General features: G+C 36.1%; 11 protein-coding genes and 1 pseudogene across 22 annotated transcripts; 4 read left to right on the forward strand and 8 right to left on the reverse strand.

Moving 5' to 3' along the window:
* The first annotated feature begins 2546 nt into the window (after positions 1–2546).
* On the forward strand, positions 2547–12771 carry LOC130998058 (cleavage stimulation factor subunit 77-like; annotated as a pseudogene).
* Positions 12772–14272: 1501 nt separating this feature from the next.
* LOC131000902 (uncharacterized) lies at positions 14273–16721 on the reverse strand. The gene is made up of 4 exons (XM_057927044.1): positions 16507–16721; positions 15606–16031; positions 14720–14972; positions 14273–14413 (listed from the first exon to the last, which is right to left on the reverse strand). The coding sequence occupies exons 1-3, from the start codon at positions 16546–16548 to the stop codon at positions 14739–14741; spliced, it is 702 nt and encodes a 233-aa protein (XP_057783027.1). The 5' UTR covers positions 16549–16721; the 3' UTR covers positions 14273–14413; positions 14720–14738.
* A 450-nt stretch (positions 16722–17171) lies between these two features.
* Positions 17172–22215, reverse strand: LOC131000824 (pentatricopeptide repeat-containing protein At5g65560-like). 4 transcript variants are annotated; one of them, XM_057926921.1, is made up of 8 exons: positions 19226–22215; positions 18807–18867; positions 18632–18718; positions 18439–18520; positions 18259–18354; positions 18096–18182; positions 17463–17562; positions 17172–17380 (listed from the first exon to the last, which is right to left on the reverse strand). In XM_057926921.1, exon 1 carries the CDS (start codon positions 22109–22111, stop codon positions 19307–19309), a length of 2805 nt encoding a protein of 934 aa, XP_057782904.1. In that variant the 5' UTR covers positions 22112–22215; the 3' UTR covers positions 17172–17380; positions 17463–17562; positions 18096–18182; positions 18259–18354; positions 18439–18520; positions 18632–18718; positions 18807–18867; positions 19226–19306. The 4 variants fall into 4 exon arrangements, with proteins under 4 accessions (XP_057782904.1, XP_057782905.1, XP_057782906.1 ...); XM_057926922.1 differs by having other exon boundaries at positions 18096–18354; XM_057926923.1 differs by having other exon boundaries at positions 18259–18520.
* A 1102-nt stretch (positions 22216–23317) lies between these two features.
* Positions 23318–27898, reverse strand: LOC131000855 (probable N-acetyl-gamma-glutamyl-phosphate reductase, chloroplastic). 2 transcript variants are annotated; one of them, XM_057926975.1, is made up of 14 exons: positions 27610–27897; positions 27299–27454; positions 26728–26835; positions 26413–26499; positions 26204–26254; positions 25984–26055; positions 25642–25761; positions 25223–25283; positions 25054–25134; positions 24698–24777; positions 24517–24606; positions 23850–23978; positions 23633–23744; positions 23318–23550 (listed from the first exon to the last, which is right to left on the reverse strand). In XM_057926975.1, exons 1-13 carry the CDS (start codon positions 27670–27672, stop codon positions 23637–23639), a joined length of 1206 nt encoding a protein of 401 aa, XP_057782958.1. In that variant the 5' UTR covers positions 27673–27897; the 3' UTR covers positions 23318–23550; positions 23633–23636. The 2 variants fall into 2 exon arrangements, with proteins under 2 accessions (XP_057782958.1, XP_057782959.1); XM_057926976.1 differs by having other exon boundaries at positions 23318–23744; positions 27610–27898.
* Positions 27899–34272: 6374 nt separating this feature from the next.
* Positions 34273–35574, forward strand: LOC130998059 (uncharacterized). Its single transcript, XM_057923495.1, has 2 exons — positions 34273–34632; positions 34879–35574. The coding sequence occupies exons 1-2, from the start codon at positions 34273–34275 to the stop codon at positions 35572–35574; spliced, it is 1056 nt and encodes a 351-aa protein (XP_057779478.1).
* An 8939-nt stretch (positions 35575–44513) lies between these two features.
* On the reverse strand, positions 44514–48200 carry LOC130998060 (pollen-specific leucine-rich repeat extensin-like protein 3). The gene has a single exon (XM_057923496.1). The coding sequence runs from the start codon at positions 47751–47753 to the stop codon at positions 44514–44516; it is 3240 nt and encodes a 1079-aa protein (XP_057779479.1). The 5' UTR covers positions 47754–48200.
* A 5625-nt stretch (positions 48201–53825) lies between these two features.
* On the forward strand, positions 53826–63505 carry LOC131000822 (uncharacterized). Its single transcript, XM_057926915.1, has 16 exons — positions 53826–54254; positions 54837–55242; positions 55337–55514; positions 55614–55753; positions 56790–57451; positions 57537–57625; positions 58704–58804; positions 59001–59145; positions 59220–59288; positions 59370–59415; positions 60211–60533; positions 60672–60751; positions 60902–61037; positions 61260–61440; positions 61514–61596; positions 61669–63505. The coding sequence occupies exons 1-16, from the start codon at positions 54152–54154 to the stop codon at positions 61795–61797; spliced, it is 2871 nt and encodes a 956-aa protein (XP_057782898.1). The 5' UTR covers positions 53826–54151; the 3' UTR covers positions 61798–63505.
* LOC131000829 (pentatricopeptide repeat-containing protein At2g15630, mitochondrial) lies at positions 62402–67107 on the reverse strand. 3 transcript variants are annotated; one of them, XM_057926932.1, is made up of 3 exons: positions 64747–67107; positions 64137–64207; positions 62402–63538 (listed from the first exon to the last, which is right to left on the reverse strand). In XM_057926932.1, exon 1 carries the CDS (start codon positions 66817–66819, stop codon positions 64882–64884), a length of 1938 nt encoding a protein of 645 aa, XP_057782915.1. In that variant the 5' UTR covers positions 66820–67107; the 3' UTR covers positions 62402–63538; positions 64137–64207; positions 64747–64881. The 3 variants fall into 3 exon arrangements, with proteins under 3 accessions (XP_057782915.1, XP_057782914.1, XP_057782916.1); XM_057926931.1 differs by having other exon boundaries at positions 64701–67107; XM_057926933.1 differs by lacking the exon at positions 64747–67107 and adding an exon at positions 64355–64455.
* A 5549-nt stretch (positions 67108–72656) lies between these two features.
* On the reverse strand, positions 72657–75202 carry LOC131000936 (diphthamide biosynthesis protein 3-like). Of its 3 annotated transcripts, none has more exons than XR_009093813.1 (3): positions 75035–75202; positions 73912–74232; positions 72657–72906 (listed from the first exon to the last, which is right to left on the reverse strand). XR_009093813.1 is itself a non-coding variant. In XM_057927094.1 (2 exons), the coding sequence occupies exon 2, from the start codon at positions 74228–74230 to the stop codon at positions 73985–73987; it is 246 nt and encodes an 81-aa protein (XP_057783077.1). In that variant the 5' UTR covers positions 74231–74261; positions 75035–75196; the 3' UTR covers positions 73670–73984. The 3 variants fall into 3 exon arrangements, 1 of the variants encoding a protein (XP_057783077.1); XR_009093812.1 differs by having other exon boundaries at positions 73912–74261; positions 75035–75194; XM_057927094.1 differs by lacking the exon at positions 72657–72906 and having other exon boundaries at positions 73670–74261; positions 75035–75196.
* Positions 75203–90197: 14995 nt separating this feature from the next.
* LOC131000823 (extra-large guanine nucleotide-binding protein 1-like) lies at positions 90198–95251 on the reverse strand. Of its 4 annotated transcripts, none has more exons than XM_057926919.1 (8): positions 93616–95251; positions 93387–93524; positions 93193–93297; positions 92920–93105; positions 92074–92248; positions 91581–91819; positions 91334–91497; positions 90198–91258 (listed from the first exon to the last, which is right to left on the reverse strand). In XM_057926919.1, the coding sequence occupies exons 1-8, from the start codon at positions 94750–94752 to the stop codon at positions 90667–90669; spliced, it is 2736 nt and encodes a 911-aa protein (XP_057782902.1). In that variant the 5' UTR covers positions 94753–95251; the 3' UTR covers positions 90198–90666. The 4 variants fall into 4 exon arrangements, with proteins under 4 accessions (XP_057782902.1, XP_057782901.1, XP_057782900.1 ...); XM_057926918.1 differs by having other exon boundaries at positions 91581–91822; XM_057926917.1 differs by having other exon boundaries at positions 90198–91497.
* A 4658-nt stretch (positions 95252–99909) lies between these two features.
* Positions 99910–101483, reverse strand: LOC131000867 (protein JINGUBANG-like). Its single transcript, XM_057926996.1, has one exon. The coding sequence runs from the start codon at positions 101148–101150 to the stop codon at positions 100056–100058; it is 1095 nt and encodes a 364-aa protein (XP_057782979.1). The 5' UTR covers positions 101151–101483; the 3' UTR covers positions 99910–100055.
* Positions 101484–111272: 9789 nt separating this feature from the next.
* LOC130998061 (uncharacterized) lies at positions 111273–116610 on the forward strand. The gene is made up of 2 exons (XM_057923497.1): positions 111273–112092; positions 116477–116610. The coding sequence occupies exons 1-2, from the start codon at positions 111273–111275 to the stop codon at positions 116608–116610; spliced, it is 954 nt and encodes a 317-aa protein (XP_057779480.1).
* The last annotated feature ends 5757 nt before the right edge of the window (positions 116611–122367 follow it).

Raw genomic sequence — 122367 nt, forward strand, 5'->3', positions numbered from 1 at the left:
CTTATTACTTTTCTAAAATCTCCAACCTCACATCAACTTTTTATGAAAATTTCATCAAATAAAAATTTGTATAAAAATGCAATCTATTTTAACTTTCAACAAAAAACTAACATATAAGGGTGCGTTTATTTTGATGGATGAATTTATCGATGGAAAAAGATGGATAACAAAAATTTATGTCTTTAAATGTTTCCTTTATTCTCCCATATTTTACACAAAAGATCAGTTCACTATTTTTCCTTCCTTATTTTCACTTCAAGGATGGATAATATTATCCCTCCATTTTTGGTGTGATAATGTTATCTATCTTTGAAGTGAAAATAAAGAAGAAAAAATGATGCGCTTATCTTTTATGTAAAATGTGGGGAAAAAAATGAGATATTTAAAGGCATAAATTTTTGTTATCCATTCTTTTCCATTGATAAATTTATCCATGAAAATAAACATATTCTAACAAGCAAAAATGCTTGAACTGTACCGGCAATTTATTTTGGTCAAATAAAATTAAAATTTAAAAATAATTTATATAAAGATCATTTCATATGCTATAATAAAAAAATAATGTACAATAATAATTATAATATAAAGTGGTTTTCCGTCGAATTTCGACTGGTTACGCACTAGTATATATATATATATATATATATATATAGGGAGAGGTTCAAGAAAGAACCATAAATAAAAAAAGACCGGAGAACCATTTTCAGCCATTCGATCATCAAGATCTACGGTGGATGCATCATCTTGTTGGATGAATGCAGATCCTGAGTTCGAATCCTGAAGGGAGCATTTATTTTTTATTTTTTTAGTGCATTAATTTTAACAGCGAATGCATTAATTTTTACAGTGGATGCATTAGATTTGATGGTTCTCTCGTTCTCACAAATAATGTAGTTCTCTCTAGAACCACACCCTATATATATATATATGCATTTGTCGGAGTATATCATCCAATAAAATACACATGTACGATGGTTTATTAATTCACATTTGACATCGGACTTAGACAGAATAAGTAATTTGGGTAGAGAACTTTTAATAAAGGAAACCACATGAATGCTACAATATTTTATTTGATCAATATAATTTTTGCATTATACATAACCAATTAGTGTTGCATGCAAATACATTGATTCTTGATGATTATAGCTGTTTGTTCCCCCCAAACATTGGTTATTATGATGACAGTACTCTCTTTCCCCAAATGCTCTGCTACAATAATTGCTTGGTATTATTAGCACTATTTTTGGTAGATCATTGCATGGATTTCAAACTTACCACTCAAGATCGATAACATATCATAATAATGAAACGCTTTACGACCCATACAAATTCCTGCCTGATCATAAATCCACATTTTTATCATATTGTTCAAGACATGGATAATCATAAGCAATAATTTTCGTTATGGTATTTTTCTCTTCATCTCTTCTATTATTTTACCATTCTAAAATATCTCTCAAATTAGTACGATCTTGACCTGTTTGTTATTTATTCATGGCCTAAGAAGATTGTATGACTATCCATAGTCATTCACCTCTTAATGAGGATCTGGAGGGGGATGAATGATACTTGTGAATTTGTGATTATATCTATAAGCTATAATCTATGATATATTAAAAAGATCATTTTCAATTTGAAATTAATTTTAAAATTGAGTAACAATTCTATAATTATAATTATAATAAAATTAAATTATTTGTAAATTATATTTTTTTTCTTTATCTTCTTTTTTTTGTTTTATTTCTTTTCTAAAATTAATTGTGAAATTTGGCTAATTATAAAATATTTGATATGCATATCAAATTGAAGATCACGACAATAGCTTTAAATTAATATATCTTGTGTAAATATTGAATTTAAAATGTAAAAGTATTTATTTAAATATTAAAACTTAACCAAATTATCTATCCTCTCTCATCTTTTTTGAATAAATCTATTTTCAAATCTTTTTTATTTTCATTTTTTTTCTTTTAACTTGTTTTTTTTTTTTTTTTTTGCTTTTTCATAATATCAATTTTTTATATTATGAATTCTTCTTTATTTTTTTTTATTTTTTTTCTATATTCTGCTAAATCCAGTTAAAATTATATTTTTACTATATTTATAAACATAATAATTAAATTGATATCAATTTTATATACAAAGAATATAAAAGTTTTCCCGTGCAAATGGACGGGTGCTAGTTGTTTGATTAGTATACATGTACGCCATTTAATTATTTTGATTTAATATTTTAAAATTTAATTAAGTTGGGATTCCTGAATTTTTGAAAAATGTGAATCTATGTCGATTTCGAAGAAAATTAGGCGTTGTGGACTTGTGGGTTTATAAAAATATATAGTGTGATGTGAGTTGAATGATCTGAAAAGACAATTCACTTCGAAAAATATAATCTTCTACCTTATGCACTTAATTTTTTACTTTTATTTTTCAAAATAAAAAACATCGCAGTTATCTTTATTTTATTTTATTAAACTTATAGAGACTAAAATATAATTTCTCATAATTTAATTTGTACTGGGCCTTAACCCAAAACATTCCCACATATTTGGCGTGCAACCCGTTTCCCGAGCCCTAAATGTTGGGCCACAACGGGTTAGTGAGTCGGGTCAATCTTGTGATTTACCAAAACCCGGATCACCACCGGAACTTTCTTCCACCACCCACCATAACCACGGCCGCCACCGCTTTTCTTTTGGGTCTCGCTGCACTGGGATTCCTTGTCCTAGTCCCAGAAAAATTTATTTATACTTCCATTGCAAGTTTTACCTATCCAACCCCGAATCGGAAGAATGGGTTAACAATTAATTAAGGTTTTGGAATTGTAGTGTTTGATCGTCATCATTTGGGGCTTATGGCCACCGAGACAGCTCAACCGAACTCGCTTTCTCTTTATGGTACATTCTAAGTACTTATCCCAAAATTTATGTTTTTGTGTATTGTAATTTAAAAAAAAATTGCTTTCTTGATACCCAAGATGGGAATGCAGATAAGTTTAACGTCGAAGTAGCTGAAAAGCTTGCCAATGAGGCACTGGTACTCCTAATTTTCTTGAATTATCATCTTTGTTTTCGTGTGTGTGTACCTGTTTTCATCCTTTGGATTCATAGGACTCTCTGCGTGGACTATTTATGCATACATAACTTGTTTATGCAGCGGTTGCCAATGTCAGATGCAGTGCCCATATACGAGCATCTTCTGGCCACTTTCCCCACTTCGGTAAACCAATGTTTTGGGACTTGAACTCTAAACGCAGTTTGTTTATTTTCCTTTTATCAAATGTGTTGGCGTTTCTTCGTTAGGATAGGCATACTATATTACCAGGATTAGGTCAAGTCGTTTTTTTTTTTTTTGCAGGGATCTGATTGTATGTAACTTTGTCTGTAGATGCTAGAACCGAAATGTTTGCATGCTTGGCTATATTATGTTGAATAAGTATATAAATTTGAAGCGGTTCAGTTGGCTTGCATTTGACAGTATGCACTTTAGTTTAGCATGCCATATGCTAATCACTTTTTGTATGTGAAGAAGTTTATAAGACCTCGAGAACTCCTTTAGCTTTCCAGAGAAGAATTTTTCATAGAAGGAGATCTAAAACTAGCCATAGTGGTGCGATTGCTGTTACTGGTTGTGATGAGCCTAAAAACCGTTGTATTGTGTCATTTTCTATTATCTTAACTTTTTGTTACTTTAGATCAAGTTTCATTTAATTGTTGACTTAATGATTCTAGGTTTGGGTGCCTATTTATCATATCATATTAAGGTCACTTCTAAGTAGTCCTTTACTTACTGACATATGTTTCTTCCTTCCCTCCACTTTGTACTCTGTGTCATTGATTACTATTGTTGTTCTGATTGTTCAATGCACATAACTCTGGTCATATGATCATTTTGTTCACTATCATTACTGATCTTCATTGCTTATTTAAATTCCTCTTTTAGGCAAAATACTGGAAGCAATATGTTGAAGCTCTCATGGCTGGCAACAATGATGAAGCAACAAAACAAGTTTTAGCCGTTGTCTTTTGAATTGCTTGCAAGTTCCTCTTTGGTATATTTTCTACAATTTGCTGAAGTCTTTTGTTTTCAGTTTTGTGTTTGATGTAGTGGTTTACTATCTTGTGTTATACTGTAGATTTTAACGCTCATATTATCTCTTCCATATGTCTGCCCACGTTGTAATTCCACCCTTTCACATGCTTTAGTCATATTGAACCTCACCGTGCTTCGACAATTTCTATGCAGGCGCTGCTACATTCGCTTCAAAGGAAAGTTAATGATAAGAAGGGAATTGAGGGGTCAAGAAGAGACTAAGAAAGCTTTTGAATTCATGCTTAACTATGTTGGTGAGCTACAAATCTAGTAGTCCTCCTGGACTGCTAATCTTTTTCGTCATCTCATGCGTGCATTTGTGCAATAATTTTGTCTCCACCTGTATTCTGCTATGATTCTAATTAACTGTTGGGTAAAATCTTTGGGTATGCAAATATAATTGACGAGGATGTGCAGGTTTGATATGACCTAATCCTAATGACTCATTGGTCTGCGGTAATCACGATTTTAGAGATATTTCAGCTTCTCTCTCTCTCTGTATATGTGCACGGGTACACACACACAAACATCTATAGCATAAACAAATAGGTCTCGTACGACAAGCTGAATGAAGGTTTATCCTCCATATTAACAAGTCCTTTTCACCACTGAGTCTTGTCTATTTGATTTTTTATTCAAAATGTGACTCAGACCCCATTCGATTTTTACTAAATGGTCTGATGGCAATGATAAAATTTTTAATTGACTGCTTTAGTTCTCGTAATTATTAAAAGCCTTTTGGCCCTTAACCTATTCAAATTGTACTCTATTGCTAAATTATGTCATTTAAATTGAATTTTATTTATTTTCTGCTGCGGCATTTCTGTAACATTCACTTTTTGCTTTAAGTCGCAATTGGTTCTGAAGCTTGTTGAATTATGAGTAGTTCCAATAGTTGCCTAAATGTAAGAATTTCATGCTGATATAGCATCTGGCCCTGTGTGGATGGAGTACATTACATATTTAAAATCATTACCGGTGGGTTATACTACGTGACTGCTCGCTGTTGTGACAATCAACCTTTCTAACCTTCTCCTTTCGATTTTCCTTATAAAAAACAATGGAACAGGCACAAACAACTTTAGAAGAATCGCAGCGGATGACTACCATACTTAAAATATATCAGAGGGCTATTGTTATGCTACTCATCATGTTGAACAACTTTGGAGAGACTATGTGAATTTTGAGAATTCAGTGAGCCGTGCACTGGTACAACTTCGCTTCTGATATCTTTTTGACTGTTTAGAGTTTGTGTTTTCTGATCGTGCAGTGCATTTTTAAAAATTTATTGGTGGGAAAAGAGTTTGTGATAACATTCTATCCTTCATAGGATTCTTATATGCGGCTGACTACTAGAAAAACCTCTAACTATGAGCCTAAGGTCTTCATTGGTTGTCCTTAGTTTGTTCAGTAGAAATACAATCTGTTATCTTTGCGATGATATCTGATAGTATTGCTACATATAATGATCTGAGCTATGGGTATTGACTTCCGAGCTGACTATTGAAGTATGTTGTAGGCAAAAGGGTTGGTGACTGAATATCAGCCAAAATATAGCAGTGCAAGGGCTGTTTACCGAGAACGTAACAAGTATGTTGATGAAATTGACTGGAATAAGCTTGCTGTTCCTCCTTCTGGTACTCCTAAGGTATTCTTTAACTCATTTAGATGGAAGCGGAGTATTCTTATTCGAAATTTGTTTATGGTTACACCTTCTTCTTAATTACTGGTTTTAACCTTGGTTTAAAAAAGCGTGAAGCGCACCGAAGCGCAAACTGCCCCGGGGCTTAAAGCGCGGGCTTTTGGTGAAAGCGCGGGCTTTTCGTAGGCGAAACGCGCTAAAACCTAAAAAATTCTAATATATTTACCTACAATATATTTTATAGCAAAAAACTCAAATACTTAAAACCACAAATACTTAAACACACAAATACTTAATTTAAAAATTAAAACACACAAATACTTAAGTTTAAAGTACGCAAGTCTAAAAGTTCAATCAAATCTCAAGCAACTAATCAAAAATCATCATGACCGGCGGCGGCGGCAGACAGCTGGCGACCACGGCGGCCGGCTGGAGGCGGCGCGCGACGGCTGGCGGCGCCGGATGGTGGGCAGAACAGGTTAAGGTCGCGAGAGGGATGGGAGAAGACGGGAGGCAAGCATTTGTTTTAATGAAATAAAACCTAGTTTTTTTAAAATTTAAAAACCTAACCCTAACATACTAAAAGCCCGTGCTTCAGCGCTTCTCGCCTAGGCGCGCTTTTGTGCGCTTCTCAGCGCTTCCTGTAGGTAAGCGCGCTTCGCCCAGAAAAAAGCCCAAACCTGCGCTTCACCAAAAGCGTGCGCTTTTTTAAACCAAGGTTTTAACTGAGAACCTGCCTGACAAGCACTGCTTAGATTACATGTACACACAAGAAACAATAAGTACTAAATGTTTTTTAGGAGTACTCTCTGAATTGGACATATGTATTTGGTGTTAGATTAGATTGAATCACTAGACTCTCTACTTTTGGTTTCTTGTTTGAAATTCAGATAGGGGATGAATGCATCCGATAGGATATTGTCTTACTTACTTCATTTAACAAAACAGTTAGATGGCATCATTTTCTTGCATTACTATCTGTGTAATAGTATATGGTGTATTTTACAGGAGGAAATGCAATGTGTGGCCTGGAAAAAGTTATTAAGTTTTGAGAAGTAGGTATCCCCATCACTGTTATGTTTCTCTTACAAGTAAAAGTATCACAGAACATCTGTTACTACATTATTGACACAATAAATTGCGATGGATATAACTTTAAGGAGAAAGAATTTTCTTATTCATCCCAATTTCTTCATTGGCCCAATAAATTAGGTCTGTTTGTATTGTTTTAGATAGTTTTTTTTTTTCTCTTCTTTTTCTTTCTGTAAGTTCATAAAAATAATCAAGAATGTACTTATCAATCCTTAGGTTTTCCAGCTTCCTTTTGTGGTATTGTTATGTTTGTTTTATTTCTAAAAAAATGGTTTACTTAGGTAACAACTATGTTGACTTCTTTACAGAGGTAATCCACAGAGAATTGACAATGTGTCAGCAAATAAAAGAATAACATTTGCTTATGAGCAGGTACTGAGATAACTATTATTTGATGATTTCACTTTTGAATTTGTGTTTAGTTTCTTGTTTGTCGATGTTCCACATTTCTATACTGCTCAAAGTTGGTCCTTCTACATCTATTTGTATGTTACTTAAACTTGAACCTCAAAGCAACGGCATATCTCCGGCCAATAAACTTAATCCACTAGCCTCCTATCAATGCGTGCATGCTCAATTTGTATGGATCTATATCTAGTTCTTTTCTCTTTTTGTTTTTTTTTTTGGTATAGCTGTCTTCTCTTTCTAGACTATAGTATCTTCTTCCCTATCTGATCCCATCACTCACTGACATTTACTCTTGAGTTTTCTAAATAAATTCCTTACACTTGTTTTAGATTCGGAAATGCTAAAGTATGCCTATGCTGAGCTAGAGGAGACTCGTGGAGCAGCTCAGGTTTTATTGTTATTTGAGATTGTTTATTTGAGACATTAAGATTAATCATCTAATAACTTATCTAATCCCTATGCTTTCTTTTGCCCAGGCTGCAAAAAAAGTGTATGAAAGTCTTCTAGGGGATGGCGTGAATGCAACAGCGTTATCACACATCCAGGTATAAAGTTTTGTTTTGCCTGTGTTTGCAGTACAAAGGTTGTTCAGAAATCAGATGAGAAAGCTCACATTATTTGAAATTGCTGAAGAATAATCTAATAATATCAGAAACTTAACTAATAGATGGATATCGGATATCTTGTGAATTTTGAATTGACAAGGATGTTGTGTGTATATAATAATGTGTGGTATTATTTAATTGTTAGTTTATCTAAAAACTGCAACTAATCGTGTTGATAGGATTTGTAAATTGTTTATGCTGTTCTACTCTGCAGTTTATACGATTCATAAGGAGGACTGAAGGAGTTGAAGCTGCTCGCAAATACTTTCTGGATGCCCGTAAATCTCCAAACTGCATCTACCATGTTTATGTTGCATATGCAATGATGGCGTTCTGTCTAGATAAAGATGCAAAGGTGATTTTGCTTCTACATTTTTCTGCTATTGATATAGTAATGCTGGAGATAAACAGAGGATTATTTTCTCTGTTTAAGGGTGCGACTTGATTGGAGATAAACAAGAACGTGATGATGGTCTAGTTTGCTGTAACAAAAAAAAAATGATACAAATGATGTTACAGAAATTTCATTAATCCATTCAATCTATTTACTTAAAAAGAAAGTTGGGGTTTTCATTACAATTTTGTTTTTGCATGATTAAACCTGGTCTACCTTTAGTGTTATGTGTTTTATGCAACTTTTTTGCAGCTTGCACACAATATATTTGAAGCAGGTCTCAAACGTTTTATGCATGAACCCAGCTACATTCTTGAGTGAGTACCTCTTTCACCCTCACCCAACACCTTTCAAACTGAAAAAATATATAAAGTCAATAATCAATATGATACTATCTGTATTTCTTCTCTTGGGGATCCTTGATATATATAAACGGTTGTAATTGTAATTTGTACTAGTTGTGGTGGTAATTCTAGCAAGATACTGTGGCTGCTTTTGAAAAATAGTTAGAGCAATTACAACATAAGTAACCCATTTCTGCATGGTACTTTTGAAAAAGTGGCACAAGTAATGTAGCCTCCACATGTTTTTTCAATTGTTGTAAGGTTCCAGCTGCATATTGACCATTTTCCCACTCCTTGCTGTTTGTGAGGATTTTCATGCAATTTGGAGTAATGTTACGAAACACTACTTACATGACATGAACTTTTATTTACAATGCAGATATGCCGATTTCTTGTGCCGCTTGAACGACGATAGAAATATCCGTGCTTTGTTTGAGCGTGCTTTGAGCTCACTTCCACCCGATGAATCTGTTGAGGTGCACTGAAATCTATTATTATTGCTCTGATTGCTATATTATGCTGTTGTTTGTGTAGATCGATGTTATAGGTTAAATATAGTAAGTTTTTTTTTTTTTAGTTTTCTATCTTGTCAAACTTGTGAAGATTGAAGATCTTTGGGTGAGTTTCTGAACCAAATAAAAAGGTATTACTATATCTCTTCAAAAAAAAAAGAAAATGTATTACTATATATTGGGAGGCTATAAAAATCTTCAAAATACTGTAACCTATGATGCTGTACCTGTCAATCAGATGTGATGAGTATTTATGTCTTCTTCATTATGTTTTCACTTTTTGGTTTTGCAGACTTTACATTGTTGTCTTCGAAAGGCTGACTTTCAGTGCAAAATATCGGGTTGCAACTGTTCCACTTTTAAATTGTAGTTATTTATTTATTTCACTGTAGGTTTGGAAAAGATTCACCCAATTCGAGCAGACGTATGGAGATCTTACCAGAGCATGTTAAAGGTAGATTTGTCAAGATTCATTCTTGTGTGTGGTTGACTGTCGGTTGTTGCTTTCATGGATTCTTGCAGTTTGGCTTCACAGAATGCTATGTGAACTCAAAAAATAATTGAGTTTAGTACTGACTCTGAACATTTTTGACCAATCTTTTGGAAGTAATGTTATAGTTTGCGTATTATGTGGTGTCATACTTTGTATTCTATAATATATGATCATTATGTTTCTTTGTCCTAGGTTGAGCAAAGGAGGAAAGAAGCTTTATGCCGAATGACTGAGAATGGAGAATCAATTTTAGAAAGTTCTCTGCAAGATGTCATTTCACGATTTAGTTTCATGGATTTGTGGCCTTGCTCAACCAAGGACTTGGATCATTTGTCTCAGCAAGAGGTACTTATTTTGGCCCTCCCTCTAACCTGAATAATGCAGTAGAATTTATAATTTTATTCTAATGTATGATGCTTGAGTGAATTCTAATTGTCATATGGTCCGCTTGTAGTGGCTCTTTAAAAATGTCAATAAGAAGATTGAAAATCCTACTCCTGTAAATGGACCTACCTCTGCAGGTGAAGGAGTTACTTGTACTATCTTGGGCTCATTAATCCTTTCTATTTTCAAAATCTCTTGCTGTTCTGAATGCAGATCGGACCATACCAGACATTCCAATTAATTCGAATATTTCTGGCAAGATTGTTTATCCAGATGTATCAAGAATGGTGATTTATGGTCCTCGACAAAAGCCTGGTATATACATTTTATTTGTTGTTGGTAGTTAAATTTAAACCATTTATAGATACTTTAGGTTGGTGAAATGCATAGAAGCTACAACTGTGAGTTCCCATGAGGAAGTGAGTGAGTGTTTGATATCCTCTGGATCCCTCTGCAAAAACTTTTGAAAACAAGTAGCATATGCTAAATATTCCTGCTACCTCTACAGAACAGCATTTCTTAGATGGTATCTTATCCATTCAAGAGTTCTCTTGTAATCTTTTTCCTGTTTCTATCTTCTAAACATTCTTCCCATTAATGAGAGAGCACCTGATTTTGATATATGCTGAAAGTTGTGATAGAAAATGGAACCTCTGAGTGATGATAGTTGTTTTAGGTTCTGAACAGGGATAATATGGATTTTCTGGTATATCCTCGCTCAAGTAATTCTAGAAAAGGGACAAGTCAGATCTATCTGTGGACGAACCGTGCAATACTGATTTGGCTTATGTCTAACGCACTTGTGACCATTTATGAACACGATCTATTTATAAGAAATATGTTCGCCTGATCACTTCTATCGCCATAGTGCTGTACTTATTGATTAATTATTACCCTAAGTGTGTTTAATTTTTGAAATTAGAATATTAGATAAGCTTCTTTGCTGTTAAGTTTCACAATGTAAACCTTGCATGGTATCAGGTGTTTCAAGCACATGGTACAATCAATGACACACTGAAATCCTTACCTCCAACATTGGCAGTCTTTGTATCAAATTTGCCAGCCGTTGAAGGTATCTATCTGAACTTTTTGTTCATATTTGTGCCCTGTTTTTCCACTCAGTCCAGAATGGATTTTGATCACAATGTTTCAGTGTCTTGTTCCTCTCATACATGACTTGTACATTCATCAGGCTAATTATGAATTGTAGCATTGTTGATTTAGTTATCATTTAATAGCCTTGAACATTTCCAGCTTGATGGGTCTTTTCCAGGGGCAAAATTGAGCTGAATATTGAAAGCTCAAGCTTGACTCATTCATTATAGAATCGTTTTTAAGGCTCGCATGACTATTCGAGTTTAATCAAAAGCCAAAACGGGCCTTCTAAATATATATGTACATTTAAATTTTCATCATTTTAAATAAAAGATTAAATTGGTTTACCTTAATAAAATACAATTTTATTACTGGAATTCATTATTTTCTTAACGAAAAACGAGTTAACTAGTTAATCAATATATGCCTTCCTACTTAAAGTTAAAGAATATGAGTTTATATGAAATTAATATTTTTGTATTTTCAAACCAGCTTACATAATGAGGTTGGTCACGAGCTGAGCTGTGTCAAGCTCAACTCGTTTATGTTGACATATAGTCAACACTCTCGTAGCTCATAGGTAGCTTGGGTCATCTATAGTCCTAGTCTGTTTTAGTATTTGATTTCCTTGGGGTTGGGGGTGGGAAGTCGGCAAGGCTGTTCTTCGTTGGTTTTCACAATTGTGCTTGTAACTTGCAAAGCTTCAATCCAAAACCTGGACGAGAACTAACAGAATTCTATGTAAATGAATTGGTGAGGCAGACCAGTTAAAATATTCAGTTGAGAGATTGGATATGTGAATACTGTCTCATATTGTTATGATCACCAATTTCTCATGCTGCACTTTTAGGTCCATCTCCCGATGTTGATTTTGTAATATCCATATGTTTGCAAAGCAACATACCATCAGCTAGTTTGAAACCCAGTGCACCTCAACAGACCTGCTCCAAGCACCAGTGATGTATCTGGAAAGAGGAAAGGAACAGAGAGTATGTTATTATTTCTTTCTTTCGTATTTCGCTGTTGTGCTAATATATATCACTATCTTTTACATAGACGAAACTTCATCGGGGGTTTGAATGAAGATGATCATGCGTGTGGCTGACAATGCGCTAGATATGCATGCCATCTCTGTCATTATTTGATGTAATCTCCTGAAATGTACTATTATTCAACTAGTACTGAAAAGTATCATTTTGCCCATAAGAGTTGAGGAGGAATCGAATGTGATTAGTTGTACGTTGCTGAAATGTAGTATTGTGGTTTTACTACCCATTCATGGAATTCCAGTAAAGAAAAATCTTAACAATCTTGTGTATGTTATACTGATTAAGCTATGATCGTATCTTCTTAGGGAAAGATGATGATGACACGTCTACTATCCAAAGCCAACCTCTACCTAAAGATGCTTTCAAGATACGGCAACTGCAGAAAGCGCTTGCCACTAATTCGCGTGCTGGTGGCTAGTTCTCGGACTGGTGGTTCTGCATCATATGGGAGTGGATTTTCAGGCGATTTCTCGGGAAGCTCTAGTTGATCTAATCAATGTTGTTTGTAAATTATTGTTAGAAGCAGTGACAGATCTGCTCATGCCCTTCTGCTTATTAGCTCAGAGCCTTGAAAGAATTGTAATTGTAGTCGTGTATGTTCATTGTTCAATTAATAAAAGCTACTATTTCTCGTTTGCAATAAAAGGATTTTAATTCATGGATTCTGATGTGAAGTTTTATTTCTACAGTTTCAATTTTATAAAATTGTTGTGTAACAGTGGTCTAAAGAGGTTGGTGGATGTAGGGATGTCAATGGGTGGGTTTTACCCGGACCAGAACCAGAACCGTTCATTACCCGTTGAGCTATAAGCAATGGTTCTGGTTCTGGTTCTAGACCCGACCCATTTAGACCCTAAACCTGACGGGTCCAGATCTGACCCGACCCGTTTGTTATGGGTCCGGTCCGACCCGACCTGTTTTGCCGCTAACCCACCACCACCCACCCCTCCAAATTTTTTTTTTTTTTAATTTTTTTTAAAAAATTTTCCTCCCCAATCCCACCCCAGCCCCGCCACCCCCACCCACCCCGACCCCTCCCCCTCCAATTTTTTTTTTTTTTTTAAATTTTCCTCCCCAATTCCACCCCAGCCCCGCCACCCCCACCCACCCCCCCACCCACCCCACCCACCCCCCCCCAAATTTTTTATTTTTTTTATTTTTTTTTGGAGGGGGGTGGCGGGGCTGGGGTGGAATTGGGGAGGAAATTTTTTTAAAAAAATTAAAAAAAAAAAATTTGGAGGGGTGGGGGGTGGGTGGGGTGGGTGTGGGTGGGGGTGGCGGGGCTGGGGTGGAATTGAGGAGGAATTTTTTTTTAAAAAATTAAAAAAAAAAAAAAAATTGGAGGGGGGGTTGGGGGGTGGGTGTGGGTGGGGGTGGAATTGGGGAGGAAAAATTTTAAAAAAAAATAAAAAAAAAAAATTTTTTTGGAGGGGGGGTGGGGTGGAATTGGGGAGGAATTTTTTTAAAAAAAATTAAAAAAAAAATTTTTTTGGAGGGGGGGGGTGGGGGTGGGTGGGGGTGGCGGGGTTGGGGTGGAATTGGGGTGGAAAATTTTTAAAAAAATTAAAAAAAAAAAATTTTTTTTGGAGGTGGGGGGTGGGGGTGGGGGTGGGGGTGGGGGTGGCTGGGTCTTGGTCATGAGACCATGGGCTTTTTTAAGTTTGGTAATGGGTATTATTGGGTCTATGGGTCTTATAATACCCATGGGTAATTAACCTACCCACACCCATTAATTTTTCAATTAATGGTCTGGTCCGGTGTGGATCCATTAAGCAATGGGTCGGTTCTGGTTCTGGAACCGTAACAATTTTAATGGTTCTGGTCCGAGTAAAACCCACCCATTGACATCCCTAGGTGGATGCATAATGATATAATATTCCCTCAGAAATAGAAAAAAGGGTGTCGTTGCTTCCCCTCCATTGGAAGTGAACTTCGTAAATATTGGCCCGACATTTGGAAATATGCAAGGAAGATCTAATTGCCATGGCCAAGTTACTCATAATTTCTTTTGTGGTATTCACATATTTCAATTATTTGTAGTGTGACTTCATAATCTAATTTACTTGTTAGTTTATTTATACAAATTAGTTAATCAAGCTAAATAAAAAGTACAGACCACCGCAAATATAATGCAGGGCTGGAGTTGAATGGTGTGAAAATTGAGGAAAAGTAAAAAGAATCTTGATCATTAATACTAAGATAATAATATCCTCAACGTTTTTTGGCAATAGAACAAAACAAAACCTAAACCTCTTCCAAATAGTTGAGCTGATGGCCGAAGGGCAAAACTGCATCTACACCTGTGTATATAAATCCAGAAATAAAAGTCAAGATTTGTCAATACCTTCCAACCTAGGATAAAAACATAATAAATAATATACATATTTTACAGACAAAACGGTTGAAAATATGCGCAGAGATGCATATGCACATATATAAAACACTAGCTTTATGATGATAATCCAATGACACACGGACTGGACGTGCAGGTAAAACAGTAAGAACGGATCCATGTCTTGAGAGTAGATATCTACAATCATGTTTGCCAGTTGAAGGATTTTAAGGATCATCATAATTCAATATATGTCAAGATTCATGTGAATTACCTATTGAGGATTTATGACGCTACAAGACCTTGTCTGTTTCAGGATTGTCGACAACAGAGTCGATGTGGTTATTTTCTGGTGCCTTTTGGGGCTTCCGGAACCACAGAAACAAGAACCACAAGGTCCTCAAAATTGCTCCGTTTGCCATGTGAGGAATGAATATACGTCCCCAATATGGGTAATAAGGACCAGGAAACTTGAGCAATGCAAAGAATATTAGAAGAGCAATCAGATGCCACGGGACTTCTGCATACTGCAATCACAATAAAAAGCAATACAAAAAGAACATATTTAGAAACACAAGTTTATCACTAGTTTTTTATTTCATGATGAGGACACGCACGGAACTGGAAAACAAAAGAAAGATGAAACAAACGGGCCCCAAAAAGTTTACGCTTACTACAGTACTGCATTAGAAATTTAGACCAAAAGCAAAAAGTGGTGTCTCTGAGCTAGAACACTGTAATAGTTTATTGTTAACCCTGGGGTTGCTCGCACATTATTATGGCATTTGAAGTGAGACATAACTATGCAGAGGAATTGTATTCCACACATGCTAAAAAGAAGCAAAATCAAAAGATGAGCAACTGTTCAACTTCCACAAGCATGATATCACTTTTTGGATCCAACACCATACATATAGTCCAACAGAAGTCACTTTTGGACATTCTTGGACTCGCCACAAAATTTATTTGCCACTCACTTTAGTGACAAAAACAAGTTTCCTTTTAGAGTAGAAGATTCTATGTATACGGTCCAAAGCTTGGTTTTCTTCACATACATACAAGCATTTAACATAACAATAATAAGGGAATGCATTACATTTTCTGCGTGCAGATTTAGAAATTCAATGTAAAACAACTATATAACATAGGGGTATAATTACCTTGAGATATGAAGACGATTCTAAAGCAGCATTTTGTAGCACCCCAGCTACAGAGACACCAACTAGAAACGGAAGTGGGATAAGGTACAGCTTCCTTTCATGTGCACAATAAGACATTTCGCTGATTGATGTAATGGAAAATACAGGTATGGCTAGGTATTTGATGACTGCTAAGACAATGTCAACAAGGAGTTGAATGAAATGATTTAATGTCTTGTTCCAAGGAAAGGTCTTGACAGGCTGAGGAGAAGTATCCCACAAACTTCTTGCCTTGTCCACAATATGACTGACGCTCAATTTCCTAGGGTCACCTGGCTGGTTGGCAGCCATATTCATACTGCACGAAATTCTTGGAGTATTCTGATACAGTTGATTTGGTTTAAAACTCCATAAGCAGCTCTGACTTCTATGACGTAACTGAAGGTTCTGTATACAAATTTGACACTGTTATGAGAAGACTACTAACATAATAGCAAGAAACACATGGGAGAAAACTTAGTAACGAGTGATGCAATTTATTGGCTACCCTAGAATCTATATCGATTCCAAAGGTCTGTATATCAGCACAAGAATAAAACTAAATAATTTTTCTTAAAAGCTCAAAAACAAGCCGTCTAAGGAAGATGGGTAAATAGCAAATTACAAATTACAAGCTCTACAACTGACCAAAGAATGAATTAATCACCAAATTATAACTGATAAAAACTTGAAAACCTCATTATCCACACACAAACATCCACATCCCACCGCTCCTATACCCATATGAGTTTTAACGAAATTCCGATTTTTTCCCCGTAATTCCAGAAACCCATACAAGAGAAATGTCGATTGAGAAAATATAATTCGTAAATGAAAACGCTGGTTCACCTACAAATTTACACAAGCAACATAGAATAACAACCTGCAGTGAATACACAGCCGAAGCATTGAGCTTGAGCGCCATTTCTGCGGGTATAATCAGCGAAACAGGCAGTGGGTATTATCTGAAAGTCCCATAAATATTTTCAAGAAAATTTGAGAAGGAAACTAGCGATTCTGTATTTGGTCATTTTCCTGAAAAGGGTTTTAGTTTAGAGGGATCTCGCGTCTTTGTCATGTGTTTTACTCACACTACTTATTTTTACTTAATATATGGGCTTATTATATTATAATTCATGGTCATGAATCAACCATTTAATAAACATAAGTCTCAAACAATTAAGCACCCATTACATCTATATGTATTAATCTACCTTTTAATTTTATTACTTTTTTACCTTTTTCTTCCTATATACTAGTATTAAATCTTCCATCCAAATACAATTTTAAAATTAGTGTGTGATTAGTTAACGTATTATTATTATTATTATTATCATCCAGCAGATTAGTTTCAGTATTGGCAAATTGATTTTTAAATTATAGACAAAAGAAAATAGAAAGTTGTAAACTCATTTACACTGTCAAAATCAAAGAATCAAATAATCTCTCTTTCTCTTACCTTTTATTTTTTTTGAGTAATTATACATGAAGTCATGAAGATACACTTCATACAAACAATACGAGAATGTCTTATAACAGATCCAAGCATGATAAAAAGTTGAACAAGTAAAGTAATAAATGTCGGAGATCAAATGTCTCAGGTTCGAATCCACCGTCAGACACGATCTTTAAAATTATTTGTTCAACTAAAAAAAAGCGGAACATGAGAAATATCATGATGAGAAAACATAATATGGAAAGGAGCCCCCCGTAATCATCAACTTCAATTTTGAAGCTCCATTGACAAGGTTATCAATCTGTAAGACATCAGTGAGTTCAGCCAAAATGGAGCGAAGGAATATTCAAAGCAAACTAAACACAAGAGGAATTGAAACTTACAACAGATATAATTCCTGGGAAATACGTCTATCAAGCAATAATAATTGGAGCCTACAAAATGTCGAATATGAGAAACTTGGCCATTCTCAAATTTGTCTTCCTGTAAACATAAAGGTGTAGGCATCAGTTAAGCGCTTGCTGCACATTGCTAAAGCAATGATATAAATTATCTTCCTCGGGGCCAAGAAATCAACTGTATACACACACTATGGAGATATATCATCATAAATGTTTATATATTCATCACTTGTTACTTTGATAATCAGTTGCGTCAATTTTCTTTAATTCAGCTTTTTCCCATATTTCCTTGAGTAATTTCAATTTTTGACTGAACTAGGGAGCAGGTAGAAGATGGATATACCATTAAAAGGCTACGAGTATTTAAAAAATAAACCTTGTTTTGCCAGACTATATTTCAAGAGTATCAAGGGTCATTTGGATATTAACATTACAGTTTCAGCTGCTCAAGGAGAAATTCCCATGTCTCCTTTCAGATTTTTGCATCTTAAAGGTTTCTCAATATGAGCCAACATAGGGGAACACCGTATGAATTTACTCAATACAAAAGATGCTGTTGAAATTAGTACACATATCGTATCAGAGGTTGATTAAGTGACAAAAAAGACTACTTACCTTATCAACATTGGTTCACCATAAATATTTAAAGAACTTCTCTTCTTGACTAGGATAATGCTCTTCCTTCACAGATTTGCCTTAAAACTGCCCTAGATGTTGATTTATAAGCTCTCCAGAGGTCATTTCCACATAATAGTTGACTGCATAGAGATTAACATACTTATAATTCTTTGATCCTCGAGCACCAAGTATATGGTGAAGCTGATTTTAACATCTGATCTCACAGCTTCTGATAATCCTTGTTCAATTTCTGGCACTGGAGTGGAAATTGAAAAATGCGAACAAGTCAACTCCTCATAGTCTGAAAATGATGATTGAAACAGGCTTAAGTTCAACATACAAAACTTGGTTAGAACCCTCGTCACTTGTTTCTACAACATGCCAGCAATTGAAGGTATGTCGACTTCCAAGACATAAAATGCCTGAAAGAAAGTAGAATGCCACTGCTCAGAATATTACAATGCCAATTCGATTACAATAGGGAATAAATGTGCCATGAGATGTACAATAGGGCATGCTAAAAAATTACTGACCATGACTGTGTCTGGTTACACCATAAGAATAAATTCCTTCAACTTTCAACTGCTTCTAAGTACAATTAGCAAACTTAGCTCCATGACCTGCATCGTAGGAAGTGCTATTTAATCTACACTATAAGTCTGCAATTAATTGACTTTTACAGGAAAAAGATGTGCATTGAGGCGTAACCTGCTCCACTAACACCAGATTTCGGGTCAATAAGAATGCTCTTAACATGAATGAGATAACCCTGTCAATACATGAAACAAAAAGCACAGTATCAGTGTTTCAGTTGTGTAACTTATGTTAGAAGATATCCTTCTTTTAGACTGGATTAGAAAACATAAAGCACGGGTTAAAGTGTTACTTTTTCCTCATAACAGCAATGCCATAACAAATAACAATTAAGGCCATAGGATTTTACAATTTGATCATTCGAGATAGTGCAAGATCACCCTGGGTTATTGTGCCAGCATACATATTAGATTTACATCTCTTGTTAGAACAAAAACTCACTATTTAAATGATCAATGAAGAAATTAAGAATATCAGATATCTTTATTATGCTAACAGAATTGGAAAGATCTCAATAAAGATGGGATGTTTACCTGTCTCAACTAACATAAACACTGCAATTGCCTAGCGTATTGTAGGCCAATCCAGAAAACACAAATTGTCATCCATCCACGCTACTTGCCCTCCTCTTTTTGCTCATGAATCCCCTCAGTTAACATGGAATGAGTTTGAGGATTAAGGGGACAACCATTCATTTCCATAACACTGACTAGCTCGGAGCATTCTTTTACAAAGCCCCTTCTTAGTAACCCATCAATCAAAACCTTCCAAGCCACCTCATCATAATTGTAACCACGGTGAAGCAGCCTACAGAAGGTTTCCTTAGCCTTCTCATCACTTCCCTCATTATATAGCCCACAAACAAGCACTTTATAGGATTCTATATGTGGTAATAAGTCATGCATGAGCATGGCATTAATTAAATCCACAGCTTCCTTGTACATTTTCAAGTTGCAACAACAATCCACTAGTTTGTTATACATGTCTTCATTCAGAGACATCCCACATTGTTTCAAATGATCAACCAACCTCCAGGCTTCTTTGAAGCGTCTTTCTCTGCAAAGTCCTGTAATGAGTGCATTATAAGTTTTTATATTTGGTGCAAAACCATATTTTTCCATATTCTCGAAGAGCTTAAGAGCAGTCTCGTGCTCCATTATTTTCCAGATATCAGCAATATTAGTGGAGCTACTAATTGGCTTTAATTCTAGCTCTACTCCATCACTTCTGTTCACTAGCTTTTCATGAGAAAGATGTTTTATTAAAACAGAATAAGTATAATCAGATGGTTCGCATCCAGCAGCAATCATAGACTTGAAGGTACCAAAAGCAAGATCAAGGAACCCTGAACGCCCATATCCATCAATTAGTACAGTGAAAGCCATCAAATCTGGTCGGACCCCTTCTTCTCTCATTTTAGCCATCACGCCCTCAGCTTCTTTCAACATCCCTTGGTTGCAATAAGCAAGAAGGAAGGAAGTATATGTGCAGACATCAGGTTTACACCCCAGAGCAACCATATGATTCAAAACTTTATAAGCTCTGTCAAAGTCAAATTCTTTTAACATTTGCTCAATGATAATTGAGTAAGTAACTATTGAAGGTTTCATGCCAATCTCCGACATTTTTTCCAAGTAACTTAAAGCTTCAAATATTTTATTCACCTTGCACAATCCGTTAATCACCACATTGTAGGTGTATGAGTTTGGTAGGAAACCCTCAGTAGACATTCTTCCAAAGAGTTCTAAGGCAAAGTCCACTTTTTCAGCAGTACAAAATCCACAAATAAGAGCGGTATATATAACTTCATTCGCTTTTATGCCCATCACTTTGAGGGATTCAAATATATCCAATGCCTTGTCAACACTCCCTTTTTCACATAAAGCTACGATGATAGGACCATAGGTAAACTGATCAGGAACAATGTTATTCTCTTTCATCAACCTGAGCAGGCGAAGAGCACTATCTATGTCCCCCTGCTTACATTGTCCACATACTAAAAGGTTAAAAGTGAAAAGATCAGGAGAAAGCTTTTGATCCAGCATCTTACCAAGGAGAGCCATTGCTTTGTGCACTTCTTTGTGCTCAGAGAATCCAGATATTAATTCATTGTATGTACGCACATTCGGACTACAGTTGTTTGACTTCATCAGGTCAAATATCTCAAAAGCTGCATCCACCATTCCCTTCTTGCAATACCCATTAATCAAAGCATTATAAGTAACTACATTAGGAATCAACCTGTTATCTAACATAGTTCCTAGTAGTTTCCTTGCCTCGTCAAACATACCATCTTTACATGCACCATTAATAAATGCAGTATAAGTATGAACATTTGGCTCACAGCCTTTCTCCTTCATCTCTTCAAACAAGCTCAAGGCCTCCAACCTCCTATCTGAACCACACAAAGCATCAATTAGAATAGTGTATGTTCGAACATTTGGAAAACAGTTATCATCCTTCATTTGCAAGAAAAGCTTTTTCGCCTCATCCACCCTCCCCACTTCACACAGACCATGCATCAAATTATTGAATGAAACCTCATTCCTTCGAAAACCCTTCTGTAGCATAGTCATGAAAACTTTACTCGCACTATCGACATCTTTCCTCCTACAGTGTCCTAAAATGAATGATGTAAAAGTATGTGCGTCTGGCTCCAAACCAGCCTTAATAATCATAGATAAATAATGTTTTGCCTCCCTCACATTGCCCAATTTACAGTAAGCATTAATCATCGTATTAAAAGTATACACATTCGGTGATACCCCATCCTCCAACATCTCCCTGTAAACAGACTTCATCTCATCGATCATCACAAATCGGGCCAGAGACATCAATAACATGTTGTAACACCGGAGGTTAATCCTATACCAATATTCGCCATCATCACCGTGATTCATCTTGCGCAGAATGCCCAATGCCAACCTCGCATCCTCCTCCGTCTCACATGACTTAACCATTAAAATGCGGATTTTCTCAGCATCACTGAACGATTTATTATTGATCAAAACGCGTAAAAGCGAAGCATAAGTTCGGAAGTTCGGCTTGAAGCCGGGAGCACGTGTGAGGGAATCCAATAAATTTAGGGCAATGTGAGGACTGAGATGTGGGTGCTGAGAGAGGAAAGAGGAGAAATGGGAAGGGGATACAATCGGAATCAATTTCCTGAAAGAAGGGTGTTTCTGCCAATTCGGTTGGCAAAGGAGGGAAATCAGTTGAGAGTAGAGGTCTTCTGCAGGAAGGTCGGGTCGCGAAGCGGGTACTGGCGCAATGGAGAATGAGAGAGCTTTGACGAATGAGGAGAGGACGGAAATGGAGGACTGACCTGAAAGTAGAAATGGTGGTGCTGCGGCAGAGGTGGATCGTATCATTTTGATGTGGAACCGGACGGCGGCGGAGGAGCGGAAGACGCCATTCATGAATGGCTTTGTTTTGGATTAGAAGCTGAGATTCATGGATCGGAGCAGAAGAATGGGGAGGCGAAGGTGACTGGAAATGAAGGAAAGGGTTTACGTTTAATTAATTTATGGGGCTATGGCCAAAAAAAGTTTGAAAAAAGTTTTCACATCAACTTTCAATTAAGTTTCAAAATACATGAATTTATATTTTTGTTATAATTTTCACGTAAGTTTGACTTTCAATGAAATTAGAGTTTAATTGACAATCGAAATTAAGTCAAATATATTAATTTTTGCCTTCTTAGACCTCCAAGCTTCTAAATACTCATCATCATTAGAAGTTAGATCAACATCAGGTGAATTTTCGACTGTCAATTAAGTTCTAATTTCTTTGAAAGTCAAACTTAGGTGAAAATTGCAACAAAAATATAAATTATGTATTTTGAGGCTTAATTGAAAGTTGAGGTGAAAATTGCAATTTTTTTCAAAGTTCATATATTTTTTTGCCATAACCCCTTAATTTATTATTATAAGCAGAAGATTCATTTTTGACAAAATAATTTGCTCATAAAATTTAAAAATAAATTAAAGAAAATATTTTTTTTCTTTATCAATATACAATTTAAAATTTAAACGTCCAATGGTTTATTCTGTAGAGTGAAATGTATAGTAATTTAGTTTTGTTCTCCAACAATCAACTCCTATACGTGTTTTCCCTAGAGCATTATAGTCATATTTCTTTGATAAAAAGTTTACTAAGTAATCAGTTATTTTTATGATGGCTATATTTTTATACATTTTTAATTATAATTAATTGTTATTATTAACTGAATAAACAAGAAAATTAAACCGAGTCTTAAGAATTCTAATTTTGGGTTGCAATAGTTTATTATGACCGATGCCACATGTTCAAATTCTAGGGATGATAAGTAAAACCTCATATAGACATAGAAATCCACCTTTTAATCTTCTTCCGTGTCACAATATGCAATATAAAAATTGGCTCACCTAGTTCCAACTTTCACAAATCAACTTTAAAATTATTGACAGAAGAAGATAAATAATTATACGGGTCCAAAAATGTAAAAACTCCTTCCTTTTCATAGAAAGTTAAATAGTGTTTTTCAATTTTGGAGTAGAAATCCACATCAACTACTCAAAAGCAAGAAAATAACACGAGAATGCATTATCTGCGACTGCCATATTAGTCCATGCATGAGAAAATGATGAAAGCAACAAGAAATATCTTCTATTTTCTATCAAAATCGGGTTTACAGCAAAAACAACAAACCATTTTCATTGATTGAAACAACGTGAAACGCAAAAAAAAAAAACCAATCCCTTTGCAAGACTAAGAGAGTTATCAAATATTGGAAGTCTCAATAAAGCAGCAACTCAACACATACCGAGCTAGGATACACCAAACTGATCTTCCTGTCGCGATATCAAACGCAAACCACCTGCAGAAACAGCTAATATTAGAGTGTTTCAACGCGCTACAAACGAATTTTATGCCATCTCCCTTGGAGCTGAGTATTTCACCATTTTATGGAAACAGAGGTGGCGAAAGGAGTCCCATATTCTCTGCAATTCCCATCATCAAGTTCAGATTCTGTAGAGCCTGACCTGATGCTCCTTTGACGAGGTTATCAATCTGCGTTGCATCACAGAGTTCGCCCAAAGTAAGTGTAGGTTTCATCTCAGGCAAAGGGAGGAGCGTTCATTGTAAACTATAACGAAGAATTGATTTGAAACTTACAACAGAGATGATTATTGCTCTTCCTGGGATTCGGTCTGCAAATACATTCATCAAGCAATAATTGGATCCTCTAACATGTCGAGTGTGAGGAATCTGGCCATCTTCCAACAACATGACAAATTCTTCTTTCTGTAAACATAGAGATGTATTAGTTGTACATAACGGGTCAGCAGCTCAGTGCCTCTCCCACGTAAAATATCAGAGATAAGCACTTGCTGCATTCAGAAAGAACAAAGATATGACATGAATAATCTTCCCTGGGACCAAGAAATCAACTTTACAAAGATATATCATCAGAATTGCTTATATATTCAGATGCATCAATTCGCTTATACTTAGCATTTTCTTAAATTTCCTTCAGTAATTTGAGTTATTTAACCGAACTAGGGAGAGCGTAAAAGGAAGGATGTATCAGTAACAAAAGAAGGCTGAGAATCTTTAATCGAAAAACCCTTGTTTTCTCTAGCAGACTGTATTGCAAGAGCATCCAGGGTCATTTGGGCAATAATAAATTTATATTTTTCCAGATATTAAACTTTCAGCTATCAGTATGACGCAAATGTAGGGAAAATATTGAAATATCATATGATTCTGCTCATTATAAACACGAAACTGGTAAATCTATGGTATCAGAGGTTTATACAGTGACAAAAACAGACCACTTTACCTCATAAAAGTGCTGTAAATGTTGGCGTAAATCTTCAATAGATGTTCCAGACGTCATTTCAACATATATAGTTGATTGCATACCACGGCTCTGGGGAGATAATATTAGTAGTGATAATGAAGATAAATAATAGTATACTATACGGTCAAATTCAATTATGTTGATCCTAGAACAGTCATACCATTGGCATCAAGTGTGGGGTGAAGCTGACAGTAACTTTCGATTTTGCAGCTTCCGATAGTCCTTGTTCAATTTCTGGCACTGGAGTTGAAATCACCAAATGCGAACAAGTTAATTCCCCATAGTCCAGAAATGATGATTGAAAACAGCCTTTAGTTCAAGATACAAAATTTGGTAGGAACCCTGATCGGTTCTTTCTATAATATGCCAGCAAGAGAAGGCAGGGAGACTTCCCACAAAGAATGTCCCAACAAAAGTAGAATGCCACTGCTCAGAATATTAAATTTCCAATTCCCATTGCAATAGACGTGCTATGAAATGAGATTTACAATAGGGCATACAAAATTATTCACTGACCATGACGGTGCCTGGTTACACCATAAGAATGTATTCCTTCTGCTATTTCTGTGTACAAATTGGTTTCCTTAGCTCCACGGCCTGTACTGAAGAAGAGCCAATTAATCGCACGCTATAGGTCTGCAATCAATTGACCTTTACAGAAAAGAGATGTGTACAGTGGCTTAACCTGCTCCACTAACACCAGATTTTGAGTCGATAATAATGTTTTTAACTTGAATGAGATTAGCCTGTGAACACATAAAGGAAAGAGGAAAATCAATGTTTCGGTTGTGTAACTTGCGTGTCTTAGACTAGATAATACAAGCTCTCCCTACCATAAAAGGAACAAGATCAAGGCATCTAGCTTAATCATACCTATGCTTTGAATTAACTACTTGTCTTGAAATATAAAGCACATGCAAGGTATTATTTTTCATGATAATAGCAACACTATAATGACTCAGGTCGTAGAATTTCACACTTCGATGCCAGATAGTGAAAGATCACCCTTGGGTTATTGCATTGCATCACAGAACATATTATATTTACATCCCTTTTCAGAACAGAAACTCAATATATAAATGATCAACAGTAGAAAAATCCAACCTTTATCAATGGGATAAGTGGAAGCTGAATAGAAGTTGGATAGCAGCCAGGATTTGCAACTAGGCGTGCACTTTCAATCTCAGGTCTAGATATCTCAGTCAAGCCATATACAGCTTCTTTCTGCATTTACTACCACAGGTAACTTAGGAGAGGAACAGAGAATTTATTAAGTAATGTATGTTCTCTTCTTTTCTCTCTTTCGATTTTTCTTAATGTTTGAAAGGAGTTCACAGACAGGAAACATCCTCCTCTTGAGTTCAATGATGTAAACATGCTTAAAACAGAACCCTGTGAACATTGAATATATAGCCACCAATCAAGACACAGAAGAGAGATTTTAACCTGCAGTTCTTGTGCCCTATGAGGCTGACCATACCATTCTTCATATTCATTGGAATCACGAAGGCGAAAGTCCTACATAACCATTAATATGATCATATAATGATGACAATTATACGCCAAAATTCCCAAAATAATTTACATATGATGTGTAGCCTAACGTAGTATTCTAGAATATCAGTAACAGGACAAGAAAAACAAATTATCAAGAATCAGGAAGTACCGCAGAAAGATCAACTATCTTCAAGCTACTTGGTAGACTTTTGATAATTTCCTGCCAAAACAGGATATATTACTTTCGTTGGATGCATTACGATGAGCACGAATCAACAGTCCAAATGTATGAAACAGGTGATGAGAATGCAAGAAATGAATTCTGAATGAACAAATTTTGTCTGTAAAAGTAGTATGACATAAGGAGATCAAAGGAACCTGAGTTGTGCCATGAGGCAAACAACAGAACACAGCATCCACATTCGAAAAATCGGCATCCTTAACAGCAACCATATCTGGTAAATCCTATAGAATCACATTCATCTCAGAACCTCATACATAACTTGAGTATAATAGATACTGATTAATGGATATTAAGCTATCGGGAAAGTTGAGATATTTGTAACATGGAGCAATATGAAAAAAGGTCGATGCTCAAATCAAATGTTTTGGAGCAAACTACACAACACACATTATATAAATTACAAAAGAAGGGTGAAAATTTCATTAAGAAACACAAGTCACTAAATATACTTGCTTGACCAAATGAGGAAACACTGATCCAATGGATTGGCCAGCCTTCCTGTCTGCTGTCATCAGCGTTATTTGATAGTTCGGATGATTTGACAACAACCTAATTATCTGCACCGAGAAGCATGCCACTTAGTGAAAACTAGTGAGAACTTAAAACAATCAGCAATCTACATATCATAATAAAATAACAATGACCACAACAACAAGAAAGAAGAAGAATCTTATGTAAACTACCCAACGCTGCCTTCACAATACATCAAACAAGCACATCTTCACACAAACACATCAAACTCGTGGCCTACGGCCACCAGCCTGTTACAACACCCCAGGTAGAACTCATCCTCAAAAGTCAGGCTATCAATGAGACGTGCCTAAGGTGTTATAAACCACATCACTCAGCCCATACTTAACCAATGTGAGACAGATCATGACACAGTCAAACAAGGCCAAAGCAAGCACACACGATTATAAAGATAGCATCTTTTACACTATACTGATAACAACACACTGAAATACTAATCCTAATACAATAATTAGAATGGGGAAAAAAGTACGCAAATGCAAATGCTACCTCAGAACCAGTGTAGCCACTCGCCCCAAGCACACCAATTCGGAACTTTTCCAGTTTATTGGCTTTATTTTCTTCAGCCTGAAATTTCTGTGGCGCTGATGTAGCAACAGAAGTTCTAACACTGAACTTCTTAACCGTTGAATTTTTGACTTCATCCTAGAAAAAGTTAACTTATCAATGCCCATTTTCATAATCTATCCTAGAAAAGAAAAACCCAGAATCCAAAATGCTTAAAGCTACAAAATTGAACCGATTTCCTAAAATTAAAATGCAGAAAAGGGGTGACACGCTCCATTTCTATGAGTACATACATGGTATTTAATGAAGCAGCCCCGAACGCTACTGATTGAATGCAGAGAAGCCAGAGAACCCATCTTATCACGATCCTCTTTTCCGAATAAGATGTGAATAAATAAGAAACTGAAAGATATGGGAGAAATGAAAGGTTTCAACTTGAAGAACTGTGGAAAGTGAAGATGAAGCTTTCCGTTAAGTTGTGCTCAGACTTCTGGGGGTCGACCAATTTAAGCAAATAAAAGTCGCGTGATACCTGTTGAAATTGGGTGGAATTGTGGGGAACGCACTGGAGGAAACTAAAATACATAATCAATATGTTCGTTTATGACATATAGGGCTGAGCATAGAACCGACCGAACCGAAAAAACCGACCGAACCGATCATTTCTGGTTCGGTTCGGTTTTGGAAATTCTGGTTCGGTTTTCGGTTCGGTTTTTAAAGTTAAAAACCGACCATGTATCGGTTCGGTTTCGGTTTTCTGTTCTTGGTTCGGTTATGAACCGAACCGAACCGATACATATATATTAATATATATATATATATATATATATATATATATATATATTATTTATTATTTATTTTATATTAGAACTAAATGTCTAAAACCCTACTCTTCATTTCAGATTTTTAAGGTCCAGCCGCGCCTCCCATTTTAAGGTCCAGCCACGTCTCTTCCCTTCCTCCCAGCCACGCCTCGCAGCCTCCATTCTCCACACAGCCTAGCCGACACCTCTCTGACCGGCGACCGCCCCCACCCCGGCGTTTCTCCTCCAGGGCGAGCAGACCAGACCAGCACGAGCCACGAGCCCGCGTGTCCTCCGCGATTCACGAGCAGACTCGCCGCCCGCGACTCCTCCGTCGGACCGCCGCTGACGCAGACCTCCCCCCACCACCCTTCTTCCCTCCTCCGGAAGGTAAGCCAATTTATTATGTTTTTGTTGGTCAATTTTCCAATTTCGAATATGTGCACTTGTGCACAGATTTATGTTTTGTAGTTTGATAGATTTGGCAAATTTGGCAGATTTTTTGAAAAAAGAAAAGAAGATAAAATCTCGGTCGGTTCGGTTATAGACCGAAACCGATCGGTTTCGGCCGGTTCGGTTTTGGTCGGTTTTCAGGGTTCAGGCGGTTCGGTTCGGTTCGTCTGCTACCATGGTCGGTTCGGTTTCGGTTTTCTTAAAATGGTTCGGTTCGGTTCGGTTTTGAACCGATGCTCAGCCCTAATGACATATGAATTATCTGACAGAAATTACTCCTTCCCTCCTAGTCTGCTGGAGGTCGAATACCCCTATTCAACATACAACATCAAATTTTGTCCACCATTTGAAAAGACATAAATTTTGGCCATTTTTTGTATATCATGACTATTCTACCCTTCTCTCTCTCCTCTCTCTTTCTCATCTCCCTCTCTCTCTCCAGCGACTCCTCTCTCTTTCTCATCTCCCTCTCTCTGCTCCAGCGGCTCCTCTATCTTTCTCATCTCCCTCTCTCTCTCTCCAGCGGCTGCGCGGCAGCGGCGCCGAGCTTGGAGAATTCGTCGGAGCTCTCGCGGCGGTGGTGGAGGAGATCCTCCCTCTCTCTCTCTCTCCAGCGACTGCCGCTCTCTCCTCTCTCTTTCTCACCTCCCTATCTCTCTCCAGCGCGCCGTCTGAGCAGAATTCGTCGGAGTAGAGGATGAGGCGGCGGCGGCAGATCTGGTCTGATGAGGCGGCGGCGGTGGATCTGATCTGATCGTTGCGCCGCCTCCTCCATCGGCAGATCTGATCTCCGCCTCCTTCAATTTCAGCCATGGCAGATCTGATCTGATCTGTGTGCTGCACGTATGGCACTATTCATAAGTGCACACTTCCCCCTAAGGTTTAGATATTCCATTTAGAGTTTAGATTATCCATTTGAGGTTTAGATGTTCCATTTATGGTTTAAATGATGTTGTTGTTTCTGTATTTGTGCTGCACGAATGGCACTTATGGCACTATTAGTGCCATAAGTGCCCAAAATGATTATTTTACTTGGTTTTATTTTGGATTTCCGTTGGCACTTATGGCACTATTAGTGCCATAAGTGCCAACGAAAATCCAAAATAAAACCAAAGTAAAATCTTGACACTTATGGCACTAATAGTGCCATAAGTGCCTAACCCGACCCGGCACGCGACCCGCGTGCCTGATCCTACCCGGTCCGCCTCATTAAGGGTAAAAACGTCCAAACCAATAAAAATAGCCAAAATTTGTGTTTTTCCAATGTGTGGCCATAAATTGTGTTTTATGCTTCATTTTGGCTACTTCAAAATTTTACTCTTTAAAATAATGGTGGTTGGTGTATAAATACATCAACTTTACTCATTTTTTGGCATTTAACATGAACTTTAAAATTTCAGTTATAAATACATGAACTTCTCTCATTTTTTGTATGTAATATAATTATAAATAAATGAACTTTAATCTTATTCAATTTTTGAATCGCTTTTCATTTTTTTTTTCTCAAATTAAAACTGATTTTGAATGCCTGAATTTTGAAGTGGATAATTTCTCGATATAAAAATTAATCTTAATCATTCAATTTTTGGCCCATTTTTTATCTTATGAATTTGACTTTCTGAATGACGAAATTGGATTTTAAAAATCCTCAAATCTTAAAGACGAAATTTTCTTTCTGAATTTTGTTGTCAAATTTTTATCTTTCACTTTTATATTTAATTTTGGATTATTTTCCTCTAATAAAAAACGATGTCGTCGTATCATAGTGTCGAATTGTCCACGTCAAGATTCAGGCATTCCAAGTCATACTATATCCACCCATGCCTTTTAATTTGAAAAAAATGAAAAACGAGTAAAAAATTGAATAATTTAAAGTTCATGTTAAATATCAAAAGTGAGTAAAGTTCATGTATTTATAACTACTTAATTGAGGGCTCAATTTGCCGTTCAGTCGTCGTTGTTGCTCTACATATGGAAATGATTCAATGAATTCCACCCACTTAACATGTCTCTTGCTAAGCTACCTTGACCCTTTATGTATTTGAGAGATTCATGATCCGTGTGAATTACAAACTCTCTTGGCCACAAGTAATGCTGCCATGTTTCCAAAGCTCTCATCAAAGTATATAACTCTTTGTCGTAAGTAGGATAGTTCAATTGAGCTCCTTTCAACTTTTCACTAAAATAAGCAATTGACTTTTCATCCTGCAACAAAACAGCACCTACTCCTACTCCATAAGCATCGCATTCAAGCTCAAACATTCTATCAAAGTTAGGCAATGCAAGAATAGAAGCAGAAGTTAGTTGTTCTTTAAGGAGCTTAAAAGCATGTTCTTGTTTTTCCCCCAAGGAAAACCAACATCTTTTTTCACAATCTCATTCAAAGGTGCAGCAATCATGTTAAAATCCTTGACAAACCTTCTATAGAAACTAGCGAGACCATGAAAACTTCTAACTTGTGCCACATTTTGAGGAATTGGTCATTCTAAGATAGCTTTCACTTTCTCTTTTTCCATTTCAATTCCATTAGCACTCACAACAAAATCAAGAAAAACAACTTTATCCATGCAAAAAGAACACTTTTTAAGATTAATTAGCATACGATGATTCTTTTCTTAAAGTGTCTAAAATAGCACGCAAATGATCAAGATGTTCTTCAATATTTTTGCTATAGATCAAGATGTCATCAAAGTAAACAATCACAAATTTTCCAATGAAATTTCTCAAAACATGATGCATCAATCTCATGAAAATACTAGGTGCATTAGTTAATCCAAAAGGCATGACTAACCACTCATACAACTCATACTTTGTTTTGAAAGCAGTTTTCCATTCATCTCCTTCTCGAATTCGAATTTGGTGATAACCACTTTTCAAATCAATTTTACTAAACACAATTGCCCCATGTAACTCATCAAGCATATCATCTAGCCTAGGAATAGGATAGCGATACTTTACCGTGATCTTGTTAATTGCTCGACAATCCGTGCACATTCTCCACGACCCATCTTTCTTGGACACAACAATCACCGGTACAGCACATGGACTCATGCTCTCACGAATCTTTCCTTTCTCCAACAACTCTTGGACTTGCCTTTGGATCTCCTTAATCTCTTCCGGATTGGCTCGATAAGCTGGTCGGTTTGGTACAACAGCCCCGGGAGGGAGGGTGGTGGCGCGGTGGGACAAGTAAAAAATCGGCGTCCAAATGGTGGATCGGTGGATGTTTGTTAAAAAAAATATTAATTAAATTTACTATGAAATTTGAATTAAAAATAAACTATTTTTTAATAAAAAATTAAATGAAAAGGGAATAAATATTAAAAAAAATGCACATATAATCACTTATCCACTTTATTACAAATACGCTTAAAATACTATAAATACTATTCCCTCTGTCCCATTGATAATGACTCACTTTCCTTTTTAGTCTGTCCCATTGATAATGACCTATTCCATAATAGAAAGCCATATTGTCTCACAAAAAGTTGTGGGCTCCATCACCTTATATCACTTTTACCCTTAAATCACTCTTCTTCTTAATAATCGTGCCCAAAAGTAATGAGTCATTATCAATAAAATGAATAAAGTAACTCCTTACAATTTCGTGCTCAAAAGAAATGCATCAAATTAGCATGGACAAGATCAAATAACTTTTTTTTAGGCCAGATCAAGTAACTTTTTAAATGATAATGTATACAAAAATTTTATTAAAAAATTAATGTTGATATACATGCTTTAATTGTTTTCTTATATTAGGTGGATTGTCTAAAATATATTCGCAAGTAAGAATAAACTGTTTTTAAATGCCCCTGTTAACATTGATGACAAGGTTTCACTTTCCCAAGAATAATATCATATCAGTCAAAAAATAAAAAATTATCATAAGTTTTTAAATTGTTCGTACCATATTTATTATATAAAAATATCAAATAGTAGTGTCTACTTCAACTTTGAAATATGATGCTTGCAGTTGTCCCCAACACCAAATCATCTCTTACACGTATGACACGAGGAAAATATATATTTTCTTATTAAAACCTAACACTTTGGAAGATTAACAACCATTTGAACATACTTAATACTCCATTTAATATGATAAAATCTTCGGGATTCCACCAATGAGCTACGGATTCCACCATTTGAAAATATAATAAGTGACAAATCTTTTATATAATTCGTATTTATTTGTAAAAAACTTGCACGATGGGCATTAAATTTTATGATACTTGAATAACACACACAATCAGGGCAAGATGCATGGCAAAATGTGAGACACAGAGAAAGGCAGGCTAAATTAAAAAAAACGGATGAGGCACTTAATTATTCTAGAGCCCATCTCAACAATAGCAATGTCCCCATCATATTTGGAGATGAGTCTATCACCTTAACTTTCCAGTAAAACTACACATGTCTGAATCTTATCCAGCATGGCAGTATTCATGCTTGTCAAACCAACCCTAAATTATTGCACTTGAATAAAATGTATCATGACAAGAGACCTCACCCCTTGAAAGTTCTTTCTATATATTTAGTGCTCCTTTGATTCAAGCAGAGAAATGAAATTAAATAAATGAGTGGAATAGTAACAATAATCGTTACTTTTATTGAATGTTTGGTTTAATAATAAAAATGAATCATTAGTAAGAAATTCTCTTTCTTTTGTTTCCCCTCTATTTTGAGGGGTAACAAATTGGGTGATTGGATTACCCTCAAATAAGGGTAATGAACCAAACAACAAGTAATCAATTCAATTACTTGATTCCCTTTTCAACCTTTAAAAACACCTGACCAAATGTGGGCTTAATTAAATACAAATTCAAAGTTGATTGCGTTTTATCTGACTGTTTAAGGTTTCATGGTATGTGTTCAAGGTATAATTAAGCCTTGTATAAATGTATCGTGATGCTATTAAGTATTTTAAATTAATCCAAATAGCCATACAATATTGTACTCCATTCGTCCCTGAAATGGCTTCCTCTTTGGGGACGACACAGGTTTTAAGAAAAAATTGTAAAGTGTATTGATAGTGGAGAAAAAATGTTATAATTATTATTGGAAGTTGTGAAAAAAAATGTTATAATTAGTATTGGGAGTGGTGAAAAGTGAAAAGTAAGAATAAATAAAGTATCATTAGTGATAGGGTAGTTGTCCAAAAATAGAAAGAAAGAAAGAGAAAGTTATTTCAGGGACGGAGGGAGTATGTGATGAACTGCAGACTAGATCAAATACTCATAGAGACGGTGTGTGTGTGTGTGTGTGTGTGTGTGAGAGAGAGAGAGAGAGAGAGAAAGAGATTGTATATCCTCGTGTGAGTTGGAAGAAGATTAATTATATCGAGCCTAAGAGCACCCACAGTGGGTGACCCGATAGGGGGGACTCGAGTCACCCACAAGATCGGGTTACCCGCTGCACCCTCCTATGACTTGAGGCTGACTTGATAAATTAGGCTTGGCCTGATCTCCGTTTTTGAACGCACGTGTGATGCACACGCCCCTATTAAAAAAAAATTGAAACGGCTCATAGCCGTTTGTTTCTTTCCCTTTTTTTTGATTCTCCCCAACGGCTTCATAGCCGTTTTTTTTTTCCTTTTTTTTTGTCTTTTCTATAAATACTTCTCATTCACTTATTCAATCACACACAAATACCTCTCACCCAATCTTTCTCATTTATTCATTTATTCATTCACATACAAAAAAAATGGAATGGTTTGATGATACTTCGTCGTCTTCCTCCGACGAGGTAGCGCAGGCGATCATCGATGAGATCCAGGAGCACAAACAATTGCTTGCTCAAATGTACTACCAACTGGCGCTGGAACATGTTGTTCATCACCGACAATACGTCCACTGTGATCGTGAGGCTGCCCATTTACGTCTTATACAAGACTACTTCAACGACAATCCGACGTACGAGCCTACATTTTTTCGACGTCGTTTTCAGATGCAGAAGGAGTTGTTCTTGCGCATCGTCGAGGCTGTTCAAGGTGGAGATACTTACTTTCAGATGAGCCATGATGCACGAGGTAGGGACTTTCTCACACCTTTGCAGAAATGCACGGTGGCTATCCGCCAATTAGACACCGGCGTCAGTGCGGATACTTTCGACGCGTATCTCAAGGTCGCCGACACGATGGTGCGTCAATGCCTCAAGAAATTCTGCAAGGTTGTCATCTGGGCTTACGGAGCCGAGTATCTTCGATGTCTTACGCAGGCGGACGTCCAACGCCTTCTTCAGATGCACGAGGCGCGACACGAATTTCCCGGGATGCTCGGGAGTCTTGATTGTATGTATTGGGCGTGGAAGAATTTCCCAAAGGCGTGGCACGACGCATATACATGCGGTGATCAAGAGGAGCCCACCTTGATCTTGGAGGCCGTTGCATCCCACAATTTGTGGATTTTGCATGCCTTCTTTGGTGTCGCCGGTTCGAACAACGACATCAACATTCTGAACCAGTCGCCTCTGTTCTCCGACGTGTTGGATGGAACGGCGACGCCGGTCCTCTTTGAGGCCAACCAGCGCTACTGCCAGATGAGCTACTATTTGTGTGACGGTATATATCCAGAGTGGCGCTGCTTCGTCAAGAGTCCGCTGATGGCGACCAATCCAAAGGAGGCCAGGTTCAAGAAGGTGCAAGAATTGACACAAAAGGATGTTGAACGTGCCTTTGGAGTTTTTCAAGCTCGATGGAGAATCATTCGAAGTCCGGCGAGAGGATGGTACGTCAAGAATTTCAAGGAAATCATGATGTGTTGCATCATTCTCCACAACTTGATTGTGGAGAACGAAGGTGAAAGAGTTGCCCATTGGAGAGATGACAACGCAGGACATGGGGCGTTTAGCAGCGACTCGTCCGAGAGTGCTCGAACAACCCCGATTTGCTTTGAGGAATACGTGCAAAGAAATGCAATACTCCGAGATAGACATATACATGCTCAGCTCCAACGTGATTTGATCGAGCACGTTTGGGCACGTTTCAGACCTCTAGATCCGGAATAGTTATTTTAAGATATGTCTTTAAATTTTTAAGATTTATGTCATTTTTAGGATTTTAAAATTAATGCAATTTAAATTTGAAGTAAATTGTGTTATTTAAATTTGTGCAATTAAATTTAAATGAAAAATATAAAAATCAAAACTAAAAAGATCAGGTCAGTTATCAGGTCACCCCGATGTGGCCTCTTGACTCAATGTGGTATCTCTTACATCAGGTCAGCTATCAGGTCACTCCCACTATAGATGTTCTAAGCATAGGATATAGTCATATGATGAGGGTCCCAAAATGCTCTCTCAAGGTAAAATTATGAATCTCATTGGTCCACTTAAGAGGTTATTTTATTTCATATATATATATATAAAGAGAGAGAGGGAGAGAGAAATGTGATAAATAATTAATTTCGTTATATATCATAAAATGCTAAAACGCCTTATCTATTTTCCAATCTGGCCCTTGGGAGTTCAAAAGGTCAGATATAGCTTCTTCCAATCGGAATACATATGCACGTACTATAAATACATATATAAACACTTGACTCATTCTCGAACCACAGACGCGGAAACTAGAATAAAATCTTCCAATCAACAAAGGGGAAAAAAAGAGTATATATATATTGGTATACATATTTAATTGAAGCAGCAGCAATGCAGAAGCTGGAAATGTGCATAGAAGTGTTGAAGTTGGCTGTAGAGTTCTTGATCGCCCTCTTCGAAGCAATAGGCGCTGTTATTCATCAAACAAGATCTGCAGATCATTCCACCACTGCTCCAGTTCCAGCTTTCTACGCAGGCATTCTTCCTTAACTTTTTTTTTTCTTTCCCATGTTGTCTAAAGGAGAAATATTGATGATTCTATTGTATATTTGGGATACTTCATTTTATTTTGTCACTTTGAATTTGAAAATAGCGATGGCATAGTGATACAGGCATGATTTCTCTTGTTTGTAATGTGATTACAATTTTGATTTCTGAGATTAATAAAATTTGTGGAAGAAGAAACTTTCTTTATGGATGAGGTAATCGATTGCTCTTTGCAAAATATACCGTATATATTTATGGTTGTTGTAGGATGTGGATCATTAGCATTATCATATTTTCGTTGCGTGCTTCGTTTTTTTTAGAAATTCAGAGACAGTAGCAAGCGTTTAGAAATTATAACAAAAAGGAAAAGGAGGAAAAATAAAGAAATTAAATCTTACTCCCTCCGTCCCACGAAGCAAGACCAAATTCTTTTCGTCACGAGAATTAAGAAATTGATATTTTGTGTGTTAAGTGTGGTAGGTGAAAAAGTGAAAAGGTAATTAATAAAGAGTAATTTTTTTCTACTTTTAGAAACTGATCTTACTTCATGAGATACACCAAAAAAAAAAATTTGATCTTGCTTCATGAGAAGGAGAGAGTTTTCCCATTTTGTATTCCGTGGAGATGAAGAAGTTTGAATGATGATGGAGGTAGTTTAGTGTTACTAAGTTGAGAAAGGAGCATTAATTAGTATTGTTCACGTGATTCTCGTGTTGTGTATATGTATTCACTTATTATTTGGAGTTTTTTATTAGAAACAGGATTCGGAATATTTTTGTATTTGCTTGATTAAATCACTATTTTATTATTATTATTATTGGGGGATGAAGGGGTTGAGATTCATAACTACATTACACACTCATACAAATAAAGGAATGCTACTAAAAGTGTGAGTGTGTTGATCCAGCGGTAAGGGGTTAATGCCTAAGGTTAAAGATTTTCTGTGACGTGATTTTTAAATTTTTTATTTAATAGTACTATTAATTTATTTAAAAAAAAGAATGTTACTAAGCTACAGTGATTGATTAAATCATTATTAATTAGTCAATTTGTGATGTAATATTTTTAAATATAGTATTTAACACAATTTATTCTAATTTATTGTATTTTGTATTAACAATTCTTATAAATTAACATATTATATATAGTCTACCAACTAAACGGCGGCAGCCAACACTCGGCAGATAAGTATGACAAATTGCAAAAGGATTTTTAAGTAGTCACCACAATTATCTGCCGATATGCATATAATATAAAAAAATATACTCAATTCGTCCGCGATGTCGTTTTCATATTTGTCATTTCGATTCGTCCACGTTATTTTCCACTTTTATTCTCTTACCTTTATATTTTTATCAAAAAGTGCATTTATTGTGGGACTCAAACTCCACTCACTACAATATTCACTATTATCTATTATCCACCATTTTTCTTAAAACTCGCACCGTCTATAATGTGGAAACGATATCACGAAGAGAGTATTACTAACATGCTTATATTATTTTAGGATAAGTATCGAATCACCGGACCCGTTAACGGTAATCTTTCAAGAACACGTATAATCCTGGAATATTGGGTAAATCATTGAGCAAAATCTTTTCTTCCTTTTTTCTTCCAACAATCTTTGTCTGAACAATCCGGATGATGGGTGATTGGGATTATAATATAACACTACTTCACAATCAATGTGTTTTTAAAAAATGTAGAAGTGTCTTCAAACTTAATTACTTAAATATATAGAGAGAGAGAGAATTGGAAAACAATATATATCCTTTCAAAGGAACGACTTTGTCTAAAATCAATTGTGATGGCTTAGCTTACCATTCTTTTATCACTTTATTCTTAAAATTCGTGCTTAAATATTTTTCTAAAAAATTATGTTCAAATTATGTGATTTATTGAATTGAGACGAAGAGAATAATATAAATTAATAAAATTAAAATTTGATTCGTGTAATTAAAAGAAATATTAATACCAAATTTATTATTTGTAAAGTGATCAATATAATTTATGCAAAAATATAACATTTCTATATACATAGATATAATATCACTTATACAATATGTGGCGCCGTATAATCACTCTATTTTAATTTTCTTCAATTTTCATTCATTCTTATTTTTTTCCTAAATTATTAATCAATTTTCATATTTAAAAAAGATTTATATTTGTATTTTATTTTATTTTATTATATAATATTAGTTTAAGTTTATCACATCATACTCACAAATTAATATGTATATATGTAATACGTTTTATATAGATGTATTTACTTAAATAATTAACTATATATATATATATATATATATATATATAGGGTGTGGTTCTAGAGAGAACTACATTATTTGTGAGAACGGGAGAACCATCAAATCTAATGCATTCACGGTAAAAATTAATGCATTCGCTGTTAAAATTAATGCACTAAAAAAATTTAAAAAAAATGTTCCCTTCAGGATTCGAACCCAGGATCTGCATCCATCCAACAAGATGATGCATCCACCGTAGATCTTGATGATCGAATGGCTGAAAATGGTTCTCCGGTTCTTTTATTTATGGTTCTTTCTTGAACCTCTCCCTATATATATATATATATATATATATATATATATATATATATATATATATGAATATGATTTCAAATTTGACGATGTTGTTTAAAGTTTGAGACGATATTATTCTCATAACTTAATTATAGTTTCACAAATTCTAGATAAAATGATACTCACAAGTAAGTTATAAACTTCAAGCTCCATGCAAGATGATGCTCAAAATTCAGATGTGATATTTCAAACTCCAAAGAATATGGTTTTCAAAATTTTGACGTTCAAATGTCATATGTGGTCTTTAGAGTTTCATATTATCTGATCTTATTAGGCCCATATGAGATGATACTCATATGACATATGTTTAGTTAAATTGTTTTTTATCCGTCAAATTTAAAGAATTTGAACAAACTTAATACTCCCTCCGTCCCCCAAACATCTTCCTAAGAGAGGATGACACAAGTTTTAATAAAAGTTAGTTATGTATTTGATAAGTAGAGAATGGGTCTCACAAAAAGTGAAATTATAAGAGTGATAGTTAGTGAAAGTGGAGAACGAGTCCCGCAAAAAGTGAAATTGTAAGAATAATAATTAGTGAAATTGTTTCCAAAAATAGGTTATGAAGATGTTTTGGGGACATGGGACGAACAAAAAAAAAGGGAAAATGTTTGAGGACGAAGAGAGTAAATATTATCGATATACGATTAACAGCAGATGCGACACATCAATCGTACATCATATCATACTTTAAATTTACATATTTTTTTCTTTTAAAATCTTCAATCCCTCATCAACTTTTTATAAACTTCATCAAATGAATATTTATATAAAAATGTATTTCTATTATCACAAACTACATTTAACTGGCAAAAGTGATTAAGATTAATATTATTTCAAATATTGTATTACTAATTTAATTTGATCATATCAAATTAATTAAAGAAATAATTTATATATAAACTATTTCATATGCTATAGTAATAAAAATAACATAAATAATTATAAATGATGACATAAAATGATTCATGTCGAATTTCGACGGGTTTGACTCTAGTAACATATAATAACATATTTTATTTCACTTTGAGCTTCACTCATTTTCAACTTATTTCAACAAATTAACTACTAAATAATTGATCAATACCCTTTATTTTTTAAATTTAATTGCTCGTAATTAATTTTGTTGACTTATTAACTTATAATTATTTTAATAATTGATTTAAACAAATGATTTATCAATTCAATAAAAAGAATCCATGTATTATTGTTGAAAAAATTCTAAAGTTTTGATAAATGTCAAAACCCAACAATGGAACTCTGCTGATGACCAAAATATAGCTTAGAATATTAAGTATTCTAGGCTGGTGTAGTTTACTAAAGAAGTCAAAGACTACTAAACTTCAGCTGAAGATCGAGCTGAGACAAGATCCCAACAGAAGATCCAACTCAACGAGTTCCAAGCTAACGGAAAAATCCCAACATGAAGGATCAGTAATAAGGGCTAAGCTAATCATGGTTCGTGCAAGGCCACCAACACGAAGAATTTATTGTCTCAATGAAAAACTGATGAAAGCATCGGTTCATATAAAAGCTGACTGACTGAAGGACATCAAGCTAATTAGTGCCCAGACTCACTCATGCCACGTCAGCCCTTGAGGTCAAAGAGTTTAAAGCAAAGTCAACCTCGAAGCGTATCAACTTTGAACATTTAATGCTTCTAAAATGTGCATTAAATGATCCCATTTTTCTAAAAAAAGTACAAGGAAGACTGCTGAACATTAACCTCAAGGTACGGATGTGCAAATCTAACGTCTCAGTCATTCTTTGTTACAACGGGAAGTTCCTAAAAGAATAACATATTAAAATTTGAAGAAGGTTCTCTCCAATGGCTAGATTTATTCTTCGGTCTATATATACATCGAAAGATCAAGATGCGCGAGAGATGAGGCTCCCCGACGTTGCTGTGAAATATTAGGTTAAACCTCTAGAAACTAACAACTGTCAAAATAGGAACTAGTTCTTCATTGTAAAATTCAAGTTCATACTTGTGAATACTTTTGTAGTTCCTAAACTAGACGTTCTTCATTGTAAATGTCCAAAGCCTAGACATGAACACATTGATTCTTATCAATTGTTTTTCATTGTAAGAGTATGTTCACATAGTTTGAGACCCCTATTTTCTTAAGCCTCTCACCCTCTGAAGAAGAAAGGTGTTGAATTAAGAAAATAAGTCGACAAGTAAACTTCGAGTGTGAAGTCTGAAAATTGACGAAGCAACGAGTGCTATCGAAATATAGATAACGGGATCGCAAACCGCGTAAACTGCCAAGCAACATAATTGTAATTGAGGAATTGGTAAGTAACGGTCATGGCTGTGGAACCCGTGTGATCAGCCTAACGGAACTGACTGGTCAAACTGACTTGTAGCTATATATAACAAGGAATCCAAGGTTAAGGGATTCTGCTGTTTATCAGGGTAGTGGACGTAGAAGCTGTTGCTCTGAACCACGTTAAAATTTGATTATGTGTTGTTGTACTTTATGTTTTGTCTTTTTGTCTCATTGAAACTGTCTTTAACTTACTATAACAACTATCAACAAACCATCAAGACAACTGCGAAGGAAAACTGACTGTATTTTTACAATCTGTACTTAGATTTAGTCTTACTCTATCTGCCAAACCTTATAGCAAGCTGACCTCATGCATCACAAATTGCACTTGCAGACTGATTTATAAACTTTGTCAATTTGACTCAAGTCATTGAGACTTTGCACGCATAAAAGATTTTCATCAAAGCAAGTTTAGCTATATATCCACCAAATTCTGCATTTGTGTTTGAACATAAATCTCCATGTTTGTCCATCTACTGTGAGTGAGCTTACTTGAAGTATCAATAAGATAACTCTCAGTAAGTTGACATGTCTTTATTTGGCTGACTCATTATCAGCTAAGTTTTTCAATACTATGAGAAAACGAGCAAAAGTTGCTATCAAATGTATTCCCCCATACACCATAAAATACTCGCATCGGGACCAACAATTATTATCTTTAAAATATTCACAGTCACTCTTTTGTAACATGACAAATTTATAATTTTCTCACCTCGACATAAATTATACTAATATAGTATAATATTATCTTCTTATAATAGTGACATTGTATCATATTAACAATTTTTCAATGTAAAATAAATAGAATTACATACTAGAAAATTGAAATGTCATAAATATGAAAACAACGAAGAAAAAAAGAAGAAAAAACATTAGAAAAATGTTTAAAAACGTGCCGATTGTCTCAAATTTTGCGAAAAAATAATTAAAAATTAAAAAAATTAATATATACAAATTTTAAACGGTCATAACTTGCTTGTCAAATCGATTTATACTTTTTATGTATCAAATTAAAGGTTATTCGTGATCTTTTATTTAAGATACATAAGTAAATATTGCATATTTTATCCCAAAAAATTACATAAAAAGAAAAAAAAAATGTGCAATGATGAGAAAACATAATAAATTGAAATTAAATGGTCCATAAGTAACAAGATAATTTGATTTTTTTCTCGAGAGCTTTCAATTTTTAAGTAATACTCCCTCCGTCCCAACGAAAATGATGCACTTCTTTTCGACACAGGATTTAAGGAGAATAATATTGTAGTGTAAAATTATGTAAAGGTGTGTGGGGCCACATTATTTGTAGTGTAAAATTATTACCAAAAAAGGAAATGCACCACTTTCGTTGGGACGGCTCAAAAAGGAATACGTACCGCTTTCATTGGGATAGGGGGAGTACATTTTATAGCTATTTTACAATATTAATCATATTTTAAAAAATAAATTATTCATTCTTCTAATTATAGTATATAGTAAGATAACATTTTTTTATTATTATAATATGAGAGTATTTTTAAAGTATGTGACATTTATAACTATTTTCAAATTCAAAATTATAATTAATAGTCAAATCAAGTAATATATGTATAGTATATACATATATATATATATATATATATATATATATATATATGAAAAAGTTCAATGGAGAACACTAAATATTCAAAGAACAGAGAACATTGAACATATCAGTAATTCCCCTTGAACGTTAAATGTTCATAACAGTCGTTTCGTTGAACATGGGGTGAATAAATACTGAATTTATGGGGGTTATGAGATTCGACGTCCTATATGTTCAACGAAATGACTATTACGAACGTTTAACGTTCAAGGGAAATTACTGACATGTTCAACGTACTCTGTTCTTTGAACATTGAACATTATTATTATTATTATTATTATTATTATTATTATTATTATTATTATTATTATTATTATTATTATTATTATTTAAAGAACGTTCACATAATGCTTTTATAATGACATCGTTTTGATTTTTTTTCATGAAATAAACTATCATTTGTACTTTGATGTCTTTTGATAGTAAACTTATGGGTAAATATCATGAAAACTCCTAAAGTATACCCATTTTATTAAAAATACCCTGAAACTTTCAAAATATGCTCTAAACCCTTAAACTATCAGGTTTTTATCAAATATATCCCGTATTTATTTTTCGGTCACCAAAAAGTGATGTGGCTCGTCGGATGGCACAATATAATTTATATTCTATTTTTTTAAAATGCAATGGCAAAAACGACGTCGTTTCATGCCATATCATTAAAAAAATCCACTCTGAAATTTAAAATTCACTCCTATCGTGTTTGAAATTCACGCTAATAACCTAGAATTAGGGATAAACACGATAGAATATGGTACGAAACGAAGTCGTTTTTTCCATTTCACTTTTAAAAAAAATAGAATATAAATTACATTGTGGCATCCGGCGAGCCACATCATGTTTCTGGTAACCGAAAAATAGATAAGAGATATATTTGATAAAAACCTGATAGTTTGAGGGTTTAAAAAACATTTCCAAAGTTTCACGGTATTTTTGATAAAGTGGAGATAGTTCATGGATTTTCATGATATTTACCCTAAACTTATTCTGCTCCATTAATAAAATTTATACATTAAATAAATCTAAATACATAATATAATAATAAAAATATCATAAATAAAAAAGGAAACAGAAATAAGAAAAAAAAGTTGAAAGAGAGATTAAAAATCTATACATGCGACATTTTTTTTGTTGAAAGTGAGTCAACATTTTTCAATAGTACTTAATAGATTAAGCAATTTTTTTCAATTCCAAATTCACCTTTCAAATTAAATTTATTTCCACGCACTTCATTTTTTATATATACAAAGATTTTGTTTAATATCGAATTAAATAAATAATACTAGGATGTACAGCATGTTTAGAATCTATATAATTGTCCTAAGAAACAAGTAGAACACATTTATAAAACCCAAAAAAAAAAAATGTTCAAACATGTATGTACTAGTATCTCCATATATACCAATAAGAAGAACTGCAGCCCAGTTCTGAAATCCAAAATCACAATGAGAAAGATGGAAATAGCAAAAACTAAATAAATCATCCTATTTGAATATTTGGGCTGTTCTATTTCGTTTGAATGCGTAATATCGTGCATAAATACATGTTATATGTAATGAATCATTCACCCTAGAATATGACTCCTTAATAGCCTGGAATTAGTGGTGGCGGCGGAGATGAGTAGCTGCCACCAACGATACCGGGGATTTTGGAAGGAGGGAAATTGACAGGAGGTGGCGCTTGAACCGGTTCTGGCGGCGGAGATGAGACGGGTTGTGGTGGTGGAGGAGAGAACACTGGCGGTGGTGGGGATTGGACTGGTGGTGGCGGAGACTGGACCGGAGGTGGGGGAGAGTGTACTGGAGGGGGCGGAGAGTGGACAGGAGGCGGCGGAGAGTGTACTGGAGGGGGCGGAGAGTGGACCGGAGGCGGCGGAGATTGGACCGGAGGCGGCGGAGAGTGGACAGGAGGCGGCGGAGATTGGACCGGAGGGGGCGGAGAGTGGACAGGAGGCGGCGGAGATTGGACTGGAGGTGGCGGAGAGTGGACAGGAGGCGGCGGAGATTTGGCCGGAGGTGGCGGAGATTGGACAGGAGGCGGCGGAGATTGCACAGGAGGTGGTGGAGAGTGGATCGGAGGCGGCGGAGATTGGACCGGAGGTGGTGGAGAGTGGACTGGAGGTGGTGGAGAGTGGACTGGAGGCGGAGGTGAGCTGACAGGTGGTGGTGAATGAACAGGTTCTGGTGGTGGAGACGAGGGAACTGGTGGTGGCAGCGGTGGAGAGGAAACAGGCTTTGGTGGTGGCGAGGCAACAGGTTTTGGTGGTGGCAGCGGCGGTGAGGAAACAGGTTTTGGTGGTGGTTTTGCGACCGCAGGTGGAGGAGATGAGTCCGATCCGCCGGTAGGTGGTGGAGCAGCATTCACTGGCTTCTCAGGAGCAGGTGGTGGCTTGTGAGATGGCTTAGGAGGTTTTGGTGAGGGGGTGGGAGACGGTGTCTCCTTTGTAGGAGGAGGCGACGATGGCTTAGGTGGTGTTGGCGGCTTTTCCGGCTTAGGAGGTGGGGAAGCTGTTGGCTCAGGCTTCGGTTCGGGCTTTGGTGGAGGTGTAGGTTTATGCTCTGGCTTTGATGGTGTCGGTTCAGGTTTCGGCGGAGGTGTGGGTTTATGCTCCGGCTTTGATGGCGTCGGTTCAGGCTTGGGTGGAGGTGCGGGTTTATGCTCCGGCTTTGATGGCGTCGGTTCAGGTTTCGGCGAAGGTGTAGGTTGCGGCTTTGATGGTGTGGGTTCAGGCTTGGGCGGAGCTGTGGGTTTATGCTCTGGCATTAATGGCGTCGGTTCAGGCTTGGGTGAAGGTGTGGGTTTATGCTCCGGCTTTGATGGCGTCGGTTCAGGCTTCGGTGAAGGTGTGGGTTCTGGCTTTGATGGCGTGGGTTCAGGCTTGGGCGGAGGTGTAGGTTTCTGCTCTGGCTTTGATGGCGTCGGTTCAGGCTTCGGTGAAGGTGTAGGTTCCGGCTTTGATGGTGTTGGTTCATGCTTGGGCGGAGGTGTAGGTTTCTGCTCTGGCTTTGATGGTGTCGGTTCAGGCTTGGGAAGAGGTGTGGGTTTATGCTCCGGCTTCGGTGGTGTGGGTTCAGGCTTGGGCGATGGTGTGGGTTTATGCTCCGGCTTTGGTGGCGTCGGTTCAGGCTTGGGCGGAGGTGTGGGTTTATGCTCCGGCTTTGGTGGTGTAGGTTCAGGCTTGGGCGATGGCGTGGGTTTATGCTCCGACTTTGGTGGCGTTGGTTGAGGCTTGGGCGGAGGTGTGGGTTTATGCTCTGGCTTTGATGGCGTGGGTTCAGGCTTGGGCGGAGGTGTAGGTTTATGCTCCGACTTTGGTGGTGTGGGTTCAGACGTGGGCGGAGGGATGGGTTTATGCTCCGGCTTTGGTGGTGTGGGTTGAGGCTTGGGCGGAGGTGTGGGTTTATGCTCCGGCTTTGGTGGTGTGGGTTGAGGTTTGGGCGGAGGTGTGGGTTTATGCTCCGGCTTTGGTGGTGTGGGTTGAGGTTTGGGCGGAGGTGTGGGTTTATGCTCCGGCTTTGATGGCGTGGGTTGAGGCTTGGGCGGAGATGTGGGTTTATGCTCCGGCTTTGATGGTGTGGGTGTGGGTTTAGGAGCTGGAGTGGGTTTAGGAGGAGACGGTGCAGATGGTTGGGGCTTAGGAGGTTGGGACTTGGGTGGTTTGGAAGGAGTTTCTTGCTTAGGCGAATGACCTATAGTTGGGGGCCGGCAACCGGCATTGCAGTCGACCTTCTTGCTCAAGGCTATGCGGCACTCCTTCTCGGACCTCTGATTGGGTTCTCGCGGCAAGCAATTCTTCCTGCCGTCGAAGGCCACCACAGGCAGCGCGTTGGGGCGACACTCGGGATCTTCGGCGTCAAACAAGTTGAACGAGTAGGTGAAGTTCTTGAGATTGGGCAAAGTGCAAACGTTTTCTGGAACTTTGCTTCTGAACTTATTGCCGGCAATATTGAGCACCTCTATTTTCTGCAGGTACTCCATCCCCTGCGGCAGGTCTCCCATAAACTTGTTGTTCGAGATGTCGAAAAGCTTGGTGGTGTTGAGCATGGTGATCTCCTCCGGCAGGCACCCAGACAGCTCATTGTGCGACACCACGAACTCGTCCAAATTTCCCGCCATCTTGCCAATGCTGGGCGGGATGCACCCGTAGAGTTGGTTGTTGGCGAGGACGATGACGGAGGCCGGGGAGTTCCCCAAGTTGTCCGGGATGGTGGAGTGGAATCTGTTGTTGTTCAAGAAAATAGCGTCGAGGGGCTTGTCGAAGAGCTGCGGGGGCAGCTCCCCTTCGAACTCGTTGTACCGGAGATCCAGGTACCTGAGCTGCGGCAGCTCCAGCACCACCTCCGGGAAGTCCCCTACAAAACGGTTGTTGCTCACGTCCAGCTCGAACAGGAGCTTCAGATTCTTGATCTCCTCTGGGATGATCCCGCAGAACCTGTTGGAATTGAGATGAAGAAGGCTGACATCAGCCAGGTGCTGGATCTCCGGGGGGAGATGCCCCGCGATGTCCCCGTGGTTGAGGTCAATGCCGGCCACCACGTCGATGCTAGCGTCGTCCAAGGCCTTGGCGCAGACGACGCCGTTGTAGCTGCACACGTCGGGGCCCTTCCAATTGGTTGTGAAGCCATTGGGATCAGAGTAGATGGATTTTTTCCAGGCCCGGAGGGCTATGTAGGCTCGTTCTAGCCTGGGATTGGCTAGCTTTGGGGTTGGCTCGTCATCTTGACAGTCGCATTTGCAAGTCGGGGGGAGTTTGGTTCCAAAGGAAGGGAATGTGAGGAGAGAGAAGAAGAGAAGAAAGCAGCAGCCCAAGGTTTTCATTTCCATGATGACTTCTTCCTTGGGGTGAACCCATTGTAAGCTTATACAAGAGTTTTTGCACAATAAATATGAGGTACTTCCTCAAGCATTCCTTTCCATTCAACTCCAACAGCACCATCCATTTTTCGAGGTCAATCTTACTTCTTACACTCAAATATAGGAGAGATCAACCTTGCATTTCGCCTCCTGCCTTCTATTCTATGCTATCGCCACTGCTAAATATGGAAATCACCATTTCAAATCATCTATTCTGTTTTTGTTTTACTATCTCCTTTAATTTAACTATAATTCTGCCCTATTTATATATACATTTGATTTCAAGCTCATAAAGTAATTGCAATGCTTAAATTGGAGTATTTTGCAAAGACTAGTCTGTATTTATCTTATGGTATGTATTTGGCATAACGTTTTTTAATAAAGGACAAAGGAAGGTAGACACTGGAGTCTTACTGTTTAAATGTTTCCAAATGATCAACATTTTTTGTTATTACATCTTGTTGAAAGTTTTCACAAAATGGTTCAAGCATCTATTATAACATCTACTGATCACAAATATCCTATTAATGTCGTGATGTTCTTTATTTTTCTTTTTCCATTATCATTATTAATTAAGTTTAGATGAATTATTTTATTTATACTGCTATTCCTATTAATATCTCCTATCTGCCATCAATTCATATTCTTGATATATGTATTTATATTTTCTTTTCTCCATAAATATTACTAATAATAATAAATAAATAATAAATGGTATATAATTAAAATTTCTAACCGTAACTTTTGGATTGAAATCTATAAGAAACAACTTGTAAATATGTCTGACGAACAACCATTGAGGAGTTTGGAATTGCCATATACTATATCACATTCTCTTTCATCGTAAATTTATGATTATAAAATGAGAAATAATAAAAGAAAAAAAATTCTTGTGTGGGTGTTCGCATGATGATTATAAATTTATTACGAGAATTTAAGGAATAAGAACAAACAAAATCTCTTGTGTGGTACGAAGTCTCACACACCTCTCTAATATGACACTTTAAAGTATCCTATTAAGTTGTTCTATTCGTGAGTTTGACCCGATATGATCCAATTTCTTATGTAAATGAGTATTATTATAAAAATTAATCATTTTCCTTAATAAAAAAATATAATATGTGAAGTATCAATTTGTATTTATATGTTGTTAAGAAAAGTATCATTTGATATCACGCTTTATATGTATTATTTCATTTAGGCAATGTTTGGTAGCCTGGATAAATGCATATTAGCAAAGGTATCCAACAATCTACGTGTGTTTGGTAGTCGTTGTTAGTTCACACGAGGCCCAGTCCTAACACGAGGCTCGGGGTGTAATTTACTGATTCGGCCGGTCAAAGTATCCGACATCCCCCTCCATTACAGTTTCTGGCGATGAACAGTAATCCTGGTTACAAAAATTTCGAACATAATTATACTCTTTCAAAAATCATTCAAAAAGCCAAAAACATATATGCTCGCCCATTTCTTTTCGAATCTGCAAAATTTCTCTCGATTCTTTTCTTTGAAACCCTCTGCAGCTTTCAAAATTTCTTCATCAAAATTCGCACAATTCTTCACAGTTATCTTCAAAATCATCAAAATGTTGCTTCTAGTCGACCAGTGGTAGCACAAATTCTGTTGAACGATACGTTATCTTTTTCACAATTTCAATTTTTTGTAATTATGCTTCCCCCGTTCATAGCTAAGGTTTCCAATAACGAGCAGAAATGTATTTTCTACTTCTAATTCCTATTGTGAGCTTAGTTTTTTGTTAGGGTTACAAATGTTCAGCCAAATTGAAGCATAAACGGAAGCATAAACGGAGCTGCCTTTGATTTCAAAGGTAAATTGAAGTTTCACTTTCCATTTATTTTGGTTAATTTCTGTCATTAAATTATTTTTTCCGATAATTGTAGCTTTCATCCCAATTCAGTTTGCTTCACTCGTGGAACATAATATCGCTTGAGGTAATGTTGGAATACATGATTGTTATGAATCGTGTTGCTATTACGCGTTTGTGTTTGTCAACTGCGAATAGATTATGTTGCTAGATTTTGTGTATAGCTATGTTGCGTATGGATTCTGTTGCTAGGTTTTATGTGTTTCTTTTTTGTTGATAGGGTTCTAGCTGAGTTCCGTGGAACCAAATTCTTGTTGAAATGCCGCCTACTAGGCGTGAATTTGATTCTGATTATGTTTATCTGCTACTGCGAGAAATTATTCGTAATCAAATTCTCCAACTGTTTGTAATTGTGCATTACTTAACAAAGCTTAACTCACGCAAGAGAAAGCGTAATACACAAGCTGCACCTTATTTCATTATTCCTCGTATTCAAGACCAAGTGAAACATATGAGTAGGCTTGTAGGATTAACTGATGGAGATTGTGTTGTTAATTTGCGTATGGATCGCAATGCTTTCGGTAGACTATGTTATCGTTTGAAGGAATTAGGGGACTGGTAGATGGTCGACATGTATTCGTTAAAGAGCAGGTTGCTAAGTTTTTGTCTGTATTAGCTCATCATAAAAAAAAAATAGAGTCGTTAGGTTTGATTTTTGGAGATCAGGGGCATACCCTTCAAATCTATAGAGGGAAACTCCTTCTTCACAGCCTCTTCTAGTTTAATCAAATATCCAGCCCTGAAACCATTATCAGATTTCCACCCTTATACCACCAATTCCTTCAAAGCTGCCAATAAGACCTCTTCCTCTCTTGTGGACCAACTGCGGCGTGTCTTATCAGTTTTGTTTCCACGGCCTCGGACATCATTGCTTCCTGTTTCAAACGTTGCACATAGTATGAAGTTGAAATGTTCCACATAAACAAGCATAAAAACAGTGCATAAAAATCCATATAGAATAACATATTATGTACAAAAATCAAACCACATTCAAGAATACCTACGGGAATACATGCATAAATCCAATCCTCATAAACCTTAAAACTGAGCATAAAAATCCATATAGAATAAGGGAAACCTCAAAACAGAGCACAAATCCTCAAAATCCACATTGAAAAATATATGCACAAATCCAATCCTCATAAACCTCAAAGCAGAACATAAACAATGGGAAACCACACAACCTTATACGAACAATCATAATCAACGTCCACATTCAGATATTATACATCTCATATTGAAAGCCCTAATCAAAACAATGGGATACCACAATCGAATATTCCACATTATCAGCCCTAGTTCAATCGACGATAAGATACAGAGCAAGAAGAGAGCATACCTTGCGTCGCGAAGAGCCCTGCGGGAACTGGAAGAGCACTGAAGTTCCTTTGCGCGCCAAAAAAAATGCAGAAGTAATCCAACGAAAAGTGAAAAGTCTCGCTGATATAAGTTCATGAAAAACGGGGGCATGGTTGACATATTCAAATATTCACGAGGATATTATCGGCATTCCAAAAGTTAATCTACATAGTAAAACTATGTACCAAACAGATGTGTGAAGCAATCTTAGTATATAATCTTATTAACCGAACAAGAAATTAAGATAGCTAATATGTAGTTATCTTTAAAAGCAATCTAAATTTTAGCAATATGGGTATATCCTATTCATCATACCAAACAACGCCTTAATTGTTATTGATAAAAATAGTATTTAATGTTGATAAACATGTCAGTTGTAATTAGTAAAAGTATCATTTGCAGTTTAGTAAAAGTGTTACTCCCTCCGTCCCGCTAAAGTTGGCAACATTTGTTTCGGCACGGAGATTAAGAAATTGAGTGTTATATGTTTTAATAGAGTGTGGCCTACAATTGTTGACCAAATTAGTGAATAATGGTTGACTTAATTAAAGTAATTTTGACATTTTTAGAAAGTGACCTACAATTGTTGACCAAATTAGTGAGTAATTGTTGACTTAATTAAAGTAAACTTTTGCCATTTTTAGAAAGTGGCCAACTTTAGTGGGACACCCAAAATAGAAATGTTGCCAACTTTAATGGGACGGAAGGAGTATTTATCTAATATAATTGGATGGGACAGAGTAGGGCTCCATGCGAGCCGGGTCGTATCAACATGTGGGGCCTCGAACCACATGGTACAGACTCCGTGTACATAAGACTAACTTATAAAAAAAGTGAGAAAATTTATCTCTTTTTTTATCTCATATTCTTTAAGGAAAGTATAACAAAATATTACTGCACCTATAATACTATTACCATGAATTTAAGTGAAAATAAATTATTCGAATTTTTGTTCATTATATTCGAAAAAGATGATCTACTATGAAAAACATGTAAAATAATAATAGTAATAAATTAAAAATATATTTTCCACGTTTTTATCGAGACAACGCATCCGTATGAATCATTAATTCGGTAGGAATACCATGTACAGTTGGGGTTGAGCAATGGTTTTGATTTAGTATTAGTCTATTAATTCAAAATACTAGTTTACAGGCGCATATTCTTTTATTAATTTGCCTAGGTCTTATACTTCTCGAACTCTCTTCTTGAAGCATGCATAATGAATTTCTCTTCTTTGCCTGTGGTTTCTTCGGTTTTGAATTTTTAAATTTAAAATTTAATTATGTATTATTTGTCGGTATTTAAAGCTTTCCTCTTGTCTATTTTGGACACAGCGAGTTTCAAAGAAACTACATTTTTGTGAGAAAAGGTATCATGAAAAATAAGACGTTTCTAGGAAAATAAAAATAAAAGAAAACAAGTTACGGATCACCTCGTTTCATTTTAAACATACACTAAAACATTATAAACTATAACTTCATTAAATTAATACTACATAAATTAATAGAATTTAAAATTATTTAAGGTCATTATCTTAGGACGGTTTGCAAAAATAGGCTAATATTCATTGGACTTACAAAAATAGGCCAGTTATTTAAAATTTCGAATTAGGGAGCCATATTTGAATCCAATCAAACTATTTTCAACCACATTTTGACCCAAAAATGTGGCCTACAAATGCCGAATTGGCCCAAATGTAGTCCAACAATTCCAAACATTAAAATAATTGGCCTAGTTTTGCAGGTCCGAAAATTATTAGTCTATTTTTGCAAACCGCCCTAAGATAGTAGACTTAAATAATTTTAAACTCTAAATTAATAATCTCTCTATAATAATAATTTTCTTGAGTCCCAACTTAGGCCCATTATATAAATTAATGATTTTGATAAATTTATAGGATAATAATTTTGAGAAGACCCTTAAATAAAGATATAGTCCCATTAACATTATAAATTAATAATCTTCTCAAATAAAGATAAGTAGGATGATTCAGTAAAATATGAATTTAGAATTGTTTGCTTTCTATTGAAATTTAAAACAAAATGATTTTCACCTTCAATTTTCCCCACTCAAACTTTCGTACGAGGTTCTCGGTCTACAACAAAAAAATTATAAAGTGTTTTCAAAGTTATTATTGCTTCCTTTATTGTATATCACTATAGTTTCATTTTCAAAGTTTTTAATTATTGTATCAAAAAGTTTTCTTGTAAGGATAACGTGTTTCATTTTCACCAGAATAATCTAATAGGTGACTCACATCCATTTTATCTTAGTGACCAAGATTATAAACTATTGTGTTGAGTTCACAATTGACAATTGCCTTTAGTATCTACTTCATTTAAATTCTTCGAAACTTCTAAATTGAACGACTATTACATGTCTAAAATAATTGACTATTGTCATTTGCTGATCATTATAATTCAAGTTGAGACTCCAAGATGGTTGAACATTTTTCTATGTAATTAAATTCAAATTTGTTAAAAAATTCATATGTTATTGAACTTAAATTTGCTGAATTTCATGTAATTAAATTTAAATTCGTTGAATATAAATAAGTACGATCTGCAATCTTTTAGATATTATTAGTAAACACTTGCAACGGTACTGCCAAACTTATATTTCAATAAAGTTTAGTCATATTACTCGAAAGATTATACTAAAAGTTACTCCGTATTTACTTTAGATATAATTGTTAGAATGATTATTTCATAATCTAAATAGTTATGAGAAAATCATTATAGAACCATAAAGAAATGAGCATATCAACCAATATAACGGAAGTCGTGGCGCCTTCCTTTCCCTCGTATGACCTTTCTCTTAATTTCTTCCTCACAAATAGCACGAAAATGGAGTTGTTTCTATTGAAAGGAAAAGAAAGGAGAGGAAATGACTGAAATACTATCTCAGAAACGATCAGGAAAAATCTGATCCTTTTCTCCTCTGGATTATCTTTAGTTATAAGTGCGCCGGATTTGTTGATTTTATGTTTACATTCTCATCGCCGGATTAATTTTGATGTTCAAACGGTGCTATTATATTTCTCGATCCTACGGTTTGAGCCATTGTGCATGCATAATTTGTGTTATAGCGAAGAAAGAAAAAACATCATATTTCGTAAATCATGAAGACGCTGGCGGATGGGATACAAGATCTAATCCGGGAAGCCAAGCTTCGGACGGTGTGGTGGATGCTGTGTATTTTCGCTGTGACTTATTGCTTGACGCGTAAGCATGTTTTCTTCTCATCACAAATCATTTCTTGCAATTTAATTTGAATTTATCAATAGTGTGTATGACGGCAATTCATTGATCAATGCGATGTTCTAAGCTCATTAATTATACCGCAAACGTGATTTGAGAAGATTTGCCGGTTTCGCTGATGTTGTAATTGCTTCAGTTTCTAACATTTTTTTGATTCCGTTCGATAACTTCGATTCACGGTAGTTCATTTTAGTTAATGCTAATTGAGAAATTTTGAACGACTATTAGAGGGAGAACTATCGGTATCTTCCGGTTTTTTATGATGCATGTCAAATACTCAATTCGAGTTTTGCTGGTTAATGCTGCTTGTGTGGATAATTCAAGTTTTGTGATGGTTATGTTGATTTATTTGTCTGTATTGTTTCGATCAAAACATTTACTAATTTTCTGTTGTTGTTTTAACTTGAAGTTACAAAGGTATATTCCACGGAAAATTCGGACATCTTTTGTATTCCGTTTCAGTGACCTTTAACTGGAAGTATGCTAGTATTATTGTGTGTATTCTTACTTTAATGCTATTAATTATGGTTATATATCTAAATGCAGATACTAGTAAATCCATGCTAATGAATATTCCAATAGCTGTACTCTTGGTTGCTGGGCTGAGGATACTATTTAATGAGGTGGACTTCCAGTGGAAGATTCGGAATACCCGAGCAACATCTTACTTGTCACACTTAGAAAAGAAGCAGCTGTCCGTGAATGATTCTCGGCTTTCTACCAAGCCCCCCTCGCCACAAGAATGGAAGAGAAAAATAGACTCCCCTATTGTAGAAGCTGCTATTGAGGATTTCGTAAACAAGGCTCTGCATGAATTTGTGATAGATTTGTGGTATTCAGAGATTACACCTGACAAGGAGGGGCCAGAGCTCATACGTGCCATAATCATGGAAGTTCTTGGCGATGTATCTGGAAGACTCAAAGAAGTGAACCTTGTTGAGCTCCTAACAAGGTACTCTACTCCGTGGTATAGGTTGCACATAAATGAAATTGGGCCGAAATAGTTGATTTTGTGAGAGGTTGAACCTAGTCTTACTTTTCTTCAGGGATATAGTAGACCTAATTGGGGATCATATTGATCTCTTCAGAAGAAACCAGACTGCTATTGGAAGGGATGTCATGGGCACATTGTCTTCTGAGGAACGGGACGAAAAGTTGAAACAACACCTCATGGCCTCCAAGGAGCTTCACCCTGCTTTGATATCTCCAGAGTGTGAGTACAAGGTGTAGAAGTGTTCTCATTTGAAAGGCATCTTTTGCCCAATTTCATTTTTGTCTTTATTTTGGTTAGTTATTTTGACATCTGGTACTTGTTAAAGATAGGTAATTCAGCAGCTCATGGGTGGGCTTTTAGCTGTTGTGTTAAGACCAACTGAAGCTCGATGCCCAATAATTCGATGCATTGCTCGTGAACTCTTAACTTGCTTGATCATACAACCTCTTGTGAATTTCGCCAATCCAGTGTGAGTTGCTATTCTTCTAGCTCCTTTATCTATTTGTTCAGAATTTCTTAACCTCAAGCAATAAACTTTTCCTGAAATAGCATCCCTAAAGATACATATATTAGATTTAATTTAGTGCAGCCATTAAATACTAAGTATAACTTAATAAATTCGATGGTCAAGCCAAAGTCTCATCTTTTGATCTTTCTCCCTCCTTCCTATGATAAATACTTTCACCAATACCAAAAGTGATTCTATCTTCAAATCATCTCGTTAGTGTAAAGAATCTGCCATTTGCATGTTTGGATGATTCTACACCTCTTTTATTGACCTTAGTCTTGGTATAGAAATAATTCTCACCTAACCTATATGGTTTCTACACTTACCATCAATCTTAGCATACGAAACGCTTGGGAGATAAAAGAAAGTTAGCTTGGTCTAAGCACAAGCTTCAAGATGGTTTTACCTGCGAAAAACCACAAACAAACTTCCAATATCATTTAATTTTCTTCCGACATTCTCTAAGTTATTTGTCATCTTTGTTTCTTCCCGATGAAACAGTAATAAGTCTGAAGATGATCTTTGAGTCCTTACAGACCACAATTTGGTTATTTTTGCACCTTTCAGAGTTGTTGGTGGTGTCTGCGGTGATATAACTGAGTTTGAAGTTTTTTTCTTAAATTCTAATGTGTGTGCATAGTTAAATTTCCAAGTCTAAGCATTTAAATGAATCAAAACAATGTGGGTGGTTGAGCTGAACATTAAAAGTGATAATCTTGCAGTATTCAACGTCAGGGGTGCACACGGATTTTCTATATTTACATCTTGCTTTCTTTTTTAATGTATATAGCTTATCTTGAATTCTGAAAGTGTTATATGTTGTTACATTTATTTTAGAGGATTTGTGTCAGCATATTGTAGTCTGAGATTCAATGTTCAGTTGAGGCTTTTTGAACTTTCAAGCTTGCAAAATTTTCCATCTTCTTAGTTGGGGAACCAAACATTTCTGTGTTTGTGAAAGCTATTCAGGATCTTACCTATCTCGTGTTTTCTTCAGGTATATCAATGAGGTGATTGAATATATAATTGCACTCTGCACCGAGTGGTTCAAGAATCTTGCCAATGCTCGATCAACTAAAAGGGCAGCTCGCAACTCCGGTCAAACAGTCCCTGGTGAACATAGTTCCAGCAACCAAGGGACTGGCATGCCTCCATCTCAGTTCAATGATAACAAGGAGCTAGAGTTGGGTGCCGCTGGAAATTCCCAATCAACAACAACGCAGGATGAGCATATTCATCCACGGTCGGCTGAGTGGGCCAAAGTGTTTGAGGCTGCAACTCAGAGAAGAACAGAGGTTCTTGAGCCTGAAAATCTTGAAAACATGTGGACTATAGGAAGAAACTACAAAAAAGACTTCCAAAAGAAGGCTGCATCAGAACTTCAAGCCCCTGAACTTACAAGTTCAGTTGGTGTCATATTTCCTATAAAAGAGTCTGTGCCTGATATCCAAACACAAGATAAAGGTCAACCAAGTTTTGATATCTCAAGCAGGTCACAGGATCTCGAGAACAATGTGTGTCAAGGGAGAGGAGGCTCTAACAATAATGAACTAGAGAATAATGCTAGTGTTCTTAAACATGCAAATAGTAGAAAATTTAAAAGATCAAACAGCATCTCTCATTTGGAAGTTAGACCAAAATTGCAACCTATAATTACTAGTAAGTACTGTACATCCATCGCTACTGGATCCTAAAAAATGCAGATGTCAATAACCTTACCTTGCTCCTGAATCCTACAATACAGATGTCAAAGATCTTACTCCAGACGGCCAGAGGGGTTCAGCCAAGGCATCACACAATGAAGTTCTGTATGTTCCAAAGCTCAGATGTAAGGTAAGATCTCCGATTTCCCTTTTCTAATTTTTGGAATTCAGCTGAACTTTGAACCGTTTTTTTTCTTTTCCCTTTCTTTTTGGGTGACTTTGACCTTTTTTTGAACCCTTGATCTCACTTTGGATGAGGAGTAGGATGCCCCCAACAGGACAGATTTAACCTTTTATTGTGCAATGCCAAAATCTTGCCTTTTGTTGGTCCCTTTGGTATGAAAGCAATGTGGAGAAATGTTTAGAAGAGATGGGGGATAGTGTTAAATTCAGAGTCCCCTTGGTTGGTTTTAAATCATAAAAACTTTGAATCTTTACTGTGTCGGATGTAGTCAGAGATCGGAGTTGCATAGTAGTCGGAATGTTTTCAATTTAAGGATGAATCATCCCTTTGTGCCATTTTTTCTTTCCTTTTTTCTTTTTGGCTTCTTATCAACTAAAAAAAAAGATGCACCTCGTAACTAAAACCCTACTATTATGATTTTGACAAAAAAAAAAATCATTAAATATTTTGAAATTGTAATTTTAACGTGATTTTAAGTGTGATAGTTTAAATTATCATCTTTTTAGTTTTTGCAATTCCATCACCCCCTACCAGTTTTTTCCGGTAGTCGGAGTGTTGTTAAGGACATGCAATTTTATATGTTCTTTTATTGTGGCCTTCTCCTTGTCAATTTTGGTATGTCATTCTTAGGCCTATTCATGGTAACTTGGTTCGGCTCTCATTTGAAAAAAATTGGGGCAACGGAATTGCAAAAATTGAAAAGATGGTGATTTAATTCGCCACACTTTAAAAGTCATGTTAAAATTGCAAATTCAAAATAGTTCATGATTTTATTTGCCAAAACCCCTTAACAATTTCCTATGTTTAAATTATTTGCCCATGAAATGATGTCTTGGAAAGCTCTTTAGGGCATGAATTGCATTAATGGGCACAATTGGATGAACATAATAGCTACTGGCTAAAATTTCTATAATTGAGGCTTCAGTTAAGATGAACAAGTACATGAGAATTAGCTATCCCCTTAGTCATGATGCTGTCTGACTATATTCTGCATTTTAACTGATTTGAGGTCTTGATTCTGCAGGTTATTGGAGCATACTTCGAGAAAAATAGATCAGATACCTTTGCAGTTTACTCGATTGCTGTGGCAAGTGCTGACAACATCCCTTGGTTTGTGAAAAGAAGGTAAGGGATATTGAAGAGAAATTAGGATTAAAAGAATTCTACTTCCTTTAAATACTTTTTTCATGTTGTTATATATACTTGTATTCTTTTTGTTTGGGTTTCTCCAACATAATAGTTTTTCATTTTGATCATGAGCCCTCATAATGTTACAGGGCAGTTTCAGTTGATACTTCAATTCTGGTACTTTTGTCTACAGATATCGAAATTTTGAGAGATTGCATAGACATCTTAGGGACATTCCTAATTATACATTGCAATTGCCTCCAAAAAGGATATTCTCTTCTAGCATAGAAGATTCGTTTGTTCACGAGCGTTGCATTAAGCTTGACAAGTATCTCCAAGTATGTTTATTCCCACTCTCGTGATGGTATATGCATGTTCACTATCTTGATTCATGAAATGCTGTCTTTATCAGGATCTCTTGTCAATTCCAAATGTTTCAGAGCAACATGAAGTATGGGATTTTCTGAGTGCCTCATCTCAGGTTTGCATTTTGTATACTTGTTGAAATCATTTAGTGCCTCTGGCTACTGTATTAATTTTTTTTCTCTTACAATCAATGAAGAATTACTCATTTGGGCAATCGTCTTCAGCGATAACATCTCTGGCAGGTATCTGGCTTCTCTTGTCAAATGCCTTTTTTGTGGAAAAATAAAATAAAATAAAAGAAATACATTGAGCTTGCTGAGTTTTTTGTTTTTTTGGTGGTAAATTATTGGGGTATTCCAAATATGTAATGTCGAGGGAAAGATTTTACTTGGATATACATGTGGCGTTTTCATCTTTTGCTGACTGCATGATGAAGGATATGGTGATATTGATGTTTGAATATCTACTACAGACCGTACCTTTAAATACTCAATATATAGTATGATCAAGAGCCCTTATTAACTTTCCTGGAGCAACTCATCATAAACAATGTCTCAGGTTCCATGCATCCATCTGATCATCTTAACACCACTCTGTGTTCTTCTCATTCGGCTAAGTCTTGGAAACTATACTTGCACTACAAAGGTTGAGATTAAAATAAACAAATGGTTGGAAATTTTGACTTATCATATATTTATAGCCTTTTAGTTCTAACACGTCTACCACGTTTCCATGTATTTCATGATAACATATACTGTGCTTTCATCTTGGTTAACTGCAAAGTGAGAAAGTTTCTTCAATGTCAGATGGTGGGTGAATTAGCTTATAAAGTACACAGTTGAACATCATAATTTATTTGAGCATCCCCCCGAGAAATAATTAATATGCGGAAGTTTTTCTGAGGAATGATATCTCCGATTACAAATTTAGTCTCTTACATATGCAAATAATTAACTTATTTTCTTGTTATAGCTTCAGTTTTTCAATTGTGTCTACCTAATACTGTATTCATCATGAACTTGCCCTCGAAAAAACAGTTAATGTGGATGGTGCTATGGATGATATTGCACGCCAGTTCAGAGGGGTTTCTGATGGCCTAATGAGGATAGTGGCTAGGTCACCGTCCTCTACTTCTGAGCCACCATCTTCATTTGCAACCAGAAATGTGGCCTGGCATGCTGATGATGTGAATAAGTTGTCTATGAAATCAAATACTGATCCATATAATAGTTTTTCTGATAATGAGGAAGGTGATAAAGATATAATCCATGGACAACAAGAACCAGAAAACTCTTCCCATGTGAATGGAGGGCACTTTGACAATGAACTAAAAGATGATCCAACAGGGGTGCCTCCAGAGGTAATTGGGGTGCTTATGCCCCAAAAGGAAGCTATGTTTCCTATTTCTTAACTGTTTTACATACATCAGTAGGTGTTTCTGTAACTGCTGCATACCCCTTGATTATGCTAAATCTAGTTGATGTGTTTTTCCTTGCAGTGGACACCGCCAAATTTAAGTGTTCCGGTTCTGAACTTAGTTGACAATGTCTTCCAGCTCAAAAGAAGAGGGTGGTTAAGGTGAGATGTTTCATGTTTAAAGTTCAGCCAACAATCACAGCAGCAAGATCTGAATGAGTGTTCATCTGACGTGACAAATTTAAATAGGACAAACAGGGGACTTGACTCCTGCAGACTATTAATTGCAGATTTGGTTTTCTTCAATTGTAGGAGGCAGGTCTTTTGGATATCAAAGCAAATATTGCATTTGATCATGGAGGATGCCATTGATGACTGGCTTTTGAGGCATATCCAGTGGCTCCGGAAAGAGGAGGTTATTGCGCAAGGGATTCGATGGCTCCAGGATGTAAGTAAATGATGAAATTCATCTAAAACTTTCATACACTCGTTAACATGTTAACTAATAACACAGTCAGCATGTCGGCGAACAAGTTCCATGAACTGCGAGGGGTTGAGAACTTCATCATCTAAGAAGTTGCAAATTTATGTTTTTTTTATGGATATTGGATAATCATCAATACTTCATTCTGCTACTACGATGTTTCTGATCATTATCTTCTCTCATCAGCTTCTGTGGCCCGGTGGAAAATTCTTTCTGGCATTGCGCATCCAAGCAAAAATTAATAATGACAATAAGGGATCACAAACTACAAGCCAACAAAGCGGGAGGAATGCTGCTCAACCTCCATCTTTCGAGCAACAGCTTGAGGCGGCTCGCAGAGCTAGTGATGTGAAAAAGATCATCTTCGGTGAGTATTTGACCTATTCTTCATGTACTTGTGTGGATGCTATTTAGTAACATTTTATTCTCATTGACCATAGATGGTGCTCCAGCTGCCTTGGTCAGCATGATCGGCCGTAAGCAATACAAACGTTGTGCTAGAGATATATACTATTTCATTCAGGTACAAACTTGTAAAGCCAAGAAATACATTTTGGAAACATTAGTTTTGTATAATTTTTATTTTTTTTTGCAGTCTACAATTTGTTTGAAGCAACTTGGGTATGCGATCCTGGAGCTAGTTCTGATAACAATATTTCCAGAACTGCGTGAGCTGGTGAGGGATATCCATGAAAAGATGCATATGCAGCACCCACACTATTGAATTTTGTTTTATGTCAAGGATTAGTGTAGTATTGAATTTTGCTGCTAAGTTTTCTTACAAAAAATATAGTACTAGTTCAATATTTTTTTAGGTATTTTTTTTTTTTGAGAAATAATCCTGTTGCGATTATATTTTCATAAACAAGATGTACTTCACTTTGAAGATATTTTATGGTAATTTTTTCTTAATGGAATTTCAGAGTAGGTCCTATTTGAATCTGATTTCTCTTGAGTCCAACCTTGAAAATACACATTGAAGCTCATCTAAATGAGAGCGAAGCAGGAATTATGAGTCGAACAAAAGCATAAATATGCGACCAAGAAATTGGAATTTGTTTTAATGAAGAGAGCAGAATGTAGGACGATTTTTGATGGTATAGGGTGGCCGTGCCGCAGAAACCAATAACACCAACTTGATGGAGCCTCAGCCTCAGCCTCAGCCTGAATGCCACTTGTTATTTTTCAGTTTCAAGACAAGAAACAGTATTCCTCATTGCATTTTGACTACAACTTAAATTACTAACGTCAGTGGATATCTATAAATTGTTAGTGCGTGGTGCATGTGTTTCCATTACGCTGACGCACACAAAATGAACACGCATCGATTATATGTATATATACCCCATTCTCATTCATATCTTAGCTAAATTCAGGTGATGCAACTCGAATACAGGCGTCGCTAATTTGACCTACTCATTACAGCACAGGACCAAATCGCCACCGTAGCTAGAAATAGAAATAACAATACCACCATCCTTATGGATTGGTGACTAGTTTAGCTAACCATAAAACTCAGAGCTGGATTTGTTTTAATCCAATAGTTGCAAGAGGGTCATGTGCACCTGGACTCGAAAGCTCCTCATAATCAAGTGACTGCCTCCTTTGTGTTACCTTTCTGCCAAAAGCTATGCAGCAACATGTCATAAATACCAAAATTGAAGAGAGAATCCAGCAGAACTGCAAGTTGGCCAACGCCCTCGCCCTCGATTCAGCCTCCTTTGTCTCACATACAACTGCTCCGTGCATCATGCTGCTGCTCGGACTCATTGCCTGCGTTGTACACCCTTGTGCTACAAAATCAGGAAGCCATAGCATGAACCCCATGTTTATGAACCAACATCCTTGGAAGACAACCGATGTTGAAAGAATTAGCGCTGCAGGAAAGCTGGACGGGGAAGCAGTTGCATACAAAGCTCCCAGAAACGAAACACAAACTATAAGCTGCATCAGCCAATGGTAATGGCCTTCAAGCCCAACGTGATCAGTGGAATGGTAATGAAGTAAGAATAGCTCCTGCCCAAAAATCGAGGCAACAAGGACACAGGAAACCCCTAACATAGTTTCAGATAAATGACTCAACTCAGTATAAAGAGTGAAACTTGCAAATATAACTAGCTGGAAGAACATGGTAGCATGTTCAACATTGTCAAGCTCGAAGAAGAAGTGAGGGTGTTGAATGTCTACTATCTGGATCAGAATCGCAAATAAAGAAAAAAACAGGATAAGTATGAGCTCGAGGTGCTCTAGCATCCGAAGTGAACACCTCAGTGGGTACCAAAACCTTAACATAAACTTGCAAGAGCCTTTCAGAAAGTAACTGCGCAGGATGTTTGTAATGTGCCATAGACCAAGAGAAGCAAGGGCCAGCCCAGGCACTAGATGACCGAGAAAAGTTCCCATTGGTGTTTCGTAAATTTCGATACAAGGATAGTCATCACAGCACTTCGATTGCAGCTTAAATACTGAAACACATGAGGAAGATGATAAAGTTAGTTGATATCTTATCAGTTGTTGGTGCATGGTGCATGTGTTTCCACCAATAAAAATTACATTATTCACAATCGTTGTGTCTTATTACTGACTATGCATGCATTGTCTACTTTTCAAAGAAAAGTAGAGAATCAAACGCAAATACCCCTAGCAAGCTGCACGAGCCACTGACACTAACATGGAGAGAGAGAGAGAGTGAAAGCAATCACCTATCTAACCCCTAATCCATTAAACTTTATGCTAGATAGTATGAAAAAGAAACAAAAGATGGAAAGAAAGAGACAGGTAGGAAAATGGACCACTCATTAATAGGAAAAGCATGTATATGGCCATGCCTGATTGGATTTGAAACCACCTTTTAAAGATGATGAATATGTTAAGCCAAAAGATGAACCAAGGATAAAAAAGACAAGAAATACAAATCTCCACATATTGATATCACCAGCATGTAGTGGCTAACTTTAACTCATAAGTCACATAAGTGTACAGATCACCAACTAACTACAGAGAATCAGCATGAAACTTTTTAAATTTATTGGCAGCATGAACGTGAGATCCCAGGAATATTACCTTTCCCAAATAGTATCACGCGAATTCATAGTTTGAAGTACTCAGCCACTAAGACCGGAAATCTGTTTGCCCTGAAACAAAAAATGAAAATTCACTAAGTGATACTTGAAAGAAGTGAACTTGTTGAAAGAAGTGAAAATCTGTCCATCGCACTAAAAATCAGGGAATAGTATAACAACAGTTTAACTATTAGAGGCTTGCTTATAAATAATACTCACATAACCAACAAAATAGTTGGTCTCACAGAATAAGTGCAGAAAGGAGTTGGTTAGGAGCAAGAAGAAATAACTGTGAAAATCAGATTTTTATCTAAATGAGCGCTCTAATATTAGATAATACCCACGTTAGTCGTTAGCTAAATTTAAAGAGCTCCAGGGTGACTTCCCCCCCCCCCCCCCCTGAATACCCTGATTTTTTATTTTATTTTTTCTTCAAAAGTCAACTCAGACTAACACTGGAAATGTTGCATGGAAATTAATCTACCCGAGGCAAAATCATCGGATTCTAAATTTCTAATAACCAATGAGAAGAATACACATATAATCATCAAACGTGTGTGAGTACCTTATGTTGAATATCATCACAAAATGCAGCATTGCAGCCTACTAACCATTTTCCAGTGAATCTTCTGGAGATATCTCCGTGGACCGTGATGCTGGAGCAAGGAGTTCAAATTCAACCTCTAAGCTGAAAAGATTCTCAAATCAGGAATATAATAGTGAAAGATCACATCCTTGGTAAAACCTCAGCTGGGTGGCATTTTCTTGACAAAAAGTTTGTCCTTGCAATATCTTTGATCAGGAACATTTTCTTCAGAAACCCTTGTGCACCCTTTGATTAAAGAGATATAAGTACTGTCATCAGGAGCAATGCCTTTATAAACCATTTCTTTAAGGAATACCTCAGCATGAATTCCTGCTCCTTCTCCGTGTTTGCAAAGGCCTTCTAGAATAGCATTGAAAGTGAGCCGGTTGGGGTCCAAACCTAAACTTAGCATCTCATCCCGAATTCTCATAACATCTTTCATATCACCCCTTTTGCTATATCCACAAATTAGAGTGTTGTAACTGATATGATCTGGTTTAATACCTCTTTTACTCATCACATCAAGAAGGCTATAAGCTTCTTCAACCTTACCAACCCTGCAGTAACTCTGCATCATAGTATCGTAAGTCACTTTATCTGGGGTAATCTCCATTCTCTCCATCTCCATTATAAGTGAAAGAGCACGTTCATTGTTTGCATTTTCACAATGGCCGCCTATTAATGTATTGAATATGACAAGATCAGGCAATACACCTTTTGCTAATGCCTTTGCAAGTAAATCATCTGCCTCCTCCATCCTTTTCCAATCAACCAACAAACGGATGAGTGAAGTGTAAGTCACCAGAGTAGGCTCAATCCCTTTAATTACCATTTCATCATGCAGTCTGAAAGCTTTCTCCACCTCCCCAACCTTGCAACAACTACTGATCAATATACTATATGTGATTTGATTGGGATAGATATTCTTGGCTTGCATTTCTTCTATCAAACCATCGGCCTCTGTAACCCGACCCTTCAACACCAACATCTGGATCAACATGTTATATGTTGACACAGTTGGAAATATTCCTCTCTTTTCCATATGGTATCTGTAACTAAGAGCTTTTTCCACGTCCCCACAACTACAGCATCCATTGATCAGGTTATTATAAACCACAGCACTTGGAAGAAACCTACTTTCCTCCATTTTCCTGAGAAAGGCAGCCGCTTCCACAATCTTCCCATACTTGCACATCCAGCTTATTAAGGAACCACAAGTATAGGAGTCCGGCTCGATACCTTTTGCTTTCATTCTCAAGAGAACCCTATCAGCACCATCAAAATCTCCCTTCAGCGAATGCCCATAAATTAGTGTATTGTAAGTCACTATATTCGGTTTAATCCCTAAACCCTCCATGTACCCAACCAACTCCTCAGCCTTCTTCAAATTCCCTTCCTTACTCAATTGATTGATCAGCATATTTAATGTAAATATACTCGAACGGATCCCCAACCTGATTATCTCTCCATACAAACCCCACACAGTACCCATCTCATTCAGCCTAAGGAACAGACTAAACATACAATTCCACGTCTCGACGCTCGGCAAAACCCTCATCCTTTTCATCAAGCCAAAACACTCCATAACCCCATTTCCCCTATTCAACTCACAATGCGCCCTTATCAACAAATTCAATACAATCGTGCTCGAAATGCTCAGCCTCTCGCGGGCACCCACTAAGCCATAAAAAATCTCTCGACACATCAAGGGACGAGAAGAGATCAACTCCTTCAAGAGCTGCAATGCATGATTCGGGGAAGGGCAGCGTGCCGCAATAGCAACGGCAAGGCAGTAGCACTCATTAGTGAGAGAATCACGGTCGATATTTCCAACGAAATCAACGGCGAGGACAGGGAAACCACGGAGATGGATGAGGGTGGAAGCTATTAGAGCAGGGGTCAAGTTTGGGGAAAGGTGTTTGATTAATTGCCACTGAGAAGATTTGGCAAAAGAAACAAGAATATGGGGTGTTGTCGGAGAAATTGGCGGCGCCGGCGGTGGGTGAGCGGATGAAGAAAAATGGTGGTAATGAACCTGAAACGGAAGAAATTTGTAGGCACGGAATTTATACAGACGAAGAATTTTGCGCCATTTCATGGCGCCTCCGACTCCGAGGCGGGAGGTTTTCAACTTGGATTTCAAACTGTTGGGAAAAGTGGGGAATAAATATTCACGAGTGTCCAAATAAATGACACTTGCACAGCGGAACCAGGATAATTCTTTTCCCTCTTGCTGGATTACAAAATGGGATCCAAACCAAGAAAAATATTTGGTGCAAAATATAAGAAAATATGAGACAAGAATTTTTACGTGGAAAACCCAAATTGGGAAAAACCACGAGACCGTAGTCTAGAAATCTTCCACTATGTATATAGTAGGCTTACAAAAAATTCTCCCTAGGGGTAACACAAATCTCAAGTTTAATAACTTGGAAAACACAAGAGGACTGAGCTACTATTTTAAGAGAGATGAAAAATCCTATGATTTTTCCTCACAATTTTCTTCTCTCAAAAAGCACTCACCAAACTCTCTCTTGTTGCCTCACTTTTCTCTTCACTCTGCACACTTTCATTTGGCAGAATGAGCCTCAATTTATAGAGGAATTGAGCTGATGTTTGTTGAAAAAATAAGCAGCAATTGTTGAAGAGTGAAGGTGGGCTGCAGTTACCAATTGTTGAACAACAACCTCAAATGTCAAAAGTTGTTTTCATTTGTCAAAAGATGTTGGCCCACATGAAGTGGAAAGTTCTCAACAATTCTCCCCCTCCACGTCATGTGGAGATTCAACTAGACCTGCTTCACGTTTGCAGATCTCAAACTTATCTCGGGGTAAGGACTTGGTAAACATATCAGCACCATTGTCATCGGTGTGGATCTTCTCGAGCTGCATTAGTTTACTTTCAAGTGCATCTCGAATCCAGTGATATCTCACATCAATATGTTTCGATCTCGAGTGAAAACTCGAATTCTTACTCAAGTGAATTGCGCTTTGACTATCGCAGTAAAGCACATACTTCTCTTGCTTCAAGCCCAACTCTTGTAGAAACTTCTTCAACCACAACACCTCTTTGCAAGCTTCCGTCACAGCAATGTACTCAGCTTCCGTTGTGGATAATGCCACACATTTTTGAAGTTTCGATTGCCACGAGATAGCTCCCCCTGCAAGTCTCATCAGGTATCCAGATGTGGATTTCCTGGAATCTATGTCACCAGCCATGTCTGCATCCACATATCCACACCAACTGCATGAGCGACGTCAGGTCTAGTGCATATCATAGCATACATTAGACTCCCCACCGCAGAAGCATATGGAATCTTTTGCAGTTCTTCCTTTTCTGTCTCACTTGTCGGGCATTGTGCTGAGCTTAGCTTCATGTGACCCGCAAGTGGAGTGGCGACTGGCTTCGACTTGCTCATTCTAAATCTTTCAAGAACTTTCTCAATATATTGTTCTTGAGATAACCAGAGCTTCTTGCTCTTCCTGTCCCTGAAGATTTTCATTCCAAGGATCTGCTTAGCCGCGCCTAAGTCTTTCATCGCAAAAGACTTGCTTAGCTCTTTCTTCAGCTTATCAATCCTGCTGGCATCATGGCCTACAATTAACATATCGTCAACGTAGACTGACAATATGATAAAATCACCTCTTGTGAACTTCTTGAAGAAAACACAGTGATCTGAGGTGGTCTTGTTGTAGCCATGGGTTGACATGAAGGACTCAAACTTCATGTACCATAGTCTGGGAGCTTGTTTCAGGCCGTACAAGCTCTTCTTCAACCTGCATACAAGGTTCTCTTTTCCTTTGACTTTGAAACCTTCAGGTTGGTCCATGTAGATTTCTTTGTCTAAATCTCCATGTAGAAATGCAGTCTTCACATCAAGTTGCTCGATCTCCAGGTCCAAACTGGCAGCAATCGCGAGCACCACTCTGATTGAAGACATCTTCACCACTGGTGAGAAAATCTCTTCAAAATCAACACCCTTTTTCTGACTGAAACCCTTCACAACCAGTCTCGCCTTGTACCTTGGTTGTGAGCTATTCTCCTCAGCCTTTAATCGGTCGACCCACTTATTTTTCAGCGATCTCTTGCCGGCTGGCAACTTCACTAAGTCATAGGTGTGATTTTCAACTAAGGAGTTCATCTCCTCCTTCATGGCTTCTAACCACTTCTCCTTTTGGTCATGCGCCATGGCTTCTACAAAACTCTGTGGCTCTCCTCCATCAGTGAGCATTACATACTCATGTGGGCTATATCTGGTAGAAGGTTGTCTTTCTCTGGTAGACCTTCTGACTGGAGGGACATCATCTTGTACAGGTGGAGTCTGATCGTCACCTGCTTCATCATCAACCGGATCACCATGCTCCGATTGGGTATCTCCCCCGTAATTCTGGAGTGTCGGTGAAGGAACTGGATCTAAGTTGACAGGAACTTCTGAATTAGATTCAGGCTTTTCCTTCGCATCATCAGGAACTTGATCTTCAAGGAATACAACATCCCTGCTTCTGATGACTTTCCTGTTAACTGGGTCCCATAATCTATAACCAAACTCTTCATGAGCGTATCCCAAGAAGATACATGGTTTGGTTTTATCATCAAGCTTGGATCTCTCATCTTTTGGAATGTGAACAAAAGCCCTGCAGCCAAACACTCTCAAGTGTTTGTAAGACACGTCTTTCCCTGACCAAACTCTATCTGGAATGTCACCACCCAGAGGAGTTGATGGAGAAAGGTTGATCAAGTCAACTGCGGTCTTCATAGCTTCACCCCAAAAGGATTTTGGCAGTTTGGAGTGCGACAGCATGCATTTGATTCTCTCACAAATTGTTCTGTTCATCCTTTCTGCCACGCTATTATGTTGAGGGGTCGTTGGGACGCTTTTCTCAAGCTTGATACCATGGTTCCTGCAGTGTTGCTCAAACGGGCCTTGGTACTCACCGCCGTTATCTGCACGAACACACTTCAGTTTCCTTCCTGTTTGTCTCTCGACTTTTGCTTGAAAATTCTTAAAGACCTCCAACGTTTGGTCTTTGGTTTTCAAAGCAAAACACCAGACTTTCCTCGAAAAATCGTCAATGAAAGTGACGAAATATAGTGCGCCACCAAGAGTTCTGTCTTTCATGTAGCACAAATCTGTGTGCACCAAATCAAGAGGTTGAGCTCTTCTTGAGGGAGAGAAGCTCTTGAATGCAACTCTGTGTTGTTTTCCGGCCAAACAATCAACACAGGTTTCCAAGTGCATTCCTTTAACCTCAGGGATGAGGCTTCTTCTAGCCAAGATCTCCAGACCTTTCTGGCTCAGATGCCCAAGCCTCTTATGCCATATCTCAATGGAGGAATTTTTGACGACTGCATTCACCTCTCCATTGGACAACGTTGCATGCATCATGTAGAGAGAATTTTGCTTTCTACCCTTTGCTGCAATTAGAGAGCCTTTGATTAGCTTCCACTTTCCTCCGCCGAAATGGTTGATGTAGCCATCATCGTCGAGCTTGCCAGTGGAAATAATATTGAGTCTGATATCAGGAACATGTCGGACATCTTTTAAGATAAGCTTACATCCAGTGTTAGTAAGCAGGACAATGTCTCCTATACCAGCAACTTCTGTCACACCATGATTGGCCATTCTGACTTTGCCAAAGCTGCCACCAGTGTAGGATGCAAACATATCACGATGTGGTGAAATGTGATATGATGCACCCGAATCAACGATCCAGTCTGTTTGTTGGCATGACGAACTCACAAGAGCATCATCGCAAACTACGACAACATCGCCATCAGTTGCAACTGTTGTTGTGTCTTTCTCAGCATTTTCATTATTTCCACGCGCTTGATCTCTTTTCTTCTTTCTGCAGTCTCTCTCATAGTGGTTTGGACCACCGCAATAATGGCATTTGAAGTCTTTTCTGGGTTTAGACTTCCCCCTGGATTTATCTCTCGAGTATTGAGAGCCTTTACTTTTACTTCTCCCTCGATCTCCGTTTTCAGCAATCATCGCCTTTGTCTCAGAAGAACGTTCTTGATCTTTTCTTCTGGATTCTTCATTAAGAAGACAATCTTTGACCATCTGCAAGGTCAGTGCTCCACCTGGAGCCGAGTTGCTGATTGACACTACAAGAGTGTCCCAACTGTCCGGCAACGAACTGAGTAGCAATAAAGGTACGACTTCATCATCAAGAGAAATCTTCATGTTGGTGGATTGGTTGATAAGACCCTGGTATGCATTGAGGTGCTCCGTCATGTTGGCACCCTCCGCATATCGCAAGCGAACGATTTTTCTGATGATGGAAGCTTTGTTTAAAGCATTTTTCCTTTCAAACATAGCTTCCATTTTCTTCCAAAGAACGTCAGCTTTTTCCTCATTAGCAAAATGATGAAAAATACTGTGTTCAATGAAGCGCCGGACGTAACCAACTGTTTTTCTGTGCATGATGACCCATTCATCATCACTCATATCCTTTGGTTTGGCATCATCTCCATGTAAGGGCAAATAGAGATCCTTACAATAGAGAAGATCCAACATGCTTGGCTTCCAAATTGAGTAATTTGATCCGTTCAATTTGAACATACCACCAAGCGACGACGATTCCTCCATTTTTAATCCGCCTCAGAACCAAGGTGGCTCTGATACCACTTGTTGGGAAAAGTGGTGAATAAATATTCACGAGTGTCCAAATAAATGACACTTGCACAGCGGAACCAGGATAATTCTTTTCCCTCTTGCTGGATTACAAAATGGGATCCAAACCAAGAAAAATATTTGGTGCAAAATATAAGAAAATATGAGACAAGAATTTTTACGTGGAAAACCCAAATTGGGAAAAACCACGAGACCGTAGTCTAGAAATCTTCCACTATGTATATAGTAGGCTTACAAAAAATTCTCCCTACACAAAATAGGGGTAACACAAATCTCAAGTTTAATAACTTGGAAAACACAAGAGGACTGAGCTACTATTTTAAGAGAGATGAAAAATCCTATGATTTTTCCTCACAATTTTCTTCTCTCAAAAAGCACTCACCAAACTCTCTCTTGTTGCCTCACTTTTCTCTTCACTCTGCACACTTTCATTTGGCAGAATGAGCCTCAATTTATAGAGGAATTGAGCTGATGTTTGTTGAAAAAATGAGCAGCAATTGTTGAAGAGTGAAGGTGGGCTGCAGTTACCAATTGTTGAACAACAACCTCAAATGTCAAAAGTTGTTTTCATTTGTCAAAAGATGTTGGCCCACATGAAGTGGAAAGTTCTCAACACAAACAACTCAGAATAGAATTAAGTTTTTTAACAACCGGATTAACTTCACAATACAAAATAAATTAAATAAACAAAATGGGTTTAGACTTTAGAGTTATCGTGGGCCGTTTAGTGTAATCGTCAGCTCAATTTAAACCTTCAGGTACTTTCATATTTATTAAGTCAATTTTATAATTCTTATTCACAATGAAAATTATACTCTCTCCGTCCTAGTTAAATAGGTCATGATTCTTTATTTGAACGTCCAATTTTAATAGATCATCTCTTAAAATGGAAGGTCAATATATAAAATGGGACAGAAGGAGGGAGTATTTTTAGCCGTATCTTCTCAAGTTATTTTGCCTTCCATATCAAAATGCAGCTGAAACGTGTCTGAAGATTACAATGCATATATTTCTTTTAAAGTGAATATGATAGTTATAATTCAGAAACATATGTAGTTTGGTCATATATATGCGTTAAAAAGAGGTTAGTGGAGTAATATTTTATCAATTTCAATTATTATATTTTTTTAATTTAGAAGCATTATTCTCTTCTTCTTCTTTTTGAGCGAATTAGAACCATTATTCTCGTATTACTCTCAGGCGCGTATATATGGTCTCGAGGAGTCGTTACACTTGGAATCCTAATTTAGAGCTGCATACACATTTCAATTCCCTATCTTAAAATCAATCCATCTAACTTGCAAAAGATATCTTTTATTTGTAATCTTGAACTTTCAATGAAAAATGTATTGCACAATCATCAAATGGTGAGAAATATTAGGGAAAGTAGGCTCAAATTTGCCACAATTTTGAGTAATGAGGGTTGGAAAATAGTGGAGAAACGTATGTTGGGTGCATGTATTGGTCTAACAGTAAGAAGTGAATGCTCAAGGCTTGAGGTCCTGGATTCGAGTCATCCATCGTGCAGTCTTTAAATACTTATGTAATCTATCAAAAACAAAAACAAAAAAAATTGATTAGCAAAAAACAAACGATAAAACCGCTCTGAAAAAGCAACTTTTAGTAGCGATATAGAACACAATTATACGTACAGAATTTCTTACTGAAAACAGGAAATGGTTTCAATTTCTGGCAAAGTCAAGATAATCAGTGGAAAGCAGTTTACTGGAAAGTAAGGGCAAACTCAAGAAAACTAAACCATGTAGGAAAAGAGTAAGCACATAGGATAATTACTTTGCCTAGCAATATACATAAGGGAGATTCCGCCTAAATCTCATAGGTTTCCTGTTTGACGTTGGCTCTCCTACTCTTATACAAAGACATGAATCTTACAACTTCAGATCAATGCTTATTCTCACCCTCCAAGCTAACTTTTTCAGACTGCCATGACCAGTTCTACATCCAATAACTAAATCTAAGCTACTACAGATTAACAAGGATGATGCTATCAAACCTAGAACCTTAGTGATACAAAGAACTCAACAATAGAAGCACATTAATTCACTATGAACTAATCCATGTTAAGGTATGCCATCAACAGAAAGTTACAAGAAAGAAGCCTAAAAGCAAGACAACCAAAAATATTTCCATGCCCCAAACAGGAATCACAAATCTGAAATTTTCAAGAGACATATTATCAGCCTACTTAACAAGAAGTTGACCCCTTGTATGATGTATCTGTGCCCACCACATGCCACAATCGAAGAGATAAACAAAACAAATGCACAACACTGTGATTAACCCAATCCACTTATAAAATCACAAACAAGAAATATTTCACTAGCAACAAACAATATGACAACTATTGCGAATATGATTGGGCTTTGAAATTTTGAAGTGGACAGAAAGAATTAACTATGTATGTATCTCAAAACTGGTATTTCCACCAATATATATATATATATAAAAGGATCCGCAATTACCCCCTCCCCCACCCCCCAAATGGTACAAATTTATCCACCAGCCATACTTGAACACAATATTACAGAATACCTCAAACTCATCCACCATAAGCACATAGCTTACAGGGAGTATAACCAAAAATTTAATAAGGCCTGCGAATATTTCAAGCGACGGCGACGGGCTGCGGCTTCAGAGGTTCGACTTTTTTGTTGGATTTCTCCTGAAAATCTTCCATGTTGTAGATTACGGTGATGTAGAGCGAGCAGCTAGGGCAGCGAGCGATTTCCTCGCCGAGTCGGAGGTCCTCTTTTGTGATCTGGAAAAGATCGCCGCAGGGGCAAGGGTAGGTGAAGGCCTGAAGCTCTTGGTTCCACTCCATGTCTTCGATCTCCACGTCGTCGTACGACATCGCTGCGAGAATTTAGGGTTTTCTCTTCACGCTTAAAAAGAGGAAGAGTAAAAGGTGGTTGAGTTTGAGGGGCATTCCAACTTATAAGAATATTTGGGGCTCAAGAAGAAATCTATGTTCGGGGCGGGTACCCGAAATTCTAATTGGTTTATTTAGGGATGGCAGTGGATCTTGGACCCGGTCCAAATCTGTGGGATCTCAATATTTTGGATCCGACGGATCTGAATTTAGATCTGGATCTCAGTTTTGAAAACGGATCTGGATCTGAATTTTGAAATTTTAGATCCGGATCCGGCCCAGATCCAACCCGTGGATCCGTTTTATTTTATATATATATTTTATATTTTATATTTAGTTTATTAATAATATTAACTAAATTAAAAATAATAAATAAATTATATTCAAAAGAATAAAAACTAAAAGTAATTAGATAAAAGTATTTTGTGTTATATTTTTCATGATGAAAATTAGATGTTGTTGATTTTGTGAAATTTTTTTAATTTAATTTAAAATTAGTAGATCCATGGATCTGGACCCGTGGACCTGCGAATCTAACTGATCTGGATCTGGATCCAAAATTTTCAGATCCACGAATCTGGATCTGGATCTAGTATATGAAAACGGATCTGGATCTGGTATTGGCCAGACCCGGTCCAGATCCGGCCCGTTGCCATCCCTAGGTTTATTCACATTTCTACAAAAGTTGAACTATTATTGCCCAGAAATTGTAAAATTCGGCATTCACCAAAAAATTAAGGTTTTGAGCCCTAAACCTAATTGAAAAGCCTTGAAGGAATGACTTACCGCTTGCTGTTGCTGTGAAGGCCGGACTGGTGCAGCTGCCGGAGAGAGCGAGAGAGATGCGCTGCTGCTTTTAAGATTTAGATCCAAAATAACATACCGCCCCCCTCATTACTCCATACTCAAACTCCACTCCTACTCGATGCAAACTTTTTTAATGCCCAAATAAGCTACAAGTAATTATATAATCTAACTTGAGATTATTTTTTCAATGAACCTATGTACAATTTAATTGAAATAATGCTTACTCACCCATTGCTAGATTGAGCTACGTTACTCAATTTTCATTCATGGGTCATTCTAAACACAGCCCCTATTTTACTCTTCTTAGCCCCTTAATTAAAAATAATATACTATTATACCCCAATACCTCTCAATTTAAATTAATTATCTTTTCGTTTATTTTTTTTGGTCGACGTTAACAGGCCATTATAATGCATTTTTCATTCTGCAAATTCATCTGAACGGTTTCAAATTTTTCGATAAACACATTATTTAATTTAATTAATACAATGAAAATCAAACACGTGGAAACAACATTAATTATGAATATCATCATAATTTTGATAAACACATTCGAATTGTTGAAGCAATGGTGAGGGGTAATGACTATTAAGGAGAATTTGAGAAAGGGTCCCAATTTACGTCATTGCAGAATAATTATCTCTCAAAAGGAAGCCTTATTCGCACAAGGTGATAATGCTTGTGAAACTACTGGTGCGGAAAAAACAACGAAAGTGAATATGAAGATTAAGAGGTTGGAAACAAGGTAATAAAAAAAAGAGGAAAAGATGAATATAACAATCAACCACAGAGCAAATTCCTTCTCTGTTCATTTTCTCCAATTCTGAAATGTGATGCATCTTGTAAATTTACATTTGATTGGTAACTTGTGGTTGATGAAGGGAGAGAAAATTTGGTGGTTTTTTCTTCCGTAAAGCTATCATGTTTCTGGGTATTTGCACTAAATGGGGCTATAGAGATGGAAATAGGGACAATATTGTAGTTTTATTAATATTTTTATTTTTATTTTTAAATAGGGGCTATAAAGAGTAATTTGGGGGATGTGTTTAGAATTACCCTTCATTCATTTATCTAGAGATGAACGGATTGGATCATGGACCCGAGCTTGCTACAAAGAAATCTAGATTCGTATTTTTTAACTTGAAAAAAATTCCATGGGCCAAATCCGAATTTCGAAACACATGTATATATATTTGATTTGGATCCGTCCGCATCAAAATTTCGAAGATCCAAATTCTATAAACGGATTTGGAGTGGGATACATCATACAAGATTATGCTTTTGTATTTGAGTTGCTCTCGCGCTGTTACTAACAAATCTGACTTGTTTGTAATTTTACTAGTAGATCGGTTATTGGTGAAAAAATTTGAAGGGCAACGTTGCAAATTAACATATATGTATTTTCATGGAGAATAAAGATTATATATAGAAGATGATATTCCTATACAATTTATGGCAGTTTTTACTTGATAAATTCAAACTAGATGAAATTAAAACCTAAGTGGCAAATGAAAAAAGAAAAGGTGAAAATATATATCTAAAACAACATAAGTTTCGTTTTCATTTTCTTATAGGCACTATTCAGAGCGAAGTGTGGGAGCTTCACAGCTCAAAAGGCTTGAGCCAAGCTGGTGGGCCACCAGGATGAGGCGCCTCTCTTCTCGTGAGCTGGAGCAGGAGCCGAGCCTCAGGCTACTAGCTCACCACTAGTCCACGTAACAAATACCAACCAAACTTGAATCAAATCTTTCAAGAAACCTTACAACATCTGCACACGTGTAATGGTGTATTGTTTCAAGTGTGTGTTTTTGAGACATCATGTCATGTGTGGAGTTGTTTTTTTTTTTTTTAATGGACATAATGGAGAGGTGGAGACCATAGTTTTCTTTATAGCCCAAAATATAAAACTGTGGTTTGTATGGAGTTGGTGGGTACAAAACAAGTGGTGGGACGTGGTATTTCTCCAGAAAGGCTTTGGGCTTTTATGAGTGGATTTTGGGGTACAAGCCCAAAGCTTCTTCAATGTTAGCAGCACCATGACATCCTTCATAATCAACAATATTCTTTGTTTTATATAGATTTTAATTTGTAGTATAATTTACATGACACCGTTACACTATTGATGACATAAAAAATGGCAAAACTTTGTTTCATTCGTTATACTCCCTCCATCCCACTTATACCATTCCAAAAAATGGAACATGCAAATTAAAAAAATATAGATAAAGTAAATAAAAAGAGTAATGAAAAAGTAATGAAGATAAAGTAAATAAAGAGAGACTTAAAGAGAATTTATGAGAAGAAATAATGAACCATTATTTATCCATTTTTAAGAAAGAAAAAAGAAAAAGACATAGTAAGAGTATATATATAAAGTAATTTATTTTATTTTTTAGATTGAGACATTATAAATGATACGTCTCAAAAAAAAATTAAAATGATATAGCCATATAGGCTGAACGAACTGAGTATGATTTAAGTCTATAATAATCAAGGGAAATTATAACACGGGAACACAATTTTAGGAATGAAATTGATGAAAATACAAGTATTACATTACACAATTTTCGGAAGGTCTTCCACCTTCCGAAAGGAAGTGAAATCTATTAATTGGTATTGCTTACTCTTTCAAAGTAGATCATTTGCAAAATAATTTATATATTAAATTCATACTTATCCCAAAGAAACATGAAAGTCGCCACCTAAAGTTTAACGACGCTAATAATTGATAAATTGAATGTGTGAAGACGACGTCAATGATCAAATAATTTGATATCCATCAGGTCAATTATTAATCACTAGTAAATTAAGATACAATGCTTAACTACTAACTAGTATGCCTTCCATGCGATATACGGGGACTATTGTATGTATTATATACTTAATATTATATTAATAAACATAAAATTTTTAAATCTATTACTTTTAGTCAAATATGAAAAAAATAAAAAATATACATGCATAGTATATATACTTTTTTGGAATTTTATATGTAATCAAGGTAAATTTTTCCCGTCATAAATAATTATGTGGTTGGGTCAAATCCACGCATGACCCCCCAGCCCCTACCCTCTTTATTTCATTTCCAGCCCGATTAATCGAACAAAGTATTATTTTTGTTATTAAAAGTGTTATTTATATGCATTAAAAGTATTAATGTATCATTTGTTTTTATACAATGTCTCATTTGTTTTTATAAAAATACTCCCTCCGTCCCAGCTTTTTGTATCCATTTTTAGTTGTATTTACAACTAAAAATGGATACAAAAAGCTAGGACGGAGGGAGTATATCATTAGCAAAAGATTATAATTTGTGTATGATTATCAATCCCGTTTATAAAAATCGCAGAGAGATTATCATGATACTTCATAACATATATATGAAAAACAAAATCAAAAAAATAAGTTAAAAAATTAAAAATAAAATACTAATTGAAAAGAATTTAAAATATATTTATTCAAAAAAGATGAGAGAGGAGAGAGAAATTTATAAAACTTTAATATTTAAACAAATTTAATTTTTACTATTTTAAATCAAATATTTTCATAAAATATATCATATTAAAGCTCTTATCGTGATCTTTAATTTGATATGAATATTAAATATTTTATAATTAATTGAATTTCACAATTTTGGAAAGAAAGGGTTAATTACGCGAAAAATCATGAACTTTGGGCGGATTTCCAAACTTTCCACGAACTTTTTTTTTATTAAATATTCCCTGAATTTAATCGTCTGAACAATTTTTCCATGGATTTACCTCTGGTGAAGCTCCGAGCTAAGTTGGCGCCTACGTAACATTAAATGAAACTACGTCGTTTTGAACCATTATATTAAAAGACGTTGTTTTGACTCAATTACACATCAAACGACGTCGTTGGATTGTTAGGGTTAAATTAGATTTAACCCTAAACAAATTTCACCGCCCTAAATTACATTTTACCATTTATGCTTGACTGCAATTGTGGAGATAAATTGACCTAGGTAGACGACGAGATATTGCAAAGAAGGCGCCGAGAAGAAGACGAGCAAGAGATATTGCCAACGAGATTAGACGAGATTTTGCGAAATGGGGGACATGTATCTCGCTTTACCATTGAATAGAATTTGTCGCTCATAGTTTTTGCCGCCCTTAGGTCCATGGAAAACTGAGTCTTTAGGGGTCTGAAATCTGAAGTTTTCATGCGTGTGAATCTATGAATTTCATTGTCCATTGCATTGAATTTCTGTTTTTTTCATTTGCAGTGACGAATTTTGGTTGTACATTCATCATGGTGGGAAGTTTGTCAACTTAGCCGCGGGTAGATTGTACTCTGGTGGTGAAGTTATAGGTAGATTCGATTTAGATAAGGATAGGTTTGGGTATCTTGACTTAGAAGACGAAATCCACAAGCTTGTGTATACTTCTTGGAGGAGTTTAGCATTTAAGGTTCCTAGAACTTTAGTTTTCATGGATATATATGATGATAAGCAGGTAATGCAAATGGTAAGGTGTATTTCATATACATGTTATGTGAGTAATATGGTGGATAACAATGTGTCAGAGATGTTTAATGGGTATATTCTTAGTGCTAGGGGGAAACATATCGTCCATATGTTAGAGGAAATTAGAAGTGGGTTGAGGGAGAGACAATATAAGAAGTTACAATATGTGAACACTGTCACTAATTCAATTACACCAGCCGTTAGGAAAAAACTTGAGAAACTTAAATCACAAGCTAGGTATTGTATTTCTCACCCTGGTCTAGGAGGAAAATTTGAGGTCTCAAACAAACATAATAGGTTTATTGTTTCTCTTCATGAGAGGACATGCAGTTGTAGAGGTTGGGAGATCACTGGGATACTTTGTATCCATGTTGTTTTTGTTGTTCACTTTATGAAGGAGGATCCAACCACATATGTGCATAAGTATTTGAGCACATTGATCACTATTTTTATAGCAACAATAACTGCAACTAAACAGTGTAATTGTAGTACGCAAATAGCAAGCAGAGTATCGTATCCACAGAGACTGTAAAACGAAATTACTCTATCTACTTCCTAAACAGACTCTCACAGTATGCAGGTAAAACGAATTTGAAGGTGAATTACGAACTAAGATTAACTAAATAAAAACTAAAGAGCATGTAAACTATGATAATTAACTCAAATATAAGGAAAGCTCTGACCCTAGGGATGTATTTTCACCAATCAACTACATGCATTCAACCTATTGATTCAATTACCAATTTTTAATCCAACCCTGATGAAAGATCACTATATTATTCACAAGCGTCTCTAACGACCACCTATGAACGTAGATTAATTAATCCCTTTTCGCATTCAAGACTCCAAGGAATAAATTAACTCCAAATAGCACATAAAGAATAGCTTCCTATAGCTTCACCTATCGCATTCAAGACTCAAGGCTAACACTATATCATGCATTCCTGAATCGGCTGAACAATTATCGCATTCAAGACTCAAACTGAACAGCTAAACATGTAAATCATTGGCCAGATAATTCACAAGAAATTAAGCAACAGGAATCATGAATCACAAGTAGGCGGGCAAATTGATATCAATAAATCAAAAAACACATAATCAATCAGCTATATACAAACCCTAGGTTCAGATTAAAAGACTAGCCAGACATAATAAAATCAAACATAAATATAATTAAATTGAACGCAATTGTAAAAAGAAATTGTATAAAAACCGAATTAAAACGATTGTAGCGGCTTGAATCTTCAATCTTGATCCAAGCCTTGAAAACTGGAAAGCTAAAATATTCTAAAGCTATAAAACTGAAATATGAATGTTGGGAACTGAAAAACTAAAGCTGTGAACCCTAGATAGGTCAAAAGAAGACCTATTTATAGTACCAGGGTAAAATACAGAGTTTGAGCTTGAAAATAACTTGGAAAAACGTAAAAACGCGGAAGATACAAAAACACGCGTCAAAAACGGCGACCCGTTCGGCGTTCGCCGAACAGGTCGCCGAATTTGGCCTGAAAACAGCTGAAATTCGGCGATCGCCGAATTTTCTCCTCAAAGCCAATTTCAATCCAGGGATTTCGGCGACCTACTAGGCGATCGCCGAGTTGGTCACCGATTTTGCTCATAAAATCGCCCAAATTCGGCGGTCGCCGTTTAGGTCGCCGAATTTTGACTGCTGCGCGCTACGTTTTTGTTTCGGCCATAACTTTCTCGTCCGAACTCCGATTTATGATCCGTTTGCGCTCACGAACTTGTATCGAGATGATATACAACTTATATTTCAGGACATTGTTCCAAATTCGAACTCAATAAATCTGCAAATTCCTTCAAAGTTCGAGTAAGAATCATGTTTCACAAGATAAAGCAAATTAAGCACAAAACAATCATCCAACACTCAATTTCCTATAAAATTAACATCATAATAACATTAAAAACCATGGAAACATGAGTGTTATCACACATAAACTTATTTGAAGGCCTACTCCTTCCCACATGAGCCAATCAATGGTGAGAGATTGTGGCCAAAGGCTCAAGGATATCCAGTTGAACCCCCACATGTAGGGGTGTAATTGAGCCGAGTCGAGTCGAATAGTGTCTTGCTCAAGTTTGGCCCATTTAGCTAATCGAGCTATTTGATTAATTATCAATCGAGCTTTAATCGAGTCGAATACAGTGCCGAGCCTAATCAAGCTTTTTAAATTTAAATTTTTATTTAAAATTTAGTCATTTTTCTAATACATAAGTTAATTTTCAAATATATAACTTATTTTATTCACAAAAATACAATATATTTACTATTTTCTTGTAAATAAATGATGTTAATTAGATACTTAATCCAAATATTACAAAATATAGTACTCCATCTGTCCCACTCCAATAGTCCCATTTTTCTTTTCGGGACGTCCTACTCCAATAATCCCATTTCTATTTTTAGTAATGATTTTACACTACAAACAATGTGGTCCCACACACCTTTACTCATTTTTACACTCAAAAAACAAGTTTCTTAATCTTCGTGCCCAAATGAAATGCGACTATTGGACTGGGACGTAGGGAGTATAAAATATAGTAAGACATTTAATGAATAATCTTATGTTTTTAAGATAAATAACTTAACGAGCTTGTTCACGAGCTAACGAGCCGGGTATCGTCATGCTCAAGCTTGGCTTGTTTAGCTAAACGAGTTGTTCATTAAATTACCGATCGAGCTTTTATCGAGTCGAACATCGAATAGCTCACAAGTAGCTTGGCTCATTTATAGCCCTACCCACAGGTGAGGATCATGCCCAGCAGACCAAAGAAGAAGATAAGAGACAAGGATGAGAAGGACCCCAAAAATCCTTCAAGGCTGAGAAAGACAGGCACTATGATGACATGCCAAAGGTGTTTACTAGTTGGCCATAATTCAAGAGGATGTAAGAATGATGAAGTAGAGAAGCCTGATGGTGAGAAGAGAAAGCCTGCAAGACCAAGAAAATACCCACTCCCTGCAGAACCCACAGACCCCACAGACCCCACAAACCCTACAGATACCAGAGAGCCCACAGGGATTGCATCAAGAGGAATGAGCAGGGGCAGGCCCAAGGACAGTGGCAGAGGTAGGGGCGGGGGCAGGGAAATTGCAATGGAGAGAAAAGAGGTAAACCCCATTACTACTTAAGTTTGTTATGTTATTTCCATTAGGTATTACAATTTTAAGCGTATTTTCTTTACATCATTGTAGGCAAGCAAAGGAATAGGCCATTACATTGGAGAAGAAACAGAGAACTCTTATGTTGCAAGTGAGAGTTATGTGCAACAAATCCCAAGAGGAGAAGAGTTGTCCATCCAAGACCCTACACAGGAATCTCAATCCAACACTTGAAGAAATTATGTTTCTATTTCTTCAAGTAATTGATGTTGTTTGATGTTTTTGATGTCCAAACATGTACTTTGAAGTTGGATTAAGACTATTAGAATCTGGCTATACATTTTGGAAGATGTTATGTACTTGTTGGTTCAGTTATGTACTTGTGGATTATTTACACAAGCAATTCAGTTAATAGTATAAATTTTAGAATCAGTTACGTACTTCTGTTTCTTGATGTTTCTTCCCCAAACTCTTGATGTTTCAATGAACACATATAATTGCACAGATTTCTGAAAAGATGAGTATTTCTCATTACCATTGCCAATGAGATTACAAGGATATTACAAAATGAATTACAACAAAACACCATCAACCCTATACCCTAAGCAACAAATGCTTGAATTACCACACTAACAACTCCAACAACACAAGCACAAACAAACATATTCTTCTTCCAGTTCTTGTTGCTCTTATCCTTCTCCATTCTGAGGAGTCTCACTTCATCCTCCAACAATCTAATTCGCTTCATATCTTCCTCCACATATTTCTGTAGGCGATAGTATTCTCCAATCCAGAAGTTCAATTTTTCAGCTTCATCATCTTGATTTCTAGGCTTTATTTCAGGATCTACCCACTCAGAGAATCCACATTGTTTTTGCAACAACAAAGATTGTTTCTTTAAGGAAGAAGAGAGAACAAAAATGAACTCGAAAGAAAATAACGTCACAATCACCTCTTTGTTGGAGCATCTCAAGAATCTTCGCTCAAGATAGAGGTGCGTTCGCGACGTTTTCATCTCCACTCAAATTCCACATGTACATTCAGGGAAGGAATCGGGTGTAGCTATGGAAGAGGCGCCATAAGATGAAGATGGTGATAAATTCATTTGAATCTTCTCAAACCCTAAGCGACGAAATGAGGAAGTGATTTCTTAATTTCCCCAAATGTATACCTAAATAGATTATTAACAAAAGGGGGAAGAAAACTGACGTAGTATTACGAGTGTGAGAACGGCGTCGTTTCTTAATATCGCCGGCGAAGACATGTCACATTTCATGTAACTTAAAGGGTGCTATGTAAGCACTCAAATTGGGGCTTATTCAAAATCATGGAAAAATTGTTCAGACGATTAAATTCGAGAAATATTTAATTAAATAAAAAGTTCGTGGAAAGTTTGGAAATCTGCCCAAAGTTCATATTTTTCGCGTAATTAACCCGGAAAGAAATGTAAAAACAAATAAGAAGTTAAAGAAAATGAAAATAAAAAGAACAATATATAGTTTAAACATAAACCTTCAATTTTATTATAACTACAAAATTACCACTCAATTTTAAAATTAATTTCAAATTAGAAATTCTCTTTTCAATTTATAGTATAGATCATCTGACAACTCTAAACTATTAATAATGCTAAAAGTCACATAATAGTAATTGGGGGTAATTGCCTGTAAATTCCTAACGTTTACACCGAATTGGTTTTTGCACATTTTTTTATTTTTCTACTTTTAAATACCTAACCTTTCGTTTTTGTCTCGAATTTATCCGGTGATCAGTTTTTTTTCATGCCGACGCCGGAATTGACACTGTGGCAGCCGGAATTGACACCTAAGCACAATTATTACATGTGGTAAAAAAAATTTAAAAAAAAGAAGAAAAAAAATTACAACTCATCATCTTCCCCTAACCTTCCCAACTCCCAAACCCTACCTTCCCCTTTCCCCACCCGTCGCCGCCCCTTCCCCATTCCCAAAACTCGTCGGCCTTCCCCCTCCCCAGACCCCGTCAGTCCTCCCCTGATCTCGCCGCCCCCTTCCCCCTCCCCAGACCCCGTCAGTCCTCACCCTCCCCCTCCCCTGATCTCGCCGCCCCCTTCCCCCTCCCCAGACCCCGTCAGCCCTCCCCCTCCCCCTCCCCTAATCTCGCCGCCCCCTTCCCCCTCCCAAGACCCCCGTCAACCCTCCCCCTCCCCACATCTCGAATCTAGCCTCTGAAATCGGCAATTTCATGGCGATTTGGTGAAATCGATCCCTGCACGACAAATTCGCCTTCAAATCCTGACGGTGGCGAGGGATCTAGGGCACGAATTATTGCCCTTTGTGCACCGCCGCGATATGGGATCTAGGGCACAAATTGTTGCCCTTTATGTGCCGTCTGTGCTTGCGAATGTGGTGAGAATGGTGTGGGGTGGTGCCGGCGATGGTGGCGGCATGGGCGGCGACGGGTTGGAGATTGGGGAGGGACAGACGGGATCTGGTGATTTGGGGGAGGGGCCGATGGGTCTGGGGATGGGGGAGGGGGTGGCCAACGCCGGCATGTGGTGGCGGTGGGCGGCGCCGGCGGGTGGGGAGAAGGGATGAGAGGTGAATTAGGTTGGGAAGATGATGAGTTGTAAATTTTTTTCTTCTTTTTAAATTTTTTTTTTACCACATGTAATAATTGTGCTTAGGTGTCAATTCCGGCTGCCACCTCATCTATTCCGGCTGCCACAGTGTCAATTCCGGCGCTGGCATGAAAAAAAACCGATCACCAGATAAATTCGAGACAAAAACGAAAGGTTAGGTATTTAAAAGTAGAAAAATAAAAAAAAAAGGTGCAAAAACCAATTCGGTGTAAACGTTAGGAATTTACAGGCAATTACCCCTAGTAATTATACTAACGCCGATGCCATTATAATACGCAAAGACGCCCATATTTATTGATCCAACTAGTATGAAAATAGATAAATATCACTTTGAATTTTAAAATATTTTTACACTATTAATTATATTTAAATTATGAAAAATATTTTTTAAAATATTAAATTATCGATTTTATATCAATATATTGTATCATTCATCCATTTTTCACTTTTTGAATTTTCAATTTGTAAAGTATATAACGGCGTTGTTTTGTACAATGTAAGTTACAAAAATGAACAATTCTAAATACACTCTTGTGAGTCACATCAAATTTTCAAAGTAAAAAAAATAAAAAAAAAAGTCAAACAATATAATTGATATAAAATTAATAGTTCAAGGTTTAAAAATATATTTTTGATATGTCATAATATGAATTGATAGTACACAAAAAATTTAAGGTTTAAAGTCAGATTTATCCATGAAAATTTATATTTGTTAGTTTTAACATGAGCCTGCTAAATACGTACTTATTCATGTAATTCCCAAATTACCCTAGGAAATAAATCGATAAAGTTCTCCAATTATTAACGAATTTGAACCATGACGTGATCTTTCAATTTCTTATTAGAGTAAGATAATATGCTCATCATTGATGTGACAATCTTAATTAGAGTAAGATAATTTTTATTAGAGTAAGATATATTAATTCTCTTTCTAAATTAAAATTACCACATCAGTGGTGGGCATATTATGCTTGCCCACGGTGGGTAAGTGATCGGTTCTGTCTGTGATTAATAAAGTTCTCCAATTATTAACGAATTCGAATCAAGATAGGATCTTTTAATTTCTTATTAGTCTATTGTGATCAATAAAGTTCTCCAATTATTAACTAATTTAAACCATGGCCTGATCTTTCAATTTCTTATTAATCTACTGTGATCAAATGTATGAATTACTCTAAAATAGAATATTTCGAAAATAGAATATTTTGAATCAATAAAGAAATTTATAAAACAGTTGTACTGTACAAAATAAGCACGATTTTTTGAGAAACTGACAATTCTAATTATTGAAGCACTGGAAAAGATTAAGATGACACGTCAATATTATCATTATTACAACTTACACAATCATCGACCAGTGCATTAATCAAACCCCCACGTATATGAAACCATCTTTAACTATGTCTCCCCATTTTCAGATTTTTACTAATATCATTGCTGACACATATCTTATTTCAGTTTTCCTATTTTCATCTACAATAATATCTCGGTCGCCAAGGAACACCAAGCGGTGCGACCTCCTGTGTTGTGAACAGTGAGGTCCCGGGATTCAAACCTCAATGCTCCCCCTCCCCAACTCGCTCAAAAAAAAAATCTACAATAATTATCTTCTTAAATTCAAATTTTTATTAACATTATTTTATCTCATTCAATATGTTATTTATATTTAATTTAAATTTCACAATTATTCTTTATAACTTAGCATAAAATAGTTTGACAATTATTTATAAGTAATAGTATAAAATAAATAAATTATTTTGTAAAAGATAATATTACAAGAAAAAGTAAAAGAATGAAAAAGAACGAAAACTAGAAAAAAGATATAAGAAAAATATAAAAAAGAAATAGAGCAAAAAAACCTAAAAGAAAACGAAAACTCAAAAAAAGAAGGAAAAGACTGAAAATAGAGTGAAATGTAGAAGAAATAAGTAAAATAGTATTAAAAAAGTCATCCCACTCCAAATGTTAGAGAAGGTGAAATTGGGCAACTCATCTCTCTTGTCTCTTCAAAATACCACCCCTTATAAGACAACCTCAATGGTAGGTTTTGGAGATGCATGTTCGAATTCAATGCATCCCCCATTAAAGATACTCTTATGCATTACTTTTTTTTATATTGAATATTGAAATTAAATAAATATAAAATGTATTCTAAAAATAAAATATTTCACATCTATCCTATCACGATTACGATGAATATTGAAATTAAATGATATATTTAAACAAATAAATATTTCTATTAAATATAATTAAAATATAAATAAATATAAAATGTATTCTAAAAATAAAATATTTCACATCAATTAATCAATAAAATTTTGAATTTACAAACGTAAAATTTCAACTTTGTATAAAGTATAATGACAGTTATAGTTATCAAATCATTTTAAATTATTTGATATTATTAAAGTATTACGTGTCATAAAAAATAAATAAATATTTGAATACATAAACATAAATAAAAAATTGTAAATTTTTAATAAAGAGAGAAAATAAAATATTTTAAATTTTATTTTTTTTCATAATTTACTCATTTTAAATTCATTTTTGATGATTTTTATGTCATATTAAAGATCTTCTTGCGAACTTAAATTTAAAATGCATATTAAATAAATTTTTATGAATCAAATTTTACTATATTTAGAGAGAAAGAGAGAGAGAGAGAGGGAGAGAGTATTGAGAGACGAGAAAGAAAAAGGAAAAAATATAGAGGGAAAAATTCTCTTTTTATATTATACGCTCTCCGTCAACGATATTGTTTCCATTTTTGTCATTTTGATCCGTTCACAATATTATTTCTCATTTCATTTATAATATTAGAGTCCACAAACTCCATTCACAATAATACCCATTATTATTAATTATTATTCATCACTTTTTAAAATCTATATTGTCCATAAAATAAAAACGATATCATAAACCGAGAATATATATATATATATATATATATATATATATATATATAGGGTAGGGTTAATATAAAAACCCCTCTTAAGATGAAAACTAGGAACCAATTTAAAGCCATTGATTTAAATAAAATATAGGGCTGAGATTAAACTACAGATGCACAATTTCGATTGCATAGATGCACAGTTTCAATTGCATAGATGCACAATTTCGATTTGCTTGAGTATTTTACATTGTTGGTTTCAATTGCATAAATTGCATATTTTTTAAGTGCACAGTAAAATATAATAGATGCACAGTTTCTTTTGTTGACTAAATCCTAACCATTAGATCTAATATTTAAAAGGTCAAGATTAGGTTCCTAGTTCTCATTTTAACAGAGGTTTTTATTAGAACCTCTTCCTATATATATATATATATATATATATATATATATATATATATATTACACATTCAATAGATATTTATATTACACATTCAATTATTAGAGCGGTATAATTGATAGATCGGCCCGTGGTATTTCAAATTATCCTTGTGCTGGACATGGAAATAAAAGTTCGAAAATAAATACGTGCTTAATTATCAAAATCTTAAATTTTCATTTTTCTCCAAAATTTTTCAAAAATGGATAAGAACATTTAGGTATGATGTCGCTCTTGTGGGTGAATAGGATATTTTCTCAATCAGTGTGCTGAGATATTCTGTTGACGAGTGTGATGAAAATCAATTTTTAACGATACATTTAAACATTTTCTAACATCTATATTCATGCAAATGCAAAGAAACTATTACTCTTCCTCCGTCCATAAAGAATATGGAAGGAATGAAGGACACAAATTTTAATAAATTAATAAATTAATGAAAAGTGTGAATTTAATATTTAAAGGATCATATCCCATAGTATTTAGAGGTTGGACCCATCAAATTGTAAAAATAAGGATGAATATTTTGTAAATATTGAGTATGAATATGATTAAAATATAAGGGGAGTTTCTAAAAAAGGAAAAGACACACTTTTTATTGACGGATGAAAATAATAAAAACACACACGTTCTTTGTGGACGAGGGTATTATTTTATATTATATTATATTATAGATGCGCTCTAATGAGACCCTTATTTTTCGCGAGACACTGAGACTTTTATTTTTCAATGAATAAGACATATATACTGATGAATAACGAAACTTAAAATATTTCGCTCTCTCCAAGATTCAAACCCTAAGAAAAAAAATTCGATCTCTAGGTACAATATCAGCCATAGGATTGATAAAATAAATGCACGAGATCGTGTCTAAGATCTCACTAAAAATAGGGGGTCTCATTGGAGCGTTCCCCTATATATATACTCCATTTTTTAATATTTTCGAATACCAAATCGAGTTTCATGATTTTGAAATCGTATTTAATAATTAATTGAATGAAATAATATTTATATTTATATTTAAATAATAAAATTTTACATTCAAATATTAAATAAATTACTGATTCACTGAAAATTTAGATTAGAATATTCCCAAAAAAATCTGTAGCTTTTTTTTAAGCTTGTTTTTGTGGCTTTTTCATTTCACTTTTTCCCATTTTTCTTGTTTGTTTGTTTGTTTTCTTTTTAAAAGTCCAACATCTCCACGTGGGCTGAAAAGTAGCAGCTCCAGCAGATAACATCGGAGGCTTTTGTATTGTTTTATTTATTGGCGTATATGAATTATTGGATCGTTGTAGACATCGAACGTGGATTGTGGTCCCAGGCCAGGAAACGTACATTATCCTAATAATGCAATAATGGCGTATATTTACAAAAGTAAATACTACTTGAATTTCTTAATGTACTCCTGCTTCGTTCGTGCTTTTACAATCACTCTCGTCTCGTGTTGTAAAGCAGAACAATCAACACAAACAATCGCTCCCAAATTAACACGACCGACTTAAAAGAATCACACACACGCCATATTTTCCCATTTACGTATTTTATTGGAGAACAATCAATATCTAGGAATATCCCAAGAAACACATTGATTTTTCTTTCCTTTCATACCACAATTTCTTGACGCCCTCTTTCCCTATATAAACTTGACATTTTCCATTCCCTTTACTACCTCATCATGGCAGCTGCAGCAGATTTATGCGTGGGAGAGCTGACAAAGTTAAGTGCAAAGATGATAGGAAAAAAACCATTCTTTTTAATTTCCAGAAAAGGGGATGCTGCTCAACAAGTAGAAGAAAGCCAAGAGCCAAAACAACAGGCACTGGCCAGAAGAGAGGACACAATGTCGGAAACCACCATGTTCTTGCTCATGGACCGCTTCGCGCCGAGCTGACCGCAACCAATCTTCTTTTTATTCTGTAAATCACCAGGAATCTTGCTTTCTCTACATATCTCTTCACAACTACGTGTGTAATATTCTGTATCATATTGCAACTCCTAATCTTGATTATTATATGCACATTTAACTCAAATATAATACAAACCAACGAATCAACTATATAAAGAAGCGCTAGGGTCCATGGTAATGCTCTCGCAAGACGACTCATTCATGCTAACCGGCTGCATCTCATCATTCCACTTCAGAATCTCTCGACCGTACCGAAGAGCCCTGTCCACGCTCTCGGCCTCCAACCCCGTCCCCGTGGAAACAAACAGTTTCCGATCAGTCAGTGAAGTGAACAGCCTCTTGAACTTAAGCGCGATGAAATGGAAGGCGCGCTGCGCCAGAGATGGGTTGCCGATGCTGTTGGGTCGGTGCTGCTGGATGCTGATCACCGGGTTGAAGTCTTGAAACCACGGGCATTGCGTTAGAGGGGCTCCTTCGATCTTCTCCTCAAGAAGGTCTAGTTTGTTGAGGATGAGGAGGAAGTTTTTGTCGCAGAGAGTTGGATGTGTGATGATGCTCTCGAAAATATTCTTGCTCGCCACCATCTTGTTCGTCTGAACCCCATTCATGTCTTCATGGTACTCGTCGTAATCAGTTAAGGAGATGCACAACACGACTAGGTCCACGTCTTCGAACATCTCCAACCACTTGCAGTTCTCTCCAAGGCTGCTGAGATGAACTCTGATGAGCTGATATCTGCAGTGGCAGGAAGCGATCAGTAGCAGAAACAAGCGAGTGTGCTTGCTCTTACAAATGATCCATTGTACTAACCTTATTGCCGCATCATTCTGGTCCGCTGAGTCCATGTACCAATCTAGAGATGATTTCGGGAAGGAAAACTCCATGGATGCAACCCCGTTGGACGTGGTTATTCCCTCCGCGTACAAGATGTCCATTTGAGTAGGCTCATAGTCGATTTGTGTGATCTCAACAGCCTTTTGAAACACAAGGATGCCGATAAATATTCAACCTATGGGACTGGCATTTCATAAAGGATGGACTATACAGCAAAACTTACGCGATCTAAGAAGTAGTTAGCAGCTCTTGGCAGCGAATGTAGTTCATTTCTCCGCCTGTAAGTTGCTTGAAAAGCTTTATCCTTCCACAGCTCCTCGACTAAAGGTGAATACATTTGTGTAGCAGCTGGGAATATCAACTCCAGGTTGCCGGAGACCATAGTTTGAAGTAGCCAATCCGCAAATGCTTTCAGCTTTCTGTTAAGTGAATAGATATTGCTTTCGTCGACTGATCCAGAGTCTCCTATCACCAATAAAACCGTTTCAGCAACAACATATTGCTATAAAAACAATTTTAACTGAATTAGTTCCGATAGGAACTTTAAGATTTTTAATTTTTATGAAGATGTAAATATATGATTCTTGCATACTAAGCATGGTATCAAAATATCCCAAAACTGGAGCAAGGCAGTTCTGATCGATTCAGGCTGTTTTAGAGTACAATTTTTTAATCAAATAATTAAAAGATGTTGATGTGGAATTTGATATGCAGACCTGAAGGACCAGGTTCATCGGCTTGTTGTCTCCTCATCTCAACCAAATAATCTTCTTCAAAACGAGCACACCCCTCAAGCAGAATACCGATATAGCTGTATACATTTCTTTGGATTACGAATTTGATGCTCTGTTTCTCATCTTCTGAGAATGGGACACCATATACAATCTTGGCCTGAAGTGAAAAGATATTGAAACATGTTTGGTGATGGAATTCAATTTAAAGAACAACAAAGAAGTTCTGTTTCTTCATTTTCCAGTTTGATCAATTTGCCACATTCTAATTAACTAGACTAAATCCTAAGTTCCCAACATAAATAATGAAATATGTTAATAATTTTTAATGACTTTCTTCAGCTAGAATCAAGTCACAACTCCCAACAATAATTAGTAAGAATCCAGAAATGTGCAGGTCCGCCGTCCGTAGCTCCACATGAGATAACAGATAAACCCGGAAATGAAACACTTGCTTGAGATAGGCGAAACAAAGAAACAGGGGAACTGGCAAAGAGCCTAACACATAGTAACTAATAGACATTCTCATAATCAAATTCCAGATTTTTACCAACAGAGGAGCGAATGATATGCAGCATACATTTTTGTTCCAATATTACAAGGCTGGTTGTTGCAATCTTTGACTGACACAACATTCAAATTGTTATCACCAAATGAAGTGATGCATTTTTAAGAACCACACCAAGCGTTAAACAAAATTGTAACAGATAGAACTTGCAATATGGAGACCAATGATTTCAAAGAAATTTAAGCATCTAGCACACAGAAAAAGCAATGCAAAATAGTGTTCCAACAGAAAATAGAGGAGTAGTTCCACTAGAAATGATATACCTGTTTAAATATAGTGCTAGTACCGGACTGGTCAGAACCAACTAGGAGAATTTTATTCATCATTTTCTGTTCTAGATTCCTTGCAACAGCTTCAGCTGCGCCTTTATCAACTTCTACACCATCAGAGATTGATGTATCAGAAGGATACGGCAGAGACAATGCAGCACATACTATCTTGACCCTTTTCTGTTACAAATTTTCAGCATATTGAGTCTGCAATTATAACATGCATCAAACACAAAGACATAATTGGGAAAAGGAAATTCTTTATACCCTCGCCCACAGTTGGCCCAAGATATTATTCATCCCTTCATGCATACAGGATCCATCTGCTGTAAGCCAAAAGTGAATGTTTCCTTCACAGTTGATTCCAGCAGCCTGAAAATGTTGGACAAATGGCTGACATTCATCCTCGGGAAACACGAAGTATCAAATAAGATTTCAATAAGATTTTGAAGTACAATAACCTGCAACATCCAGAGCTCTGCTTTAGTGATCCTCCGATTATTTATCAACACATTTGTGTCCCCATTGCTAGCATCTTCACTAATTCGATAACCAATATTCAGCTCAGCACTGATAATCTGACTTGGTTTCTCTCCTTCCTAAAATTAACCAAAAACTATCACTTCTGTAAGTAAAGAGTAAAAATAAGAAACATTAATCACTGGAGTATAAGAAGAAGATAATCATCACCTTTCCCCAGAATCCAGAAACCTTATCATACCAGTACTTTCCAGGTCTGAGCTTCTTTGGAGGATTTGGGCTGCTTTGCAACATGACCAACTCTCCAATAGACAGAGGCTTTCCATTTACACATATTAAATGGGACGGTAGCTGATTGACTTCACATGAAAGCTCGGAGCTCATAATTTGATTAACTGCATCACTGGCAAGCAGTTTCTTCAGCATTCCAGAACACTTTCCAAGTGACCCCCTTCTTGATTCATCAATTGGATATCCTATGCAGGTTATACATTTTCTCCCTTCTGGCATACATCCCATTGCTCTGACCAGGCAATTTTTACAATACTTAGCACCACAAACAAGGCAGATTTCCTTTTCTGCAAACCGGTTCCTTTTATGACACTTATAGCACGAACCTTTCTTCCCATCATTCAATGCCACTGGCCTCTCTCGGAAATTTGCGTTTTCATATTCATCACTCTCCTCAGAGATCGAGTCAATAGATGGTGAATCGCGGAAAGTCACTGCAGACATTCTATTGCCTAGGCCAGAAGGTTCAACTACACAATCTTCAGCCCCATCACATGATGAATTCTCAGAAGAAGCCTCCAGCGACTTGGCATTAGAACATTTATCATATGATATAACAGCGATACCTTCACCATTAAAGCCCTCAACATGACTCGTATCATTAGGTAACGTAGCACCATCAGTCGAATTTTGAGTACCACCCAATTCATTGGATTTTCTAACATATCCGTCTGTGGTTGCCAATGCAACTTCCGTATTCGAACCCTTGTCCAATTTTCTTGAATAAACCCTTCCTGAACTCACAACTTTACTTGAACGCTCAGCCGTTTTAGAACCTGAACTCGACTCCCCTAACACGTTCTTCTTAGACTGATCACTTTTGACTACTGGCTGAATAACTGGCAAGGTAAAATCCTTGAGCATAACAGCCCTAGCCGCCACGGATGCGGTCGGAATCCGGCGAATATCAATGGGAACAACCTGGGGAATATCATGACTAACCGGTGGCCCACTATACTCCATCGCGAAAGAGTACTCAACACTATAATCACCATCATCGACATCCTCAGTTTTCGCGGAAGAATCGGGCAAAATACTTCTGAAGACGCTGGTCATCTTAACTAAACACCACCAATTTCTTCAAAAACTTGATTAGAAACACATAAATCAGCTTCCACAATTCCTTAACCTCAGCCCCCAAAAATACAGCAAACGAGCCATCTAACAAAAGACCTATTGAATTTCGTATGAATAAGACGCAAGAATCAACATACGAGAAATTTCGTGAGTCGGATCAATGGTGCGATGGCGGTGGTGAATCATATGCAGCAAATATTGAATGGAATTAAACATTGACGATTGCACCGGGCCTGGTCTTACCGTTGATCCTAGAAAATTCGGAGAAGTTTTGACTTGTTGGGTCGAGAGAGAAAAGAAGAGTTGAAATTTTGAATCATGTGGCACGCGTTTGCAAGAAATTTGGAGTGTTTGACAACTAAGAATAAGATGGTGGGAAACACAAATATTTTACGTGTTGGAACGATACAACAAACATAACGGACCTGCAACCTGCTCCTTCATCACTTTTCCACCAACAAGTGTTAGCGTAGACTAGAATTTGGACTCAAATTAGGAGTATCTGTATTTAACAGTAAATTTGGATTATCACACTTATTCTTTTTTGGGGCCTTAAGACACATTTTTAAATAAGATAGTAGTAATAATTTATTACCTTCTATCTTTTAATTTATCACTTTTATTACTTTCACTCTTCTACTTTATCACTTTTATACTTTATTACCTACACACTTAAAACACTAATCTACAATTATTTAATTCCCATGCCCAAACTAAACGTATCAAGATTCATGGGACGGAGGGAGTATATTATTTTATTTATAAAATAGGGGGAAAATAATAAAAGAAAAAATTGTCTAAACAGTGATCAAGACTAGAGTTGTCAATTGAGTTGGGTCAGTCCAACCCAACCCAGTCCAAACTCAGTATGTGCTGGGCCAAGACTAGCCCGCTCGAGAGGATGTATTAGTTGGACCGAGCCAACTTTTTGTGATGAGTTTTATTTATATTATTTATCAAGATCAAGTCCGATTTAGGATCAGGATCGCTAGAAGATCGGACCAAGATCAGGACCGCTTGAAACTAAGCTCAAGCCTATTATTTATATATTTATTTCTTTCATAATTAGTTTTATATTTATAATTAACCTTTTTAAGGGAATATTTGTGTTTAACTTGAAGTAAAATATTAACTTAATAAGTATTTTGTTATCGGTGGAGTTATATACGAACTCCCTCCTAACAACGCATGCTATGGCGAATGAGATGGAAGATGTGAGCTGCTTACCTGTGAATTTGGCGGAGATCCTTCATGTGGCAAGGGACAACTTTTTATTAAATGTGAATCACATGTATAGAGAGGTCAATGCTGTGGCTCATAACTTAGAGGGTGTTTGGCTAAGCTTATTTTAAAGAGCTTATAAGCTCATGGAGCTTATAAGATATTTCAAGAGTTTATAAGATGTAGTTTCTTAATATCTTATAAGTTGTTAAAGTGTTTGGTTAATTGAACTTATAAGCTAGAATGATAATTTTTCGTTAGAGAGAGAAAATTTTTGTTAGAGAAAGAAAATATAAAAGAAATGAAATAAAAATGATACATAATGTAAATAAAAAATATAGTTGAGTTATTTTTATAAAATGAGTGTTGCTTATAAGAAAATAAGAAAATAAGTTAGGGTAGATGAACTTATTTTTTGGGGAGCTTATTAGCTCTTAGAGCTTAATTTTACAGATTATAAGCTCGTTAGGAGCTTATTTTGCCAAACACTTTGAATGAGCTTGTAAGTTCAGCCAAACCCTCTTAGCTCAGGTCGCGAGAACTTGTATTGACTCTCTTTGTTGGACTCGGAATTTTTCTAGATGGCTTAAGGACATTGTCTCTCATAATTTTGATTCATAGATGAATATGGTTTTTCTCTAAAAAAAAAGTATGTTGTTATATATTTCTTCTCATGATAATTTTTGTAAGAACTTAATTAGGCTTATTATACTTAGACTTTGAAAAGATAAAGTTTTATTATAATTATAATTAGATTTGGCTTGATTTTTTACAAGGACTTTTGTCTCATATCTTACTCCCTTCGTCCTTGAAACATTTTCCTTTCTTTCTATTTTGATCAGTTTCAAAACATCTTCCTAACATATTTTTAGAAGCAATCCACTAACTATGTTTGAGGGACGAATGAAGTAATAAACTTTAAAGAATCTTAATATAGAGATTATAAATTTAAATTGTCTAAAATTGAAAACTCATTTGATCCCTATTGAAACTCATCTGAAGCTCATCGTATACCACCATGGACTCATTTAAGGCCAAAAAAACTTCAAGATTCAGACCGACTCCAAGCTCATCGTATACCACCATGGACTCATTTAAGGCCAAAAAAACTTCAAGATTCAGACCGACTCCGTTCAAAGTGTGATTCTGAGTCGAGCTATGTCCACCTCTCTAGAGGCTCAATTGAGCATGGGCAGGGACAACACTGGTCGGGACACGCTAGGGGTTAGATCCAAGATATTACATCGTCAACATGTATATTATTTTTCATTTACTATTGTTATTTATAATTTTTTATGTGCACTACATACAATTTTAAGATATATTCTTTTTAGTTGGGAGATGAAACCTCAATCACTCGCCCTTAAATGGATAAGGAAACACCACTAAACTACATGTATGTAACAATTTTACTATAATTTTATCTAGTATAATTATATGCATATATATATATATATATATATATATATATATATATATATATATAGGGTGCGGTTATAGTGAGAACCACACTTATCGTGAGAACATAAGAACCATTAAAATCAATGCATCTACTATATAAATTAATGCATTCGCTATTAAATTTAATGCATCCGAAAGTAATAAAATTTTTGCTCCCTTCAGGATTCGAACTCAGGATCTGCATTCATCCACCAAGATGATGCATCCACCGTAGATCTTGATGATCGAATGGCTTAAAATGGTTCTCTGTTCTAATTTTATTTAGTGGTTCTTATTTGAACCTCTCCCTATATATATATATATATATATATATATATATATATATATATATATAGGGTGTGGTTCTAGAGAGAACTATATTATTTGTGAGAACGGGAGAACCATCAAATCTAATGCATCCACTGTAAAAATTAATGCATTCGCTATTAAAATTAATGCACTAAAAAAATAAAAATAAAATGCTCCCTTCAGGATTCGAACCCAGGATCTGCATTCATCCAACAAGATGATGCATTCACCGTAGATCTTGATGATCGAATGGCTGAAAATGGTTCTCCGGTCTTCTTTTATTTATGGTTCTTTCTTGAACCTCTCCCTATATATATATATATATATATATATATATATATATATATATATATATATATATAGGGGAAGGCTAAAATAAGAACGTTTCTTAAAATATAAATTAGGAACCATTTTCAGCCCTTAGATCATCAAGATCTACGGTTGATTCATCACCTTGTTGGATAAATTCATGGTCCTGAGTTCGAATCCCAAAGGTAGCAAAAAATTATTTTTCGCAATTCGTACCTTTATACAGTTTATTCATGCGTGTTATACATAAAATTCATGCATTTTTACTGGTTCGTAATTCTTAAAATAAGGGTGGTTTATTGAATAACCGCTCCCTATATATATATATATATATAAAGAGTTTTTTGTAAATTGTAATTAAGAGTTTTAAAATGCAATGTTCATGTCAATTGTGTGTTTGGGACAGAGACGGATCTAGAGGCCGGGCAGCCTCGGCGGTCGCCCGGTCAATTTTTTTTTATTACCTATATATATGTATATATTTTGATGAAGTCTCGGCGGTCGCCCGGTCTGTTTTCTTTACTAAAAATTCATTAAAAACACCCGATGAAATCTCGCCCGGTCCTAATTAAATTCTTAGATCCGTCCCTGGTTTGGGATCTACTTAAAGTGCTATTGGGCCTATGAAACAAACAAGCAAGAATAATGGGCTGTAGCATTTGGATTTTTCCAGGTAATATGGCTGTCCTTCGATATCTTTTATTGGCTGTTCACATATGACAATATATTTAGCAAAATGAAATTTGGCTGTCCTTCCAAATACAAAAGATACTTTTATTTCACGTCTTATTTACATACAATCCTCAAACTTTAGTTTATGAGTCAACTCTATCAACTAACCTTAATTTGAGGCTGTAGGTTTTTCGTTTTTCGATTATTTTGGCTTCTCATTTTCGTCAATTTATTGAGAAAAAAGATGATTTCGCCGTAAAAAAATAATAATTTGATGGTCGAGAAAAGCTGAAAATAAAAGAGATTCTTGACATACAAATAGTTAAGTATTTTCATTTCATCTTTTTAGTTGAAATTTTAGGTGTTGTTTAAAGAAAAAAAAATAACGAAAAAAAATTCCCTAAAGTCGAGACTTAAAAAGAATGTAGATAAATGAATGCTTTCCTACTTTTTCGTGTTTCGTTCTTTTTGGGAAGCATCTAAAAATAGAACGAAATTTCATGGCATCCAACTTTTAATGGCAACAATATACTCCGTCAAACAAAAATATGAATATTTAATTGTAAGTGACATAAATTTTAAAAATATATTATGAATGAAAAAAAAATCTCACTTTATGAAAAATAGAAATAAAAAAATAAAGAGATTGTTATGGAGTAGTGTGCAAAAATAAAAATGTTCATATTTTCGTGAGATGACCCGAAATGACAAAAAATTCATGTTTCTATGATGCAAAAGGAGTATATAATTGTCAACGTCAAAAAATAATACACTCTTCGTCCAAAAAAATATTTCATTTTTATTATTTTAGGATGTTAGAAAAATTAATTTATTTATATTTTTGAAAACTCTTTATTACTCCCTCCGTCCCACTCCAATAGGCTCACTTTTTTTGGGCACGAAGATTAAAAAAATTTACTTTTTAGTAGGAAAGTGGTAGTAAAGTGGTGTAGTCCACACCAATTAAGTACAACTTTTTTACCAAAAAAAAAAAATGAGCCTATTGGAGTGGGACATCCCAAAAAGAAAAATGAGTCTATTGGAGTGGGACGGAGGTATATGGTAGGCCATTTTCTTCACTCACAATACAATTAATTATCATTATTAACACTAATTCTTTTTAAGTTCACTCACAATACACTTAACTATTTTTATTAAAATATGTATAGTCCTCTTTTAGGATTATTTTGTGATGAAGTATTTAAAATTGCAAAATATGTCATAATTAGTATATTAATTTATTTGACAATTTAAAAGTAAAGCATAATTAATAAGAGGACATGTGCTTCTAAGTGGAGTGAATCTAACGGTTCACAATTGGTGGTCCAAGCTCAGTCGGACACCCTCCAAATCTTAACGCTCTTGTCCAAACTCCCACTATACACAATCCACCTCCGACGACCCTCCTCCTCCTCCGTCAACTTCTCCTCCTCCGCCGCCAGGCACTTCACCGGCCCAGCATGCCCCGTCAGCACCGCCACACACTCATGCACTCCGCCGCCACCCCTCCGCCACACGCATATGCTCTTATCCGCCGATCCGCTCATCACCAGATTCCCCGCCGCCGCCAAACACAGCACCGCCAGCTTGTGTCCCCTCAGAACGCCTCCGCACACCACCAACCGCTTCCCAACCTCCCAAAATCTGACCAGCCCGTCCGACGACCCCGCATACACCGCCCGGCCCCCGCCGGCCGCCGCCAGCGCTGTCACGGCGTGCTCCTGCTCCAGCAGCACGTCCACCAGAAAGTGCTCCGTCCGCCTCCCGGAGAACTCCCGCCGCCACGCCTTGACGGTGCCGTCGGCGGAACCCGTGAAGACCATCCCGCCCGGCGCCGCGATGACCGAATTGACGGCGTCGTCGTGCGCCGCAACGGATTCGAGGCATTTGGAGTCGGAAATTCTCCAAATTTTGAGGGTTTTATCCCACGAGCCGGAGTACAATAGGCCGTGATACGCATCGACGCTCATGCATGAAACGGTGTCGTAATGCTTTATCCACGGAACATTACGGTTCCTTGCGACTCTAACGTAGCTTCTGGGGCTCAAAGATTTGAGCAACAAATGCTTAGTTTTGGGCAAGTAGCCGACCCGATTAAACGGGGCGGGTTTGTGGTCGTCGAGGAGGGTCCATACCCGTATCTTGCCATCTTGATGACCCGTAAAGATCTTTTGATTGAGCACCACGATGGCTTTCACCATCCCACTTGCCGACTTGAACCCGGAAAAGTCTTGCAAGTTTTTCCACACTCTCACGGTGTTGCTCTCGGAGCCCGTGTACAGCATGTTCCCAGCGGCCGCCACGGAATAAATGTGCCCTTCTTCCCGGAAGAGTGACCCGATTAGGCATGAGGATTCGGGAGAAGAAGAAGAAGTAGTGCTGCTTGATGATGCTGAGCTTGAGATGGAGGAATTGGAGACCATCATTGCATGAATCAGACAATTGTTTTTTTATTTTGAAATAATCAGAGGGTGCAAGGTGGCATAAATAGGTGAATTCAAAGGGTCTCAGTGACACGTGGTACAGCATCATACGTATAAAATGTAGTGTTACACAAATATACATTCAATAATGACATGTAATAGTTATACCACGAAAATGGAACAAGAAATTTCAAATATATCAAGTAACTACACTTTATATTTTGTTGAAAATGAATAAAAAGGAAAATGTGATCACTAGATGCAGCCCCTAAATACTATGGACTAATTGGTCTTACATGAGTAATGTTTTCAGAAGCTTATAAATTGTTAAAGTTTAATTTGTTCACAGTTTATTCTTAACTATTTAGAATCTTTTTTTTCTTTGTAAAAAACTTATAAATCACTTTAAGAAAGTTATAAATTCAGCTAAACAATATTTCACTAAAACGTAGTCACACTCATTATATCACCAAGAAATAGAATCTCTCCCAACTCTTGAACATGATATGGTGACGGTAGACTTCACTATAGAAGTCTGACTAACATGACCCCATTAATCACAATTCAGATCATGCGTTAACTCCTTAGCCTGTATTTACTTTGATGGATAAATTTATTCATGGAAAAAGGATGAACACAAATTTATGCTAAATGTTCCATTTCTTTTTCAACATATTACACAAAAATATTTTTCTTTCCTTATTTTCACTTTAATGATGGATAATGTTATTCTATATGTATGATGTTGTAGATATTTTTATGGAGGTATAATATTATCCATCCTTGAAGTGAAAATAAGGAAGGAAAAATACTTTTGTGTAAAATGTTGGAAAAGAAAGGAGACATTTAAAAGCATAAATTTTTATTATTCATCATTTTTCATGGATAATTTTATCCATCAAAATAAACGTAACCTAAATATAAAAATGCATTAATTTTACTTTGCACCAACAAGTTTATACTTTTATAATTTCTATCAGCGTACATAAAAAAGTGTCTGCGTGCATTCAAATGTAGGGCACATCCATTCCAACTTTTTAATTCGATGGCAGTCGGAAAGAGGACCTGCTTCGCCAGAAAAGTAGAATTCGATGGCTCCAGGATGGAGATCGAAATACTCAGTTTTATCATAACATGGTGAGAATGAAGCGCGCTAGCCATACCATCAAGCATCTTGAGATTAACGACGTCCTGGTTGAAAATCATAACACTTTGGCGTCTCATGTGGAAAACTTTTATAAATCTCTTTTTGCGGCGGATTCAAATCCTAGGGTCGATCTTTCGTGGATTACTAATTATATCACCAGTAGCCTCACTCTGGACCAGAAGTCGGCTTTGGTTACTTGTCCGACTGCCACGGAGATAAAAGCGGTGGTCTTTGCTATGAACAAAGATAGCGCTCCAGGCCCGGATGGCTTTGGAGGTACTTTCTATCGTTCCGCCTGGGACATTATTGAGCAGGATTTCACTTCCGCCATCAGAAGATTCTTCACTCATCATTATCTCCCTTCGGGTCTCAATTCGAATACTCTCAGCCTTCTTCCCAAAAAAGTTGATGCCAAGGTTATCTCTGATTATCGGCCCATCGTTCTAGGCAATTTCTTTTTCAAAGTTATTGCCAAGATTCTGGCGATCCGACTAAATGCTGTTGCGGCCACCATCGTCTCCAACAATCAGTTTGGCTTTATTTTGGGACGTTCTATTCATGAATGTATCACTCTTGCCTCGGAAGGGGCGAACTGCATGGAGAGGTCTTTTCACGGAAAAAACATGGCTCTTAAAGTCGACATTCATAAGGCCTTTGATACGCTTAGATGGGATTTTCTTCTGTTCGTACTTCAAGAGTTCGGCTTCCCCAATATTTTCTGCTCTTGGATCAAAACTATTCTCAGCTCAGCTCGCATCTCTATTCGGTTCAATGGTGCTCTCTATGGCTATTTCGAATGCGGTAGGGGAGTAAGACAAGGAGATCCCTTGTCTCCCATTCTTTTTGCCTTGGCGGAAGATGTTCTTAGCCGTATTTTTCAGGATGCTGCTAATCGGGGTTTAATCGCCGGCATGCGTTTCTCGAGATCTTTGAGTTTCCCTTCTCATCTGCTTTACGCTGACGATGTCCTCCTGTTCTGTGAGGCCTCAAAGCGCAACTGCATTATGATAGACTCAATTCTTCAGCTATATGCCACGGTCTCTGGTCAATACTGCAACAAGCAGAAGTCTACTCTTTACTTCGGGAAAGGGGTGTCTCCTGGGCGACGTTCTCGGCTTCAACGGATTTTGGACTTCAACATTGGCTCCATGCCTTTCACATACTTGGGGGTGCCTATTTTCTCGGGTCGACCTTCTTCGGCTAAGCTTCGACCTATCTTTGATCGGATTCTTGCCCATTTCCCTAGGTGGCAAGGTGGTCAACTCTCTATGGCGGGCAGGCTCTGCTTAGTTTCTTTTGTTATCAACAGTGCTGCGGTACATAGCATGCTTGTTTATAAATGGCCAGCGAAACTTCTGCATGCCCTTGACAGAGCTTGTAAAGCATTCATCTGGACTGGAAGTACTCTGAAGAAACCTTCTTTTTCTGTGAGTTGGAACAGAGCTCGTGCTCTGAAGGAACATGGCGGCATTGGAGTCAAATCTTTCTCTGACATCAATAATAGTTTCATGTTTCGGTTGGGCTGGCATATTATGAACATGAACAGCTTCGGCTATCGGCTGCTTCGTCAAAAATATCTCACTCAGACCATGGATTGGGCTTCCCAATGGGCGAGTTCGTCGATTTGGACTGGTGTGAGAAGGACGATTCGGGAGATTGTTTCGGATACCTTCTGCACGATTGGCACTGGAGATACGATTTATTTTTGGAGAGATAATTGGCTCGGGTATCGGCTGATCGACAAAATTCAAATTCCGGAGTTCATGACACCCTATTTCTCTCAGAAAATTTCAGACTACTACTTTGATAATAAATGGCACCTCACTTCTAGTTTTATACAGTCTTTCCCGCGCATTTCTCTAGACATCATATCTACCCCCATTACTGGATTGGCGGACGACAGATCCTGGACACACTCGGGTTTCGGGAACATTACAGCTGCTTCGGCCTTTGCTCACATTCGACCACATTTCCCTAAGGTCGACTGGGGCTCCTGGATTTGGGCCCCTTTTAAGCTTCCTACTTTTGATATGAATCGCCTCTTTGGTATTCAGGGGCCTAACCGCTGCACTTTATGCTCGGTGATAAACATGCTTTTTTACCTCTTAGTGTGTCATATTTGATGGTTAGTTATGAGGTTTTTGTGTGTTTGATGGTTTATTTTGAGCTTATATTGGTTTTTGGTCAAGAACTTGTCACTCGCTTGTGTTTGAACGTATTTTCAGAAATAACGAAGAAGAATTTGGAAGATTTGGCTGAAATACAAGTTTTAGTTCATCTCTAGAGGAGTTCGTGAGTGCAAACGGTTCGTAAATCGGAGTTCGGACGAGGGAGAACGAGCCAAAACAAAATCACTGCGCAAGGCCGCGCGAGGTCGCGCGGTCCAGGCGCGCGGCCGCGCGACCCGGCCGCGCGACGATGGCAGAAGTTGCTGGACTGCTCACGCGGGCACAGCGCGCGGGCGCGCGAGAAGGCCGCGCGAGCTCGCGCGGTCCAGCCATGCGGCCGCGCGACCCGGCCGCGCGAAACGCCGAGTTCCGCCCAGTTTTTCCGATTTTTCACTAAAAGCGCGTTTTTGGAGTATTTTCGGGCTTAGACGACCTAGGGCTCATAAATACCATCTTTTAGCTTATCCCAGACACCTTTTATCACCTTTGATCATATTCTGACTTTTCCTGAGAGCTGTGAGACACGGAGCAAGAGCAAGACTGAAGAATCTCAACTTCTCTACGGTTTTTCATTGTTTAATGTTTATTAGTTTTATTGAGATTGTGATTGTTAGTCATATGTCTATGTGTGGCTAAATCCCTTTTTCCCAGGATTTAGGGAGTAAACATGATTCAAATTTCTAACTGTTGATTTAATTAATTGAGATTTATATTCCTTTCTATGTTCTTGTTATAATTGTTTGCTTTGTTGCTTGATCACCAATTTAGCATTATCATAGGTTTTAATTTGAGATCGGGAGATGATAATTATAACCTGAACTAAGAACATAGAACACATTTATTTTAATTCTAAAGGGAATTAATAATTGTGAAGGCTTTAATCCTAGGAACTTTTAGGAGTTACATGTTAGAAGTGTGATCCGGGGACGGTAGCCTTGCATGTAATCAACGATTTGTATGCCACGGGAGTGGGTATGAATTAACTTTGAGATTGCCTTAGGAATTATCTCATTAATTGAATCAAACGTGTTGGTTAGGAGAATCTGTTGAAACCTTTGCCTTGGGAAACTCTCTTTCTTCTGTTACTTCGCATTTTTACAGCTTGATTTCCTTTCAGTATTCCTTTATTTCAATTTAAATTTGTTTTCAAGAATCAAACCTTTACAATTCGGTTTTCCAGATAGAGTAAAGTGATTACGATTAGGCATTGATAACAATTAGTCCCTGTGGATTCGACCTTGTCACTGCTATACTCAATTGCACCCGTACACTTGCGGCGTGTAAATAAAATAGCGAACAAGTTTTTGGCGCCGTTGCCGGGGACTGATTTTTATCAGTACTATTCTGTTAATTGTTTGATACTAATCTGGATTTTTTATTTCTGTTATTTATTTTACTGTTCTTTGTTTTTCCTGTGGTTCTAATTCTTGTGTTTGGAGCTTTCCAGGTAGTGAATGGACACACGATCTCAGAATCTTCCTCTTGAAGATTTTGATCCAGAGATTGAAGCCACGTTCCACCTCAACAACAACAAGAAAAGAGAAGCCACACTAGACACGATGGCTGCCACTGCAGAAGAAGTCCGGGGGTTGAGAGAGCAGCTGCAGGCGTTGTTAGATGCTCAGAAAGATGCTGGCAAGCAGAAACAGGCCCCGATCAATGAGGCGTTCACTCCGCATTATTATTTTCATGAGCCTCCAAGAGTCAACGCAAATAATTTTGAGCTCAAGACTGGTTTAATCACGATGGTGCAGCAAAACCAGTATGGAGGCAAAGCTGTGGAAGATCCCAATGCGCATCTGGCGCAATTCTTGGAGTTGTGCAGCACCGTCAAGATGAACGGAGTCCCAGATGATATCATACGACTCCGCCTTTTTCCATTCTCACTCCGGGATAAGGCAAAGTCATGGTATCAAACTTTGCAGCTGGGAGCTAATCCGGTATGGGGGGATTTGGCTGATCTTTTCCTACGGAAGTTCCATCCCCCCGGGCTCACACTGAAGCTAAAGATGGAGATTCTCCAATTCCAACAGTTTGATGGAGAGACACTAGCAGAGACATGGGAGAGATACCAAGAAAAGTTGAGAAAGTGCCCGTCCCATGGTTTCGATGAGGGGACTCTGGTGGTTATGTTCTATAACGCTTGTGGGGAGCGCACCAGGATGTTCATGGATACAGCTGCAGGGGGCTCATTGCTCAAGAAAGGAAGTTCTGAAGCTATGGAGATCATTGAGAGCATGGCCACCACGAGCTATCAATGGCCATCCGAGAGAGTTCACTTGAAGAAAGTTGCTGCTACCTCCAGTTCGGAGCCTATGGCGTTGATTTTGACTCAGCTGGCAGAGATGAACTCGAAGATCAAGGCTATGACTGTTGGCCATCCTGAGCCGGCTGTGGAGATCCCAACAGGCGTAGAAGACGTCAACTACATCAATGGCAGAAACTATGGGAACTATCAGCATGGACAACAGTTTCATCATGGAGGGCGTCCACATCCCAATTTGGCTTATGGGAATCCGAATAACGCGCTTCATGCTCCACCAGGATTCTCTGTCACCAATGGAGTCATCAATGATGAAAAGAAGCCTAATTTGGAAGAGCTGATGATGAAGTTCATCTCCAGGGTAGATGAGAGGATGGAAAAGCTGGAGTCCAATGCCGTTGCTGTGGGGACTCAAATGAAGATGTTCGAGACCCAATTGGGCCAAATAGCCACAGCCGTCAACAAACTCCAACAGTCGGGCAACCTCACAAACAATGCCAAGGTAAATGCAAAGGAGCAGTGCATGGCCATTGGGTTAAATAGTGAAGGCACCTCAGATTGCAGCCATGGATCTCGTGAGATGGAGAGACCAGAGCTATCGTGGAGAGTCTGGGAGGAAGGTCGACGACTTCCACCTCATCTGCGTCCTCCTGGGTGGTTGCCGTTTCCCCAGCGTCACTTTAAGATGGTTGATCTGCCGAGCGGGACTACACAGGAAGGGGCTATGACGGCAACAGAGGAAAGCGCACGGCTGATTGAGGAAAAAGCTGAGGAGGTCACTGTTGAGGTTTCTGGCAGAAAGAAGGATGCAAAGCAAAAAGCTACTTCGCCAGCAACTGTGGCCATTCCTCTCCCTAAGCGCCATAAGAAAGAGAGGGTGAAGGAGCAGTTCTCCAAGTTCTTAGAGATCTTCAGGAAAGTGCAAATTAATATTCCGTTGGTGGAAGCATTGCAGGAGATGCCGCAATATGCTAGATTCCTGAAGGACATTATCTCGAGGAAGAAGAAGTTGGTGGAGTTTGAGACGGTGAATCTCAATGAAGAATGCAGCGCAATCTTGCAGAGGAAGCTGCCGGCGAAGGTCAAAGATCCGGGCAGCTTCACACTTTCCTGCATTATTGGAAGCCAGCATTTCGGAAGGTCACTCTGCGACCTGGGGGCGAGCATCAATCTCATGCCGTTATCTGTTTTCAAGCAGCTGGCGATTGGGGAGTTAAAGCCGACATCTATGAGGTTGCAGATGGCAGACAGGTCGGTCACTTATCCTCGTGGAGTTGTGGAGAACGTGCTCGTGAAGGTGGGGGATTTTATTTTCCCTGCAGATTTTGTGGTTTTAGACATTGAGGACGACAACAAAATTCCGCTGATTTTGGGGCGCCCGTTCCTTGCAACGGGAAGAGCTTTGATTGATGTGGAGAAAGGAGAGCTCACGTTGAGGGTTCATGAGGAAAGCCAAACGTTCCATGTCTATGAACCATGCCACATCCAAGAAGATGAAGTGCCCAAGAAAGCTAAAGATCCGGGCAAGGTAAGTGTTGATATATTTAATACATTTGATACGGATCCTTTTTCTTGGCAGGACCCACGTGATCGAAAGTTTAAAGGAAGAGCTCTGGATGAAAAGCATGGAGTAGGAAGCAGCTGGTCGCAGCACTGCTTGTACCAGCCACCTTGAAGAGGTTGCTGTTCTGTCGAGCTAACGACGTTAAAAATAGCGCTTATTGGGAGGCAACCCAATTTCTGGTTAGTTTATTCCTTTTCGTTTGTTTGTTTGTTTGTTTTCGTGCCCCACAAATCCTTTTCAAACTTATTCTCCTTGGTGGTGAATAAGTTTGGGGGGATGTGTCTTTGTGGGTGCACTGTTTGCTTTGGTTGTTCTTGTTTGTTTTGTCGTTGAGTTGTTTAGTCTTGCTTTGTTGATTTCTTTGTGATGTACCTTGATGATGATGTGAGTAGTGCAGAGTTTTGTTGGATAATTGGCTTATGACGATTTCTGCTTTAAAATTGTGAAATTGCATGCGTTTGTGTTGATATTGTTGAGATTGAGCATGATTGATGAATGATAAGCATGGTCTCTTTTGATGTTGCAATCAATGAAATAAGCTGTGAGATTTGAGCCTTGACTGTCACCATGTTTACAGTCTTATTTCTTATTCTTGAGTGATTGTTCGAGCATGCATGTGTCTCACTAGAACTTGTCTTGGTTTCTCCCTCGAGGTCACATAGTGTGCTTAATAACTTTGAGATGATAGAAGGCCATCTTTGCTAGCCTATATATCCCATATTTGTCCTATTACTATATATGATCCTAGTTCGCCCCCTTTGAGCCTTTTATTTTCCATTTTATTTGGTTTAGCCGTGGGTGGGAGCTTGGAGATTGTTGTTATGGGGTAGTTGGTTTGTGGAGATGTGTGTTTATGGATTATGTACTTTGATCTTGATTGAAAAAATCCTAGTACCCTACAAGTCATTGAAAAAAAAAAAAGAAAAAAAAAAAAAAAGAAAGAGAGAAAAAAAGAAAGGAAAAGAGAGAGCAAAAGAATTGAAAAAATGGGTACATAGGATGCATTAGAGAGACATAATGTTATGAGAAATAATTGTTGAGTTGTGATGATTTCTCGCATTGAAAAATCTGGTTTTGTGAGAGGTGGAAGATGGTATGATTTAAGAATGTTATAAGGTTGGTGATCGAGCTACATTGAGGAGTATCTTTTAGTCACTCAGCCAAATTTATCCTACCTTACCAAAGAGCCTACATTACAACCTTCAATAAAGACCTTTTTGATCTTGGTTATAGGAGCACACATTTAGTGGTGGAGAGGTGAGACGATTGACAAGCTTATGGATGAGTACTTGTTTAGCTTGAACTGAGCGTATACACGTCCTTTTTGAATTGATACACTTGAGAGTTGAGAGTTCTTATATTCTTTATCTTTTTGGTGAGGATTGCAATTCATTGAGAGCATAATTTGAGTTTGTCAAGATTGTGATATTGTGATGATAGGAGATACAAATGCATGTTGGTATTTTGTTGACAAATCTGAAGCCATAATGTTATCCACTTTTCTCTGCGCTCTTGTTGATTCATTCTTGGTTCATCTTTGTTTTGTCCGAGGACGGACAATAGTTCAAGTTTGGGGGGTTGATAAACATGCTTTTTTACCTCTTAGTGTGTCATATTTGATGGTTAGTTATGAGGTTTTTGTGTGTTTGATGGTTTATTTTGAGCTTATATTGGTTTTTGGTCAAGAACTTGTCACTCGCTTGTGTTTGAACGTATTTTCAGAAATAACGAAGAAGAATTTGGAAGATTTGGCTGAAATACAAGTTTTAGTTCATCTCTAGAGGAGTTCGTGAGTGCAAACGGTTCGTAAATCGGAGTTCGGACGAGGGAGAACGAGCCAAAACAAAATCACTGCGCAAGGCCGCGCGAGGTCGCGCGGTCCAGGCGCGCGGCCGCGCGACCCGGCCGCGCGACGATGGCAGAAGTTGCTGGACTGCTCACGCGGGCACAGCGCGCGGGCGCGCGAGAAGGCCGCGCGAGCTCGCGCGGTCCAGCCATGCGGCCGCGCGACCCGGCCGCGCGAAACGCCGAGTTCCGCCCAGTTTTTCCGATTTTTCACTAAAAGCGCGTTTTTGGAGTATTTTCGGGCTTAGACGACCTAGGGCTCATAAATACCATCTTTTAGCTTATCCCAGACACCTTTTATCACCTTTGATCATATTCTGACTTTTCCTGAGAGCTGTGAGACACGGAGCAAGAGCAAGACTGAAGAATCTCAACTTCTCTACGGTTTTTCATTGTTTAATGTTTATTAGTTTTATTGAGATTGTGATTGTTAGTCATATGTCTATGTGTGGCTAAATCCCTTTTTCCCAGGATTTAGGGAGTAAACATGATTCAAATTTCTAACTGTTGATTTAATTAATTGAGATTTATATTCCTTTCTATGTTCTTGTTATAATTGTTTGCTTTGTTGCTTGATCACCAATTTAGCATTATCATAGGTTTTAATTTGAGATCGGGAGATGATAATTATAACCTGAACTAAGAACATAGAACACATTTATTTTAATTCTAAAGGGAATTAATAATTGTGAAGGCTTTAATCCTAGGAACTTTTAGGAGTTACATGTTAGAAGTGTGATCCGGGGACGGTAGCCTTGCATGTAATCAACGATTTGTATGCCACGGGAGTGGGTATGAATTAACTTTGAGATTGCCTTAGGAATTATCTCATTAATTGAATCAAACGTGTTGGTTAGGAGAATCTGTTGAAACCTTTGCCTTGGGAAACTCTCTTTCTTCTGTTACTTCGCATTTTTACAGCTTGATTTCCTTTCAGTATTCCTTTATTTCAATTTAAATTTGTTTTCAAGAATCAAACCTTTACAATTCGGTTTTCCAGATAGAGTAAAGTGATTACGATTAGGCATTGATAACAATTAGTCCCTGTGGATTCGACCTTGTCACTGCTATACTCAATTGCACCCGTACACTTGCGGCGTGTAAATAAAATAGCGAACACTCGGCAGCGGAAGAGACGATGGATCACGTTCTGTTGAACTGTCCCTTCTCGGCTTCTATTTGGGCGGATGTCTTTCGTTGGTTTTTGATTGAGCAACCTTTGCCGTTGGACGTGGGCAGCATGATTCGCTTCTCTATCCACCAGAAGAACAACAAACAGGTTGGCAATTTGTGGAAAGCTGGGGTGGTCTCTCTCCTCTGGAGTCTCTGGTCTCACCGCAACAACGTCATACACAAAAATTTAGCACCTTCGCGCCACTTGATTCTCAAGCAGGTCCGGGTTTTTCTTTGTGAAGCTGCCAACAATTTTGTCCTTGGTACTATGGCCAACTCGGTTTCTGATCTTCTCATTCTTAAGAATATCTCCATCGCTGGACAACCCAGGAAGCCTTTCTCCTATATTTACGTTGCTTGGCACCTTCCACCGCCGTCTTGGATTAAAATTAATACTGATGGTTCGGTTCGTGAAGGGAGGATTCATGCGGGGGGCGTCTTTAGGAATGCCTTCAATGACGTTCTTGGTTGTTATCATTTCTCTGGCGGCCAGGGGGTTGCGTTCGAAGCAGAGCTTTTAGCTATTATTATTGCGATTGAATCTGTGCATCGTGCCAAATGGGACAGAGTTTGGTTTGAGTCGGATTCTTCTTACGTGGTCCAGCTCCTTCAGTCGCTCTCTCAAACGGTTCCTTGGAGATTCAAGCCTCGGTGGCAGCTCGCTCTCTCCAAACTCCATACTTTCACATGGCGCATTTCTCACATTTTTCGTGAGGGCAACAGATCGGCGGATTTTTTGGCTTCTCAAGCTAGGGAAGAGGGTTTTTGGCCTCATGCCATTGCTGGTTTAAATGATTTTGTCAAGGAGGATGTTTCTATTCCCTATTTTACTCGTTTCGCTTAATTTTTTTGGGATTTTTTTCTTTTTCTCTTCGTTCTGGATCGGTTTTGAGCCGGGAGGCCTAAGGGTAATGGTTCGGCCGGAATCCTTGAGACCTCCTAACTCAGCTCTGTCAACCTTGGTCCTTGACGAGTACTCTTTTTCCTCTACTGTTTTGAGGTTTTAACGAGGCTCGGCCCTTAGTCTGCAGCTTTGTGCTTTCAAGGGTTTTCGGTTTTCCGTTGTTGTTTCTTTTTTTCTTTTTAATAAAATCTTATTTCAGCATTCCAACTTTTTAATAGACACTACAAGAAAATGCGGCTCTAACGACCGAAATTTCGGTCGTTAAAACCCAAAAATCGGTCGTTAATATTTTTAACGACCGTTTTTTCCGGTCGTTGTTTGCATCATCGCCCGAGTTTTAACGACCGTTTTTTCGGTCGTTAAATTTAACGACCGATTTTTTATTTTTAACGACCGAAATTTCGGTCGTTAAAAAGGGAAAAAAAATAAAAAAATTATTTTTTTTTTATTTTTTTTAAATAACGACCGAAATTTTATTTTTAACGACCGAATTTTTGGTCGTTAAAAATTAATTAAAAAAATAATTTTTTATTCGAAAAAATTATATATATATATATATATATATATATATATTTATATATCTTTGTATCCCACAAGTATTTTTAGTGTATTTCAAATGTATTTTGACCTTAATTGCATACCATTTAACAAACTTCCCAGTAGGTCACCCATCTTACTTGTGCTCTAAGTCAAGCACGCTTAACCTTGAAGTTCCTTTCGAGTAGTCACCAGTACAGAACACTCGTATTACTAATATATATAGTACCTATTTATTCATTTAAACTCTAATTCAATATAAAATATCATTAATCATTCATAACCTTATAATATGTCGAGATATTAACTAAGATTTGTGGTGCCGGCGAAACATTGACGGTAAATATACGATCGAATTTAAAATAATAAAAAATTAATATTATCGTAATTAAAAAAAGAAAAGAAAATATGAGTATGAAAAATAACAATCAAATATACAACAAAATCAATATTAAATCAAATAATCAATATTAATAAAATTAATATTTGAAAAATAATTTTATTATTTTATAATAATAAAATAATTAATATTTTGAAAATAATGAATCTAATAATTTAGAAAATCTAATAAGTCTAATAATTTATTATAATAAATCTAATAAATCTAATAATTTATTATTATTTGCAAATAATATCACATTTTTATTAATAATCAATATTATCTATTTTTTTAATAATATTATGAAAATAACAATCATTTTTAAAATATTCTCTATTATTTGAAAATAATAATTAAATAACAATTAATAAAAAATAATTAAATATTTATATATATATATATATATAATCAAAAAATAAAAATAAAAACAAAATTTAAAAATTTTAAAAATTGAAAAAATAATATTAACTACCGATTATTCGGTCGTTAATAAATAAAATAAATAAAAAAAATAATTAAAATAAATAAAAATAATTTTAACGACCGAAAAATTCGGTCTTAAAAAAATAATTAAAAAAAATATTTTTTTATTTTAAAAATATTAAAAAAAATAAAAAATAATAATATTAACGACCAAATAATTCGGTCGTTAAAAACATTTAATTTTTAAAAAAAATATATATTTTTTAAAATAAAATTAATTAAAAAAAATAAAAAAAATATATTAACGACCGAATTTTTGGTCGTTAAAATTAAAAAAACAATTAAAATATAAAAAAAAATAATTTTTACGACCGAAAATTCGATCGTTAAGAAAAATAAAATATTAAAATATAAAAAAATAATTAACGACCGAATTTTCGGTCGTTAAAAAATAAAGATAAATAAAAAATAAAATCGGTCGTGAAACGGTCGTAAATCGGTCGTTAAGGCCGCAAAATTAACGACCGAAAGTTTTGATCGTTAATTTCGGTCGCTAAACGCGTGTTTTCTTGTAGTGAGAATTTATTAATCTCTAATTAAAATTTATAAATCATTATTAAGATTTAATTATAACAGGTGTACCATGCATTCATACGCACGCAAATGTGCCTCTAAAAATATTACTCCATATCCCCTAAATATTGTGAAAATTGTAGATATTTAGGTGCCAAGATGCAATATTTGTAAGTACAAGTGGGAAATTCATTTGATCACTATTATGGGGAAAGCTCATCTTACCGAAAATGTGATTCAGTATACCATACTTTATGTTCCACTTTGTGTCCTATTTTCAATTTTATTTATTTTCTTATATATTTTTTCTTCAATTTCAACTTTATATGCTTTAGTTTAATTTTGTGATTATTAACTAGGATTTATTCCATCAATCTAGGGTATATAATTACTCCCTCCGTCCCACGAAGCATGACCCAATTTCCTTTTGGGTTTGTCTCACGAAGCTTGACCTGTTTCTAAAAATGACAAAAAATGTACCCTTTATTCACCTTTTCACTTTTTCACCTACCACATTTAACACACAAAATACCAATTTCTTAATTCTCGTGCCGAAAAGAACTAGGTCATGCTTCGTGGGACGGAGGGAGTATTTTTTATCATTTAATTTCACTTTTATTAGCTAATAATAGGTTGATAAATTCAAAGTTATGGTATATACTTTTTAAAAAATTTAATTTTTTAAAATAAAAATTAAATATAATTCATAGTATCATAATAAATTTTATTTTTATAAAAAATATTTTTAAAATAATAGATATAAGCATGAGACACAGTGACACACATAAAATTGTGAGACACTTGATCTCATCCCATCCTACGGATCACATGGGACTCGAGTCCTTGAAAATATTAGATTTGTATGTGTACTTTTTTTAATATAAAATTCAGTTAAATTAAATATAAACACTTTTTTCTGGTAACGGATTTGGACTAATATTTCATCGTGTTTTTGTTAAATAATTGAACTTCATGCAAAATATCCATCGCTTAGCCTTGGACGTCTTTTTTCCTGATCGCTCTTAACTATCCCCCAAGTAAAAAAAAAAAAAAAAAATTCAAAAAAGAAGTAAATTTCCGAATAATCAATTCAGCAGTACAAATTTAGTGCAATACTTCACGTATCATATCATATCATACCATACCATACGATATATTTGGGTAAACGTCTCTCTTTGTATATACTTTCTAAATAACAATAATAATACTGTTTATACACACTATCAAACTAAACTGAAGTTAAATGTCCGTACTACCTATATTAATGCATATGATTGATTTTCGAATGTCAAATACATATTCGCGAGTATTATTTTTGGAATGACTACTTAGAATTCCAATAATTTTATGCCAATGAAAAAGAAATATTACTTGTTCATTATAATTTCTAATAACGAAAATACGGTAAATACCATCCTATATTTGGTATTTGTATTTTATCCCTCTAAAATAAACATGTGAACTTCAAGGGTGTAAAAAATTTGACCTAGCGGCGAAGGATTTCAAATTCCATAAATCGGGCATTATCGATCACGTACTTTTTGGAAAAGGTTATCAAAAAGATCATATAAATGCATTAATAACGAGCATTATTTATCTTTAAAAAAGGTGTTTTCAAGGACATTCAAGATCAAGCGGTGAAGATCGATCCTCTGAATCGAGAGAGAGATTTAGGAATTAATTTAGGCTATACTAACTATACTTTAAGATTTAAGCTTGATTTGTTAAATCTATATTGAACTCGAGCTAAGCTCGAGTTTGAATTCGAACTTTAAATTAAATTCGAGGTCGGCTCGACAAATAAATATGGAGTTGAGTTTGGTTAAAATTTGATTCGATAATTATTTTATTAGAGCTTGGTTGTCGAGCTCGGCTCATGTTTAAATTGATGGTTTTTCGCAAATTGTTACTAGAGCTCAACTCGCAAATAAAATATAAAATCCTCTATTCGAGCTCGAGCTCAATTGGCAACTATTTTATAGTTCATTTAAAATTTATAGTTGTTCATATATTTCTAAATCTATTTAAGATTTATAACTTATAATTTATTATTCTCATAGATAAGTCATACTTGTAACTTATTTTTTAATTATAACTTATGAGTATTATTTTTATTATTATACTAATGAATATTCTTATCATTATATATTAATGAGTTATTATTAATTTTTATTAATTATCAATAAGCATATATTTTGAATATAGTAATTGATAAATTATTTAATAAATGTGGTGAAGAGTAAAATATGCACCAACATTGTGCATAACATGGCTGGAATATTTCTATTTATTCTTATTATTGTTATTACTATTATGGTTATTTCTAATATTTGGTGCAACTCTGACTTGACAGGGCTAATTTTCAATCGGGAGTTATCGTGGCAACCTAACCCGGCTCTCGGCTTGGCAAGCTCAACTCTGCCTCCCAGCTATATCGTGCCAGCTCTGGCAGCTCAATTACAAGGTGGAAATCAGAACAAGGATTGAGCCTAAATACTTGAGTCAATGGGCCTAAGTGCGAGCTAATGGGCTAAGGGGCCTTAGGTCTACTCCAATGCATGGTAGTTAGTATTTTTTTAATGATGCTATGTCTTTTTAAAAAAAACAATAAATTTATGATTAAATTTAATTTAAAATATGTATTTTATGAAAATATTATAAATTAGACCCCCTTGAAATGAATTCTTGTACGTTAGTCCCCTACCTAATTCTGTAATTCAAAACAAAAAAGAAGAAAAGAAGTTAACTAAAACTGGTAATGTGGATTTTTGAGGCGCCACCACGTCCACGGTCTAAAATTGGGCGGTTAGCTCCGAAATTAAAACTCAATAACTCATTAGTGATTCTGGTAAATACTGAAAGCGACACTCAATCACAGATCACCACGTGGTGAACATCTGTCACAAACAGCTTCATCAGTAAAAATCTCAACTACCTTTGTTTTTGTTTTTCTTTTTTGTTTTTTTTTTCTGAGAATTTGTTGATGTCTATTTCAATGTGATAATCTTTTTATTATGTTCAGCCAAAATGAAGTTTCAATAAAAGGAAAAAGGAGAAAAATAATTACTATATGGCACGTGATGTGAGAAAAATCCACATTATTATCGAACAATCATAAAATATCATAGTGCAAATAATTCCGAATATAATTAATTCGTGGGTTAATTGTAGTTTATGGTCCGAACTTTTGAGTCATTTGTAAATATGACCCGAACTTTAAAAAATACAAAAAAATAGCCTGAACTTTGAATTCATTTGTAAAAATGATCCGAACTTTAAAAATACAGAAAAATGACATAAACTTTGTAGTCATTTGTAAAAATGGCCTGAACTTTAAAGTCATTTGTAAAAATGACATGAACTTTAAAAAATACAAAAAATGACATGAAATTTGAAATAGCCAAACTTTAAAGTCATTTGTAAAAATAACACGAATTTAAAAAAAATACAAAAATAATATGAATTTTGAAAATTAGTAAAAATGGTTTGAACTTAAAAAAAATACAAAAAATAATTTGAATTATGAAGATTTGTAAAAATAGCCTGAATTTTAAAAAATCTAAAAAACAACTCGATCTTTCATAAATACAAAATCTAAAATGACAAGAAAAGTATGTGAAAATTCTATGTTTGTGCGTAATATGAATTTTATGTACTCGAAGTTTAAAAAATTCATGTTGTCAATAATATTGTACGAAAGAAAATTATTTGTACGAGATTAAAATTTTTATGATAAGAGAATTAATTATCATACATTATTATAAATATTCCAAGTGAATTTATATTTTTCATATAATTTTCACGTCAGTGTCGGACTTTCCACGTTGTTATAATTTGATTCCGAAAGTGTGAGCTCATGCCATTTTTATACATTTGATAAAAATTGAGTCATTTTTTGTATTAATAAAGTTCATGCCGTTTTTACAAATGACTTCAAAGTTCATACCATTTTTTTGTATTTTTTAAAGTTAATGTCATTTTTACAAATGACTCTAAAGTTCAGGCCATTTTTACAAATGATTTAAAAGTTCAGGCTATTTTTTGTATTTTTCAAAGTTCAGGCCATTTTTGAAAATGATTTCAAAGTTTAGGCTATTTTTTTTATATTTTTTAAAATTCGGGCAATATTTACAAATGATTCCAAAGTTCGGGCCATAAACTACAATTAATCCTTAATTCGTCATACTTATACCTAATCAGCTGCTGTCTAAAGAGCAATATTGCGGTGCAATTAGTAAAGCTGTGACCTTATAGCTAAAGTACAATGCGAGGAAAATGGTTGATTCCTCACATTTTAACCAATCCTTCCGTCCTAAGCAGCACTAGAGGCAGAGATAAGATAATGCAGCCACTCATAACCGTTAGGTAATTTCAGCACTTTTAATTTTCTTCAAACTCGAGTTATTGAGAATATATTTGTGAACACTTAGATAAGATCTACCCGAACAACAACAAGATGTATTAAAATATCATAAACGGTCCCCTGTAGCGCGACCTTTGAATTTCTTTATTTAATACTGTAAATTTATTATTTTTTAAAAATCATAAACGTGATATGCGTGTGTTGGTCAAGCGGTAAGGGGTTAATGTTTAAGGCCAAAGGTCTTGAGTAATTGTGTTCGAGTCCCATGTGACACGGTTTTTAAATTTCTTTATTTAATACTGTTAATTTATCAAAAAATAAAAATAAAAAACATGTGCGGGTGTGTTGACCTAGCTGTAGATGGTTAATGCCCAATGACTGAGGTCTTGAACTTTTTAAAATTTATTTATTTATTTGTGTAATTTATCAAAAAAAAATTCATAAACATAAATGTAAATAACTAAAGATGCGGGTTTTTTAATTTATTTATTAAGAATTAAAAATAGTTGTAACTGGATTAAATATGGCATATCATTATATATGTATTTTCATAATTTTCTAATGAATAACTTAGTTATAAACTTATAATTAATGTCGAATAAGTACATAAACGTTAAGAATTAATAGTGCTGAGACAAACAATTATTAAAGTTTATAAAAAATCACAATTAGCTCGCCGTATCAATACATGAAATGTAATTGCATTGTAGTATGTTGGTATTGTATGTTACATTCAACAAAACAACCTTTCCAAACATTTTAATTTTTTTTTTATTGAAGTTTCATTTGTCCATATCAAGTGACACAACTTATCCTCTTCATCTAAGTCATAGAAGAATTTGAACCTATCGCACAATTTTTATTTATTTGTAAAAGCCTCCAACAACATAAGGACATCAGATCCCTCCGTACACCTTCATGCCGTAGTTCTTGAAATCTAGCACAACTTCATAACTTCCTATTAGTTCCTTGTACAGTTGAAATGTACAGCTTCAAATGTATATATTGTCTTATTTATCACTATATACTGGCTTATTCATTAATCTCACGTATCTCACGAAAAATTGAATTGATTTTGCATATGTTTGATGCTGAGATTAGGGGATTTTGGTTTCAAAAAAAAAAAAAAAGAGATTAGGGGATTTTATGAGATATATGGTCGTATCAGCTACTGTATTATTGTGCTTGATTGGCTAGTTGCCCACTTTAATTTAGATAGAGAGCAAGAGAGGGAAATGATCTATATATGCATGTATATAACAAATTTAATTTATATATATTATACTCATAGCGACATAGCACATTAATTTCTTCTTGCAAAAAATATTGTTTTTTACTAATCATAGATGGTACTTATAAAGCATACAAATGACCAGTTGGGGTCTTAAACCATAGTCAAGAGAAATCTTGAATGTAACACAACCAACGAATCAATATTCGTACTCAAATCGACAGTTGTATGAATGTTTGGATCGATTAAAAGTTTAGAACATGATTCATGAGTGGTTAGAATGTCTAAGAAGAGAGTTTCCCCAAATTCCCACTCTATGCTTCTTCTAAGATTTCATTAATTTGTGACGATACCAGCTATTTGACATTTTAAATATAGTCACTCACTTATAGAAAACCGTGGATGACTCCATAAAAGGTGATAAGTAATTCCTCTTATGTTTCTAGATTTAAACAACCCCCTACTTATACAGATTACAGTATAGATTAGTCCCTAATTCCTATTTATGCGGGGGTCGACTTATACTGTTGGCTATCTGACTCTTATATATATTGACTTATTATCCTCCTACAAAATAATGTGATTGGCTAAATGAAAATATAGTACTGCATAACGTAACACTAGCATTTGCACCCCGTGCAATGCACGGGAAATATTTTTATATTTCTAAATTTATATAAAATTGATAACAACTCAATATCACATTTATACATATAATAAAAAAAATTAACTTTAACTAATTAAATACTCCATATTTATTGAATATTGAAAAAAAAAGAATCCACAATAATAAAAAAAATTGATATTATGTAAATAAAAAAAATAAGTTAAAAAATTAAAAATTTAAACAATTAAAAAAAATTATTCAAAAAAAAAAATGAGAGGAGAGATAATTTTTAAAAAATTTAATTTTAAATAAATATAAATTTTATATTATAATAAAATATATCAAAATTAAAGTTCTTATCACAATCTTTAATTTAATATGCATATTAAATATTTTATAATTAAACGAATTTCAAAAATTTTGAAAGGAACAAACAAAGAAAATAAAAGATAAAGAAAAAGAAAATAAAACCTTTTTTATAGATTCTAGAACTGTAAATAAACGTTTGTTAGAAATGTGAGTTAGTTGACTTAAATATTTTAATATTTTATTTTAAATTATGAATCGTAAAAAAAAGTTTACAAAATTAAAAAATAATGAAAAATGAATTAAAGAATAAATTTAGTAAAAAAAAGATGAGAGAGGAGAGAGAAATTTTTAAAATTTTAATATTTAAACTAATATAATTTTTACATTTTAAATCTTATATTTACATAAACTATATCAAATTAAAGCTCTTATCGTGATCTTTAATTTGATAGGCATATTGAATATTTTATAATTAATCGAATTTCATAATTTTAGAAATAAATAAAACAAAAAAATAAGAAGTTAAAGAAAAGAAAATGAAAAGAATAAATAGAGTTTATAAATAAATCTTCAATTTTGTCTTAACTACAAAATCGCCATTCAATTTTCAAATTGATTTGAAATCAATTTCTAATTGAATACTGCTGTTTTAATATAGTATAGATATAAAGTCTTCACCAAATTTAATAAATTTGTAGTATTCTCCAAATAATTCTTTATATAAAACCATCAAAGCATTTTATGCTATTATGCTTTTAATTTACACACCGATGTAAAAGATCGAGGAAAATTGTGGATAAATTTGTCAATTTTCTTAGTGATTATTTATCGCTCTTCAACTCATACATATAAAATACAAAACCTCAAAAATAAATATTTACAACATAATTACTTCATAGAAAACTAATTAGATGGAATAATTAGCTAGAAACTAGCTACTAAATTACGTGTAGATAATGTTACAAAAAATACTAGCATTTAGCAATTACGAAAGTAAGAAATTAGCAATAAGAAAAACGCCCACGAGACTACGTTTGAGGCCGAGCCAGTGATTTTCACTCTATATTTTGAGATACAATACAATTATGGGGAATATACAGCTATATATTTATAATGAGAAAACAACCCTAATCAAGCTCTAAATACGATCCAACTCAAACTAACAAAACATGCACACAAAAATATATCATGTGGAATTGTGGATTGCCACTCACATGGTGATATTCACAATACTTTCAACTTTCAAGTTTATAACTCAATTAATAATCATATACACACGTAATGGTGGCTACGAAAAGTAGGGCTAAGTGACGTGTTAGCTAGTGAGCACTTTCTATTTTCTATTTTCTATTGGAATGAGGAAAGGGAGATATTTAGCATAGCTAATTAAAGGTTAACTACTGCTATAGCCTGTACTCGACTTAAAATATCTAATTGCATTTTCATAAAGATATCTTAATCACTTTTAGAAAATAATACATAACTATGGGGGCCTAACTTAAATAGTAGGTATGCATTGATGGGATTTTTACAATTCTAGCTAGGGAGAGGATTTATATATATTTTCAGTAGTTAATTAATAATGCTTATGAAAAGTAAATTAATTAATTGTATTAATTAAATATGTAGACCTGAGAGAGAAGCAATTATTTCTACAAACTTGAACTAACTTAGTTTTTATTAAGGAATTGAAAATTTAAAATTAGAGATTACGTTTACAAGTTTAGTAGGAAC

The sequence above is a fragment of the Salvia miltiorrhiza genome, chromosome 8 (assembly GCF_028751815.1).
Source record: "Salvia miltiorrhiza cultivar Shanhuang (shh) chromosome 8, IMPLAD_Smil_shh, whole genome shotgun sequence".
NCBI classification, from domain to species: Eukaryota; Viridiplantae; Streptophyta; class Magnoliopsida; order Lamiales; family Lamiaceae; genus Salvia; species Salvia miltiorrhiza.

Bases quoted from the DNA above. Each gene is read 5' to 3' on its own strand.
- LOC131000855 (XM_057926976.1), bottom strand. From the start codon at position 27,672: ATGGGTTCTCTGGCTTCTCTGCATTCAATCAGTAGCGTTCGGGGCTGC. The intron at 26,500-26,727 runs GTATATTTAGTG...GTGATTCTATAG, and splicing joins TTCCTCATTTGGTCAAGCAA to GATTTACCAGATATGGTTGC. The intron at 26,255-26,412 runs GTTCCTTTGATC...CTGTTTTGGCAG, and splicing joins TGCCTCATGGCACAACTCAG to GAAATTATCAAAAGTCTACC.
- LOC131000823 (XM_057926916.1), bottom strand. From the start codon at position 94,752: ATGACCAGCGTCTTCAGAAGTATTTTGCCCGATTCTTCCGCGAAAACT. The intron at 92,249-92,919 runs GTATATCATTTC...TTTTCACTTCAG, and splicing joins CTAGCACTATATTTAAACAG to GCCAAGATTGTATATGGTGT. The intron at 91,498-91,580 runs GTAAGTTTTGCT...GTGTTTCAAAAG, and splicing joins CTAACTACTTCTTAGATCGC to GCTGTTGAGATCACACAAAT.
- LOC131000936 (XM_057927094.1), bottom strand. From the start codon at position 74,230: ATGTCGTACGACGACGTGGAGATCGAAGACATGGAGTGGAACCAAGAG.
- LOC131000824 (XM_057926921.1), bottom strand. From the start codon at position 22,111: ATGAATGGCGTCTTCCGCTCCTCCGCCGCCGTCCGGTTCCACATCAAA.
- LOC131000822 (XM_057926915.1), top strand. From the start codon at position 54,152: ATGAAGACGCTGGCGGATGGGATACAAGATCTAATCCGGGAAGCCAAG. The intron at 61,038-61,259 runs GTAAGTAAATGA...TTCTCTCATCAG, and splicing joins GGATTCGATGGCTCCAGGAT to CTTCTGTGGCCCGGTGGAAA. The intron at 61,441-61,513 runs GTGAGTATTTGA...CATTGACCATAG, and splicing joins TGTGAAAAAGATCATCTTCG to ATGGTGCTCCAGCTGCCTTG.
- LOC130998059 (XM_057923495.1), top strand. From the start codon at position 34,273: ATGGAATGGTTTGATGATACTTCGTCGTCTTCCTCCGACGAGGTAGCG. The intron at 34,633-34,878 runs GTGGCTATCCGC...TGGGCGTGGAAG, and splicing joins CACCTTTGCAGAAATGCACG to AATTTCCCAAAGGCGTGGCA.
- LOC131000902 (XM_057927044.1), bottom strand. From the start codon at position 16,548: ATGGCGCTCAAGCTCAATGCTTCGGCTGTGTATTCACTGCAG. The intron at 16,032-16,506 runs GTTGTTATTCTA...ATTTGTATACAG, and splicing joins CGGCTGTGTATTCACTGCAG to AACCTTCAGTTACGTCATAG. The intron at 14,973-15,605 runs GTAATTATACCC...TTGTGATTGCAG, and splicing joins AATCGTCTTCATATCTCAAG to TATGCAGAAGTCCCGTGGCA.
- LOC130998060 (XM_057923496.1), bottom strand. From the start codon at position 47,753: ATGGAAATGAAAACCTTGGGCTGCTGCTTTCTTCTCTTCTTCTCTCTC.
- LOC130998061 (XM_057923497.1), top strand. From the start codon at position 111,273: ATGGATCACGTTCTGTTGAACTGTCCCTTCTCGGCTTCTATTTGGGCG. The intron at 112,093-116,476 runs GTTTAAATGATT...CTGACTTGACAG, and splicing joins TTGGCCTCATGCCATTGCTG to GGCTAATTTTCAATCGGGAG.
- LOC131000867 (XM_057926996.1), bottom strand. From the start codon at position 101,150: ATGATGGTCTCCAATTCCTCCATCTCAAGCTCAGCATCATCAAGCAGC.
- LOC131000829 (XM_057926932.1), bottom strand. From the start codon at position 66,819: ATGAAATGGCGCAAAATTCTTCGTCTGTATAAATTCCGTGCCTACAAA.